Consider the following 144,179-nt stretch of genomic DNA (forward strand, 5'->3'; position numbering starts at 1 on the left):
AAAAGGGAGTTTTTCCTTGTCACCATTGCTGTGGGGGTTTCAGGCTAGGTTTCAGACCGGATTGTGGGGGGCGGCACAGTGGCGAGGTGGGTAGCACTGATGCCTCACAGCGAGAAGGTCGAATCCATGGGCCGACTGGGCCTTTCTGTGTGGAGTTTGCATGTTCTCCCTGTGTCTGCGTGGGTTCTCTCCGGGTACTCCAGCTTCCTCCCACTGTCCAAAGACATGCTGGTTAGGTTATGGTGATTAGGTAATGAATGCTGCATTGGGGCAGAGGGAACCAGCTATAAATGTGAATTGTCTGTTCACTGAACAGGTTTGGAGCATCTTCAGAATTCATTCACTCTTGTCAATATCCTCTCTCTTCCCTCTCTTTTTCTGTCTCCACCCATCTGGCCTCGAGTGGATGGGTCTCCCCATATGAGCTCGGTTCCGCTGGAGGCTTCTTCCTGTTAAAGGGAGTTTTTCCTTGCACTGAGGGTTTCAGACTCTGGGTTTTGAGGAATTTGTATTGTTATCAACCCTATACAAATAAAATTGCATAAAACTTGAGCTCTTTTTTTCTGCACCACCTCTAGTGGGGCTAACAATCATTGTTTCCAATGGCATTTGCCCCGCCATGTTTGGGCATTTCTTGCTGCACCAATCAAATCATTGTTGTGTACGCACATGCTGGTGAGCTCAACAGTGATAATACCAAATAAAAAGTTCCATCTAAAATTATGGAAGAAAGCCATATCTTTGAAACGTAGGCAAGTCAAGTTTTGACAGTCGGGTAGCTGAATGTTGGCAATATCTATAAACACCTCTTACGTGTGTTTCGTTTTTCCCTAACTATACATTCAAGTTTCTTAACAGAGGTCATGAGGACAAGACCTATAGTTTTTACATGGAATATTATATTATCACAGAACCCATCATGCTCTTGCTACTTGTTCAGAGGATGATTGGCGGTGACGTAATCCCTGTTAGAAGTTTCAGGAAACTCTGTTGGGACTTAACCCAGCGTGCCAGAAATGGCCATAAGGAAACTATGTGGCTCTTTAGCTGCTAAATGCTCCAACATATTCACCGGCCTGTTTCAAACTTTATCTCCCTGCTGTTTGGTGCTAAGCAGGTCATTTATTTTAGAACTTCTACCCCTGGAAATAGCTGTCTCCTGCCAAACTGACACGGATGTTGTGGTTGTGGACCATAAAACCACAACAATTAACTGACAGACGCTAAAATACCCCACAGAGATCCTGGAACCTGCAGAGTTGTTTTAAGTGATTAATTAAATATGTGTTCATCACTATGAAAAACCCCTTTTCACGTTTACAAAGATATTTGAGCCAATGTTGAGATAACAAAAGCTTACTATAAAAGCTTTTACAACCTTGGCAGTATACTGTATAACATGATAGCTGGTAACTTTTTGTCCATGACTTTTTGTGCATGAGTCAAAGGAAGGAACTTTAAGAAGGATGTCTGCTACCAACGGCTTAAACAACTGTGAGCTTCAGCTCTAGAATATAAATAGGTTAATACAAAAAAAATATATATATTCATTTTCTACCACTATGAGAAGCATTGCCTCTGGACGAAGGACACCAGCTGTAAAGCTCCATTGTTGATCTTGCTTATTGCTAAGAATCTCCTCGGAGTATGCTTAATAATGAATCAATGACACACTCAATTGGTCACAATAACCATGGGGCTATTTACTTCAGAAATGAGTATCTGCTCTCTTCATCTGCTCTGCTCTCCATCTATTGATTAGTTGTCCATCCACTGAGCATCTGTCTCTCTTTCAAACGCACACACAAACGCCTCAGCCACGGCGCTCAGATTGTTTACTACCTGCTATTAACACACTCTGCTTCGCTTCCTTTTTAATGAAAATCCACTCTGTCAACACCCTAATTGTTATAAAAATAGCCACATCATCATTGCTACCACATGAAACAGAATTTTGTTAACAAACTTAACAATTCGGGTACCTAATAAGTGTAACATAACACATTTTTCCATGCCGGTCATTGGTTTTGCCCATTCTCGCCCATTCTCACTGCTGTATTAAATGACAGAAGTGACCTTTTATTGCAGATGAATAGACATGGCCATTGCTTGTGCTGCATAACCTCCAATTCTGCTTTTTCCATTGTAATATAATACTACATAATAATACTAATCAGGGAAACAGCAAATTTTCATTTATGGGCAATCCATACAATTTGCTGAATAAAACACTGCCTTTGTAAAACATAATATTGCACTCATTTCTTATGTACAATGTTTATTTTGCATTCCCTGGAGCGAGAAGAAGTTATCAATATGCATAATAAGTCAGACCCTTGGCCTCTATTAGAGCAGAGCTTCAACTGTATCCTGCTTTAAATCCAGCCTCTGACGTTTCTGTCCATGTCTCCACAGTGCCATCCTCAGGGCTCTGCTACACCACCGTTAATAGCACATCCTGCCACACCAGCTCCCAGCACGGAGTCTCGTTGTCCACTGGTTGAAGCGTTTATGCGGTGCTCGACGCGTTCGTTGTCACTGTTGTCACTATTTAAAGCGGGGCAGGCTGCCCGTTCAATGTGACACAAATGCAGCTTTTCTCGTTTGTCTGGCGCCGCCTCCGAATTTCACCAACCTGTTTCGGTGCTGCTCAGTTATGCGTCCGCGGGGAGTTAAGTACTGCTAAGCATATTTGTGTATGCCGACTGTGCTTTGCCACTACATCAAGAAAACACAGAGTAAACAGAAAAAACATTCAAATATGTAGCCATGTCATGCAGATGGAGTTTCGTATTTGGAGCAAACAATACGTTAACAGGATTTTGACTTCGGAGCTTCACTTGCTATTGGTATGAATAACAAGCTGTACCACTGATTTGTCCAAGTTTTCAATAAATACAGTAGTATGGAGCAATGATGTAGGTCCTTGTATGAATACAGACATCAGTTGTATACTGTGTTTCAATGATCTTTTGATAAATCAGTTTATATAGTGACTCAAATGTGTTTGAATCAATAATACTGGGTCATAAGGTGCCAAATGTTTTCACAAACCATCCTTAAAAAGAGTAAGTTCATTTGAGTTTGTCCCACCTATTCAGACATTCAGTCTAAACCTTTCTTTAAAGGCCACTACCAGCCAAACTTACATCAAAGAACTACGTCAAATGGTCCAAAAATGTGCACTTGAACCCACAACAAATACCACAGCAAATTGACAGCTAGCGCAAGGACTCTGTGACTGCTTCAAACCAGCAAGCAGCATTCTTCATTCAAAAGGGTAAAATACAGCTGTCATAGTATGGACTTTTGAATATTGTCTTTGTTGATCTTGTGTGTTTGGTACCTCTGTTGTACTCCTGTTTGGTTTCTTTGTGTTTCCTGTTTTTATTTTGTAACCTTTTTCCCTGGTGTTTCTTGTTTTGCTTTACTTCCTGTGTTTTACCCCCTTGACAGTCGGATTGGTCATTATTTTCACCTTTCTCGTCAAACCCTCTGCCCATGTGTGTTTACACCGATCAGGCATAACATTGTGACCACCTTCCTACTATTGTGTAGGTCTCCCTTGTGCCTCCAAAACAGCTGATCAGAGAATGGACATGGGCCTTCTGAGGGTGTCCGGTGGTGTCTGGCAACAGAATGTTGTTAGTGGGGGCCTTTGGGTCCTATGGGTTGAGGCGAGGGGCCTCTATGGATCATCCCACAGATACTTGATCAGTTTGGGATCTAGTGAATTTGGAGGCCAGGTCAACACCTTGTGCTGTTCTTTGTGTTTTTTGAGTTGTTCCTAAACCGTTTTTGTGTGTGTGTCTGTGTCAGGCTGCATCCTGCTGGGGATGGCTGCTGCCATCAAGGAGTGTCATTGCTATGGGGTGGGGGTGCCTGGTCTGGTCTAGGTGGGTGCTACATGTCTAAGTAACACTGAATTGTCACAAGATAGTAATTTACTTCACCTGTCGGTGGTTTTACTGTTGTGCCTGATTGGTTTATTGTTCTTTGTCAAGTCATCTGTTATATTTTCCTCTGAGCTGTTACCTCCGTGGATTTTCCTAGTGGAGTTACCCCTGTTGTTGTTTCCTAGTGTTTCAGTTTAGTGAGTTTTTGTCTAGGTTTCCTTTTTGGTCTTCAGTTTCTTTTTGTATCTGTGTTTCTGGATTACCCTGCTATCCCTGCAGTGCTTGTCATTCTTGTTTGTGTAAGTTGTCATTAAATTTACTTTGAGTTGCTCAGCCTGCCTCTCTCTCTCTCTGTGTATCTTCCTCTTGGGTCCTCCCTCCCTTGCTACATATCGTGACAGCAGGAGCTCGGACTATCTAGGGGACTAATGCTACGCTCACACTAGCAGTGAGAGAGCGACAAGCTACAACACGTTTCCAAACGGAAGCCGGCGTTGTGAAGCGATAAACTGATGTCCAACCAAAAAGCTGAGCTGACGCTGTGATGTGTCAACCAGTCATATGCGTTTGATTCATTTGTTGTCATGTTATATTTATCGTCATTGCCCGTTCCAAATCCCCAAGTCAAGGACGTCATTGAGCACTTGAGTGACACTCCAGCAGAGACTCAGCAACAATATCACCAGCAACGCTGAGTGAGTTGTAGCTTTTTTCTCTCATAGTGTAGAGAGGAACAAATCGTTGTATAGAGCTGACCTCTTCTAATTTATGCTGATCAGATGGTCTACAGTTTGTTAATTCTAGACAATCAAGTCATTGGCAAAATATTTGTGCATTTGAATGTTCAGATGAGAAGAAGTATGATGAAATAGAGCAATCTGTGTGCCTTTTCCTTTTGTAACTCGCCGACTTTCTCTTCGCTGGCACTGATTCTGCTGAGCTGAACAGCCAATCAGAGTGATCTCTCTTTCACCTCAACGCAGCTGTTCCCAGAATTCCCAGAAAAGACACAGTCAGAGGTCAGACCAGTGGCAACGGCGTAGGACACACCGCCAAATCTAGGGTCACAGACGCTTATCGACCTCCCACACCAGCTGACTGATGGCTCGGTGCGTCGCTGCCCTAACCCCAACCGCAATCATCGACCTCTCCCTACATCATCACACAGCTGACCTCGCCGCAGAACTTCAAGTCTTTTCGCCAACGCATGAGTTGTAGAAATCGACTGCCATGTAACGAAATGGAAAAATGCGGATGTAACAGCTAAGCCATGAGTTGATTTCTTGACCGAGTCAGAAGTCGAGATCAAGTTTACAAGCCTTAACAATAACATATGGGTCTAAATGAAGCGAATGCCTGTATGAAAATTCATGCCCATATTGAGTCTTTAGGGACCATCAATTCACATGAGGTGTGGGCTATTACAGAGGCCTTTAAGCCACAATGAGAACAATTAACCATGTGCTTTTCCCATTACATGCTGTCGCTGTGATCAGTCTGAAGGAACAAAGTTCGGTAATGGCAGTGACCTGAATTTTCAAGGACATAATTGATGTGAACGAAGAGACATTTTCTCATCTTAACCAAATCATGGACTTTTGTGTTTGCAATGTGGGTTTAGCATTAAGAGTTAAAAGAAAACCATACTTCGTAAAAAAAAGAAAGAAAAGAAAAAACAAATCTTTTATTGTGACTTTTGCCTTCAAATTAACCTCAGAGGCTAACTGCAAAATCAATGCAAAGTCAATCCCGGGACTGGAGATATTTCATCAATACAGACAGCTAGTCTCCTCACAGCTTCTCCCACTATCATAACAGAATAATTGAATGAATTTATATGCTGCTGGGTGATTGATATTGCCTAACAGAGGCTGGTGAACATCAGAGTTGAACACATTCCTACTGACACTAATGATACATTGCATTTAATGTACACACGGCTGCATTACTGGCAGTCGTTCAGTAGTCTGGATGGTCAGGGGAGGCTGATAATCAAGTCTTGAGTTCAGCCTTCTGCCAAAGAGTTCACAATCACAAAATTAAACTTTTGGCTGATTGGTGGTCAATGTGAGACCAATATTTGCTTTTCTTTTTTGCTCCAGTTTTGGTCTCATCCATCTTTTCATGAAAACTTTAGATCATCAGCTGTCAGTTTTGCCTGTGTGCTGGTGAAACTAAACATGATTGACTCTAGCGAGGTTTGCCATTGACAAATATGCATTTTCAAGCTGCTATTCTTGGGCTTTTTCAGGAATATTTCATGGATGCTGTTGTACAGACTATTTCAATTACCAATAGACATAAAATGTTCGAACACGTAAATGAACTCAAGATAGTAAATGTTTGAAAGAAAAACAATTACATGTAAAAAATTAAATGATAGAAAAGGAAAGGTAGATAAGTGGACAAACCATGGAGTTGTCAAGAATGTATATTTGCAGCTCATTCGCGTTTCCGTCTAATCGCTAATTGGCTAAACTAATGTGCTGCTGCCTTCCCCAAACACAGCAAACACAGTCGGTCAGAGAACCACAACCACATGAAAGCATAATTCTCAGATAGATTTCTCAGACAGTATTTCAGTTTCTACCCTAGAGCAATTGTTTTAAGCTACTTCTCTATTACTAGCAGGTTCTTTCGTGTTTAAACCTTATTATTTGCTCGGCCAGCGCGCCACTGTATTCCTCGAAGGGGCTCAACATGGCTGCTGTAATATTTGGCAAACCTGCCAGCCGCCTATATTATATGTGCTGCCTTGTTATCTTTTTTTTTTTTCCTGCTCACTGTCCTCCTGTCTTTGTTTCTGTCTGTCTGTTTCTCCTCTCTTACCGATTGCAGCTCTCTCCCCCAGCTCCCCACTGACAGCTGGATTACCATGTATCAATGCAGTGCCAGAAACTGGCTGCCAGACAAAATCATGTTTTGTCTCATCCTTGGCTACTGCAGTGTGATGAGGGCCAACAGAGTATGACATTGGGAACAAGAGGAGGAAGGCCAGGTGCGAACAGAGACGAAGGTGAAACAAAGGTTTTCGTTTCTATATGCGTGCTTGAACGTAACGTCCCTGTCAATACGCGACGAAAGCAATTAATAGGCAGACGGACATTTAAAAGTGATCCACGAGTCAGTGCTAATCCAGTGTGAGTTGTGTGTGTTCACGGAGGTGTCTGTGTGTGTACCTGCCTGCTCGTGATATCTGTTTGAAGGTTATAAATGCTTATTGTCCCGGAGACCATTGCGAAATTGCAGCGCAATGAGAAAGATTCTCACTGCCTTGCAGGCTGAATATTGGATTTTCCAAAAAGTCAATAAAGGGCTTGATCATTAAAGTGAATAAATATTCTCTCCCCTCAAAGCTATTTCAAGAGTTTCCTCCTCACTACTGTGGCTCTTTTATTATTTACAGTATTGTGCTGACACACACACACACACACACACACTCCGCCTGCCTGCATGTAGTGTCGTATATGAAACTGAAAAGAGGTGCGCAGTGAAAAAGTTGCCAATAATCTGGAGACAGCTCTATTAAAATGGATTACCTTTTCTCCCGTTCTCACTCTTCCTCTCCACTCCCCAAAAATAATGTATAAGATTTCTGTCAGGGCTTTTGCAATAGATTGGCTTTTTGTATAATATCTGTCTGCCGGAGGTGTGGGAGAGGCTGTTTTGGAGCCTCTGGTAGATTTAGAAGAAGCGATTTGCTGAGGTAGTAAAAACAGCATCATAAGGGAATATAAAGTACTGCAGTCATTATCTGCTAGCCATGTAGCAGGCTTGATCCGTGTGACTGTTTACTGCTGCGGCGTTTTGACATGAGTTATTTTCGCTAATTATCAGGTAGACAGTGTAGTCATTCACCACAATGCTGACAAGCAAACGGGGTATTTCAAAACATAAGGAATGTTTGCTGATGACTGTTGCACCTTTTTGAAATAAATTGCTATTTATAAAGGATTAATACCCTGAAACAAACGCCTCTTAATTCATTATTGAATAGTTTTATAAAATATCAAGTAAAAAGGTAAAATTTCCTCAGGTTGCTCCCTCCATAGTGACACTTAATTTGTCACTTTCTTGCTTCAGCAGACATCATTTATCACTGACAATGTGGAAATAAATATATATTATACAAGTTGTTTGGTTTCACACATTTCACAGCTCTTTCCCAGGGAGGGAGAAGTCAAGTTGGATTTATTCTTGCTGACAAATTAAAGAGCAGAAGTTATTCTGTACCTATCTATAAAGCAGTGAACAATAGCCAGTATCAAGGCTACAGGGTGTTTTCAGGCACAGTGGTGATTTGAGCCAGAAGCTTTCAGCATTCCCAATGCTAAGATCACTGTGACAATCCTAAAATGCTAATGATGAGAAGACATTGTGTTACACTTTTGATGCCTTAGCTCTTAGCTTGGCATGGTAGCAGTGAACACAAAGCTAAGGCTCATTACTCATTAGGACGGTACCCACAGACCATGATCAGACTGACTGATGATATTCAGAGTGACCACAATATTCCTTGCACAAATGCTAATGCTAATCCTTGTTTTTCCATATAAAACTATTATTATTGTTGTTGTTGTTGTTGCTATTATTAATGTTGTGACACTTGACGGCAGGGGCCAGAGAAGTAACTTGTCAGCAGGCAAGGCAGGGAACTGCTCGGGGCCCTCTAGAGGCCTTACAAACTTTAAAAGTTTTCAGTGACAGTAGGAGACCTCCCTGAGGAGGCCCCATCTGACACAACTGACAACAACACCCAGTTCAAAATAAGAAAGGAGTGATCTCTCTAGGAGTGAAAAGGGAAGAAAATGAGATATAGGAGAAAAGAAAGCAAGGCGGTGGTTTGTTCAGCTTTGACTGTGGAGGAGAGGTATTTGAATACAATCATTTCCACTAACTGCACATTATTGCTCTTTCTTTGACGGCTAACATTAGTTAACTTGGCAACTAAGAATTTTTTGCCCAGGGCCACAGCACACTCTAGAATCGCCTCTGGCTTTGTCTCAGGTGGTAGAGTAGGTTGTCTATTGATCGCTTGGGTCTGCAGTTCACTCCCTGGCCTCTCCACTTGCCGAAGTGTCCTTAGGCAAGACACTGAACCCCAAGTTACTCCTAATTGCTGCCTCCTGCCACTGGCGTGGCTGAATGGGTGAATGAGAAGCACTTTGAGGGTATATACTTACTTTAAGCGTAAAGACCACACTAGCAAACACAGACACAAACAAGAGAAAACAGAGTATTTCTGTCTGTCTGTTTTTTGTCAATTTTTAATAGGAGGTTAATCCAATTGTGCAGTTGCAGAGACAACAGGTCTGCCATCAGTTTATCCTCGCTGAACAATTTTGCTGATCAAAACAGAAACAAATCCGGTAGAGAGAAGAAAACTGAAATAAGTCAAATTAAAATGGTCAAATTAAAAAAGTAATAGCTACAGCAACAACATAATATAATGAATTTGTTAGTTGTTCTCTCACAGAGTGATGACAGGACAATTGGACTTTGAGGAAGATTGCCCAGCCCTACTGGATTTATTAAGATGTTTATTTAAGAAAACTGAGGGGCTATTACAATTTATCTGGTGGGGAACATGAGTGTGTGTCGCAAATTTCATTGCAATCAATTCGATATTTGTGGTAACATTTGCATCAATGTGAACTTTGAAGTGGAAAGGTCATGGGATCACCACAAGAGTTTAACCTCTGGGAACCATGAGCCTCTCTACAAAATGCTACCAATCCATACATCGATCTGGCATAACATTATGACCACCTTCCTATTATTGTGTAGGTCTCTCTTGTGACTCCAAAACAGTTGTGACTCATCAGAGAATGAACATGGGCCTTCTGAGGGTGTCCTGTGGTGTCTGGCAACAGAATGTCGTTAGTGGGGGTCTTATGGTCCTATGGATTGAGGGGAGGGGCCCCTGTGGATCAGTGGTCTTAATGTTGTGGCTGATTGGTGTACAGACTTTAATTGGCTGGTGCTAGAAAAAGTCAAAGGATCATCCAAGTCGTTTTTTTTAATTTATTTTTTTCTAATCCTTCACTTCTTGTGACCATTTTCTGACTATTCATTTAACTGTTACTGGGATATTTCTGGTGAAATATCAACAGACTGACATTCACTAGAGAAACGCCACAAAAGCCAGCAATTACTAGATGTTGAAAGGTGTATTTACCTCATCCATGTAATATTTTTTCTTAATTTTAGAATAACTGTGGGCTATCAGGTGGATTGACAGTTTATGAATCCATTTGAGGACACAGAGTAATAACCACAAATGTCAAATAACCCTGAGGTTGGAGTTGGATTTCTAGCAAATCATCTACCCACTGATGACTAATAGTGCCATGAGAGAGCTGCCCAACTCTTCACGCCTGTATCTGCTGTTCCTCTGCGATATCTCTTCCTCTATTTGCTCACACATTGTTTCTGGTTATTTACCGAGCTCCAATCCCTTAAACCCAGGCAGACAGGAGAGGCCTGATTTGTATTCATCTGGACCTCCAGACATTGTTGAAGGAAAGGGAAGAGTGAGTGGGCAGGAATACGTGAGCGTACGTATGTTTGGGATATATATCTCTGGGTATATGTGCATGTCTTGTTGTTTACATCCCTGTGAACATTTGTATATGGAAGGTCATTTCTCGCACACACATATCTAGCTCTGTCCTTAACTGAAGTTAATTAGTTTATTTATGAGGGAGGCAAGCTGCAAGAGGAAGTAAATGAAGACTTTGTGTGGTTACTTATCCTAACAGAGCACTATAGAGGAGAGATTAACTGTGCAGGTCTTGTGGATTGATGACTCCTGAGCAACTGGGAGACAGACTCAACAATCCTGTTACTAACAAAGTCCTGAGAAAGCCTCCTACAAGTGACATCCTCACAAAATCTATGCAGCAAGTATTAACCGTGAGTAAATATACTTACACATACACTATATTGCCAAAACTATTGGCTCGTCTGCCTTTAAAGTGACATCCCATTCTTAATCCATAGGGTTTGATATGACGTTGGCCCACCCTTTGCAGTTATTACAGCTTCAACCCTTCTGGGAAGGCTTTCCACAAGGTTTAGGAGTGTGTTTATGGGAATTTTTCCAGAAGCGAATTTGTGAGGTCAGACACTGATGTTGGACGAAAAGGCCTGGCTCGCAGTCTTTGCTCTAATTCATCCCAAAGGTGTTCTATCAGGTGGAGGTCAGGACTCTGTGCAAGCCAGTCAAGTTCTTCCACACCAAACTCACTCATCCATGTCTTTGTAGACCTTGCTTTGTGCACTGGTGCTCAGTCAGGTTGGAACAGGAAGGGGCCATCCCCAAACTGTACCCACAAAGTTGGGAGCATGGAATTGTCCAAAATCTCTTGGTATGCTGAAGCATTCAGAGTTCCTTTCATTGGAACTAAGGGGTTAAGACTAATTCCTGAAAAACAACCCCACACCATGATCCCCCCTCCACCAAACTTCACACTTGGCACAATGCAGTCAGACAAGTACCGTTCTCCTGGCAACCGCCAAACCCAGATTGATCCATCAGATTGCGAGATGGAGAAGCGTGATTTGTCACTCCAGAGAACACATCTCCACATCTCCGCTCTAGAGTCCAGTGGCAGCGTGCTTTACACCACCACATCCAACACTTTGCATTGCACTTGGTGATGTATGGCTTGGTTGCAGCTGCTCGGTCAGGGAAACCCATTCCATGAAGCTCTCTACGCACTGTTCTTGAGCTAATCTGAAGGCCACATGAAGTTTGGAGTCTGTAGCGATTGACTAAGCAGAAAGTTGGCAACCTCTGCGCACTATGTCCCTCAGCATCTGCTGACCCTGCGCTGTCATTGTACGTGGCTTACAAGTTGCTGTCGTTCTCAATCTCTTCCACTTTGTTATAATACCACTGACAGTTGACTGTGTCGCGAGGACATTTCATGACTGGACTTGTTGCACAGGTGTCATCCTGTCACAGTACCACGCTGGAATTCACTGAGCTCCTGAGAGCGACTCATTCTTTCACTAATGTTTGTAGAAGCAGTCTGCATGCCAAGGTGATTGATTTTATACACCTGTGGCCATGGAAGTGATTGGAACACCTGAATTCAATTATTTGGACGGGTGAGTGAATACTTTTGGCAATATAGTGTATTTTTCTTTTCTGCAGTCTCTGTAGTAAACCAGTGCCAAGTTTCAACTTTAATATCAATACTTTAATACCTCAATAAGAATTTTTGGATACAAAAATAAATGCAGGCTTGACTACTGAATGTTGGGTGGGCAGATGTGTGTCAGTTCAGTCGCTTTGTTTATAGTAACATTACTTCTTCAACCCCGCTGAAATCCTTCTGACACCAACTTAACTGTTTACACGGAGAGTAGATAAACTGGTTCGATAACATTTATGCATTTACATGCCCCGAAACATCCAACAGAATGGAACTTTTTTTGACACGTACAAAGTGGTTGTAACTTCTGTGGAGCGCTGAATCTTATGGAAATATGGAAGAAGAAGAAGAGGAAGAAGTTATTTCTCCCAACTTTATTGACAACTTTAATCATTCAACAGAAAAAGATGATCAATAGGGACCCATGTTTAAAACATTCGATCCCGGCTTCATTCATCTTTTGACAACTCATTGCTGCTGCCACCATGATTCTATGCCTCCGGGAATCTCATCTTGCAATCTGCTCTTTACCCCATGTTGGGCAAGCATCTGCTGGGAAAAAAATAAAAAATGAATTCTCTCTGGAGATACAAGATCTGATCCAGCGTTTACATGGGTATTAGTTAAGTAATATTTTTCCAATGATTATCAAGGGTTGTCAATCTAATTGAAAATGACTTCCAATTTGATCGATCTGTTCTAACTGAGGTGGTTACATATGGTATTTTAGTTCTGATTCGGCTATTATTTAATTTATTAGTGAAATACTGGTGTCTGACTGAGCTATGACTCTAATACTCTAAATCTTTGTCTATTTTTTTTTAAATAATTATCTTGGGTTATAAATACTCTTAATTGCCTCCTGCTACAGCCATTGCTGCTGCTCCGAAACCCATTTAAATAGACACATATTTAAGACGCTATAACAACAGATTAAAATGAATGAGCTAATATAAGACCATTACCATTGAAATTACTGATTGCGAATGGTGCATATTTCAAAACTGAAATTATATTTCCCAAAGAATTATTGAAAAATTCCTCTGTGAAATTTGGATTACACTCAAAGTCGGTATGAAGTTCAGTACGTTTGTAGAAGATGCATACATACAAACATAGAATGTGCATCCCTCTCAGCATATTTAAACAAAACAAACAACAACATATCCTACCTCTCCACGGTAGTGATAAATGCCCCTGTCATGCAAATTGGCACCATTAAAGGTATTCTGAATTACTGACCATTAGTAGTTCCCGTCCCTGTTTCCTGTCAAGCTATCACTGTTTTAAGTTCAAGAGCAGATTAGCTTTTACACAATGCTCAGAGTTAATGGAGAGTTGAGAGCATCTACTAAGATTCAGGTTGAGTTGTGCGGTAAAAAGCTTCCAGTGGAGGAGATAATAATACAGAAATACATCAAAGATAGTTTGGTTTGCAAAAACCAACAGCTGGGTAAAAGCAAGGACGCACAGGGAAACTAGAGGACTAGAAAGCACAAGAAAATCAGTGGCAACAAGTCAAGGGCGCTCTCCGGCACGCATTGTAGCTTTAGATGTTTCCATCATCAGAGGATGCGGCCTTAAAAATACTTAAACAGACATCAATGGAGTTAAAATGGACCGAGAAACTAGGAATCTAGACGTCTATCAAACTGATGGGAAGGGAAAAGCGTGGAACAGCTTGCGACTCAAAACACTCCACATCATCTGTCAAACATGGCGGTGAGTCTTGTATGGGCTAGGCAGACGGTGAAAATGGCACCTCAGCATCGCTTGTAGTCCTGACGATCTTCCTGCAGTTCAGAAATATTGCAATTATTGGATCCATCCTTTTCACCGCCAGACAAGTGGAAAAATTCAACTACACCTTTCCTAGTTAGATATACAACCAATCGACTTGTTCGAAAGAGTCCGCTCGTTAAAGAACACATTTAAGCGTCAATACAGTCCCTCCTGGTTGGTTTTAGAATAAATAAACCAATAAACTATTAGAGGGTAAATCCCCAGAATGCACTGCCATGCTGTTAGTATCCTTGGCAATGCCTGAGGTCATCAGGACACCTAGTGAACCAGATCCATGAAGGGAACCAAGTGTTTGCTAGTGTGGATTCTCCCTGGAACAGGTTACCATATTTTGTTAGAATAGCTCATTCAGTTAAAGTAATTAAATCTCATTTGAACACTTATTTTTGGAGCTTATTGTTATGATATCTTTTATTGTAATTCCTGCACCAGATCTGTATACAACTTACATCTTTGCCTTTAGCTTAATTTTCTACTGAAATCCCATATTTCTGTGTGTATTTTAGTCTTTAAACCTTCATATTTATTATTTTTATTACTGTTTTAATATAACTCTTCTGTGCAAACAGCACATACAGGTTATTTATTAGACTTTTTGGCCAAAAGACACCTGTTCCGACATCCCTTCTGTCTCTGTTTGGGGCCAGATTGGGTTTTTGGGTTGCTTGGCTTGACACATGCTGTGTTGAACATGCTGAAACGGGATATTTTTCTCTATCATTCAGGCTCCTCATCCTTCATCTGCCGCTGTCATGTCCTCCAGTTGCAGGATGCCGCTAACTTTGCTGAATCAAGAAAAAAATCTGCAAGCGGCAAAGCATTTTCTTCCCCCACTTGCTCATCTCCCCCACCAAATCCTGTTGCAATTACATCCAAGTGGAGACCCTTCGAAATCCAGAATCAGACGCATCCATTTTCACTTTTTTACTAATACAGCTCTAGTGCTGCTTTGAGATTTAATTTAGACAGAATTGATGTAGAAACCTGGCTTTGGGTTTTGGTTGCCTTGATCTGATTCCATTTGCTGTGCTTACTTCACATTTGTTTTATGCTGCTGCATACTTATTGCTTCGTTCTGGTCTGTGGTGGATAAGTAAAACCAGGTCGAGGCTTCTTCTGTAACATCCTTTGCACGCAGTGAAGGACACTGTATATTTTGTACTACTTTTGTACTCTTTCTCAGCATAGTTAAACAATTATTGTATCTCCTCCCTATTCATGTCAGTGCTTGTCTTGCCATGGTAAAATGAATCAATAAATGCATCCTGTGCTGAGTAATGCTGAGCATGTGTCATTATTTATCTACCAGTAACACTTCCTGTTTCCTGTCTATTGACGTAGTCTATAACCGTTGCTGAAATGGCTTCAAACTGAAGAAACTCAAAACACACGCTGATACTCATGTTCAGATCCTGACTCATGCTGGACAATTTTCTATCTCTGAAGAGACGATCGCTGGAGATAGTGATGACTCGTGATGTGCGAGTCGCACCGAATCTAAAAATATGCATATCACGTCTGTCAGTTCAGATTTGACTGAGCTGCGACTCCAATACATTTGTTGTTTTTTGTTTTGTTGTGTTTTTTTTATCATTATCTTGGGTTTTAAATGATCTTAATTGCCTCCACAATCTGTGAGTCACAGTCACTGCTGCTGCTCCAGAACTCATATACACATATTTAAAGCCTCAATGAGAATAGATTAAAATGAATGAGCTATTGTGGGACCCTTGGCATCGAAATTACTGATTGTGTGAGTGTGTTTGGTCCATATTTCCAAATGATAATGATATTTTCCAATATTTAATATCCTTTAATGATGCCTGATTCTATCCATGATAGCGTCCTTGTCTTTCTGGGGAAATAAATAAATGTACATGGTTAGGGGTCAAGTTGTGCAAATTGGCACTAACGAAAGTATTCAAAAGTATCATTAGTAGTTCCTGTTCTTGTTTCCTGTCCAACTATCACTGAATTTCTTTCATACCAAAGAAAACTTTTTTTGAAAAAGTGATAGACAAGTTCTAAGTTATACAAAACATTTTTCTTTCCATGATTTCTGAGTGGATTCACAGAGGTTTTTTTGATCGTGCTACGACTCCAACGTCAATTAAAAGCTTTGACACTGATTTCAGTGGTTACTGCAGATTTAAAACAATCTTAACCGCCTCCATGAGCTCTGTGTCACACCCACTGCTGCTGCTCCAGTTGTGTACTACAGGGAACTGCACCACGTAATTTGAATGAACTTCTAAACAGATATACCACTAGTTTTTCCACACGTTTAATATAAAGTAGTGTATGATTAGATTAAAATGCACAGATTACAAATCTAATGGTATAGTCCGAAAATGAATGTTAATAATTAGTACCACAAATTGCTACAATACATATCCAAAGTTATACCTCTCTGGAATACAGAGTTTGATTAATGATTTAATCTGCCGTTGTTGCAGCTGAAACTTTAATGGTGACACCAACAACATAATGCTCCTGGGTGGCATAAGTATGTCTTCATATTTAAATCATCTCATAATATCTGCTCATATTGTTTTGTCATAAATGTTATAAAATATATGGCTAGATAGATTTATTTTCACTGCTGAATTAAAATAATGGGGCGTTTTATGAGCTCAGTGGCATTTAATGGATTTTCAAGGATGTTTTCCGGTGCGGCATTCGCCAATCTCTAACCCTGACATCAACTAAAACATCCGTTGCATTCGGTAAATTAGACGGTTTGTTTACTGTCCCCCTAACTGCACTTTATACCGCGAGGACCGGCCCGACAAATCACGCTCTACACTAACGGGGGGCCGCCGCGGGCTTGATCGAAGGCTTCCCCTTCTCAGGACGACAACAGCGGTGTCTTTCAGTTTATGCTGCTAAATAATTACGCACTCCGGTGAACAGACTCAATAGCAACTGCCACAGTTTGCATTCAAACCGTTTGCCATCCAATTAGTCTTCGTGCAAGGACTTTAAGCAGGGGAGCTTAGGGTGAAATGATCAATCAGTTTTGTCCTTGCTAAGCACAGAGCTCCTGCTTGCTAAACTAAAAATATAGACTTCCGAAAAAATAAAAAATAAATGCTCGGGAAAGGCTTTTTGTTCACTTCCAGATCTCTTAGCTCAGTGCGTGTTGCAGTAAATGTTCCTCTGCTAGATGTTGAACTGCGGGAATAGCAAGTGGCGTCATTCAGCGCTTTATATATCCATAATAGACCATCTGTATTCAGGCAGTACAAGTACACACACACACAATACTTGGCACTTAAGAATGACACAAACTCTTCAATATTCCAGGCCACTGTCAGAGGCATGACTGAACCACCTTCACCACAAATCACTTTACAGAAAAAAGATAGAGTTTGAGTGCATAGTTATCCTCCCACTCCCTGATGTAACGGCTTCTGGTGCTTGATGCATAGGAGTGAGGTAATGACATGCAAAATGCAGAGGCAAGGTAATGGATAAATCTATTTTCTGGTTTCATACATGCCAATTTGGAGTCGCCGGAGTGAGCTTGTCAGGATGGGACCATCTACAGTTGGTGGAAGTGACAGTAATGAGCGCATCGATAAGGAACCTAGGATCCGCCCCTTCAGCCCTCTGGTCCTACTCTTCCTGATGGATCGAAGTTTACAAAAACACTCAAATCTGGAACAAGTGATGGCTATTGTGTGGCGTCCTCTGGCCATTTGTATGCTTTGAATGCATATGAATGAAGAAATAAAGACACGTGCTGTTTCCAAATAGGCTTTGAAAACAGAGAGTGATTTGACAGCGTTGATGCAATTTGGGACTAGGACGACTGATGGCGACTCCGGGGTTTGGTTGGGTTTCGGTGCTTGGCTTGATACTTGGTGCAATTTTTAGGTTCAGGAACCGAAGCTACTCAGTTAGGTTTAGAAAAATCATGTTTTGGGTTCAAAGAAACGCTTTCACAACATTAAACCCATTGTGACCACGTTGCAAACTTCCAGCCTGCAACGAGCTTCTCCGAATGTTTCGTAGCAATTGTTTTGACACTCCTGGCGGCAGCATTTTATGTACGCTTGTTCACACAACTGCAGGAGGCTGTTGTTGTATTGTCTCTTGTCATTTTTACTTGAGAGAACAGGCTGTAATTGCAACAAGGGAACAAGCATTCAGAACATACATACTCCATTCCACTCCTACCTGAATGCATAATTATCCAACCTGTCTACGTCTACACATATGTCAAATGTGTTCAGCCACACACCATTCCACCAGCTCTTGGCAGCAACCACCACCTTTAATCTCCAACTTGGCATACAGACCAGAAAGTAGCTGGGAAAAAAAAAAAATCTAGCCTGATTCGAACGGAATCTATCTACGGAGACAGCCGGAGTTCACTAATTAAATCAATATGGGTTAATTAGTGCCCTTTAAAGGTCACCATAGCTTTTATGCTAAGCTACGCTAAACGGCTGCATCTTCACAGATAAGAAAGTGTTCGCTAATTCTGAACAAGAAGTCACATTTCTGCATTTCCCAAAATGTCAGACTAAAAATGCTCTTTTTTTTTTTCCTCACCAGTTTTGCAGTAAACATAAAATACAAGGATCCTCCATTGGTGTTGCATTGTTTGCTAAACTCGGAGGGACATAACACAATGCTGGTATCAGGGCGGCTCAAGGACCACATTTACAGTTATGCCAAGAAAAAAAAAAATCTTCATAGAAAAACACTCTCATCACAGAGCAGGAAGTAAAATTTGCCGCCTGTCACATTTCACGTTTGCCTGACTTCAGCAGGTCCCTTGGAAAGGGCAGCCAGGGCCAAGTATGCAAACTGTGTGTGTGTGCTCGAGGACAAGGTTGTGCATGTAATGTACAGACATAGAGCCGCGCACACACCTGTTGTAAGCGCTATGCGAATAGCAAGGGGAAAGTGACATTTCATTCCCAAATTGGCTGCCAACAGAGCGGTAATGGCAATAAAGTCACGGCGATAATGAAATCTGGAGCAAGGGCTCGAACTGAGGTTTTGCCGCTGCATGTGTGACTGTGTGCATTCATCCAGTCATGCACTCGGGCCCACAGTGGGCACATCTGAGTGAAATTAATATCTGCACCCGGAGAAGCCTCGGGTGAGTTCCAGCTGGGTCGGTGTCATTCAGAGAGGCATATGCAATCAGGCACACTGTAAGAAAAGTGACATTTCACTTAAGCTCGCTGCTGCGCGGCACCCTAATGCGTGCGCACATATCAGATGGCACCTGTCACGGCGCTCAACAGAAAGCAATATCACAGATTCATCTGTGTTCTGATAAATGGATCAGTTCAGATTAGCCGATGTCCACCGCAGCAGCTTCACAGGGGGTTTACCTGGTTTATACGTCCGCCGAGAAGTCTTCCAGATGGTCCTGTGCTGCTGGATTGTGCACGGTTAGCAACAACAGCTATCGGTCTAATTATGATACGGTAGAAATATGATTATATTGAGTATGGGTTATGTGTATGCATGTGTTGTCCTACTTTTTAATGAAAACTAATCTGATTAAATGCCTTCTGTTCACCATCAGGAGGCAAGCCAATGATATACACCGATCAGGCATTACATTATGACCACCTGCCTAATATTGTGTAGGTCTCCCTTGTGCCTCCAAAAAAAGTCATTGTGTTCTTGGCAGCCTCTAAAACCAGGAGGAGGACACCAGTGTGGTGTGGGAACTTCAGCTGGTTCTCCAGAACCTGACGCATATACTGAATATATTATTTAGAACACTAAACCTGTTTGGGTTTTTTTTTTTCTGGAAGTTATCTTTTCGTTGATTCACACAGATCAGGCATAACATTATGACCACCTTCCCTGATATTGTGTCTCTCTTGTGTCAACAGCACAGTTGTGACTCATCAGAGAATGGACATGATCTTTCTGAGGGTGTCCTGTGGTGTCTTGTGATCAGTTTGGGATCTAGTGAATTTGGAGGCCAGGTCAACACCTTGTGCTGTTCTTCATGTTTCTTTGAGTTGTTCCTAAATCGTTTTTGTGTGTGTGTCTGTGTCAGGCTGCATCCTGCTGGGGATGGCTGCTGCCATCAAGGAGTGTCATTGCTATGGGGTGGGGGTTCCTGGTCTGGTCTAGGTGCTGGTACATGTCTAAGTAACATCCACATGAATGCCAGGTCCAAATGTTTCCCAGCAGAACACTGAATTGCCAAAAGATGGTCAATGGTATTTACTTCTCCTGTTTTAATGTTGTGGCTGATTGGTGTACGTAGTCTACACTGCGAGCGAAGTTCCTCATGTACAGGGGACATGCTGCGTCAGTTATTGTCTCCGGTCTGCTATGCAAATTTGGAAACTTATCTTCTTTTAGTTGTCCCCACCTTAATAATGATGTCCATTAAACATTCAGGTCAGGTAGCTGATTGAGCTGTTGTTATCTCCATTGAGTAAACAAGGCTTCTTTCTTCTCATCCCTCTGCTTCATTAGCAAGCATCACACATGGCTGCGCCCTGGCTCTCACTAAGACACGTATCTATAGCTCGGAGTGAACTCCAGTGCAAACAGATACAGACGTGCAGAAACGTACGCGCAAACACAGGCTTACGTTTAAATAAAGGCTTTAAAAGTAGCAATTATCCTGGGGTGATGAATAATTTTTGAACCAGCACCTCAATTTAGACTTAACTGTAGATGAACAAATCTCCTGCAAACGAAAAGGCTGGAAGGATTCATCTGTCACTCTTATAAAAGTTTTGCAAATGCTGCAAAACTCTTCCGGAACGGGACACAACAGGATGTACATTTGCTTTACGGGAATAGAGATGAAGCATTTTGTGCCATGCAAGGTCACATATCCATATCTGATTCCCCTCCTCCTCACTTTTCTCACTTGAGGAACGGAGCCGCGCTTATAGATTGGCGATGCAGAGACAGCAGAGCATAGCGAGCGGACGCACGGGGTCACGGCTGATGAAACGCCAGTGACAGCGCATGAAAAGAAATAACAAGGCACTCGGTTATAATCATCAAATCCAATTCACGAGCACATTTATGAGGAAAAATGATAAAGCAGATCTGATGCAATTTACATAAAGCTTTCAGCGGCCAGCTCTGTCTCGCTGTCGTCCTCGCGCAAAGCCATCCGCGACCCTAATGACCCCGCTGATGTACTACATTCAGGTAAAATGAGAAAACACAGACATTTTCCCTCAATAGCGCCTCCATTTCGCAAACCTATGAAAACAGACGTCTCTACCCCCTTTATCATTTCCCCTCTACCTCCCTCCCTCTCTCCTTTTTTTTTTTCAGTGTAAACCGGGAATGCTTTTCATGCTTCATTAAGGCCGACAGTGAGTTTCCATTTAAATCCATTACCTTATGAAGCTCAGTAATACACAGTGGTGATGATGTTCTCATAACCCCATTTAAGATTTCATCGCCGCTAAAATGAGCTTTGGTGTAATTCATAAGTAATGATGACATCTGAACCGCTGTCGCTACAGTTTTGTGCCTCCTCCCGATTTCGGCTGCGGCGAACCCAACGGGGACGCTTCGCCGAAGCCCATTCGTCGGCATCTCTGCTAATTCCGAATAACACCAGCTCTTTAAGAGGATGCTCGTTCAACGTGTTCCCCGTCTAGTGCTGAGAAATATGCTCATAAAAGCAGCGCTAACAGCCCCCAGAAATGAGCAGAAGCAATATCGGCGATCATTTGCAAGCGCGAACGACGTGGAGTCCGTTTAGACGACTGAGGGGACCCCCCCCCCCAGCTCTCTTCAGATAGAGCATGCAGAGGAGACGGCCACAGCATTTATTAACACTGATAAACCTCTTACCTGTACGTTTCCATCCCCTTTACCTCTTAATAAGCTCAGTTCATCTGAATTCCATTTGGCCGCAATCAGCCGTGGTGATTTCTCACTCTCTCCCTCTCTCATGGCTAAATTACGCCTCGTACATCATCATTTCCTTGAGCCTAAGCAGATGCTCCGAGCAGAATGAGGTTGGGAAGGGTGTATCGAATTAATCTAAATAATTGGTCTTAGCTTGTTTGAGCGGGCCCTCGCGCTGATCTCGGCCGGCGTAATGAAGCTGCGACCTCCCCTAAGAAGAGGCCGGCCAGCGGGCTCCCACCTCACGTTCAGCATGTGTCAGAAGCGCAGTTAAGTCGTTACATCTGAGGTGAGGAGAGAATCAGTGACGGTGTATCCCTGACCCCAACGCGCATAAATCATAAACTCCGTGTTGTTTCCCCAATCTCGATTATAAATAACATCCTCAGGTCCTGAGCTGCTGAATTATTCATATTTTACTAACAGAGGTATTTAAGGATATTCTATGTTGCCTTACATGTGTAATGTGAGCGCTTACCCTGTGAAACATTTAGCAAAGGACTCTTGGGACGTGTGCAGACTGGCAGCAGAAAGTATTTTTGTTCTCAAACAGCAACCAGGACAGTTGTCGGGGGGAAACAACATGTTGCTTGGTGCACTAGTTTTTCCGTGCGCCATTAATAATACTTATATATGTAGTATGTTCATTACTGTGCAACTTAGAGAAGTTGTACATCAGTCATTTATCTGTGTTTTATTCTTGATGTTGCCTGGACCAGTATCACTTTAGAGGCTACTTAAAAACACAACAGGTGTCCGTGACCAAGCAGCTTCACCAGCAACTATTTCTAGTCTTACTATTTCAACAAGATAAGACAAAATAAGATAAGATTCCCTGAGGCGAAATTCAGTTGTTACAATGTCAGGGCAAGACAGTTAGATAAACAATAGGTAAGGTGTAAGAAAAGAAGAGAAAAAACGACACAAGAGTAAACTTTATCAAGCATTAGTGTTTAACTAACTAGAGTTTGGTAAGAAACAACCCAAGTTAAGTAGAATTAAGTGGGAAAATAACATAGAAAGTAATTCCTTTCACTCATTACTGATGTCACACTTAATGTCAAGTGTATGGTGGTGTATTCATCTGCAGAGAATCTGAGTTACCTTGTTTTCTTCATTTTTATACAGAGCGCAGAGCAGCTTGACGATGAAGCCGTCCTTCCCCTGTATTGAACAAAATCGAACAATAAGGCAGGGTTTCAGAGGTGTGGTGGTTAGCACTGATACCTCATAGGAAGAAGGTTCCAGGTTCAAATCCATGGGCTGACTGGTCCTTTCTGTGTGGAGTTTGCATGTTCTCCCTGTGTCTGCGTGGGTTCTCTCCGGGTCCTCCCACCATCCAAAGACATGCTGGTTAGGTTCATTGGTGATTCTAAATTGGCCGTAGGTGTGCATGTGAGTGTGAATGGTTGTCTGTCTCTCTGCGTTAGCCCTGTGATAGACTGGAGACCTGTCCAGGGTGTACCCCGCCTCTCACCCGATGACAGCTGGGTTAGGCTGCAGCCCCCCTGCGACCCTTCACAGGACAAGCGGATACAGAAGATGAATGAATGAATGAATGTTTCAGTTCTTCAACTCACAGCTTTCCTCTTCGTAACGCCGCTCCCTCTCTTCATTAACTTTCTGGGACACTCAACCACGGCTGCTCTCTACCTTTAAATGTGTGTTTTAATAGCCACCATACAGTTGTTTTGATTTTGGTAAGTATTGCTATTGAAGTCCCAGTTCTTGCAGTGCTCCTCTTTAATCTATAATATATATATATATAAATATATATATATGATACTGTTTTGAACATCAGCTCGACAGTGGAATGACACCATGTTGTGTCAAAAAAACACGATACACCAGTGACACCCCTGCGGCCTATTACATGCTTCTTCATTTGTACCTTATTACAAAATTAAAAATACTACACAGGATTTCTTCTTCTGTGAATAAATACAGAATGAATATGGTATGAAATCTATACCCTTGCTTCTTGTAGGCTTTTATTCAGGCAGTTTTGGGAATTGCTCTGATGATTTCGGGGAAATAAAAGCTTTCAGACTTTCATGGAACCAAATACACATTTACCTCAGAGTATTCATTCATAAATCTTGTAAGACTCGGCTGTGATGATTATGAAAGCAGGCAAACTGGAAAGCTGCAGTTAGGCCCCAAAAAAACCCTGTTTATATTGCGCGTCAGCTGGTTGTATATAATTTGATTAACTGCCAATTTGTTTGGGACTGTTCATTTCCTGGCGCCATCTGAGGGCATTGTGTGTCCAAACCTTGTTTTGAGGCCTGAATTATTGCAGATTATGTTGCGCTCACATGATGAATACTCCTAATCAAACTGACTCCATGTGACTGAAGGAAATCTGGGACCAAGTGTTATTTCAGCGTTGGAGCACACTTGGTGTCTGGGTTTATGATTAAACTGCGTTGATGTGCTGCCTCTGTGTCCGATGGTAACTTGGAGGCAAGCAGGTACATACACAGAGGTAAATACATACTGGTTAGAACAGGCGAGGCTATACACAAAACAAGGCATTATTCTATTTTCCGTCGGATATATTGTTGTCCCAGTTAAATGCAGTCATGATATGATTCACAGCTTGTTTGCAGACCATATCTTACAGCATTCTGTTCTATTTTCCTGGAATTATGAAACAAAACATTAGCCAGCCCCCTCACTAATTTGTTGATATCTCAAAGCCTGCCACTGGCGGGATTCCATTTTATACAATAGCATTTGGTCAGGGAGTGGAACAAAACTCCTAACCTTTGCCGTATCTCTCCATGGGAGCGGGATTAATGCAGATTGTTTCAAGCGGGAAAACAAGACTCTCCCACCTGGTACGGATCTGTGTCGGAAATCAAACCCCCCCCCGGGCCCCGCGGAGGTTTCGTGTAGCTATTTTCCCCCCGAAGCAGCTTTGATGAAGTGTACATAAAACAGCGATTCATATGGAAAGGCTCGGGTGAAAGAAGAGATGAGGACAAACTCAAATGATCAAAGAGATGTGGAGCAGAGAGGGCGGAATGGGCCCTGCATGGGTTGCTTCCCTTTAAATTGCTTTTATAAATACGACTTTGAAAATCCCTGAACCTTTTGTCATTGCCCCACAGTGATCCTTTCTGTCGTTTATGAATTAATAAAACGGCAGCAGAATTTCGTCCTATCTGTTTGTATGTTTGTCCAGAGAGCGTTTGTGTACTGCGCACTCGCCCATTAAGCCTTCCTCCAGCTGTAACACACAGGCATTTGAAATACACAGAGGCGCACGCATGTAAACACTGGCGTGGCATGGAAGGCACACTTATTCTCCCTTGGTTTTCTCATTGACACAGAAACACACACATGCACACAGCAATAAAACATCAGCTGCTCTAAATGAGGCCACTAAATGGAGTGCACTAGATACATAATGGAAAACATACTACTGTGAATTCAGTAAAAATGCCCTATTTTTACCCCTGCACTGTGGAGCTTGGGAGAGTGTACAGTTACATGGAGGGAGCTCTTACTGTTCTTTTAGTAGAAGCACAGAAGCATGCTGGGTGTTACTGTGATTTGCAGTGACAGCCGTGCCCCAGTGCAACATTCATTTAAAGTCAGCTTTGTCCATTTGTTTCTGTTGGTTGCTGTGTGTCAGTTGTGGGTGTGTGCAGGGCAGGGCACGGACTAGATGAATGCACAACGGCACGCCCGCTACCCGGCCCAGGTGGAATCAGACAGTGTCTTCTTTAAATGACAGATGAGCTCCGAGAGCATCTGCATACATCATGTTTTGCAAGGCTGATCAGGAGAAAAGACTGGCGGCATGGCAGAGAAATCCCTGCAGGATTTTAGACTTAATAATTTCATGAGAGGCTGAACACTGTGGGAATTACACCAGACAGGCAGGAGAGCCCGCTGATTTTTTAGAAGCAGTTGGGTGGTATCCTTGACTGCTTTCACTGTTGAAATGCATCGCTAGGTTGGACGTACGGGCACTGCGCTATAGTCCTTCCACACTGTCCCATCGGTTTTTAATATGTTGCATTACCAATACAATCAGCAGGTCCCAAGATGACGTGGCCAAGACTGCCTCAAAACCTCTGCATTTAAACCGCGTGTTCTTGTCTTTTCACCGCAGTATCAAAGGGCTCCTTTAGAAATGGTATTACTCCTGCAGGACCAACACTCATGTCTAATCTGCTTTTGTGTTACAAATCCATCAGACCTCTCAGGTTGTTAGGGACTCATCTGCTTAATGTTCCGGTCTGAGTCTCTAAATCCAATTTAAATCTGAACGCAAAGTCCTTCCTAACAAGTAGCTACTCTCTACAAAATTATATTACACAATTAAAACTGTGGATGTGTCTTACCTTAAATGGCCAGTTCACCTCAGAATCAAACACGCATATTTAACCATTAGCCTGTTGTACCAGTTCTCCATCTGGATTGTTTAGTTGTGAGTTGTGAGAGCTTTGGATGAAAAACAGCACAAGGTGTTGACCTGGCCTCCAAATCCACATAGACCTCTCTCCTCGACCCATAGGACCCAAAGGCCCCCACTAACAACATTCTGTTGCCAGACGCCACAGGACACCCTCAGAAGGCCAATGTCCTTTCTCTTATGAGTCACAACAAAACAGGTTTACCGAGCTAAACAATATATTCAGTGTATCCGACAAGTTCTGGAGAACCAGCTGAAGTTCCTGCACCACAGTGTTACCAAAACCCTGAGGCCAGATAACCCCCTCCTGGTCTCAGAGGCTGCCAAGACAGCTTGTAGTAGTGCTGAGGGGCGATCGCATGGGAGGAAGCGGTAGAAGAACTGGTCATTCTCTGCCAGAAGCAGGGCTGGAAGGAAAAATGTATGCACATTGATGCAGAGGCTTTGTGGGGCAATCCCTCTACAAAGCCTCGAGTCAAACTGGCGTCGCTGGAGCTGCAAGGAGCACAGCCATGGAGAACATGACAGAGGCAGCAGAGAGATCCCTGAGATGGCTCTGGATTTAACAAGGAGAGGTAATGGCTACCGGAACACGAGCTGTGGCAGGATCAGCAGCAGCAGCTGTGTCACCTGGGGGAGGGTGTCTGATGTTAGAGTCAAGACCCTACGAAACATCAATTGCTATGTTTACGTGTACAGTATTTCTTCAGCACGACCTAAATCATACAGATGCCAACTGTTTACATGGACGCACGTAAGATGCTGTCTTTCTGTCTCGGGGCAAACATTTCCAGCAGCATATTCATGGTCTTTCAGGAACATGAAGTGAACTGGTGGCACAAACACTAGACTCGGTCATGGAGAGCTGCCTGTCAAAATCGAATATACCAGTTCAGCGGTGGCAGGATGGTGGGTTTTCAATGACAGTACAACACTTCCCTAAGGCTGCCTGCCCCCTTGACATAACTCTGCCACTGCTGCAGTTCAAAGTTTGTCAGCCCTCGGGGGCCCCAAGTTGCCCGCCTTGTTTAGGTAGTCCCAGTTTTTCAACTGCGCTGCTGACATCCATTCCAACTTTATTCTTCTTTTCAAACCTAAGGCTGAATGACTTGTTGTTTTGCTGACTACATCTTGCTGTCCACCCTGGAAACTTGTCATTACACCCATTGGTTAATGAGAAGTTGGTGTTCAGCATGCACACAAAACTTTTTTTAATCATCGTTTTTAATATTGACATGGTTATCAGGTGCTCAGTATGATTGAAAATGTGATTTAAAATGTGATTTTCCCAAACATGTCAAGTGAAATGAGCCACTAGTGATGCAAGCTGACATTACTCTGCAGTAGCACTTATATCTTCCAGTCACTGTGTGGTGGAACCTGTAGCTGTTTAGCCACTGGGTAAATCTCCACTTTGCGCGATTAAATCCTACACTGGTTACTGCAAGATTTCTGTTTATTCCTATTCATTTTTTCTATTATTGCCATTCAAATGATCCACGCCTAATGTCTGGATTATCCAGACTAACTAGATCATTTCAGGACATCAGCTCTGTTCTGTCTTTTTGTGAGCTGTCTGAATTCCTCAGCCTTTCCTATCTCTCGTGGCACTGGCTGCGTCCGTGGCTCTGAGAACCATTTGTTATGCAGGTTCATGGGATCAAGTGGGTGCTTTTCATTCCCAAGCACACTCCTTCACAGTGGTTGGCTGCCTGTCTCCCTGCGATACCACAGCGAGGAGAAAACAGCGTGACACAGGCCACGGTCTTGTGCCTCACAGAAAAGGAATGTACGGAGGCCACTTCTCATACGTTGCTCTGATTTGCTCCAATGTTCCATTGATTTGCCAGCAAGATGGTCAGGCAGGCGGTCTTTGCTACAGCAGTCTGATTCTGCTGTCAGTCACATGGCAGCCGCTCATGTTCTACCACAGATAAGGGAGATGCACATTGTAAAACGGGACTCACTCGCTCTCACACACACGCGCGCGCACACATCGACAGTCACAGCAGGCATGAGTGTGACCCCAGAAATAGCGACGAGGTCATTACAACCGGCACAGCGAGGGCTGGGGCCTGGAGACTGGAGGCCGTGCAGCAGTGGAACAGAAGAGAGAACAGCGTGTTCCTCAGAAAGGCCAGAAGGTCAGGACGTGTTAGTCCCCACGCTTGTCCTCAGTGGTGGAAACAGAGGACGGGGAGCCGGTGACATCACACCGGGCCACTCGCGGTGACTCACAGACACTAATTATGGTTTCAACCTCCTGCTCTGGCTCAGTTTGACTCCTCTCCACCTCGCCGCTGACATTTCCACCCGCGACATTTTGACAATCTCTCTCAAATCTCTCATTCGCTCTTGCCTGAGCTGTTTCTCTCACCTTTCTCCCATTTGCGTGGGCCTCTTTCCCCTTTTGCTCACACGTCCTGCGTGCCACGATTAAATGCTGCAAAATGTTCACTCGGCTTAGTTCACGCCATCCTTTCCTGCGCCTTTGCTCCGTCGCTTTCTCTCTGTGGATCTTGCCCTCTTTGGAAACGACATTTTCTGCCTTCAGCAAAAGCACAGAGGTAATTGTGAACAACTCAGTTTCTTCCGCACTCTGCCAGCTAACCGTTAAAAAAAAAAAAAAACATGCTGGGGTAAAAACAAGGTCTTTTTTTGGTCAAGTCTGTTGATATCCTGTTAAGAGATTACTTACTGCGTATCCACTCAAGGTAGGTGAAAGAGAGTGGTGGAGGGGTTACAGAGTGAAAGGCAGGGAATGTAATAAGTAAACTGTGGAAGAAAGAGCTTTCTAAATATATATATAGAGAGAAAGAGAAAAGAAGAAAAGGAGACGGTTTGCAGCACCAGTGGGTGGGTTTCTGTTTGCGCTCCCGGTTAGCTCTCAGCTGGCTGATATGAAGGAGCCTTGGCAGAGCAGTCAGCCAGCAGCCAGCACACCTGAGGAGTAAACATGACAGATGCTGATAGACCCTGACACAGACTGATAAGCACTCTCCCACAATCCCCCAGTGCTGTCCACGGCGGTGCAGAAACCTTATCGCGAGGTGCCCCGCGCCAAGCCTCCCCGTACATCGGCACCATCGCAGCCAGCCGCCTCGACGCTGTGACCAGGCGTCACCTCCAGGTCTCCTCCCACGGCGTGACGTAGGCAGCACGGGCCGAGGCCCGGTGGAGCTGGAAACTCTACTTGACTCGTGCGATTATTCATCTCATCTTGATAACCAGCATATTTTATTAACATCCTGAGGCCTGATTGAGTACCACTCCAAATCCAAGTGTAATGATGTAGAGCGGCCCACCGTAGAAAGGGAAAATGAATGATGAGATGCCAGCATCGCAGCAGTTATATGTAAATCAGCTAATAAAGATATCTCTTGTGTAGGCTGAAGTAATCCGATCAGATGCACATAGAAGTAGCAGCAGTGCATACAGTCGCTGAGAAGGATGAAAGGATGGTAAGTGGTATTGCAGTCACCGTAGAAATAAGGCTAGTAAATAAAAAAGAAAGAAAGCAACACAAACAAGACATGAAAGCAGATACAGTACATCAGGTCTTGAGGATGTGACACAGCTTAGACATGTGGGTGCTTTAACCTTGTCATTCCCAGTTGAACCTTGGCGTCCTGTCTGCTTTTTATGAAGAAGAATAGATGGCACGTTAGCATAAAAATTTGATTTTGTCCCATTCTTCCAAATGGAAAATGAGGCTGTGAAGAGTTCAGCTGTCCTTTTTATAATGATTTAAGGAACTATTCACATCCTGTTAGCTGATCCTTGGACGTTGTGAACCTAGAAAGGCCAGTGACACGTACTATGTTAGCTCTATGTTCAGGAAGAAGACCATGCCCAGTGTCATTCTGTTTCTCGCGCCTTCAGTTATGCTGCTCTAGGATTGGAGTGCTGGTGGTCTTCCCATGATGCCCAGTGTTCATTGCTTGTCTGCTTCTACCAAATGGCATCATCTTGCACTCTGTTTACATCCATCTATTATCTATAACCGATTATCCTGCAGAGGGTCGGCGGGGAGCTGGAACGGATCCCAGCTGGCACTGGGCAAGAGATGGGGATACACCCTGGACAGGTCGCCAGTATATTACAGGGACAGAGACAAACAACCATTCAATTTGGCCAATCCGGTTTAGAATCTGCAATTAACCTAACATGCCTGTTTTCGGACTGTGCGGGTGAAAGCACAAGGAGAAAACTCACCCAGGCACGGAGAGAACATGGAAATGCATGTTTCCACAACAACATACAGTACTTACCTCTAATGTCGTTGTTAATGATCAGAGGTGGAAAGTAACGAAATACATTTACTCACGTTACTGTATTGAGTAGTTTTTCTGTGTATTTTGTATTTTTCAAGTAGTTTTTAAAATCGGTAATTTAAATTTTACTTGATTACGTTTTGAGTGAAGTATTGTATTTCGCTACATTACAAATCCCATCCGTTACTGAGTAAAAAAAAAAAAAACGTTGACTAACGAAAACCGAAAAAAAAATCGCGCCCGGAACCACGTAGTGAGCGACGTATGGTCAGCATGTAGGCTACCACTACCAAGCGCCAAGTCTTTCTGTAGGAGATTGAGAACGAGATGGAGGTGGATCAGAAGAGCGACGACAGTTTGAGAGTTTGATTGACAGTTGATTATTTGAAAAAGTTTTATGGGATGGTCAGAACTAAAATTGCACATTATACCTTTCTAAGGGTCTTACATGTCATGTGTGACATGTGTTATGTTGTCATTACATGTGTATACATTTGTGTAGATTTTTATACATTTGTATAGATTGTTCTTTAATTAAAAACTAAACAGTTTTGGATGTATGACCCCTTGTCCTATTTTCACTACATGGGAGAGATCCCCCGTTCTACAGTTTTTTTTTTTTAAATGTAACTAAGTAACTTTTACTTAAAATACATTTTAAATTAGCTACTTATTACTTTTACTCGAGTAATTTTTCAGATGGGTAATTTCATTTGTACTTTTACTTGAGTACGATATTTTAGTACTTTTTCCACCTCTGTTAATGATAATGCTGATGCTTTGAAGTATTTTCTGGGCAGCAGCTTTAGAGGTACAGTGAATACTGAAAACTGCTCTGTAGTTAATGCTTGACTGCTGGCCACCTATCTGGCTCAGTGCTGGCCTTGCATTTATCAAACATTACCCATAGGTATCACATCATCCCGTTTGTATTACGCTGCTGAATTTTTCCGCTTGCGTTTAACACTCTTGTCTCTTCCTGTGTTCTCTTCTCCTGTTTCATCTGCTTCCTTTGTGTCTCTCTACCCGGTTGGCCTCAGGCAGCAGGGTCTTCTTCCTCATGTGAGGAAGGCTTCTTCCAGTTGAAAGGAAGTTTTCCTTAGTGGTTGCTCTTGGGGTTTTGGGCTCAGGGTACTGCAAAGCCAGTGAAGTTTTATGAATAAGACAGTGAAGTTTCATAAATATGAATAGGTGTCCATCTCTCTGTCTTAGCCTCCTGTTCAGGGTGTACCTCTTGTCCAGTGCCAGTTGGGATTGGTTCCATTCCTCTGTCACCCTCTACATCAAGGGCGCCCAATATGACGATTGCAATCAACTAGTTTGCAAACGTAGAGTGTGCCATTAAATACATATATGTTCGCGATCAAATGTGTGAGCTGCTGCAAAACTCAAGCCTGCTAAGTAGTTAGCCGACCAAAGAAGGGGCATAACAATGAGTGGGAGTGCTGGACTAAGTAAGAAACCAGTGAAGTACAAGTCATCAGAGGTCTACAAGATAAAGTGGGTGGCCGGATGGAAGGAAAAATTCTCATAGTTCCCGACAGTTTCAACAAAAACAGATGTCACAGATTGTCAGGATCCTACAGTGAAAATGCCAAATTGGACCCCGGCTTTAGTTACTGTGTGCATTACACTAAAAAAGACAGAAAGAAAAGCACATAATACGTTTCATATTAAAATATTAAGAAGCTGTAGAGGTAAAGTGAGGTCTCATCATTAATCCATAACACACCACACCTTAACGTCTAATGCTCAGTGTGCTTCAGCGAACCCTTATAATTCCCATTGACCTGTCTCCAGAGATCTCTCTGTTTGTTTATACACACACACCCAATCAATTGGAGCCTGGCTCTAACCGATCCCTATCAGTCTCAGTTACCCAAGTCAGAGTTTGGACTGCTGATACTCTCTGGCCTCTGAATGTGTGGACTCTGCATCATGTTAACTGGTATCAGAGCCTCAGGTGGGTGGACAGGCTGGAATCAATAAATCCAGAGAAGACCGGGCAGCAGAGTGGGCAGCTCCTGCTGCTGCAGGGGAACAGACAGTGAATCTGCTGGGAGAGACGTGGCACCCAACAGCAATGCGCTACACTATCCTTTTCTAGAGACTTTTCAGCGCTCTACTTGTCGTTGCTGTGGGCAAGAATACATTTTGCAGTATTTAACCTCTCAAAATCCCAGACGTTGTGGGAAATATTTACAATGCTCTGCAGTATATTATGGTGAGGAATAATGCATAATTAAATTTGAATTCTAATCTCTCGTTTAAAGCGGCGCTCTGCACAAGAACGCGGCTTTAAGACTAGAGTCTTTCTGCCAGGCTGACTGCTGGAAAGAAGCACATGTGTGTAGGCTTTTATTTCAAAAGACATAATGAGCAGCGAGAGCTGAAAGGTCAAAACGACTGTTCATGCAGAGATAGTACAAGGCGGTCGACATCCCACACTGAACGCTTGTTGATCTGCATTTCAAATGCAGCCCTAGGTGTGCGAGAAACTGTGCCAGTCAGAAAAAAAAAAAAATTAAATGAAAAAAACCTGCTCAACCACGGGACAGAGGTGAAAGTACTTCCTGCGTGTGCATCTTGGGAAACAGGAGTTTGTTGTGGTTTCCTGGAAGCAGCGCAGGTGGGAGAAAGCTCTGTGATTCTGTGAGTCGCATTAGGCCTGTTTGTCAGAAAAATATCCGCTCTGCACCGTCCCCTATTTCACTCAAGAGGAAAATGGCCCTCGCTCTCCCCCTCTGCGATGATGGCATAAGGACTGTGTGTCATATTTAATGCCAGTCATTTTCTGACATGTTGGTGGGTCTGCAGAGATCTTGTGCGTTACAGCCGGAGGCATAATGGTTATGGTAGGAGCAGGGTTAATAAAAAAAAAAAAAAAAAACTAAGAATGGCTGCAACTGGAGTGAGTCTGCTCTCTGTGCCTCCATCTGAGCCGCTCGGGTTTTATGCCGCTCTCTCTGATCCTCCCGGGCTGCGTCGCTCTTACATTCATCCTGAAAAATAGAGCTGCATCTGTCACATTGTCACTCAGTGAATCGTCCTCCATCTGAATTACCTCCTTCAAAAATTTAAAATGTGGAGAGAGAGAAATAGAGAGAGAGGAGAGGAGAAAAAAAAAAGAAGGTTCGGATGAAAAAGTCTTGCCTGCCCATTACTCCAAACCCAGCCGGTAGAGGTGTTGTCACGGAAACCGGCAGCCACTTTTAACAATCAAACATGCGTGACAGTTCATTTTCTCCCCTGGATTAGAAGTGCCGCGGCTGACGTGCGAGCCAAGAGACAGCGAGGCCGGGCCGAGTGGCAGGGTGTGACAACTGGATGGCGAAAGACGCTTCATAACTAGAGGCACAGTGGAAAGAATTAGCAACTACTAATAAGATCAGTGGGCGGCAGCTGTTCACTCATCATCTGGAACATCTGTTTATCAAACCGTTCAGGAATTCGCGATAATGCCGAGCTCAGCGGAGGCAAACAACAAATGTTTACACGTGGCTATTGAAAAATGGAAATCAAATATCGATCCATCCTCCCTGCCTCCCCTCCTCCCCCTCCTCCTCCTCCTCCTCCTGTCATTTTCCCCTGCGAAGTGCATACTGAAGACATCCAGCTTCTTTAATATGCACTTCACTACAATGTTCATGCAAATCATGTCAAATATTCAATTCCACGCAGGCTGTCCCTGAGATTCATAAAAGCGGGTAATGAAAAATGTTAGCATGGGTCATATTCAGGCCACGCGTTGTGAATTGAAAGGTTAACACCCAAACCAATGTACAAAAGAGATTGACAGACACGGCTACGGGTGGCTGTTTCCGTACCACGTAAAGGGTTACGGTTGTGTCTGGTGTCTTGGAGGCATGGAGTCTGAATATACCTATAATCATACCCCGAGCTTGTGAATATATACGTGTGCATGGGCATAATAGAGGATTACAGCTAGAGACCACCCAGTAAAATAAAGTATATGGTGCAATTGCCCAGCCATGACCTGTGCGAGAAATAAATTACAATCCTGACAGAACACCACGTCCTCTTAGCCCGAGGAGAGCTGAAAGACGAGGTCCTCCGTGACACCATTTCTCTGCAGACTGCTAAATGCCACTATTTGATCTTTTCCATTTATGAGTAATATTTTCTCCTGCTGCCCCTAAGCACTGCGCCGCATTGAGCTACGTGTGGCAGGCCGGTGGAACACTGGAACAGCCACTGACCTCCACCGGTGTATTATGCTTCCTGTGAATCTCCGAAGCAGAGTTTGGAGTTGCTTAACCTGCTTTAACTCAAACGTTGCCTCTAATACCTTTGCTTTTTTTCCCACCAGCGTGGGTTTTCAAATCAAACTCATGATCCTAGAGGCAAAATGGCAGCTTTTACTTTTTATTCCTGATTTGACGGCAGCCTCTGACACATACACATATGAAGGCGGCGGGAGACGACGACCGCAGAGCAAAGATCAGGCCGATCTGTGCAAACACCTCATGCGCTATTCTATTTGTCTTTTGGTTGACAAAAGCTGCTGTCCAGCAGTGCCCGACCTACTCTAGCGTCTCCTTTTCTGCTCCAGCCGTAGCCTCCTTTTCAAATGGCATGGCGTAATCAATTAGCTATACTCAGAGCTGACAGCCTGATCAAGGTTGCTTCTAAACATTCCGCATTGGTCTATTTTTTTTTCCCCGCTCCTCCCCAGAGAGCAGCACATCACCTCCTGTCACCTCACCTTCCGCTGCTCTCCCTGTGCTGCTTCTAGATTCAGCTGTGGTGCAACACTGCCCCCACAGGTGTGTTTGGGTTTTGCACCCTTTCTCTAGATGGCAGAGGGCTGACGCTGGTTGACTTGTGAGGGTTGGAGCGTTAAATCTCAGCAGTTTTAGGTTTTTCTACTCTAGCGGCTGACAGTGACTATTTTTGCTTGCTGCTGTACTTTCTGATGTGGATCAACCTATAAGTGGAAAGTTGGCCCCATGATGCACTTTGAATTAAAGCCTCATTTCATGATCATGTGCGTTGCATTTGCATAATGAAACAGAAATGCATTAAGAAATGTAAAAATAAAAGACGGAAATAAAATGCATACATGTATTTTGATATTATTTTGTGTGCCTTTAATGCCAGATCAGGCATAACATTATGACCTAATATTCCTAATATTGTGTAGGTCTCCCTTGTGCCTCCGAAACAGTTGTGACTCATCAGAGAATGGACATGGGCCTTCTGAGGGTGTCCTGTGGTGTCTGGCAGCAGAATGTTGTTAGTGGGGGCCTTTGGGTCCTATGGGTTGATGGGAGGGGCCTCTGTGGATCATCCCACAGATACTTGATCAGTTTGGGATCTAGTGAATTTGGAGGCCAGGTCAACACCTTGTACTGTTCTTCGTATTTTTTTAGTTGTTCCTAAAGCGTTTTTGTGTGTGTGTCTGTGTCAGGCTGCATCCTGTCATGGTACATGTTTAAGTAACATCCACATGAATCTCAGGACCAAAAGTTTCCCAGCAGAACATTGGATTGTCACAAGATGGTCAATGGTCATAATGTTATGCCTGATCGGTGTACATTTATGTATTTATTGAGTCATGATTGTGGCAGTTTTGGTCCTCCATACTTTGCAGGTCTTTTCCATTAAAACCAAACTCATCCACAAGTAAATGTCATGGTTTTGGTCACTGTCTTCTGTTTATTTATATTTGTACTCCATCTGCTTAAACCAGCAGCGCCCTTTGCTACTCCATTTAGTATTGTTTTTTTTAGCTCCCTCTGTGCCTTGCACCTCCTTTCTGTAAAACCATCACAGCAGAAGCTCCACCAACACATCCTCCTGAAACCTTCATAGTGGATCAGAGAAGTTTTCAACGGCTTGCAATGCACAAAGATAAAAATGATAAAAATTCATTACATTTTACAAGCTGTACCCCCGTGTATTTTGCAGATTTTTGTCATATTTGGTAGGCAACACATTTTAAATTTTAGGCTCTGTACTTCAGTTGTAAAATTTCACAGTGACTAAGAAGTGGAAGTGCAGATCATCCTCCTAAATTTGCACCGAGGTGAGACGTTTCATTTTCATCCAGCAGGTCCTGCCCATTAATATTCATTGTGTCAGTTTTATGTTTGTGGGGTACAGCCCTTGGAGCTTCATGAGTCGATGCGCTGCTCTTTGCTCTGTTAATTCGAAAGGTGTGCACTCTACACAGGCACACGTAATTGGATGCACAGCCCCTCTTGTTCAAACTTTTTCAGTCGTTTGTATTACAACTGCATCATAGAGAAGCATTTGGTTATTCATTGTCTTTTTTTCAGTATTATCACTCAAAAATGTTATTGTTAGCCATGTTATCACATTTCCTTAAATGCACCAGCAGGTTAAGTTCTGCTATAGGTTGTACAGCTAATAATAGCTCGTCACAGAGACGAATTTGGAACAGATTTGAACACATTTACCCATAAATTAACCACTCGTACATTTACTGATGTTTGTGCTTCATCAACTCCTCTCCCTTTTTATTACGCCCTAATTGCTAACGGCCTGACAACAGCTTATTAAGTGGCTGCAGGCTGAGGCTAGCAGACCTTTTTTGACATCACATGTTTGAGTTGTCATGGAAAAAGCACGTGTTGCTTATATTAACGACTGCTCGGTTCTATTTCAGTAAGCCATGACAGTGTAAAAGCAGGGGTGGGGGGCAGAATCTTCTAATTAGGAAATAGTTTATATGCAAAGTGACACCAAAAGAAAAAGGTAAAAATACTTATAATTCAAATGGTGTCGTGCGCATCCTGTGCACCTGCAGAGTAACTGTAGACATGAAGTCAATGGATGTCAACCTCCTCTGGACTAGAAATAACGATATAATTGATAATTTATCTTTTTACCAGCAGACATTTTGACTTATCCTGGCAAAAAAAAGGACAGATATAACTAATAATGATGGCTCTGTTCATTTGATCGTCTGATAAGCTATGCTAGTGAGCTAAAACGCATCAGGACCCTGGAACTATTGCTGCCTAGCAAGCTAACTTAAATAAAGGAAATACAAAGGGATAATGAAAGGACAAGGACATGGGGAATACCGATATTTTCATACATAAAATTTTCATAACATAAAGTTGCAAAGGAAACTCTTTGAAAAAGACTTAAAGGAGAATTACTGTTTTTTACAACCTGGACCTTATGTCTGGCATATAATACGATCGTTCACTCACATATATAACTTTGGTGTTATTTGGAGTCTGGGGCACCGAAACGCAGCCTCTAAATAACGCATTATCTGCTGCGAAACTCGTTCATTTCACCAATATTTTGTTATGATACACTAGTGCTATTCCCCGTTGAGTCCGGAGTTACCTGTTGTCTTTTCGTGGACGTGCAGCAGTTTGCTCTTCTTTGGCCACCTGTTCCTCTCTCTGCCTCCGCATCCTCCTTTCAACGAGCTCGGTAAGGACGTCCATCATAAACAAAGTCGTTGTCCACAACCTCACAAACGGAAAAATATTCAGCCATGTTGCAAAAAAACAGCAGTAGCAAATTACAGGTAAACAAGCCCACCGTCATCCAGGTCAGAAGTTAGTAGGTCAATCTACAGACCCCAGATGATGATAACAGGTAATTCCAGACTCAACGGGGAATCGCACTAGCGTATCATAACAAAATGTCGGTGAAATGAACGAGTTTCACGGCAGATAATGCGTTATTTAGAGGCTGCGTTTCGGTGCCCCAGTCACTCCCACTATATGGATATATGCGCCTCTCTGCTGGATCTAAATATGTTCCGAACGACTCCAAATGACACCAAAGTTATATGGGTGAGTAAACAATTGTATTTTACGCCGGAAATAAGGTCCATGTTGTAAAAAACGGTAAGACTTAGACTTAAACTTAGACAGACTTTATTGATCCTCTAGGGAAATTGCTTTGTCACAGTAGCTTAGTTGCACATAAAAAAAAAACAAATTACTCAATTTATTACTTAAATTTTGAAATAAAATATTAACTAAAAATAATAGAACAAGATTTGCATATGCACAACTGTACAAGAAATAGAAATAGAAGTAAATATATACTGTACATAGGAAGGATGAATAAGGTGCAATAATATGGATGGAGGAGCACTGACATGAATAACATGGAATTATGTGTTACAGATAGGTAAGTTGTTGTACAGCTGGATTGAGTATGGTATGAATTACGCCCTAAACTGTTCTTCTGTGACTAAATTACAGTAAATTAACCTATCATCCACCCCCGCCTATTTCCAAAAAATGTCAGCAAAAACACCACAGCTCTTAAAATCAGACCTTACAAAGCATTTCCTCTTCACAAGGTTGTGAATAACCCAAGAGGGGGCCCATTCAAATAGTCGGTTTTCTTGTGCACCGGTTAAAACGACCCCATTTGAAAGCACCACAATTACACCAGCTATGACAACTCAACAATGAACTGGTCAAAAGCTTTTCTTTTGGCTCGGAGCCTCCCGTGACAGGCCACTGTAACATCGCCTTGCAGATTGAGAAACTGCACATATCTTTCCAGTTGTCAGATATTGACCACACAATATATGGCTGTGAGTAAATAAAGTCAGGACCGCTGCTAAAGCAATGCTCCACAACCTCCCTTGACATATATGGAGAAATTAATGTTTGCTAAAGTCACCCAAGCCCAGGCTGAGGCCTTGCTGCGGGAGATTGCTTATTCCACAGTGGCTGCAGAATTAGCCCCTGTTTGAATGGAGCAATTGAGTCAGCCAGGTGTTCCATGCTGGACTGTAATAAAGCTCCGGATAGTGCGCAGCTCACTTCTCAAGGGAATGTGATGAAAATGGGAAAATATCGTAAAGGAAACACTGTAGTGATGTGATGTTTGCTCTCCTAGATATCATTGTTTTCTAGCAAAGGGAATAACTGGATTATTGAGGATTTCTTGACATCTGCAGTTGCTTTTGCCTCAAGAAACAGAGTAGCATGAACAAAACATCCGGTAATTATCAATACTTAGAGCCACTCACACCATAGGCTCTTTGTCACTGTTTCTGCTTTTACTGTTGCTCCCCCTTTTCAATTAATCTTTGTATTTGTTCTTCCGTCACTGGCTGCTCTCACTTTTTTTTCTTATTTGCCATACCTCCAGTCAACACAAATCCCGCTCAGTGGAAATTGAAGGAGAACATGAATGAGCCGTGTGTTTGCCCACAGCCCTTTCGAGGTACCTCGCAGAGAGAAGTACCTCCCGGTCTAACAATCGAAAGCAGGTAAACCCACAGGAATGTTTCCATGCCAACAGAGCGCTGTAACATTTTCAATTCACTTATTTTTCCCTATAATCTTGGAGATGGATGGAAGACCTCGGCAATGTACCTGGCAGTCAGTTCAGAGCAGCTCTGAGACTCCGGGTCCCCAGCCATCACACCATCACACAAGAGCTCCCCTCTGATTTGCTTGACTAGTGTTTTATTCAGGTTTGCTCTCAGTGTTCAGGATGTGGCTGTAACCGCAGTTATATATTTATATACATGTACTGCACAAGGTTGACATGCACACATGGGTGCTCACAGATCATTTCAGGTCCACACACTATTGATTTTCCCTACATGTACATCACAATTGCAGCATAGTTGTCTCTTGGGGGGGGGGGGGGGGGGGGGGGTCTAAGACACAGAATGAGAGTGTCTTAGAACTGCTACCAGAACGCCCCCAACCAATCTCCAACCAAATTGATTGATTACAATTACGTTATATTATAAATGAAACTTTCCACAACTAAGTTTAAAAAAAATAACTTCCACACATCCACATAGAAAACATCAAAAAAACATGTTCTGCCTTCAAATGGTGTCGTGTTTTATGAAGGTCTGTCCTGCCGGAGGCCGGACCCCAAAGCAAGAGACGATAATGCATGTTAATGTCAATGGAGTTGAGTTTATTCACAAAACTCAGCAGAGATGTAAATCCCAGAACAAAAAAACTAAACAAAAATGCAAAAAGGTAAACAAAAGGTGCTTGAAAGAGACGAGTTCTAGGTTTGCGAAAGATAAATCCTCAAAGGCACAAGGCGAGACCTGAGAGCTAGCACAAACCATGACATGCAGAATTATCTGGCGCTGAAGTGAAGATACGACCAGCCTTTTAAAGAGTGATGATTGATAACTGACCACAGCTGAGTCAGGTGCTCCCACCAGTCGCCTGCCCAGGTGAGCCTAATGAGGGAGAGAGAGAGAGAGCAGGGAAAGAAAACAAGAACAGCACCAGCACTGGAAGCCCAGGACCACAACAGTGTATTCTGCAATCCCAAGTAAACTTCACATGAATGGCCCTGACTTGTGGTATTTATAATCTCTTAAAGGAAAATTTTGATAAGGTCCAGGTTCATGAGTGTTCTACACAACTTTCATTGTTGTAATCACAAGCTAATGATCCCATTTGAAGGCAGCAACGTGGGAACTGCACCTTTCCAACAACTGGACCAAATCAAACAGCGTGGTGAATTGTGCTCCTAGACTCCATTATGACATTCAGTGGCCAATTTTAACGAAATTCTATTCTAACAAATATACCCTGCCTGGCCAAAAAAAAAAGGTCACCCGCTTTAGCTTTGATTACAGCATACATTCTCTGTGGCATTGTTTCGATAAGCTTCTGCAATGTAACCAGATTTATTTCCATCCAGTGTTGCATTCATTTTTCACCAAGATCTTGTATTGATGATGGGAGAGTCTGACCACTGCACAAAGCCTTCTCCAGCACATCCCAAAGATTCTCAATGGGTTATGGTCTGAACTCTGTGGTGGCCAATCCATGTGTGAAAATGATGTCTCATGCTCCCTGAACCACTCTTTCACAATTTGAGCCCCATGAATCTTGGCATTGTCATCTTGGAATATGCCCGTGAACATCAGGGAAGAAAAAATCCATTGATGGAATAACCTGGTCATTCAGTATATTCAGGTGGTCAGCTGACCTCATTCTTTGGACACATAATGTTGCTGAACCTAGACCTGAGCAACTGCAGCAACCCCAGATCATAGCACTGCCCCCACAGGCTTGTACAGTAGGCATGATGGGTGCATCACTTCATCTGCCTCTCTTCTTACCCTGATGCCATCACTCTGGAACAGATAAATCTGGACTCATCAGACCACATGACTGTCTTCCATTGCTCCAGAGTCCAATCTTTATGCTCTCTAGCAAATTGAAGCCTTTTTTTCCAGTTAGCCTCACTGATTAGTGGTTTTCTTAAGGCTACACAGCTGTTCAGTCCCTGGAGTTCCCTTCGCATTGTATGTGTGGAAATGCTCCTACGTTCACTATTAAACATAGCCCTGAGTTCTACTGTTGTTTTTCTTCCATTTGATATCACCAAAAGTTTAAGTGATCGCCGATCACAATCAATCAAAACCCTTCCAGCTTTTAATAATGCGTTGGACAGTTCTTAACCCAATCTCTTTAGATGTTTTCTCTGCTTGATGCATGCCAATGATTTGACACTTCTCAAACAGACTTACATCTTTTCCACGTCCACGGGATGTGTCTTTAGACATGGTTGTTTAAGAAATGAGAAGCTACTTATTGCATCAGTTGGGGGTAAATAACTTGTTGCCAGCTGAAAGATAATCATCCATGCAGTAATTATCCAACAGGAGGCCCGTACCTAATTGCTGACTTTTTTTTGGCCAGGCAGTGTAGTTTTTTTCTTCACCTCATAGCATAGATTTCCTGATTGTGACTTGGCCAGCAACCTTTAGAGAAACTTTATATTACTTTATGAATTCAGCACAGTCGGATAATGTAACATAACTTCTCACCTGTGAAATACTACTTGCCTTAAATGCAGAGCTCCCATTCCAACTGACCAGATCCCTGTGGCAATATGGCGGCAGGAGAGACGCATCACAGAAATCGGTTTAAATTCAGATTAAATCAAATCAGCTTTACTGGCCATGTATGCATGTACACATACAAGGAATTTGTTCCGATTTTAACCCATGACTGGGGGTTAAAGTGGGTGAGTCATGGAAGTTCAAATCAGCCATAGGTGAATTTGAACCAGTGACAGCAAGGGCTCCAAAGCTAGTCCACAGATCCCCTCTATATGCGCTATCTACGACTGTGATAGCATGACACAAGCAACAGCCCTAGGCAAAAAATTCCAATTAACATTTAACTTAAAACTTAAGAAGTATCGTCAATTTTATCTTATTTGCCCCGTCTAGTGACCTATATAATGACAGCTAAAACTCTTGAACTGGCAGACATCATGTGTATTTCAGTAACAGTACCTAAGGTGACTGATTATCAAGAGTTGATACTTTATCTACTAGCTTATTCTCGCTCTTTTAGCCTCCTAGCTAAGCTAACAAGTCAACTGGCAGTGATTTTTGAACCCTGCTGGCGGCCCACACACTAGATTTGGTCACAGACACAACAGAGTGGAGTTGCGTCAAGTGGGCGGCTATGGGGGGACTTGTCACATTGCCACTGCTGTAGTTTGAAGTTTGTCAGCTCTCAGGGCCTCGTGGCCCCAAGACACAAGGCAAAATGAGAATCCTCTTTAACAGCAAACTGTGCGACCACACAGAGGCACCGGACAAGAAAGAGCGTTCTTGAGAAGTCACATGAAACAGACTTTTTAACATATCCTTTCAGTCAGTTGTTCTTGGCAGCGGAGTACCGAGGAGGCAGCGTAAGAAGAGCGTTAATGCACCGATGGAAAAAAACGCAACCCAAGTGAACATCAAAGACAACACCTTCCACCCGCCTCCATGCTCGTCTGATGCAACATGGAGCACTCGTTTGCTCAGCTGCTTCTGTCTGACCAGACCAGCCTCTGTCAGCCTCACATTAAAAAAATATTCACGCTTACTCATATACAGCATGTCCCACTCCTAGAGTGTTTTTTGCATGTCCATGTAATCTTCTAATTGCTGTGATCTTATTTGATATTTTTTGCCACGTTTTCAGTTCCCCCCGGTGCAAGTGTTAACGCTTCATCTTAGGCCTGCTGAGCACAAAGAGATCTGTTATTCATCACAAACAGAACTTTGTCAAACACAATTTATTTGTTGCCTTGGATTAAATAGATTAAAATCGCAAACCTCTAGCTGATAAATCATCAAAGTACAAGGCGTGAATCAAAATTAATATTTCTTGTTCATCTCTAAAAATCAAATTAGCAGCAGTAAAATGTTTTCGGAGCCCTTTCAGTCTGCCATGTCCATGTTTATTCAAACTGCCCGAAACCTCACTTTAATTGTCCACTTAGTGACCAGCTAACCTCAATGAAGCTCCTATAACTGCTCTGTGAGAGGAGGTAAAGTGCAGGTTTTGTACACAAAGTGAATTAAAGATCACCTGAACGCACAAATAGCATTTCTAAGGAAGGCTGTGCATGTCATTGTCAGTGGCCTTGAATCAGGAACATGCAGTGTTGCTGCCATCTAGTGCTTCACACTTGACCTCCTGTTTTAAAGACGAAACAAAAAGAAGTCTACAGTAACGCATTAGCCAAGGTCTATAATGGAGCTGCATGGATCATCAATTGCCTGCAGACTCTGCTGAGATTATTCAGTAAATTTGTTGGCCTGAGTCACAGGGCACTAAGCAATTAGCTACACTACAGGGGACTTATGTCTCAGCATGTTACATGTCCTTGAATAAAAGTGGAGTATTTTTTTTTTCTCAAATTAAGGAACATGGCAGTTCTATACTGCAGTCTTTTATCATGACGTACAGCTGCAAGGATTGACTCCTTTCAAAGCAGCTCAGCAAATGACCCTGAGTTGCTAATAGAGAAATGCAACCATTCACCATTAAAACTCAATTCACACCTGACACATTTCACTTTCTATGCGGCCTCGTTTTCTTTCAGCTGACAGACATTAGCTACATACCTGAAGGCTTTTATTCTATGTGATTGAATTTCATCAGCCACTCCATTCATCTTGCTTTTCTTTCATATACAGCGGGTCTTGCTGAACCATGGTTTCCATGGATGCACATCAGGCATCTACCAATACTGATACCTCAACAGAGCGGGAGCTGTCCTAAGTGGTATCAAGCTGGGAGTGAGTGGTGTAAAAAATGAAAATTAGAGAACCAAGATCAAGAAAGCATGTTACTTTTTAAAATGTTTAACTTTACTGCAAGACTGGTACTCATCAAGGTTGGATACTTTCTCTCAAAGTCAAATTTGAATAATATTTAATTCACTCAAAATGTACCTGCACTCAGTGCTTATATATATATATATTAAAAAAAAAAAAAAAGGTCAAGAATTCTAATTTTAAAAGCAGCATTTGATATTATTTTATTTTATTTTTTAAAGGGTGAATGGGGTGAACAATGTAATTGTACCAGTGAAGCAGAACCCACAAGTACATAAACGCCGTATGTACCTATACATCATATCTAAAACCCTGCCACTTATCACTGCATAAATGGTGACCAAAATTAAATTACCTTAAAATCTTCCTGCACAATTTACAAAACCTGTCTTTTATAAAACCTGTGTTTTATTATGAACGGGTCATGTCTTATTGTCTAAATATCAACTAAACTACATCCAAGCTTAGTGATATTTTCTCCTTTTCCCTGTAGGTGACCCAAAATGTTAAGTCAATGTAAAGTCAGAAGAACCACACCATTTCATCAAGTTGGACAAAAAAAGTACATTTATTTGCAGTACAGAATTATCCTTGGCCCGTCTTCCAATCAACAGATGACCCATCTGAAGCGGTGTTAGCGCAGGACATCATCTAATCCAGCTGCAAGATAAAAACGGTACATCAGTCATTGAGAAGTACAAAACAAAAAGTATTGTTGCAAAATGTCTCAGTTGTGCATTGAACCACACGTGCAATACTGTTTGTCTGCAACAAAATAAATAATTTAATTGTTGGTTTAAATAAATTGCAGAAGGACCATTAAATAACTTTCGTAAGTTTAAACCCAATCTAAGTGTAATTGAGCTAACGGGCTTCATCTGTCAGTCAGCAATAACATTCATTCTTTACCGTGAGACACTGACGTGATGCTGTGGTGAGGTGTAAAATGTAATCCCACTATTACTTAAAGTTAAAAATGGACAATACAACTTACCTTGACGAAGCCGATGTCTTTAGCGTACTGCCTGAAGCACTGGCGGCACATGTTGAGCCCGTATTTACGGATCAAACCGTGTCTGTTCGAGCACACTCGGCTGTAACAAAGAGGGACGTTTATTTAAAATTACAATATCAGTAAAAATGATTTAATGTGTGCACGCATGCTTGAGTCGTTCAAAGGACAGGCACGGAAGCACACGAACTCAAAGCCGGTTACCATTTAATGTGACACTCTGAGCATCTCGGCTAACTTTAGCTAGACACGCTATCGTTGTAGGCAAAAACTAAACCTGTTAAGTGACATCGAAAATATTTCTACTTGAAATAACTCCAGAAGTCATACATTGAACTGGTTTGAGCGTTACGGGCATTCAGCATGATCGGTTGTTTCAGGGACAGTGGCATGCTAACTAAACACAACGGTCGTGCTATGAGGGTAGCAAGGCGCATCCTCCACCGCCATATTAGCTCGGGATCGGCGTCCATGCGGTGAACATTTGATAACATTTTTCTAAGAATAGGAAGCCCCCAACCCCCCAAAACCACCTCGCTGTAGCACATTACACGATTATCGACAAAATAAAAGCAACACTAACCAGGACCGGGAACCCTGACCGAATTTTCTGGGGTGACTCCAATAGAGCTGCTGATGGCCCATCTTGTCTCTTTTCGCTCGAGTGTCGGAAAGGAAGGAAGACGGACGCGCGTGCGCAAAGAGGCTTTCAGACCCTCCGCTTCCGGCTGTGGAGTTGTTGGGTAGCGCCCACTAGTGGCAGGGAAAATTGCGGCATCTACTGTGACCATAGACAAAGTTATGTCTCCATGTCCCAACCAATGGTCCCAACACTCCATACGTTACATTCAGTCGGTCTTTGGATTGCTGACTTGAAACGGGATATGTGCAATATGTCTATTATCTGTTCTATCGCTGTCATGTCTGTATGCTGTTGCAAACTGCAATTTCCCCATTGTGGGACAATTAAAGGTTTTCTTATTCGTATTCTTATTCTTATTCTCTTTAAAAGATACACTAGCCATAGTTTTAAGGTTATTTTTTGTATTAAATATGAGCGTAAATAGCGCTCATATTTAATGAGTGTAAAACAAAAACACATCAAATATGTTGTTGGTATGGTTCAGTCCCAAAAGAAAAGTCTTCCTTAATCTTTTTCTCTTTAATGACCTACACAACACAGTGTTGGACCTATTTTTATTTATTTATTTTGCACATTTATGTTATGATGACTTTAGTGTGCAACAGGGTGTAATTTAAACAGCAATTTTCAGCAATTTTCTAATTACCAGGATCAAGAGCAGACCTACTCTGAACAAATGTGGCTGAAAACTGCTATGATTTAGGGAAACGTAATATTTCTTCGATATTTAGTTTTTGCAGCCCTCTAAAATAGAGTACTGTACTATAAAATAATAAAATAATAGTGTCCTACCAAATTTGAAATGTGTATTTACTATACATCTTAAAGAAACATGGATTCCTACTTCTCAAAAGTAGACCAAAATGACGATACTGACAATTTATTATTATTATTGTTATTATTATTAACTATAGCGATAAAATAAAATAAAATAATATTCAGTCATTTCGAATAGACGACATGTATAAATACAAAATCATGTTTTATCGACAGCAGCAGGGACTCAAGATATTTAGGTATCTTGGCTGCCCCCCGCTGGACCAGTGCATTGTGGGACAGCGGCAGCCAGTGGTTTCGTATTTGGGATTTTTACAGCTAGCTGGTAGTTGCGTTTCCATGCAGCTCGCTGGAAGGTATGGAGGAGAATGGGAACGCCGCCGTACTGATGCTTCTCTGTGAAAGGACCGCACTGCTGCTCATGTTTTAGGTAACTAGTGTAAATACGCCTGTTCTGCTTCGCCATGGTCGCTGTTGTTGACGCGGTTTGGGCTGAACGGGCTGCTCGTAAGTTGCTAGCTGAAAACGTTGCTAACTTACTGTTAGCATGTTTTTTTTCAGGATGCTCGTAGCCATAATATCCCCGTCGCTGACACGCCAAGTGTTGTTTTCTGATACCTACGAGAGCGTTTCGTGTCAGTCGGCGGAATAACAGTAACGGTATCTCGGGATAAAATCGATGAAAGCTGGCTCGGTGTGCCTGACAGCGGCCAATTCAGGACATAAAAACTAACGGGCTGTTGCCTTCAAGAGAAACATTACATGTTTGCATGGGCATGGAAGCATGATAGACCGAGATACCGGTAGAGAAACCTGGTTAGGTTATAATAAAACAGCTACTGTGGATGAAAACCTGGAATACTTTGAGCTGCATTTCAGTTTATTTGGCAAGCTGTGAGTGTTTGGAAACCATTCATCATGGAAAAGCCGACAAAACAAAACAAAAAAAAGCACCAAAAAACAGGAAGTATGTGGATTTGATATACCAACTCAAATTCCTTTTCTTGCCGCGTACGCAAAAATACTTGCAGTGTATTGTTACTGGTAGCATTTTGGCTTACTTAGTTGAGTGTATACATAGCAGCTATCAGGGATGTGTTTACTTATGTTATCACATACTACCATCTAGTAGGTATCAGATGTCTATTAGACCTCTGCAAGGTTTGGTCTGGACAGGATGCGACTGTCCAGCTGAGTGTGCAGGCAGACAGAAGACAGATTAAGGGACAGGTAGGAAGCCTGAGATACTGCTAATTTAATAACAAGTTAAATATGGAGCCATGTGGTGCAGATCTGAGCAGAAAGGGCCCGTCAATATTGATAATGCATTTAAGGAGAGAAATACATGCAGGAGGAAATAAGGAAGCATTGATCTTCGATCAGCATTGGTAATATATAAGATGAAGTACTGGAGGGGGGGCTTAAATCACGTTTGTGGTTTTAGTGCTGCTTTTTGTGGGCACTAGTAGGCTGTTATGTGGCATGAAATGACTGGTATACTTATAATGATACTGCATGATTATCATTATATGGCTTATATTGACATATCATCATCTTAGAAAAGTTATTTTATTGCAAATTCTAACAGTACTGTGCAGAGATTTTAGGCACTAATCGAGCACTGGTGACACTCATTAAATTGCCGTCTCATAAATTATACATAAAAAGGAATCTGGTAAAACCACCAATGCGTCTTTAAAACAGCAACAGTTATTCTTTCTTGTAGTGTTTTGTCAAGTTCGGAAAACTCTTGAGGATGAGGATGTGTTCCGCTTTTAGCACTTAAAAAAGTTAATTCACCTGTTCCTACAAGTGTTTTGGAACAATACAATGATAATGAACTTTTAAACGACAGCATATTTCAGTGGCCGTGAGTCTGATTGACTCAGCACACCAACAAGTCAAAACAGTCCATTAACTCTGGATACGATAGTGTATGTACTACTTTGCACTACTAAAATTGGTGTCTCAGCTGTCTGGTAGAATTATTAATCCAACCAAAGTGCACTTCTCAGAGCTCAGTTTACCTGACAGTACTTTAAGTGTACAGCAACAGTTATTTTAAATAAATAAAGCTGCTGTAAGAGCTTATTGTTGGGCCCCCAGGCAAAATTACTGCCATATGCAGGAAAAACTAAAACAAAAATGGAAAAAAAATAAACGTGATCCATGGCAATGGGGTCAGTGGTGACCCTGCTCTTAATTTAGGAGTTGTTTCAGCAGCTCAGTGGATTGCTTTTAAGTGGAAACTCTTTGGCCTTGTTCACATTTGGTTATAACATGTGTCCTGGGTGATCCTGTCACAAGTGGGCAGCTTTAGGCATTGAGGATGCATTATCTGATTACTGCATTTAGAGTTGGTCTGGCCCACGTTTGACCACATTTTCCCACATCCATTGCTTAGAGACAGCAGCCGTTTGCACAATAATCCACAGCGCCCCAAATGATGTAGGTGTTTACTTGCATTTAGAGCAAAGAGGAGCTGATCACAAGTGGCAACTTGACACGCATGTGGCGATGTAACTAGAACTGCCCACATGTGATTAGATAACCCAGGACCCATGTTAATACTAAGTGTGGATAGTTCCTTAGTTAGCTACTTTTAGTGCCATTTAGAAGGATTTCTACGCTAAGATAAAATCCTTTGAGAATCTAGCCCCAGGACTCTGGGGAGGAGACATACCATCTGTTGTTGGACTCCTTCTTCCTGTCACTGAGTTTTATGACTGTGGTTTTATCTGTGGGCTAGTTGTTTCATGCTGCGGAATGAATTTGGGACCAATCAGGCGCCTCTTTGATTGATCTAAATACTGAAGTGCCTAAAATTGTTGCACAGTGCTAAATGCATGTTCGACTGTAGGTTCATTCAAGACCTTGGAAATAGTAGTTTGATATAGTAATCTCAAAGTCATATCATTAGCTGTTTACACTCACTTTCCAAAACATTAAGTCCACGAATGAAAATGAATGCAGTCTAATATAACAGCCCTGCTGTAAATCCCCCTTCATCACTGTTATGATGTTCAGTTTATGTAGCATCAGTAGCATCAGAAAGATGGTAATTCAACTGTATGAGCCTTTTGAAGGTTTGTGGTGCTGTCAAAATGCATTCAATTAAACACTAAAGTGTTATGTAGCCTAGACCACTGACTAAAATGGGGTTGTCAAAATAAGATTAGAATGCATTTTTTGGACTAGTGTACCTAATAAACTGGCAAGTGAGTGTACATCATATCAAATGGTTGCGACAGAACTGAGTTTGCGCAGCTGCCCTGGGGGGAGTTGTTGACATGTGACCTACATTATGTTTGTGGGATGCCAAGGATGGTCCTTGGGTTACGATTACTGTGTTCTGTCAAACTACTGTTCCAAAAGCATCATGCACACATGTCACATTAAAGTATTGCATCATATGCAACAGTGTACCATGGTTCATTGCTTGAAACACAAATTTGATTTCTTTTTATTTAATTTTGCATACATTTAAAAATACTGTTAATATTATGACAGTGATTTTGACCATACTGCTTAGCCGTAACTGTCATGATGCACTTACTTAATTTCCTGGTTTATTTTTCATTCAGGTGGCTCATGCACACTGCTACTCCGCTGCCTCCCAGCAACCGTCATGCCTTATGGAATAAGTGGGATCCATGTTTACAACAACGGTTCATTTTGCCAACAGTTAGCCTCATAACAGCTTCTTTATAATCAGGCTTGCTCCCTGTGCTAAAACACAAGGTTACCATTACAGCTGCTTTTTGTTTCTCTACAATCAAATTCTCTCTTTGCAAGAGGCTGACCCTTTATCATGAGATTCCGAATCTACAAGAGGAAGGTGGTGATACTGACTCTGGTGGTTGTCATCTGTGGCCTGGCTTTCTGGAGCAGCGGAAGGCAGAAGAAGAACGACAGTGGATCATTCCCCAAGGAAGTGGAGGCAGTGAGGAGGAGCAGTAGCATTAGCAGCAGCAGCAGCAGCAGTAGCAGCCTCAACAATCACATCCAGGTGCAAGCTACACCTGCTGTCAGCCGGGCACCTGTTCCGCCTCCTATTATTCAAGCAAATGACACACACCAGGAAAAAGCAAAGGACAAAGCCAAAATACCCAAGCCAGAGGTAGATAACACCACTTTAGTCTACCGCAGCATTGTCTTCCAGCTGAACTTTGACCAGACGATAAGAAATGAAGAGAAGTTTAAGCGACAGAAGGATGATCTGGTTGTTGTGGTTCAGGTCCATAACAGACCAGAGTACTTAAAGTTATTAGTGGATAGTTTGCGGAAGGCCAGAAATGTGGAGAGCATACTGCTGATATTCAGCCATGATTACTGGTCCCCTGAGATAAATAAAATTGTGGCCTCAATTGACTTCTGTCAAGTCCTTCAAATTTTCTTCCCCTTCAGCATCCAGTTGTACCCACAAGAGTTCCCTGGGAACGACCCGAGGGACTGCCCCAGAGACATTCCCAAAAAAGACGCCTTAAAGCTGGGATGCATCAATGCAGAGTACCCGGACTCATTCGGCCATTACCGTGAGGCCAAATTCTCCCAGACCAAGCACCACTGGTGGTGGAAACTCCACTTTGTATGGGACAGAGTTCGAGTTCTCAAAGACCACAAGGGTCTGGTTCTACTTATCGAGGAGGACCACTACATGTCTCCGGATTTTATCCACCTCTTAAAGCTGATGACAACTCTCAAAAGAGAGCAGTGTAGTGACTGTGACATCCTATCCCTGGGGAGTTACAGCCACATTGGCTACTCTAGTAAAGCGAATAAGGTGGAGGTAAAAGCCTGGAAGTCCACAGAGCACAACATGGGCATGGCTCTGAGTAGAGAGACATACCAGAAACTAATTCAATGCACTGACACATTCTGCACTTATGATGATTACAACTGGGACTGGTCCTTACAACACCTGACTGTATCCTGCCTGCCCTCCTACTGGAAGGTCATGGTGAGTGAGGCGCCACGCATTTTCCATGCCGGAGACTGTGGCATGCACCACAAGAAGGCTTCCTGCATGCCCATCAGCAAGAAAACCAAGATAGAAAACATCCTACAGAGCAGCAGCAACCAGCTGTTTCCAAAAAACCTCCTGATAGCAAAGAGACTGCCAGCCAACGGGGCCGGAGGTGTGGCCCCACATGTCAAAAATGGGGGCTGGGGAGATATCAGGGACCACGAACTCTGCAAGAGCTATGTTCGATTACAGTGACCTTAATTGCTACTATTATATATTCTTGTTTCTTTTGCATCCTATATAAAGAAAAAGTAAATCTTTATGGACTATTCTTCATATTGCCTGTTTTATTGGACTGTTTTATCGGATTGTTCCAAATAAAGACGAATGTTGGATTTTTGGCCTCTTTAACACAAACTTGTCTTTACGTTGAATTATTTAAGTGATTCCTGACAAATCTGCTTTGTTTTTGATATACTAAATATTATATTGAGTTTTCTACAGAAAGCCTTTCGGATAAATCATAACCTGATGTGTTACTTAAAGTTATTTTAAAAGTAGAACATCTCTAAATAGGCGGTAAATTGGAAAGTGCAGTCAAGTGCTGCCATAAGTTCAGTGAATCCGTGGACTTGGCAATCCTACTGTGCAGGCATAATTAATTTGAAGATATTTATATCCCCAATTTTTCTGAGATCAAAGGAGATCCGTTGAGACACCTTGTTCCATTTAAATAATCTCCCACTTATCTTCAACAGGTTTCTAGAGCACACCAGGAGTTGTGTCGCTACTGCAGCAAGACCGTCACATACAGTCCACAGAATACCAGTGGTGCATACATGATGGGGCACATACAGGACAGACCAAGCACAGTGATGCACTGGAAGTCAATAAAATGGTGTAGAACATTGTTTTATTTGGTTGCAATGCAGCACGGTCAAGCTTAACGCTCAGGGTGTAATAGGCGTTCAGCTTACTGAGGTTTCCTCTGACACAGAAGCACAATGCACCTGGAGAGTTCCCAAGACACTGGTACTACTTTCTCATTTCTGTTGTTGCTATTGAAGAAGCATTTACATTTTAAGTGCTCAGACCACAGTTCAGTATCGATGGTTTCTGCTGAGGCCCGAGCTCGGTGGCTTCTCTGAGGCTGCATTGATTCATCTCTCCACCCCACCGGCAGTGTTTAACAATCAGTTCTGCACATTGTTCGCTTCAAAATCTGGAATAAGTAATGGCTGACTGGACTCTCAAACTGTTCATATTAAGTACTACATATTCTGCTACACTGTGCTGGTGGCCACTCAGAGACACAGCTATCAAGCCTCGCATGAATTAAATATGAATCTCTTAAAGAACATATCATCAGCATAGTTATTCAGTTTCAGTTATACAAAATAATGTTCAATACCAAGTGACAATGCTGAAGCGGAACAAAGGTTCCTCTGTGACGGACTGCAACCACACAGTCTCTGCAGGGGAAGAAGTCCCAGTTGATTTCCTATGTGTGAACTTTCAGTTCCTAATTCAGTGTGAAGACATGCACTTCTGGTTCTGCTGTGCCGAGGTCATGTGACAGACATATTGTGCAGCTGCTCCCTAGTGGAGGCCCAGTAATTGGGCCTGCACCTCAAGGGAAACATGGCTCAGAATAGAATTGAGAATAGAGAAAGTGGCACTTTGCTCTTGATTCTTGGTGACTAATTGTTAACTGGTGTTGGAGCCTTAGAAACTGTAATGCACTGTGCTTCCTTTGAGCCTCAAGGTAGCCACTAATCCCTTTGCTGAATTAAGCACTGTACAAGCAGGACACGTGTACAACATCATTTTAACAGTCTTATTAGCTCAAACCAAACTTGAAAAAATAGCTACATGCTATGGATCCTGGCATTCAAGATCCAAACAGTGTGCCAAGGCCAACTACTTCCTGACTTCCTTATTAAAACAACAAAGGGTGGTTTTGCTAACCTCACACACGTGACTTACACTATATTACCAAAAGTATTCGCTCACCCATTCAAATGATCAGAATCAGGTGTTCTAATCACTTGGCCTGGCCCCAGGTGTATAAATTCAAGCACTCAGGCATGCAGACTGTGAAACAAGACATTTGTGAAAGAATGGGCCGCTCTCAGGAGCTCAGTGAATTCCAGCGTGGAACTGTCATAGGATGCCACTTGTGCAACAAATCCAGTCGTGAAATTTCCTCGCTCCTAAATATTCCACAGTCAACTGTCAGCTCTATTATAACAAAATGGAAGCGTTTGGGAAAAACAGCAACTCAGCCACGAAGTGGTAGGCCACGTAAAGTGACGGAGAGGGGTCAGCGGATGCTGAAGCGCATAGTGCAAAGAGGTCGCCGACTTTCTGCACAGTCAATTGCTACAGAGCTACAAACTTCATGTGACCTTCAGATTAGCCCAAGTACAGTACGCAGAGAGCTTCATGGAATGGGTTTCCATGGCCGAGCAGCTGCAGCCAAGCCACACATCACCAAGTGCAATGCAAGGCGTCGGATGCAATGGTGTAAAGCACGCCGCCACTGGCCTCTAGAGCAGTGGAGACGCGTTCTCTGGAGTGATGAATCACGCTTTTCCATCTGGCAATCTGATGGACGAGTCTGGGTTTGGAGGTTGCCAGGAGAACGGTACATTTCAGATTGCATTGTGCCAACTGTGAAATTTGGTGGAGGAGGAATTATGGTATGGGGTTGTTTTTCAGGAGCTGGGCTTGGCCCCTTAGTTCCAGTGAAAGGAACATTGAATGCTTCAGGATACCAAAACATTTTGGACAATTCCATGCTCCCAACCTTGTGGGAACAGTTTGGAGCGGGCCCCTTCCTCTTCCAACATGACTGTGCACCAGTGCACAAAGCAAGGTCCATAAAGACGTGGATGACAGAGTCTGGTGTGGATGAACTTGACTGGCCTGCACAGAGTCCTGACCTGAACCCGATAGAACACCTTTGGGATGAATTAGAGCGGAGACTGAGAGCCAGGCCTTCTCGACCAACATCAGTGTGTGACCTCACCAATGCGCTTTTGGAAGAATGGTCAAAAATTCCTATAAACACTCTCCTCAACCTTGTGGACAGTCTTCCCAGAAGAGTTGAAGCTGTAATAGCTGCAAAAGGTGGACCGACATCATATTGAATTCTATGAGTTAGGAATGGGATGGCACTTCAGTTCATAGAATGAGTAAAGGCAGGTGAGCGAATACTTTTGGTAATATAGTGTATAGTACACAAGTTCGAGAAGACACTGGTGCATTGCCTGATCAGGCATAACATTAAAACCACTGACAGGAGAAGTAAATAACACTGACTATCTGGTGACAATTCAATGTTCTGCTGGGAAACTTTTGGACCTGGCATTCATGTGGATGTTACTTAGACATCTCCAGCCACCCACCTAGACCAGACCAGGCACCCCCACCCCATAGCAATGACACTCCTTGATGGCAGCAGCCATCCCCAGCAGGATGCAGTCTGACACACACACAAAAACGCTTTAGGAACAACTCAAAAAACATGAAGAACAGCACAAGGTGGTGACCTGGCCTCCAAATTCACTAGATCCCAAACTGATCAAGTATCTGTGGGATGATCCACAGAGGCCCCTCCCCTCAACCCATAGGACCCAAAGGCCCACACTAACAACATTCTGTTGCCAGACACCACAGGACACCCTCAGAAGGCCCATCATTCTCTGGTGAGTCGCAACTGTTTTGTAGGCACAAGGGAGACCTACACAATGTTATGCCTGATCGGTGTACATTAGCAGATGGCAGTTTTGAATTCAAACGCTGAGTCAAAAATCATGCAGTGAAAAGGTGCTTGCAATGTATTTGTGTGCAAACTGGGGTACAGAGCTGGTGAGCCTCAGCTTTTCTTAGATGTGAGTAAGTGTGGCTCCAAGGAAAAAAGGTCAGGATCTAGGCTGTGCACCTGAATCCCTGAGTCCCACTGGAGCCAAATCTCAGCACAGCCGTTTTAAAGACGAACTGTTCCATTTAATTTATCATCCTCTTATCTCTATACTTCCCTAACTCCAAGCTTAATATCTAAACTCACTGCAATCCTCCGCAGTGGTTTAAGTAAACATTCGAATCGGTCCAAGATTAAAGAAGAAACTCACTAGATCTTTTTCAAATGAAACGTGAATACAACTAAAACCTCATTTTGCAAATTCAATTGTATGCAATCATTTGAAAACTGCAACTTCGGCTCATTCTTTAGGCTTACAGCACTGAGACGCTGTATTAATCATTCATAGCCGTTGCACACATTGCTAGGTAAACAAAACTCTGGGTCAATACATGGAGGCATGCAGACGAGGGAATTGCATCACTGTGAGAAGATGATTAAAGCGGGACATTAACAGCGGGATTCTCTCCCAATCTATTGAATTCCCATCAAGTGAGACCTATTTCCCTGAAGATGCAAGATAGATGTAGCCGTTTCCCAAGCTATGCTGCAGTGTTTTGATTGCTGCGAGATAAAAGGGCCACCGGGCTGGTATATAATGAATAAAAGCAGCTAACGGCATGTGTGCTTAAGGGAGAAAACGGCACATATTTTACAGCGGGAGTGGGATGTTTTTATGTGAGGCGTCTCACTGGGCACTAATCCTGATTGATACCTGCTCAGCATTGATGTGAGCAGTCCAAAGAGAGATCAGTCAGAGCTGGAACCTCAGTGACACCCTGACAGGATGATTGGGGCAATCCAGCTCGCTGATCACACCTCCCTGCCCCTTCCCTCACACGATGCCTCGCAGCCGGGTGATTTAATGGCTGTGAGCGCTTGTGTTTCTTCTGAAAGTGACTCATAAATTATGGAGGAGCAGTTTTATTCCACTCTTGGAATATGAAATATATATAAAGTAGTTGGACGTTGTCGCAGGGATGTGTTTATGAAGGGAAAGAGAGAGTGAGAAAACAGGATATACACGCATGGACAATGATTTCCTGGTTTTATCACACGTTGGCTGTCAGCAAATTTAAGTTCACTAGATGGTTATGGAGGATCTCATTTATCTGAGCAATACAGCCACCTACAGGCCAACACTAACGTGACACTTTCTGCTAAGTAGGATAGAAGAAAGGGAGGGCAGATTCAGATAGAGAAGAGCAAGTTAAGGACTAAACGGATGGTCCTGTGTATGCTGGTTCCCTGCACTAATGTTTGGGGCATTTAAATGGAACAAAACCATTTTTAATGATATTGGTGACAGTTTCTACCAAGTCAAAGTGACTGCTATAAGAAAAGGCCCACATGCAGTATGTTAAGTTGGGTTTTTATCAATTATGTTCAAAAGCTTTAACAACGACAGCACATACAGTCATGGACGAAAGTATTGGCACCCCTGGAACTTTTCCAGAAAATGCACCATTTCTCCCAGAAAAAGTGTTGAAATTACAAATGTTTTGGTATACACGTTTATTTCCTTTAAGTGCATTGGGACAACACAAAAAAGCAGAAGAAAAAAGCCAAATTTGACATAATTTTACACAAAACTCAAAAATTGACTGGACAAAATCATTGGCACCCTATTAAAACTGTGGGTAAATAATTTCATTTCAAGCATTTCAAAACTGAAGCCAGTTAGAATGTATAAAAGTTGACTCAACCTGTGTATTGTTTGCCTGTGTATGCCACACCAAGCATGGAGAAGAGAAAGAAGAGCCGAGAATTGTCTGAGGACTTAAGAAGCAAAATTGTGGAAAAATATCAACAATCTCAAGGTTACAAGTCAATCTCCAGAGATCTTAAAGTTCCTTTGTCAACTGTGCGCAATATAATCAAGAAGTTTTTAACCCATGGAACTGTGGCAAATCTCCCTGGACGTGGACGAAAGAGAAAAATTGATGCAAGAATGCAACGCAGGATTGTTCGAATGGTGGATAAACAACCTCAGTCAACTTCCACACAAATTCAGGCTGTCTTGCAGACTCAGGGTGCAACGGTGTCAGCTCGAACAATACGTCGTCGTCTGAATGAGATGAAGCGCTATGGCAGGAGACCGAGGAGAACCCCACTTCTGACACAGAGGCATAAAAAAGCAAGACTGCAGTTTGCAAGAACATACCTGAGTAAGCCTCAATCCTTCTGGGACAATGTTTTGTGGACAGATGAGACTAAGGTAGAGCTTTTTAGCAAAGCATGTCATTCTACTGTTTACAGAAAACCGAATGAGGCCTACAAAGAAAAGAACACGGTACCTACAGTCAAATACGGTGGGGGTTCAAAGATGTTTTGGGGTTGTTTTGCTGCCTCTGGGACTGGGTGCATTGATTGTGTGCAAGGAATCATGAAATCTGGAGACTATCAAAACATTCTGGCACGTAATGTAGGGCCTAGTGTCAGAAAGCTGGGTCTGCATCAGAGGTCATGGGTGTTCCAGCAGGACAATGATCCAAAACACACCTCACAAAGCACCCAGAAATGGTTGGAGACAAAGCGCTGGAGAATTCTGAAGTGGCCAGCAATGAGTCCGGATCTAAATCCCATAGAACACCTATGGAAAGATCTAAAAATTGCTGTTGCGAGAAGGCACCCTTCAAATCTGAGAGACCTGGAACAGTTTGCAAAAGAAGAGTGGTCCAAAATTCCAGTTGAGAGGTGTAAGAAACTTGTTGATGGTTATAGGAAGCGATTGGTTTCAGTTATTTTGTCCAAAGGGTGTGCAACCAAATATTTAGTTGAAGGTGCCAATGATTTTGTCCAGTCAATTTTTGAGTTTTGTGTAAAATTATGTCAAATTTGGCTTTTTTCTTCTGCTTTTTTGTGTTGTCCCAATGCACTTAAAGGAAATAAACGTGTATACCAAAACATTTGTAATTTCAACACTTTTTCTGGGAGAAATGGTGCATTTTCTGGAAAAGTTCCAGGGGTGCCAATACTTTCGTCCATGACTGTATAAGAGGCCAAGGTCCCAGGCAGCACATGTTCTCATATACAACTGGAATAGGATGTTCTTAAGTAGAGGAGAGCAATCATTAAAATAATTCCCTCTGTGTGAGAGTGTATCCGGATTGCGTACTCACACCTTTTAACAGGCCTGGCGCAGAGGCTCAGCTTGCCGACAGGCAACTGCTTGGGGGCCCTAGGCCAATAGGGTCCGCCCCAAGGGCTGACAAACTTGCACCGCTAAACCAAGTTCTCACTGACACAACTCTGCACACTCTTGCTACATGTCGTGTGCATGACTCCTTAACTTTGGGAGAGAGACATTTGAATAAAATAACGTCCACTAGCTTCTCATTGTTGCGTTTCGTCGTGTTTGCTTAGCTAGAAGAGCAGTGTGACAGACTCTGTTGTCTGTGACCAGGTCTAGTGTGGAAGTTTTTGCCTAGGACACCAACAGAATCTGGACATTTTGACTTGTTTAAGCAGGAATAGCAAATTCGCAACATGAATGAAGGCAGCTCTGTGTGTGCTGGTTCACTGGGACAGTTTACTGTGCAAATTAATTTCAGAGGGAGGAGTTTAAACATTGTCTGTGAAGGGTCTAAGTCATCCAGGTCATGGTATATCCAAAAAAGGTTTAAAGTTTTTTGAGAACTCTACAAAAAACTCTACAAGTCCAGTTGCCTTTTTTAAACCTTTTTTGGGTGAGTTTAAACATTGCATTTGAAGGAACCAAGTCATTATGAGTTTTGTTATATAGAAAAAGGATTCAGGTTTCAGACCACCTTCATAATTTGTAGGTCTCCCTTGTGCCTCCCAACAGAATGTTGTTAGTCGGGGCCTTTGGGTCCTGTGGGTTGAGGGGAGGGGCCTCTGTGGATCATCCCACAGATACTTGATCAGTTTGGGATCTAGTGAATTTGGAGGACAGGTCAACACCTTGTGCTGTTCTTCATGTTTTTTAGTTGTTCCTAAAACATTTTTGTGTGTGTGTCTGTGTCAGACTGCATCCTGCTGGGGATGGCTAATTAATAATATATATATATATTTTTTTTAAATCCAGTTAAAACGTTTGGTTCATTGTACCTGATAGCTCACTGGTGAGGCCCTGGCATACAGAGCCAGAAACATAGCCATAGTTATTGTGAATGTTACTTTCACTTAAGTTTAGCTAAAAAGTCATTTTCTACTGTGAAAAGGGTAGTGGTGATGATCAGTCTGTAGCATAGAAGCTAGAATATTGACCTAAAAACACACTGGCTTCCTAATGTAACAAATTCAACTTATTGTGTTTGATGAAGCTGTAAAGTATCATAATCGGTGTTAGACGCGCGCAGTAAACACAAAAGGACCATGTAGTCTGTCAAAGCTGTTTTAATAATAGGCGTCACATGGAGGAAAAGGCTCCCACTGTTTAAATCCTCAGTCCTATGTGGGTGCCCTGAAAACACCCTCACCTCAAGCACCTACTCCGCCATCGAGCGCGACATTTGTCAGTTGGTATTCAACACAGTGTCAAAAAGTTTGTTCACAAGTTCAGCGTCAGTTCAGTAATTATTACTCACAATAACAGGAGTCACAGATTTCAGCCCTGTCTGCGGAACACGGTCGTCAGTCTTTTGTTAAAGTGACTTCACAAGCATGTGGATGGATGCGACTGGCGCCTACGGGTGGGGGTGGGGGGGCAACTATGCCAGCGTTAGTCTTCCTGCGGTTTACCTGAGCTCGGAGTGATGGCTGAATTAGACCACTGCGTCTGCGCCTACCTGTCTATGTTGTAAAAGAAATCTGCAGGGACAGGCTGTAGCCGGCATTCAGCACTACCTGTTAGACGAGAGGATTTCATAGACATTTCCTATACCAAACGTTTCATTAATAAAAATACACCTGAATTCTCTTTATGTACAACAGAAAAGAAACACCTGCATATTCAAGATTCATTTTAATATTAGGTATAGATTTTTCTGTATTAGAAATATCACTATTTTCTGAAATGAGGATCTAATATTGATCATTTCACCCATAAATCATCGAAGTACAATATTTACATATATTACAGAGCCCATTTAATCTGAAACAATATTAAAATAAATGTTCCATAGATACAAAGGTTCTTTTTATTTCTATTTATATATCAACCTTGTCGAGGAGTCCTCAACACACTCCAAAAATGTAAAGCCATTCTCCTCTAACAAGCTATTAAGTGCAAACAATTTTTTTTTTTCTCCATATAAAAAACTATGATTGCAGCATCCAGCGTTGAGACAGAGATCAATAACGAGCCGCTTCCCCGAGCGTTCCCGGAGCCGCCGCGCTTTGCTCGCGTTCCACCGTCATGAATGCAAAATGGGACCAAACGAGAGAGTAATGGAAGAAAATTTGTGCAAAAATACATTTGGAAGTGTGATACCTCGGATTATAATATGTTTGCAAAGGAAGTAAGGTGTCTGAGGGCTGTGACTGCCCGAGGAATCCCCCAGGAGGTGAAGGATGACAGAGACTGGGCTTTTGTTTGGGGATATGCCGCTGCTGCTCCGAAACCATCCCTCGTCTTATTCCCTTTATGTTGTAATGCTGAAAATAAACGAGGTGTTGAATTAAACCTACTCAAAAAAAAGATTAGGCTGAGGCATCATCATAATGCTTCCACTGTGTCTAGTCTTTGAAGATCTACAGGCACAAAAGATTGGGTATTAGCGATTGTTATTTTCCAGACCAGACACAACTTGATATGATGCAACAATGAGCCAGTCATGAGCCTCCTGGATGATTTAAAGCTTGCCCTCTTACTTCCAATAGCACCCTTTTAACCCCCACACAAAGAGGGCAGGTTCTAACCCTGGCTCGGCCAATATCAGTTACATGAGCAGTAACACAAAGAGGGCATCTGGGTGGCTGTAGTGATGAGAGTTGTGGTGACACTGGCGGTCATGTGGTGTGTGACAGTGTGTGAAGAAGCGCTGCAGGGCCTTGGCCTTGGTCATCCCCGCCTCTGTTGCATGGAGCTGTCATTAGCAGCGCCAGCACTGGGGCTATACTACTGTTCCACTGGGGGAGTTGGCTGGGTTGTTTTGAGATGATAGCAAACCCTGTGGAGAGACAGATAACACACATTGATAACAAACAGCAGTGTTACTGGAATGTAAAGCAAGAGGCAGAATAGTGAGGCTGTGAGGTTTACTGTCAGATAAATGACCTAGCCATTAAAATGCTGCGGCTTTACTGTAAATCTGCTGCGAAATGACAAAAAAAAAAAAAACAAAGCCCTGGCTGCACACAGTGGCACTAGCAGCTTCTGAATACTCAAAACTGTTTAGAGGTGTCACATGACAGTATCCTCGAGAGGCCTGTCACTCACCACTTTCCCCGGCCTAGCCCATGTGCAAACGAAACCCTCCTGACAGGCTGTTACCAGACAGTCCTCAAGGAAGATTAACACAGTGAGTCTTTCGTGAGCGATCTTCTTGCACACCAGTGGTTCGAGGAGTGGCACCTCCTCCATGCGCGGGCACAGCGTGGTGCCCAGAGTCTTGGCCGCGTCGGCTTTTGCGGTCCGTGTGGAGCTGAGCTGGTTGAGCTTGTCGCTGCTCTTGCTGCTGATGTGACCCATGCTGTGGTTTCGCTTGTGGTCCTTCTCGTGGCGCTCCTTGCGCGAGTCGTGCAGCGACAGCGTTGCGAACTTGCTGACGCCGGTGGCAATGAAAGCGCTGTCAATGATGCTGTTGCCCTTGGTGCTGCTGCTGTTGCTGCCTGTGTGACTGTTGGGGGTGCTGCCCCCTGCTGGGTTGGAGGAGTGAGGCAAGCTATTGGACCGAGGCAAGGTGCTGGGGAGGGAGTTAGCGGGGTTTCCACTGGCGCTACTATTGCTGATATTGTCTTTACCATTGGTGCCACTGGAACTGGTGGGGGTGGTGGATACAGTAGTAGTAGTAGTAGTAGTAGTAGAAATAGTAGTAGTAGTCGTTGTAGTAGTAGTTTGTCCAGTGGCTGGAGGGCTTGTGGCACTCATAACATTAGTGTGAGTCCTGGTTCGGGACAAAGGGAGGTGCGGGAAGAGAATGTCTTCCGTAAGGTCCCACAGACACAGCTGGGTGTCCTGTCCCACTGAGCCGAATCTGTAGGTCACACTAACAGGTCTACTGTCTGTAGAGTTTCTCTTAGAAAGCCGAGAATGAGAGCTGTTAGCTCGGTCTCTGCCCGCGCCAAAGTGAATCTGCTCATGGAAGTCCTCGTCACTGCCACTGAACTCAGCGGGGGGGTCACCATCCTCCACACTGGTGGTGCAGTGGTCGAAAGCCACCACACTCACCCACGACTTGTGGCCATGCCCCCGTGCAATTACTCTGCAGTCCGAAAATGACCAAACTGTCACCAGGTCGTCCTCCCCCCCTGCCACAATGTACCGTCCATCGGGGCTCCAGCACACGCACAGTAAGCCACCGAAGTAGCTCTTCATTGTTCCATGGAGCTCGGCCGCGTCAAAGCCAAACACCCGCAGGAAGCCGTCCTGGCTCGCGCAAGCCAGAAACTTGCCGTCCGGGGAGAAAGCGAACTCGTTGAGCGCCCCTTCACCCACTGTCCACCGCAGTAACGGGTTACGAGCAGACTTGCTCTTGCAGGTGTGCACAGCATAGTTTTCACCCTGCTTAAGGAGCTGGTAGTGAGGTGCCGTAGTGCCACAGGTATTTTCCACGTTGTACAAGTACATGCTGCCGCTGGAGTGAGCCACCAGAAACAGACTCTCTGAACCGGGAACCCATCGTACACATGTTACTCTCGACTTGTCTATAAGCCTCTGGAGGGAGAAAAACAAAGAGACAGAGAAAATAATGAAAAATGAGAATGGTCAGCTGGTTCTTTCCTGAATTAACAGTGAATTCACAGGACTAATCAAAACATAATGCAAGCACAATCTTCAGTACACTGTCCTCGAAAAAAAAGCATCGACTGAAACTTACCTCCTCATTGAAGAGTTTGCTAGTTTCCTTCTTTATTGGGTCTATGAGTTGCACCTGTCCAGCTGAGAAGCCCACCAGCAGGGAGACACTCTCTGCTGTAGCAGTGAGGGGGTTGAAGTCATGACAGGTCGGCTGCGTTCCTTTATATATCCTCTTGTCTATTGGCTTACTAAGATCGGCAGCCTAGAACGATAACAAATACAGAGATAAGGCTTTCGCTTGTGTTGCTGACATTATTCTTCTGAATTTGTGACATGTAAAGAGTTGTTAGGTAGAAATAAAGAGGAACCGTTATGCTTCATAACTGCATCTCTCTTGTGGTCTATTTTGGTGCCCAGACAGCCAGAGAGGAAGGATAGAGGCTGTCACTGTAAAGCTATCAATGTTGTCATAGAGGCAGCTCAAAATAAAACGAGGGTCTATGTCTGACAGTGGCATCCAGAGTGGTGCAATAATCCTAAGCTTGCTCTGGGTACCAAAGTATTTTAAACTAAAAATAAATCGGAACGGTGTCACAATCACAAGCAAGAATCATTTTAAAGATTAAGGAGTGATCTACATGAACAACCTGAACTTTCTAATCTCTGCTCGGCCTAAATCTAGATAGGATACTGCTAGTCAAGTTCAGCTACTGAATTAAAAAAATATATATACAAATACAAATCACACAACAGTAATCATCTGAAAAACATGCCGAGTCAAAATTCCTGTTTGCACAACAATTTAACTGGTTTAGAAAGATAGGTAGGTCTGTAACTCAGTAATGCAATAATCCCCATCAACAAATCAGACGAATGACTTCTGATACTTCTACAGTCCTTCTTCGACTTTGTCGCCACAGCCTCTTCAGTAGTTATAGACAATACCAACTCATCATATGACCTCAAGTCATGGACCTTCGCTTTTTTTGTCAACCGATCAATTTTGTGGAAATGTAGTGATGGAGGAAGTGTCTAAAATATTCCCAATTATAAATAGCGACAGTTAACTGAGAACTGTTTGGTTGTCCAACACATAACAAATCGCCCCCCAATTAGTCAACTGATTGATTGTTGCGGCAACTTCTCGGTTCAGCGGTTATTGGCAGGAATGCTGTGTGGATGCTGTATCTATCAATTAACTGTAACTTCAAAATGGAAAAACACTGTTTTTTTTTAGAAACAATATTGCACATTTCTTTGCAAGGCTGCAGAGCTGTTGCTTTGACCAGTAGCTCCTCGTGTCCACATGTCTTTGAGCAAGACATTCAACCCCAAATGGTCAAGGCCATGCTTTGTGTTGCTTGGGAAATTGTATATATTCTAGGTAGTAAAATGCTGTCCACAGTGGTCACTCCCAATACTAGTTGTGTAAGAGAAATGCCAATCCTATAACGCATTTAAACCTTTGAAAAATGTATAACATATCTGAATTCTGCCTCTTGATATGCTTGTCTTAACTGTTGTATAGAATAAAAAAATAAGACTTCAAAACAGTCCATCTTTCCATATTACAAAATCAAACACTTTGTTTACAGTTTGTGGCTCGAACAGAAACATGTGAAATGACATGTTGGTAGTTTGCAGTGGAAAAGACAGCAACAAAGTCCTTACTGGGAGGCTACTGCAGGATACAACAACTAGATACACAATTAGTGGTACCTTAAATACCCACTGGTACCCATTAAAAGGTCGTTAGGGTACCACTAATTGTGGAAAAACAGGCCACCGCCTAGGTTAATCTGAACAGCATCCTCTAATTGCACAGTTCGGAGTTGCTAACAGACCCTAGTTATGCGAGTTTCAGAAAGTTGTCACCCATGGATGTTCCTAATAAAATCCTACCCGCCCCACCTGGGATTTAGAAATGAAGACTCTACTTGGATGAGTATCTCAGCAAGTCCAGCTGCCTTAGTTTTTTGGATAAAACATGAAATGGAAGACAGAGAACCTCCCCAGACTAGACACTAGATTGTATTTTCAGTCACCGCTTCGGGGACAGCATCATCATCAGTGCGATCACCACTGTCACAACCACCATCTCTGTTTAACAAGGCCAAACGTGGCTTGCTGCAATGACATCATCACTGTGTGCAACCAAACAGTGGATCACATTGCATCACATCCAAACACAGTGACAGTGGCGTGCACACATCATTACATCAGGACCAACAAAGACTCCTGGCTTCCAGTCCAGCTGATGACAATGCTAACTCTTAGCTGGGTCTCCAACAGAGTGGCGAGCAGATGACAGATGTATTGAGCACAGTTCGGAACGAGAGTAAACAAACACATCATATGACGTGACATGACAAGCCCCTTTTCCTGGCGTCGTTTAATTCACTGGAAATGCTCAAGTCACAGCGTGTCACCGACTCAAACAGCTGGCCTACTGTGAACAGCACACAAGCCTAATTCCAGGAAAAAAAACAACAACAACTGTGGCGATGTTAGCTAAGAATGCTAATTAGTCCCTAACTTAGCTTGGTCTGCTACATGGCCTTGTCTTGACAATCTGCGCACTTCAGTGACAGATGCTAACAGAGTTGACAACCAGGGTGCGACACGTTTAAACACGCCAAATCGCCGGACAGCTCCCTGACAGCGTTGGCTTCGTCCCCCCCAGTCTGCACTGTTTACCTTTCTCACGCCTTTGTAGATATAAAAGTACAGTTCCCGGCCCACATTGAAACAGATCCTGTCGCCGTTGCCGGACTGGTCGTTTACATTGACGAAGGAGACCTTGACGGGATTGGAGCCCTGCGAGTTGAAAGGCACCCTGTTCGGGCGGCTGTATTCGGAGTGAGTGAGGAGTTTGTAGACGCCTTCTCGTGTGGTGAATTGAGTTTTAATTTCGTTCATCTCCTTCCCTCCTCCCTCCGCCGCCATCTTGGAAATTGGCGTTCATCCTTGTCCCGGCCCCGGATGTTACCGACGGCGCATGCGTTGGACCGCTGAAGTCTAGCAGCCATGCGTACAAAGAGTTACTAAAGGCTGGAAACACAAACAAAGTGAATATGAGCGAACACAAACCCATTTAAAACACGAGAACTATTCATATAATAGCTACGCCATGTTAAATATCTTTACATATTTAGTTGTTACTAAATCATGATATACATACCTGTTGTGTCTATTTGTATTTCCAATGACGGAAATAAACCATACAATTAAAATTTGTCTGTCTTATGATGAAGCAGTAAGCCAAACAACAGATATATTCAATATGTTTAGATTTACTGAATTTGTATATTTCTCAAACACACACACAAACTACATTACATTACTGGCATGTATGAAAACAAAAAACAAACCCAAGTCTGTGTTATATTATAAAATCTTGTTCGACTATACTCCATAGGTACACTAGGTGCAAAGTTCTTATAAAGGAGTGCTAAGAACTCATGACCATTGCTGTAATCAAATTAAGTAAGAATTATACACTTGCACCATCCAGAAATGACAAGAATATCTATATCTGTATCATTTAATTGTCAGTAGCATAGACTCGAATTTTCTTCTGCCAAAAATATTTAGGCTACGAACAGTTTGCCTTCTCTGTTTCAGAAAATATCATCTTACGGTGATTGCGACATTGCCTCATGTTTCTCAGAAGCATGAATAGTCAGCTTCTAGCAGTGTCTCCTATCAACTGGCAACATTTCGATTACATAACAGATCTGTGGCAAGTGCACCATAGCGCCATCGTCTGGTCAGATGAAGCCATTATCCCACAATGTATGTAGCATTTTACTAGACCTTCATCTCATGACCTCTCATCAACTTGCAGTATGTTTAGCATAATGATGGTATGACAGTCTCTGGGTTTCCCACTTAGACTCATCACATGTGAGTACATTAACATTGAGAGCATAAAACCAGTTCACATTTTTTATTTTACTCAGAAATACTGCCACAACATACAATATATCCTGAATTTCATGACGCTAAAGGAAGATTTGTGCGTCTATATCTTCCTAGTTGTGCTGCACATGTGATGCAGACTGGACAGAATGTTTCAGTCAGGCCTGCTTAGAGGTTAATTCAGTCCTAGCTTCATTATGGTCTCAGCTACAAAGTACAGCCCCTATATTATTGAACTTTTAAATAACCAATCGGCCCTTGTCTTTTCTAAGTTAACTGGACCATGAATGGTAAATATCCTAATAAATAAACTAACATTTAAGGTGAACATGTTGAACAGCTGAAGTTTACAGTGTTTTCCCTAGAACATTTGAAGATGGCTGATTCTGTTTCTGAACCCCATCCTCCTATGAAAGCCAGAAGATGTAACGGAAAGCTCTGGAAAATTTCTAGTACGAGGAACTTGTGCCGAAGTTTTTTTTTTTTTTTTTAAATCAACCAAACTGCTATAATAAAGCAATGATTAAAGGTTTGATGTAAACTATAATAGACTCAGTGAATCTGAATGTGATGTGCATACAGTATCATCCTCTCTGTGTGACAAGCATTGGTGCAACTGCTCAAAACTTCTGAAACCTTGGAATTTGCCCCAATCTTTCACGCCAAAAAAAGACATCTGCCTGCTGTCTATAGGAAGCCCTGTTGAGTGTGTGTGTGTCCAATGGGTCAGCCCGACAGCAGCTGATAGCACAGCTGTGATGCTTGCAGGGGGGTATGAGGCCTAACAAACAGCCGAGCTATCAGGAAAGCTCTCGCTTTGAGTGACAGGCACTCCTTGTGACTGTGCAGCCCTATAAGGGCACATTAACTTTAGGGCTCTGGTGCCTCACTCGCCACCCCCTTCTCAGCCTTTTCCTGACGCCCCCCGTACTGAAGTGAACGTAGCTTCTGGAAGCTTCTGAATGGGAGCTTCGAGAAGCAACCCCCTTAAGTATAAAAAGACACCGGCATGTCGTGAGGCCTGCATAGAGTCAAAAGAAACTCACTCGAACGCACCTAAGAGAGACTTACTGCCTACAGGAGCAGCTGCGAAGCACACAGTTGGAGCTCTTCAAGAAGAGACGACAAGCTCAGTGATTCCTTGGACAATTTTCGACAAGAAGTGACAGAAGACAAAGACTATATTCAAGGTAAGACAGGACCAACCCCAGATATGTTTTTGCAATTCAAATTAAAATGATACAAAGGAAAGTAATTAAACATAGACAAACTTGGATTTCTTTACATATTTAGGATCATCTATTAGTTGAAAGATAGGATAGCCTCTTTCACTTTAATATCATAGTGAGACGGTAATATGCACAAAGCACATGGCAAGCAGGGTGACCCTGAGGGTGAGAGCAATGGACGATGGGCAGTTCCAATTGGCACAAATAGCAGATGCAGCACTTTGTGCATCTCAGCATACTAACAGAAATATGAAATAAAATTGGATGAACATGAATCAAAACTTTTGTATAATCTATTTTAATCATGAATGCCTAAAGTGTTACAAGGCCAAATTATATTATGCTTATATTATACATGCCTCACCCATAAAAAAAGATAAAAGATTTTACTGCTCTACTTTCTTTCTTGAATTAAAGCTGCTAGTCCTTCCTTTAACAAAAAGGTGTTAAATGACACATGCAGCCGGCACTGGGGGTTGGGAAAGCATCAGAACTCCACCCATTTTCCAAATGCCAAGACTTTGACTGACGGCATGAACATGTGCTCATCTACTATCAGCAGTCCCCTCCCCACTTAAGCCATGAGGATGTCTTAGCAAGGGGAAATAGATTTCAAATATACTGAATGGAAAAAGAACATCACTGATATACAGGAAATATTATTATTTTACAATAGTACAAAAATATATTTTATAATGTACAATATATGGTTTCCTCCAGATGCCTGAGAACGCTGGACACGTTATGGAGGAGGAAGTGGAGACCTTTGCCTTCCAGGCTGAGATTGCTCAGCTTATGTCCCTGATTATCAACACTTTCTACTCAAACAAGGAGATCTTCCTTAGAGAGCTCATCTCCAACTCCTCAGATGTAAGTAAAACTAATATTTTTCACACATTTGTTCCCTTCTTTTGAGACAAAAAATACAAGCAACCCTAACATTTATGCAAACACCATTATTTTAATGCGGTTATCCTTTGTCGGACAGGCTTTGGACAAAATCAGATATGAAAGCTTGACCGACCCCAGCAGACTTGAGTCCTGCAAGGACCTGAAGATTGAAATCTATCCCGACCTGCATGCTCGCACCCTGACCCTGACTGACACGGGTATCGGCATGACCAAGGCCGATCTGATCAACAACCTGGGCACAATCGCCAAGTCCGGCACCAAAGCTTTCATGGAGGCTCTGCAGGCTGGAGCTGATATTTCCATGATCGGTCAGTTTGGTGTCGGTTTCTACTCTGCCTACCTGGTGGCTGAGAAGGTGACAGTTATCACCAAACACAATGATGACGAGCAGTACATTTGGGAGTCTGCAGCTGGAGGCTCCTTCACAGTCAGACCTGACACCGGTATGTTTTATACCCTTTATTCATTTATCACTCTAACCATTGATTTGAACTATGAATATAAACAGATACACTGACTGACGCTACTCTCGTTGCTGATGCACTTTTAGGAGAGCCCATCGGTAGAGGCACGAAAGTGATCCTTCACCTCAAAGAAGATCAGACAGAATACTGTGAGGAGAAGCGGGTTAAGGAGGTTGTGAAGAAGCACTCTCAGTTCATTGGCTATCCTATCACACTCTACGTAAGTATAGCAAAAGTATTTTCCAACATCTTCATAATAACCAAATATTATCTATGGTAATGACACAGTGAAGCAAATACTCATGAGCCGTATCATATATTCAAGGTGGAGAAGACAAGAGAGAAGGAAGTGGACCTTGAAGAAGGAGAAAAGGAAGAGGAAGTTGAGAAGGAGGCCGCTGACAAGGACAAGGACAAGGACAAACCTAAGATCGAGGATGTGGGCTCCGATGAGGATGAAGACACAAAGGATGGCAAGAACAAGAGGAAGAAGAAGGTCAAGGAAAAGTACATTGATGCTCAGGAGCTGAACAAGACCAAGCCTATCTGGACCCGTAACCCAGATGATATCACCAATGAAGAGTATGGAGAGTTCTACAAGAGTCTCACCAACGACTGGGAGGACCACCTTGCAGTCAAAGTAAGCTATATTTACTGGTGATAAACACGGCAGAAGCTGTATTCTCTTTATTATCACCCATACTTTTAGACTAGTGAATGCATACCCACTGTATATCTTCTCCCCACAGCATTTCTCAGTGGAAGGTCAGCTGGAGTTCCGTGCCTTGCTCTTTGTACCAAGAAGAGCTGCATTCGACCTCTTTGAAAATAAGAAAAAGAGAAACAACATCAAGCTTTATGTGCGCAGGGTCTTTATCATGGACAACTGCGAGGAGCTCATCCCTGAATACCTCAGTGAGTACTAACAAACAACAAACTACACTTTGTTCATAAATCAAATAATCAGATCTTACTAATATAGATGTTTTCATTCCTGTTAGATTTCATCAAGGGTGTGGTGGACTCTGAGGATCTGCCCCTGAACATCTCCAGAGAAATGCTGCAGCAGAGCAAGATCCTGAAGGTCATCCGCAAGAACCTGGTCAAGAAGTGCCTGGAACTTTTCACAGAACTGTCTGAGGACAAGGACAACTACAAGAAATGTTATGAGCAGTTTTCAAAGAACATCAAGGTAAGTTTGATGATCTGAACACATTTCTATAACTTTAAGGATCCAGATGAAGTATTTGAATATTGGTTTAATTTCAGCAACACACAGTAACACATTATATTTCATAATTTCAGCTTGGTATCCATGAAGACTCCCAGAACAGGAAGAAGCTGTCTGAGCTGCTGCGCTACTACACCTCAGCCTCTGGAGATGAGATGGTTTCCCTGAAAGAATATGTCTCTCGCATGAAGGACAACCAGAAACACATCTACTACATCACTGGTAAGTTGTTCAAAATGGTTTCCATTTTTTTTGTTTTTCTAACACTGTTTAAGAGTTTCTTTACTTTGATTTATTAAACTAAATATTGATTAAATGGATTCAATTTTACTTTAACAGGTGAGACCAAAGACCAGGTGGCCAACTCTGCCTTTGTGGAGCGCCTTCGCAAAGCCGGCCTGGAGGTCATTTACATGATTGAGCCCATTGATGAGTACTGTGTCCAGCAGCTGAAGGAGTATGATGGCAAGAACCTGGTTTCAGTGACCAAGGAAGGCCTGGAGCTGCCTGAGGATGAGGACGAGAAGAAGAAGCAGGAGGAGCTCAAGAACAAGTTTGAGAACCTTTGCAAGATCATGAAGGACATCCTTGACAAGAAGATTGAGAAGGTAATCTCACTTTCTGGAAATGACAGAATGTTAAAAAGGTTAATGATGTTAATGTTAGTCAGGTCTAATTGACACAGATGATGACAGTGGTGAATGATAGCAATAATACTGAATTTCATTGTTGACAGGTTATAGTTTCCAACTGCTTGGTTATCATATTGTATATAACTGACTGCCAGAAAACCATATTAATTCTTGCTTCCCTCTTCAGGTTACTGTCTCCAACCGTTTAGTCTCTTCCCCTTGCTGCATCGTTACCAGCACCTACGGCTGGACGGCCAACATGGAGAGGATCATGAAGTCTCAGGCCCTGAGAGACAACTCCACCATGGGCTACATGACAGCCAAAAAGCACCTTGAGATCAACCCCATGCATCCCATCGTGGAGACCTTGAGAGAGAAGGCAGAGGCTGACAAGAACGATAAGGCTGTGAAGGACCTGGTCATTCTCCTGTTCGAGACTGCCCTGCTCTCCTCAGGATTCACACTGGAGGACCCACAAACACACGCCAACCGCATCTACAGAATGATCAAGCTCGGTCTTGGTATGTTTTATCCTCCATGCCATGCCATACCACACCACCCCAAACATTACGTGAACTAGAGCTGATATAACACATTAATAAGGGACTTTGATTAGTAATGAATGCATTTTCGTTCACAGGAATTGATGATGACGATTCTGCAGTTGAGGACCTTATTCAGCCTGCTGATGAGGATATGCCAGTCCTGGAAGGAGATGACGACACATCAAGAATGGAGGAAGTCGACTAAAATGCTTACTAGACTTTTTCCATCTTTCTTAATGTTTATTTTTTTAAAGTTATGTTGTTTCAACAGACATTTTACTCAACAAAACCTCTGTCCTTAAACAGTATTAGCTAGGTGATATAAGTTAATGGAAGGTGATAGTATGTCTACCATGTATCAGCTGCTCATAGAAACTACTGACAACCATTAAGAGTAATATAAAGTCAACAGGGATTTGACTTATAGTGTCTCTTTTTTTCTAAAGATTAATTTTTTTTTATGGAAATGACTCAAATTTGTAATAAAATATGTTTAGAAATAAGACCTGCAGTCTTTCTTACATCTATTATGCTGAATTTGATCACATTTCTTGGTCTCCGCAATAAATGAATGGCTAAAAGTTTATTCCTGGGATGGGAGCATAATACAGGTGTAGTACTTAACATTTATTAACTACATCTTTTGGTTTAATTCATTGTTCTGGAATTTTCAGCGAACACGGCATGGTTCATTCTAGTTTCTATTCCCACGTGCCTCTCCTGCTTAATCGCGCCTACTGCCATGTAAGGAAGGAGAGGCGTGTACACACAGTATGATTGACAGTCCGCCGGGCCTATCGGCGGCCACCACTTAGAAAGTACAGCGCGGAGGATTCCAGACGGTTCTGGAAGCTCGGGTCAGGATTTCTCGAACACTCGTTAAGGGTACAAAATCTGCACAGCCACTGAGTCTCGAGTTGAATCGTTACCAGTCCGGAGTATCTGCACCTCGGAAACGAACTGCCCATATTTCGCTGTGGACTTTTCGATTTTCTGAAGACCAAGGTAAATTAATAAGATTATTTATAGTATTTCAATAAAGATGTCAGTTGGAATTTTTCATATTACACAGTTTGACAATCATGGTAAATGTAAAGCAAATGATAATTGTTATATAGCTTAGCCCGTTTTTGTCTTGGGTGATATTTTAAGAAGACGATAATGATAAAATATTCTGACATTTCTGTACAGACATGGTAATGCCTTAAGTGTAGCCGGCATAATACCTACTTAATATACATGGTGTACTATGCATTGGATACGTGTGTGGCTTTCAGCTTTATAACACTGATGAGAGTTGGATTTGCTTCTTGCTTAAGACCTTTATTTGCACACTTAGGAACTTTTTGCAATTTTTTTTTTAAGTATCCCTTCAATGTTACCTTTGCATCCGATCATACCTGAGCCACATGGCACGATGCGTTCGTGTTGCACTTGTCAGGAGGGAATTATGTTAAGCGGTCGCACAACTTAACGAACCATAATCAGATTTCCTCAGCAGACAGATACCCCCTCGTCAGATTTCCATCCATCCTCTCCCGTCCCAACGATTCATTGAGGTACACTGGCCGCTCACACAACCTCCTTAGACGTTAGAGAGGAGGAGCTTTCGATTTCTATGGAAACTGCTAGAGAGTTCCGTTCCCTCTTGGTACCTTCTAGAAACGTGCATTACATCCGGGATACCGGCAGGTGGAGTCATTCCTGCTGATACTCATATGCAATTCAATCCACGTGTTTCTCTCAGATCAACCAATTATGACAGGATCATGTAACTGAAGGGGAATTAAGCATTGGTAGGAAAAGTAGTTTTGTATCTCATCAATAAAATAATTGTGCACTTTTTCTTTTATTATCTATGGTTCACTGGAAATGCTGACTTGTTTGAAAGCAGACGCCGGTGGATTTAGTCTCAAAGGTGGATTATAGAGAGGTGGAGCAGTGAGCAGGGCTGGAGAGTCTGTCACACCAATTGACTCAACAAGCATTACATGCCTGTGTAATTAAATATTCAGTATTTTGACACACGTACATATGCTACAAGATTTTGTGCAGGTGTTGATTTCATTATATCAATGGTTTGACTTTAGCACATGACACATTATTGCAGGTGTGCTACTGTAGTGCATTATTCTGCTCTAACTGATCTTCAGATTAAAGGAGAATAGATAAACTATACGGTCAAAAATAACTGTTGAAAAAGAGTGCATCGTTTTTTTTTGTGGCCATGATAGATCACTTGTCAAAATTATGTAATCCATCCTTCTTCTAAAAACTGGTATTTGTGTCTCTCATCTAAATAGATGCCTGAATCACACGACCAACCAATGGAGGAGGAGGCTGAGACCTTTGCATTCCAGGCTGAGATTGCTCAGCTGATGTCCCTGATCATCAACACTTTCTATTCCAACAAAGAGATCTTCCTTAGGGAGCTTATCTCCAACTCCTCAGATGTAAGTACCCCATAGGGTCAGTCACATAAGCTGTTTCTGTTATCTGATGTGTTGAAGATGTTTGACTTTGTTTTATGGTTATAGTTTTATGATGTGGCTTTAACACATGCTCTTAATACAGATGCTGGAAATGCTGAATAATTTAAAAGGCAATCATGCCAGTTTCTTAATGGATTTTTTTTTATCCCCTCAGGCCCTTGACAAAATCCGCTATGAGAGTCTCACTGATCCCTCCAAGCTTGACAGTGGCAAAGACCTCAAAATTGAAATCACTCCCAACAAAGAGGAGCGCACCCTGACCCTAATTGACACGGGTATCGGCATGACCAAGGCTGATCTGATCAACAACCTGGGCACAATCGCCAAGTCTGGCACTAAAGCTTTCATGGAAGCTCTGCAGGCTGGAGCTGATATTTCCATGATCGGTCAGTTTGGTGTGGGTTTCTACTCTGCCTACCTGGTGGCTGAGAAGGTGACAGTTATCACCAAACACAATGATGACGAGCAGTATGCCTGGGAATCCTCTGCTGGAGGCTCCTTCACAGTTAAAGTAGACAACTGTAAGTACACAGTGATTAAATGACCTAGTGGTTACTCAGTGGTTATTTAACACACTGTAGTTACAGTTGTAACATTCACTGACCCCTATTTTCCCTGTACAGCTGAACCAATGGGCCGTGGAACTAAGGTGGTCCTGCACCTGAAAGAAGACCAGACAGAATACCTGGAGGAGCGAAGGGTCAAAGAGATTGTGAAGAAGCATTCACAGTTCATTGGCTACCCCATCACACTCTTTGTAAGCACCTGATAAATTTCTATCTAAAGATGGATGTTTCCAGGAAAAGATTAGCCTGTGGCTAAATGTAAATTTATTTTTCCCTACAGGTGGAGAAGGAGCGGGATAAGGAGGTGAGCGACGACGAGGCAGAGGAGGAGGAGAAAGAGAAGGACAAGGACGAAGATGAGAAGGACGAGGACAAACCCGAGATTGAGGACGTCGGGTCAGATGAGGAGCATGACCATGACAAGTGTTCAGACAAAAAGAAGAAGAAGAAGAAGATCAAGGAGAAGTACATTGATCAGGAAGAGCTGAATAAGACCAAACCCTTGTGGACCCGTAACCCAGACGATATCACAAATGAGGAGTACGGAGAGTTCTATAAGAGCCTCACCAATGACTGGGAGGACCACCTGGCTGTTAAGGTTAGTCTCTAAATGCTTTGTTATCATGGAAACGCATACCTCATTTTTGAATGAATTCTTGTAATGTAGTCAAATAATAAATACTTGAACTTTTTTTTTTCCACAGCACTTCTCAGTAGAGGGTCAGCTGGAATTCCGCGCCTTGCTCTTCGTGCCTCGTCGTGCTCCCTTTGACCTCTTTGAGAACAAGAAGAAGAAGAACAACATCAAGCTATATGTGCGCAGGGTCTTTATCATGGACAACTGCGATGAGCTCATCCCTGAGTATCTCAGTGAGTACTAATCCAAACTTGGATTTACCAGCTTATACATTTTGTTCATAAATCAAATAATCATCTTATATAGTTACATCGTCTTAGTGATATAGATATATTTTGACCAAGTTGTCTTTTTGATTCCTATCAGATTTCATCAAGGGTGTAGTGGACTCTGAGGATCTGCCCCTGAACATCTCCAGAGAAATGCTGCAGCAGAGCAAGATCCTGAAGGTCATCCGCAAGAACCTGGTCAAGAAGTGCCTGGAACTTTTCACAGAGCTGTCTGAGGACAAGGACAACTACAAGAAATATTATGAGCAGTTTTCAAAGAACATCAAGGTCAGTGGGCACAACCTTGCATCATCTCAGCTGCAAGTTTTCATTCGTCTCATTAAAACATTTGACGTTTGTGCAAACCAAAGATAACTTGAATTACACGAAGATGGGTCTCACCAATTAACATGCAAAGCTTAACAGAAACCACTGAATTGTAGGTAATGATTACATTTGTTACTTTGACCTTTTACTTAGCAGCCATCTGCCTGATCCTGTGACCATATTGCCTTTATGAAAAGCAGCTTTAAGCCTTATGTAGAGCTCCTTACTGCCATTTTTGTTTTAATGAGTTAATGACACCTAGCAGGGCCAGTGTCAGTGTTTCTATATATGTTTGCCTACTGAACAATCTGATATAGACAATCACAAGGAAATGCTAAATTTAATGTAATTTGAACTGATATTTACTTTGCAACCACATGTAACTCACAGCTTATACTGTATGTTGTCTTTGCAGCTTGGTATCCATGAAGACTCCCAGAACAGGAAGAAGCTGTCTGAGCTGCTGCGCTACTACACTTCAGCCTCTGGGGATGAGATGGTTTCCCTGAAAGACTATGTCACACGCATGAAGGACAACCAGAAACACATCTACTACATCACTGGTAAGTTGTCATCATATCGTTTTTCTAACACTGCTAAATAATTTCTTTAAACTGATTTAATAAGCAACATACATATTGATTAAATGAATTAAATTTTACTTTAACAGGTGAGACCAAAGACCAGGTGGCCAACTCTGCCTTTGTGGAGCGCCTTCGCAAAGCCGGCCTGGAGGTCATTTACATGATTGAGCCCATTGATGAGTACTGTGTCCAGCAGCTGAAGGAGTTCGAGGGCAAGAACCTGGTTTCAGTGACCAAGGAAGGCCTGGAGCTGCCTGAGGATGAGGACGAGAAGAAGAAGCAGGAGGAGAAGAAGGCTCAGTTTGAGAACCTTTGCAAGATCATGAAGGACATTTTGGAAAAGAAGGTGGAGAAGGTGAGGAGAGCAAATATTAAAACACCTCACAAGATGTTGTTGACCTATTGTATGCAACTGACTGTCAGAAAACAGTATTAATTCTGGCTTCCCTCTTCAGGTTACGGTCTCCAACCGTTTAGTCTCTTCTCCTTGCTGCATCGTTACCAGCACCTACGGCTGGACGGCCAACATGGAGAGGATCATGAAGGCCCAGGCCCTGAGAGACAACTCCACCATGGGCTACATGGCTGCTAAAAAACACCTTGAGATCAATCCTGACCACCCCATCGTGGAGACACTGAGGCAGAAGGCAGAGGCTGACAAGAACGACAAGTCTGTGAAGGACCTGGTCATTCTCCTCTTTGAGACGGCCTTGCTCTCCTCAGGATTCACACTGGATGACCCTCAGACCCACTCCAATCGCATCTACAGGATGATCAAACTGGGTCTTGGTGAGTATTTGAATTTATTCACAGAATATGAAGGTTTATTTATTTTTTGAAACTCTTGCTGGGACATCTTTATTGGGCTCCAATAGTAAACCGACTTGCCTGACTTCACTGACTCACAAACTGCTTTGTTGCTCTAGGTATTGATGAAGATGATCCAACATCAGACGATGTGACCCCTGCTCCCACTGAGGACATGCCACCTCTCGAAGGAGAGGACGATGACACATCCAGAATGGAAGAGGTGGATTAAACCTCTGTCATTCTCCTGCTACTGTTCAGAAGTAGTGTTATATACAGTTTAAATTTATATGTTGTAAATGAACAGAAATGAGCATGAAAATGTTCCCCCACAGAACACCTTTTTGACCAAGCTGAGTTTATTTCCATTTGCATCGGCCATATGCAGTTCAGACCCATTCCTTCTAGAAATTTATTTTTCAAGTCACTTTTTGTATCTTGAGTTGAATGATCCATTTGTTTTTGTATTTATTGACATTCCAGAGTTGGTGTGTTTTACTGTAAATATGTCAAAACTGAAACACGTTGAAACGGTAAAATAAAGAGTTTACGATGTTAATAAGTCATGTGGTCTTTTTTTTTCTTTATGATTGAAGGTATTGTTTGTAGTTATTAATCAACATGCAGCATCTCCAGTAGGTTTACAACGATTGAGTTATGCGTTTTTAATTCATGAGCACTGATTTGTAGTTGCCACATTTCAGAGATAAAGAGGAGGAAGTGAGGCTGCAACTGACTATAATATAATGACTAAATTTGTTCTTAAACTAAGTTAGGGAGAAAATGAAACTAGCATAGTATATAAACATGATAATTAATGTATGAAGTAGGCAAAAGACATTTAGTAAAAAGGCGAATGTAAAAACTGAGAGACACTCCTGAAAAGGGGGAAATAGTTCTTTCAAGGATCGTTCCTCAAAGTCAGACACGAGACAATTATAATAGTAGTGAGAGTGGTCCTATACAAGGGATGTGGTTATAAATTGGCCAAAATAATAAAATAATATTAGATTGTATTTCATAAAATATGAAATAAAAAAGTAATAATTATTGGGTTTTATTTAGGGGTTAAATTACAAATGATTAATAAAATTCAGTGAGCTCCTACATCGTAGGAGTCTTTAATTTCCAGTAGATGGCAGCAATGCAACACAGCAACAAGGATGCTGCGTTCAGAGAAGGTTCTGGGTTCCACCCTAGTATATACAGGTCCTTCTCAAAAAATTAGCATATTGTGATAAAGTTCATTCTTTTCCATAATGTAATGATAAAAATTAAACTTTCATATATTTTAGATTCATTGCACACCAACTGAAATATTTCAGGTCTTTTATTGTTTTAATACTGATGATTTTGGCATACAGCTCATGAAAACCAAAAATCCCTATCTCAAAAAATTAGCATATTTCATCCTACCAATAAAAGAAAAGTGTTTTTAATACAAAAAAAGTCAACCTTCAAATAATTATGTTCAGTTATGCACTCAATACTTGGTCGGGAATCCTTTTGCAGAAATGACTGCTTCAATGCGGCGTGGCATGGAGGCAATCAGCCTGTGGCACTGCTGAGGTCTTATGGAGGCCCAGGATGCTTCGATAGCGGCCTTAAGCTCATCCAGAGTGTTGGGTCTTGCGTCTCTCAACTTTCTCTTCACAATATCCCACAGATTCTCTATGGGGTTCAGGTCAGGAGAGTTGGCAGGCCAATTGAGCACAGTAATACCATGGTCAGTAAACCATTTACCAGTGGTTTTGGCACTGTGAGCAGGTGCCAGGTCGTGCTGAAAAATGAAATCTTCATCTCCATAAAGCTTTTCAGCAGATGGAAGCATGAAGTGCTCCAAAATCTCCTGATAGCTAGCTGCATTGACCCTGCCCTTGATAAAACACAGTGGACCAACACCAGCAGCTGACATGGCACCCCAGACCATCACTGACTGTGGGTACTTGACACTGGACTTCAGGCATTTTGGCATTTCCTTCTCCCCAGTCTTCCTCCAGACTCTGGCACCTTGATTTCCGAATGACATGCAAAATGGATACACCATGTGGACCACTGAGCAACAGTCCAGTGCTGCTTCTCTGTAGCCCAGGTCAGGCGCTTCTGCCGCTGTTTCTGGTTCAAAAGTGGCTTGACCTGGGGAATGCGGCACCTGTAGCCCATTTCCTGCACACGCCTGTGCACGGTGGCTCTGGATGTTTCTACTCCAGACTCAGTCCACTGCTTCCGCAGGTCCCCCAAGGTCTGGAATCGGCCCTTCTCCACAATCTTCCTCAGGGTCCGGTCACCTCTTCTCGTCGTGCAGCGTTTTCTGCCACACTTTTTCCTTCCCACAGACTTCCCACTGAGGTGCCTTGATACGGCACTCTGGGAACAGCCTATTCGTTCAGAAATTTCTTTCTGTGTCTTACCCTCTTGCTTGAGGGTGTCAATGATGGCCTTCTGGACAGCAGTCAGGTCGGCAGTCTTACCCATGATTGCGGTTTTGAGTAATGAACCAGGCTGGGAGTTTTTAAAAGCCTCAGGAATCTTTTGGAGGTGTTTCGAGTTAATTCGTTGATTCAGATGATTAGGTTGATAGCTCGTTTAGAGAACCTTTTCATGATATGCTAATTTTTTGAGATAGGAATTTTGGGTTTTCATGAGCTGTATGCCAAAATCATCAGTATTAAAACAATAAAAGACCTGAAATATTTCAGTTGGTGTGCAATGAATCTAAAATATATGAAAGTTTAATTTTTATCATTACATTATGGAAAAGAATGAACTTTATCACAATATGCTAATTTTTTGAGAAGGACCTGTACAGTCAATGGTTCCACCAAGCTCTTCAGATATTCTAGAAAACTGTGGAAATGGGTGTTAACCAGCTACAGGAAAAAGACTAGACGACTGTAACTATAGGCACAGTAAGATTTGAATTGAATTGCATAAATCTACAATAAAATCTGCAATATATATACATATATACAGAAATGGCATACAAAAACAATTGTTTTACAATTACTATTTTAATGTACGATGTTTGTGTGTTTTTCCTTAAATAATTTCGTAATGTAATTTTTAAAGAACGTTTAAAACAATTGTATATAATAGTTTTTAACAAAAAAATAAATAGTTAACGGATGAATTAATGTCTGGATTACTCAACAAATTGTTTGATGTATTAAAAATAGGACTGTCCATACTGAAATTGCTTGTGAGTCCAACACACCTAAGAAATGTTAGGGCCTAGATCTATGATTTGTTTTAAGCAGAGGTTACAGTATTAACAGGTATAAGAGTGAGGATAAAAGTATGTTGGATTCGTAACATAAAATATAGTTAGTCCAGCATGTTTCAGATCTGCTACACGCTGTGTTGTAATAGCTTCCCAGTCACCAGCAGGGGGCTCTTACTGCCTTGACAGATTAGCCCAGCGTGTCAACGTGAGACGCTGGAGTCAGCTGACAGACAGCAGCCAATCACAGGGCGAGGAGAGGCTGAACCGCCTTGCAGAGTGGTGCCCTGAGAGTTGTCAAGGTTTTGGTTGTGGAGTATCCGAGAGGGGAGCAAGGGCGGCTACGGTAGTACAATGCCGAATAAAACGAAAAAGGATAAGGTGAGTTTGAGAATTTCCAAAAGGCAGTGTGGCCAGTCAGTAAACTTTGCATGACTCGTATTTCGCTGTATTTATTGATTAACCGGGCGTATAACAAGACATTTAGCAACCAGCGCGGTGTCCCATCATATTAGCCAGCCAGCAATCATTACCAGCTAGCCGCTACGCTGACAGATTGTTAGCACATGCCTTATTAGAATACAGCACCGTTATTTTCAATTGAAGTATTTTACTTTGCATATGCTTTCCAAGGCAGCATGTGTTTGTTATTTAGGTGTAAATTTAAAGACTTTTAAAAGATGAAATCCGGGGTCGTGTGAATGATATTGACAGTCAAGTAACGTTAGCTGGCTCACAGCAGACTTCACCAGTGTGTTCAAACAAGAGTGCGAGACAGGGTGGGCAGGCATGCTATATTTAGCTTGGATTTGTGCAGGGCGGCATTCACCGATTGACTGATTTGATTGTCAGCCTGTTTATGCGCTAATCTCAAGCACGTCAATAAACCCTTCTCTTGCAGGAGACTCCCAAGTCTGGAAAAGTGGGAAAGAGTGGAGGACAGGAGAATTCAGAGCATGAGGTAGGCTAACCAGGACACCTCCCTTAACGCTTGTGGAAGTTCAAATGCCACTGACATTGCTTTGTCTGTGTGAAGGAGGATCTGCAACATGAAGAAGGAATATACACAGGAAGCTCCTCTGTTGAGATAACCCTCATATCAGTAACTGCTCAGCATGGTGGAAATTTAAGATGAAAACGATGATAGGATTTTAACAGATTCAGTCTTATTTGTATTATTTGCGCCACAATTTTTTGTAGTTAATGCTGTCACTGTGATACCTACAGTACCTGTTCAAAATATTTGTATCCACCACAATAAATCCACAGTCTATAATGTTGTGTAACCGTAGCGAAGGTGTTGACATGTCACAGTAAAGTAGGTACTCAAATGAAGGACAGGATGTTGGTAATAACAAACGGTAAAAGACTTGATTTTAGGTTTGACCGTTCTTCAAACATTTTAGTGACATTTCTTTAAAACTAAGTTATGTTGTGTAACAGGACAAGCATGATTTTTGGACAGTTCCCACCCTATGTGATATGAACTTTGCTCACAAATTAATGCTGAATGTGAGTCGGATTCAGACCGTGCTGAGATGTGTCGGTATACCTTACCCATAAGGTCTTGTAGCTGCCTTATTCTCGTCTTGTCGGAGATGAATTGCAGACGTCTGGTTCTCTTGTTTGTTTGGTTAAAGAGGCAGTGGTCAATGCCAAAACTTTAAATGGCAATTTCACAAACTCGAGTGACGCGTCCTTTGACACACATTGGGTTGTATTTGCATCATGACCCGTGCTGCTGTTGATAATCTGGTGTTAACTTGTGGATGACATCGGTTTAGGGCACTAGCCAGTGAGCTAAGTTCATCAATATTTCACCCGTTTGGATTGTTCACTTGGCGTACTGTGCTTTAAATACAACAATCCTTTATTGAAAACATGACATTTGTTATACTCTTACATCCTTTATAATAGACCTTCCATGTATGATATAGCAATGTTGCCATATGCAGGTAAATTCTTCATATTAAGTACAATTTAAGGTAGTATAACATTGCTATGTAGAAAACACTCATAATCCAATGTCCCCATTCATTTAAGATAGGATATGTAATATTGATTATGACATGGTGTAAATCATTTTGTCACATTATAGCACTGCATGGTCATATACTGTTTTTGATATATGAGGGACCAAGTTCAAGTATGTTTTGAACAGTGTTCTCCGTGTGATAGTCCTTTATTCCGAGATAAAACGTAGATTAGGCAGATTCAGGAACATCAGGAGTAAGACAAACTCCTTCCATAACGTTCACAATTACCACATCTATAAAGCAATGACCCACACTTGAAAGAGAAGACTTCTTTTTCAACAGAAAGGCAAACATCTTAATACACTGATTGTACTCATTTCAGGACTGGTGTGACATCTGACAGATGTTTGTGCCGCTTAAAAACAAAAAAACAAAAAAAAAGGTAGTCCTCCTGTTTGCTAGAGTAGAATATTCATATTGTAAAGGCTGCTCACCACCTGTTTGTGTTTCATTGGCTGCTGTTATCCACAGTCCAGTTTACGGCCTTACAGTCAGCTGTAAGGAGTTATTTACCTTCTAGTTTAGAAGCTAGACAAGATAAAAATGCACCTAAATGTTTTATACTCTTAAAGCTAAATGGTTAGGTTGAATTTAGATGTTTCTGTCTTGTTGACTCAAAATAAATGGTTTCCTCAAGCTGGTGGTTTCAGCCTCTTGCGGGTGATAATCCTGCATGTTGTGTGTCTATAGCAACGTGGCAGATCTACTAATGCACCAACCTTGTTTAAAATTAAAATCGTTGGGCTGCAAGCTGACCCCACCCTTCCTTTAGTTTCATATCCTCAGCTAACCAAAAGTGCTTTACAGTAAAAGTCATGTATATAATATATACAGGAAGGCTTCTTAGCTGGGTTGGCAACAAATCTGAAAAGCTGTGTTATAAATAATGACGTTGGAAAATCATAATAATAGGTTTCTGATATTGGCTTAATAAACATATAAATACAAGATCTAACTCAAATATTTTCAGTGCATTAATTCGTAGTCTAATAATCTAAAAACTGAAGCTACCTCATCTTTGTTTTCTACTTTACCAGTCAGCTTTCTAGTGGCACAGCCTAAGCTCCTGTCTTGTGTGTCTGCGCAGACTGGGGCCAACTTTAGCTGGGTCTTAAATGAATTTGATAAATCCCCCGTGACTCAGACTGACACAGCTCCACAGCTGCATGTAGTGAAGTAAGCAGCTCTGTGCCATCAGGTGTGTGTTGATGAATGGATGCCAGTAGGCATTTGGGACCAGCTGTGAGGAACTTGTTACATTCAGGTGATCCCACATTGGGATTAGATCCAACACTGAAAAATCTCCTGTTTTTTTATTTTTTATGTTGGAGACACAGCTGGCTGGTTTAATGAATTGATAGGTTTGTTGCCCCCGTGTGAACTTAATGACTTTGCCGACATATACACTATTGGAAACCCTGTACATTAGGTTAACTGTGGCTGTGACCTTAGTTGCATAATGCCTCATCCTGTTGCGTGAATGGTGACATATTGAATATAATTAAACATATCCATCTGGCGCATGGCAGTCAAAATGCTTGGCTAGTGGCAACTTGCACAAAATATTTATAGAATTCTTCAGGAGGTGCTTTTGCACCGTCCTTCACACTCTGTGCCCCTCAGTTTACCACGTCTTACCTCAGTGTGACTAACGTGGGGTTTTCTCTTGTTTCAGCAGGGCTCTAACAGGAAGGCTAGCAATAGTGTTCCTCCAACCACTCAGCTGCTAAAGGGGAAGCAGACAGGTTCCCAGACACCTGTCAAAAAGGACAAGAGGCAGAGTTCCTCTCGCTTCAGCTTGAGCAACAACAGAGAGCTGCAGAAACTGCCTGCTTTTAAAGGTATTTACCTGTACAACTACCTGGAATCCTTTTACCCAATCACAAAATGAATTAACCACTCTGCGCATAGTATTTTGTCTTAGCTAATGTTTCCATATTGGAAAGGCTTGGTTAAAGAATTGTGGACAAACAGCCTTGTATAATGTATTAAAATGTTGCGTGAATTCATGACTCATATCAACTCAGAGTTGGGAAGGAGTTTCCCTTGAGTCAAGTGGGAAAAAATACACAGCTTCCTGTTTGTGTTTAATATGCAAGAAATCCAGACCTCACAAACACACACACCGACAAGCACATACTGAGTCATTTACTCCCGCTTTCCATGCTGCAATCTCCATGAACATCCCTTGCTGCGTTACCCTCATTTTAATACCAAGCTGAGCACAACATTACGCAACACGTGGAACCAAACAGAGGACATACATGGCATGGATTTTGCGCTGGATTTAACCCAAGCGTCTATATTTAGTAGTAATCCAGAGATAAAGCTTTAATTCCAAGGTCCTTGTGTTTCAGTATGTTGCTACTGACCAGATAAGAAATGTCCGGCATCTATACTACTGTTCCTCCACCTTTCTTTCCGCCAGAACTTTACACATGCATATCGATCTTAACTTTAATGTGCCTGCTTAACACCAGATGGAAAAGAAAGGAGTGGACACTGCTGTTAGGCCTCTGGGCGTATTGTCTGTGAATGTTTCTGTGTATGCACGCATGCATGAGCTCTGTCCCCTGCCTTATTTCAGTAGTTCAAATGTGATGATCTAACTTGATGTACTGAAAGCAATATTGGCGTTGTTGGCTGTTTACATTTATATATATATATTAAAAAAAAAACTTTACTGCTGACAGTGGCAGTAAGACTGACGTAAGAGTTATTTACAGTGTGGTATGATTACTTGCTCAAAATATTAAGTTTGAACAGCATGGTCAAACTTGGAAAGTAAGAAAAGAATCCACACGGGAGGTCTCCTCAGAAAAGAAGTTGAGCCTTTTAGTTGAGCATTCATTTTAATAAGCAGACCAGAACATTGGACATTGGAGATGTGCCCTGCAGCTTAAAAGGGTGAAGGCAGAATTATGCTTCTCTCAAAGACACATTTCCTGGATTGGTAAATTATTTACATGCTCTTGCTACAGCAGTGACTAGTTTATGGGACTAGTAGAAGATGAATTGTGGTGAATGTTATCTCAGTGATTCATAAGGTGACAACTGTAGTTACCCGAAGTCATTTTTAGTGTTAAATTGAGGTCTATCAATGATTTCATTTTTCAGAAACTGATGCCTTTGTTTCACTTCGTTTCTCTTTAAGTTTGCATATCTGACTCGCAGGGAGCACTTCGCAGCTCAGCACTAAAACATAGGCAGCATTCTTCTTTGGGGAGAATTTACAAAAAGTATTTCTATCTTTGGAAAAGTGGAACAAAGTTAAATGTCTATCAGTGTCTTAAAATATTTGCGGTTGTTTCTATTGTGCACCATTTCTTCTCCATTCTATTTTTAATTTTCAAGATAAGAATTAATGGTTACATGAAAGAGCCAATGCTGTCATAAACAATACTTGTATCTTTATCATGGTTAGCCATTACCCTTGGACTATGTCAAGAAACCAATGAGCATAACTTAATTTCTGATAAAACTTCCTCACTTCCCACACCTCAGTGAGAGCTTTGATAACATTCTGCAAAATATTATCCCACAGTGGCCTAGTAGATGTTATCACTTAGTCCTGTCCAAACAGGCTCCTCGCTTGGTGTGTTTTCATTCCAGGCATGTTCACCACCTCCTGATGGAAACACATGTCCGTGAGCCTGTCCTGCAGAGCCACAAAGTTGGTGCAAGACTTAAAACCCTAACCAGAACCAGGCCCTTTCCCATGAACTCTCCCCAAATTCACGTGTACTTTTTGTGACTGCAGAGTTCATTTCAACTCTCCCAGCTTTAGCATTTGGTTGGACAGTGGCTTTTACTGCTTTCTACTGAAGATGTGGTATGGGGTGCAGCTTCTTTTTTAACATAACACAAAAATCATGTCATTTGTGTTCTGACTAAATGCTTGCTAAAGATAAATGCTTTATACACGCTTGTTTATTTGCTGCCTGGTCTCAAGTGTTAATGCCCTTGCCAAAAAGCACAGAACAACAACAGTTGTTGCCTCTGTATGTGTTCCCGTTTGAAGCAGGAGCTGTCCTGCATGCAGCGTCTGTCTCACGGGCTGTGTCTCCACCTACTGGTTAGAGCATCAGAGAGTTGAGTTAATGTTGGCTAACTGGAATGAACATTTTTATTTTTAGGACTAACTGAGTCTTTTACATTATAACAGTTAAAAAAAAAAAACGGCAACACGAGATACGCAGTCAGATAGGATTTTAATTATAATTTTCTTTCTAGAAGTCTACAGAGAGCACAGGCACAGAGTCGTATAGTATGGTTGAGTCTTAATGGACGTTAGTTTAAAGGAATGTAATAAAATCAGCTTCGCAAAGGCAGACTTTCACTGTGGCTCATATCTCACTAACATTCCGGCTTCATCAACTAAGATTAGTATGCCACAAATTCTGGAAAAATCAACAGTTTTCAAACACGGTTGACCATGCCACCTCTTCAAAACCTTCCACTTTGGTCAAAAGTTTTTCTTGCATCTTGGAAGTATTGCAACTAATTTTTACTTCAAAAAAGCTGTTATAAGATGCTAAAGCAATATTCAACAGAAAAAAGGGAGAACCATAGGAAAAACATAAACACCACAGAAATAGTGCCTATGATACATACCGATGACCGAAATGTTGATTCATTTGCAATAACAGTGCGTGGCAAAGTCTAGGATATGTTAGACAGTAAGTGAACGGTCTTACTGTCAGTGCGAGAGAAATGTTCAGGTGCCAGACCTGGGTGACACTAAAAAGGGCCAAATCGTGACGGGCACATGACTGGGTCAGAGCATCTCAGCATAGCCTGCAGTAGTGAGTACCAACCAACAGTGATCTGAGAAGAGACCAACCATGAGCCAGTGACAAGGTGTTGGATGTGCTTGAGCAACACTAATGTGCAGTAGTTCCAAATAACGGCAACTGAAGGATTTGCTGGCATCATCTCAGTGTCACATACCACAGGGCACCTTCAACAGCCTGTTAGAGTCTGTACCTCGTGGGTTGGACCTTTTTTGGAAGCATGTCAAGGACAAAACAGCACATTAGGCAGGAGTGATATTAATAAGTCAACAAAAGGCAACTTGATTAAAAAAATAAATAAAAAAAATCATAAAACCTTTAATGGCATTTACCGGCCACATTTCCAAACGCTAGCATTGACAACAACAGGAAGCGGTAAATAATGTTTGACATGTGACAGTATTTTTTTTTATAATTAGTTATATTTGTTAAAAAAATCAAATGCTGTTTAGGTGTAATATAAATCAAGTTATGCCACTTAATATCAGACATAGTGTCTTTAACATTGTTTACTTAAGACAGGGAGTGTACTACGATAATAAACTAGTACTTCAAGTGACTCAAAAGACGTTCTTCTTTGAGAAGACTTTGAGAAGAATGTTCAATGTTTCAATCCCATCTTTGGAAAGTTTATTAAGTGTTTTTTTTTTATTATCGACACTTGTTAGGCCACTTGTGTTACGATAGTGTCTGGTAGGATACTTAAAAAAATAGTTGGCAGACACTTGTTGCAGGATAGGAAAGGGCAAGGCTGGTTTCAGGGAAGGATTTCCTCTACCACATCTGCAGTTTGAGTCATGGGAGAAGCCCTCATCTCATCAGATATTTCACATAAAAGTGAAAACACAACTAGCTGTGAAGTTAGGCTTAGGTTGTTGTGCTGTTAAAACTGTAAATTAATTTCAATGGTGAAGTGTTTTCAAGAACAGCCCTTGTGTAATGTTTGTGTATGTTACTTAATCTAATAGTGTCACTCTTGAAATGATTGACTTAATAACTTAATATTTTGTTGCACAACCTTTTGAGGCAATCGCTGCAATCAATCGATTTCTGTAACTCTCAATGGGACTTGCACCTGTCCACAGGTATTTTGCTTCGCTCCTCATGAGCAAATTGCTTCAGTTGTTTTCACTTTTGAAGGTTGCCTTCTCCAGACTGCTTGTTTCAGCTCCTTCCACAGATGTTCTATACGACTGAGATCAGGGCTCATGGGAGGACATTTTAGAATAGTCCAATGATTTGTTCTAAGCTATTCTTGGCTGGGTGTTTTTAGCTGTTTGTTTTGAGTCATTATCCTGTTGGGGGACCCATGACGTGTGACGGAGACCAAGCTTTCTAACACTGGGCAGCACATTTTGTTCCAGAATGCCTTGATAGTCTTCAGATTCAAACCCCCCTGTGCCGCATGCAGCCCTACAACATAACCGACCTTCCTGCATGTTTCACGGTACGTTCAGTGTTCTTTTCTTCGGGTGCTTCATTTTTGCATCTGTGAGCATAAAGCTCCAGTTTTGTCTCATCTGTCCAAAGGACATTCTCCCAGAAGCTTTGTGGCTTGCCAATATGCATTCAGGCAAATTCCGTCTTCCATTAAGTCCACTTTGGCTCAAACAGCGACGCATAGTGCGATCTGACACTGATGTACCTTGACCTTCACCTCTAATCTCTTTGGAAGTCGTTCTGGGCTCTTCGCATTGCCATTCGCATTATCCGTCGCCTCAATTTGTCATCAATTTTCCTCTTGTGGGCAAGTCCAGGGAGGTTGACTACAATCCTGTGGACCTTAAACCTCTGAATAATATGTGCAACTGTAGTTGCAGGAACATCTAGCTGCTTGGAGATGGTCTCGTAGCCTTTACCTTTAATATGCTTGTCTATAATTTTGTTTCTAATCTCTTGGGACAACTCTCTCCTTGGCTTTCTGCGGTCCATGTTCAGTGTGGTACACGCCATGATACCTAACAACACAATGACTACTTTTCACCCTTTAAATAGGCAGACTGAGTGATTACAAGTTGAAGACATCTGTAATGCAAATTACAGGACACACCTTAGTTTCACATGTCCTTATGGTCAAATTATTTTCTTGGGGTACCATAATTTTTGTCCATTATTGTTTGGTTTTTAAAACAAACCACAATTCAAAAGCAATGTCTGATTTTCATTAGTAAATTTTCTTTAAATTTTTATCTATTATTACTTTTGTCAGTTTCAATTTTAGTGATCAATGTGGGTTTTTCATTCTTTAACATAAGGGTGCCAACAATTTTGTCCATGCATGTATATAATAAAATGTTCCTCAGTAATGTAACTTAATTTTAGTGGCAGTGTTTATGGTGATTTCAGCTTGTAGTCTTGCAGCCACAGGTGTTTCCACTTAGCATGTACAGTATTTTTGTCTACCAAAGCATTACACCCAGTTTAACTGCCGCAGATAATCTGAACTGTGTCTCTTAATATATTCACTTTTAACTTGATTATAATGCGGAGCAAGGATAATGACTGTCAATAAATTATTGTGAGTATTGTGAGCTGGAGTAAGCAGATAAGTGGTAATTGATATTAGATGTTGGAGCTGTGTTTTTATCGATGGAAGCCTCTTAAGGGGAAAATGAAGTTCAGCTACTCTTGAAAGAGCCTTTGTCCTCAGCTGTGCTGATCGCTCTGTTTCTCCAAATAGATCTGAGCCTTAAGCACTTACGGAGGACCATGACATTGAAGATCAGCAGACCTGTAAATGAACCACTCAGCTGTGTATTTTAGGCTCTCAGGCTGCTGATGAGTTTAGAGAAAGCTCTACTGTCATACAAGCAAGCCCACTCTCCATCCCATCCCGGACAGACTCATGATGCCTCACAAGTTCACTCTTTTCTTTTTCCAGTGCCAGAAATAGCACAGACACAGCAAAAAGCTCAAGTCTGATAAATGCATGTGCCATTTGGGGAGTATTTGTAACGTGTGGGGCTGTTCAGTGTTATCTTGTCTTGGTCAGAACAACACATCTTTAGATGGGAGGTTGCCCCATGACTAGGGAACAGAATGGCCCTTTTTTATGCTCAGACTAGGACTCTCTGCTGAATTACTCCACTATTGTATATACTGGGACCAGCTAGACTTATTGTTGGAGTTCTTCTTTGTAGCATTTCCATTTACAATATACTTTAAGACTTTCATCTCTTGTAATTTTCTGACCAACATTGATGTCTGGTTTACAGGCTTTAGCAACGTTGGTGATAGCAGAGACCTGTGAGAATTGCCAAACATGACATCCTGACTTGAGCCACCCCAACACCTCTTCTACCTCCAAAGCAGAAGTACAGACCCACAGGGAGGAGCTGTAACATTCTATTAGGCGTTTTAAACAGCTGCGTTTTCTGAAAGTGCACGTTACATTACGTAACTGTAGACATAGTTGACCTAAAAAGCACACTGCTTTGTTTGTGTAACTCTGTTAAAGTTCCCTAACCTTTTCAAAATCTTAACCAAAGCCCTTATTGATTCAGTTCCTTATGCTTTAGCATCTTAAACACAGAATTTTAGTTTTAATATAAGCAAGTTCAACTTAACATATCCTTATATGTTAAACAAAATCTGTGCAGCAAAAAAGTGTCGAGACTGTTGAGACTAATTTATTGCATTAATGTGTTTACCCGAGTACTTTTGTTTCTTTTACTATGAGACTGTACTACACAAAAGGGAATGATACACCTAGGTTGTTGTGCTACATACAAGCTTGAGGCAGTCTGTGCGGTTTACCTTCATTGGTATAGGTTTGGTTATAAAATGCTATTTACTAATGAGCTAAGCAGCGTGCAGGCTGTGGTTATTTCAAGTTGCAGACGTTTGCAAGTGACTAAATTTGGATTGTACATGTCCTATTTAAGACTTCAAATAACGCCCCATGCATTGCATTTTTGTGGTTTTGCTTTTTGCATACTCCGTGATGCAAATGACTTGACCCGCATCACTCTGTCGAGACTTGCTGTACATTGTACTATGTATGCGATGATGTGCACTCTCTGACTCAACCCTACTGCCTAGTAAGGGTGCACTGGTTACTGGAATTTCAACTGCAATGTCCGTGATCATGAGAATCGCCTTCTTATTACTTGATTGCTAATTTAATTACATTTGTGAGTATGATTTGATTTGGATTTAACCTACTGCGCCACTGTAGGTTTTCCTGCACAGCTTTACAGTGCAGGGTTCTGCTGAGAAAGAGTGCGGCTAACTGCATATGCACATCCTGTGTTGCTCACATTGAGACTTCCTGCCTTCCTGTTTCTCTGTCACATACACCTGGGCTCAGGCTGCTCTCCTGGAGAGCCATCTGTCATGCAAAAAAAAAAAAACCAGACACGCAAAGATGGCACACGCATAGAGATGGTCCCAGACATAAATAGGGCCTCCATCTGACAAGCAGCGTTAAGTGGCTGGGTCTGTTTTATATAAAGTAGAAAATCACCAGGACTAAACTTGCCCTTTGGCTTGCACTCTTGAAGCTTGTGGTCACATATGAATTAGTTTTGATGTATTGGGGGGTTTTTTTGCACTGGATTTGAGTGTTGTATTTCGGATTATTGTTGTTATACTGTGAGTGAGAAATAGGTAGTGTCCTTTTTAACCCATCCTCTATCTCTTACATGCTCCTTGCATGTTGGATAGGATTATGTTACTATGCTGTTGGTTTACATTTCAAAACAAGCTAAACTGAATTCAGGTCTGCAGTTTGTGCTTTAAAAACTCTTGACAGATGTAGCGTCTCTTGCCCCAATCACAGCGACTCCCCCTCCCCTTCCCCCCTCAGCCCACTAGCCAATCCCCTCCCTCATGTTTATTTATTCTGACAGCCCGCCCATGTGATTGCAGCCAGCCAACCAAGTGGCTGCTGTGGGGGATGACATCACTAACTAGCTGGTTCCCTCCAGCAGCAGGGGAGCTTCATTTTCTGCTCTGAGTGTTCGTGCTAAAATGGAGGCTGGCTCCTCGCCTTAGCCTGGGCTGCCCCCTTCTCCCCTGTCCTCCTGCCTCAGCTCACTGATGTTGGCATGTACTAGAGCTGCCAGTGGGATGGTTCTGGATGCACCGAGCTCCAATGGGCCTTTCCAGCCTGTGGCCCTCATGCATTTTAGAGGTGAGACTAGGAAATTTGGCTCTTGTGCTGCTCTGTGTTTGTGTGTTTCAGGGGGAGATGGGCTGTAATGTTGTTGTCATTTAACAGCTGCAGCTGGATTTTCTACAGTCATATGTAATAGATGGATCTCATTTATCAGGTTACTTCGGAAAGTTATTGCAAGAGACTGAGGGCATTTATCCTCTTAGTGTGTTTGCCATGAGTATTTTTGGAAGAGGAAGCGACTGATTGTGTTTGTATGTCAGCGAGGAAGGGTTTTGCCAAGACATCGCATAGCTGTGCTTCAGTCGGGGAGGGAGGGCGAGAGAATGGGAAAGAGTGCTACTTTTGAGTCTCCCTTCCCCCATCGAGACAATTTATGTCATAGGAAGTGAGGTCAAAAGCTTGTTGTTACCTTGTGTGTGTCTGCATTGTATTGTAAGGTGTATGCTGATCAGGTGTAACTTGATACGCACCAGCTCTGCTTGCTGTTGCCATATCATCAGTAGTAGTACTGTTTACTTAGACATGCTTGAAAGCTGGGACCTACAGGTGTATGCAGTGTAACGAATTCAAGTAAAACATTTGTTGATATATTATTGTCCACAAACCGCAGGGAAAGTTTAACCTCACAATCTACCACCAACTTGCTGTAGTCACAGGGGTGTTATTCTTCTGTTATGGCTTACAAGGTGGCTAAAATGGTCTCATGACATTTCATTGCGTAAAGATAACTGTAGCCAGGTAACGGCACAAAGCCAGCTGTCCCTGATTTGCATGAGAAAGCCTTATCTATGTCCGCATTGACACAAGGTATATGCAAAGTATTGCAGCTGGTGACACTGTATAAATCAGTTTATTGCATATTCAGGAGTAGGCAATATTGGATTTAAGACATGTCCTCTATGACTGGCTTCCTGTGTGCATGCTGGAGCCTTCAGATGCATAAAGGTTATTTGCCCATCCATGCAGAGATGCCTGTGTGTGAAGTGTGCAGTTGCACAGCACGTCTCTTAATATTTTAGGCCTGTTTAGAAACCCTAGTGCTGTTGTGTAACATGAGATGGTAGACCTCTTGGCACTCGGTGACTGATGAGATGAGGTGCTCACGGGTGGATCCATAGTTAAGCACGTTGAGTTAACCTTCTAGATACGGGTGTCCTAATCCACATAACTTTGCATGTCTTAAATTTGTCTTTAAATTATGTTTCTTTAGTAAGGATTGAGGGGTTTCACAGTAAGATGGATGAATACTTCTGTAATCCCTGTAGCATTATTATAATCTTAAAATATATTTGGAGAGCTTTGTTTTTTCCACCTCCCCTCGGCAATACACACAGCAACTGTGATTTTTCCAAAATGCATTTTCTCTCAGTGGCTGGAGAGGAAACTCTCCCTCCTTCTGCCTCCTCACATGCCATCTACCCAGACGTTTATTCTCTCTTGTGCATTGCGGGGATTTCGGTAAAAGTAACCGTTGGCCAATATTTGTCATCTTTAGCATGAGCCATTCTCGCTCAGTCACCGTAGTTTACAGGACGCAGAAGAGCTCGGCACAGCTGACGAGCCTCTGAGTAGCGCTTTAGCGACGTAACTGCAGAATGATGCGGAGAAACTGGCACACCAGTATAAATACTTACACCCACGTAGGTCTCTACGACACAGGTGCTTGCAAAGTATAAACCAAGCTTTAGTGTCTAAACGGGGCTAAGTGCTTTTTAAAAGTGACTGTACTAAAGAAGGAGCACGCTGAGCAGTGCTATAGTAATGAAGAAGGTGTTAGCAGCTTGCTTGAAGGGATGTCAGAATACGACTACATACTTCACTGTACCTTACATAAAGCACATAAACGTAAAACAGATCACCATTGTAGTTCTCAAGGGATGTGGTGGCTAAAGCTTAGTGGTGAATCAAATTGCCTGCTGTTTGACCTTTTACTGGGTCAATTAGACCACGGTTGTGGCTGGTAGTTTGGATCTAAGTATGATATTACTGAAAAGCCAGTGTTGTCTGTCTCAATATAAACTTAAAAATGTTTTGCAATGTGCCTGCTTGTTGTCCCGAGATGTAGTGACGCACAAACAAGCCCTGAAGCCTGATATACATTCAGCGAGCAAGTCATATGGTTTCTCATTAACCACTTTAGGGAAAAACAAGCTGGAACTACTTTTTAAAGCAATATCTGTTGGGGAATTACAACGCAAATCTAATCAATAAATGGACTACAGAAAAGATAATGCAGCATTTAAAGGTAGCATGCGGACAGCTGAGACTAAAGTGGAGATGTAGAAAAGCTGACAGAAAACATTCAGAGCAGAACCGCGCTGTTAATTAATAATTACACGTCACAGTATTGGTTGGTTTGTTATTACACAAGCATCTGCTAGATTAGTTAGATATATTTACATATCACCTGAAAGCTTTTGAATCTGTATTTGTGTCGAAACATTGCCTTTTCATTATTATTATTGTTATTTTAAATCTATTGAAATATGTTTAGCACTAAAGTCTGTAACAGTCCATGAAATATGATAAAAAATGTTGCTTAACATTGAAGATGTCATTTGTGTAATTTGTGCCTCATTACCCTCGTGAGAAACTACCAAAGGAAAACTTGTAAATTGTTTTGTAGATTCATACGATCAGTATGGGTTATTTTGTTTTTCTGTGTTGGTGTTTATAGTGAACACGTGTGTGTTTTCCAAAAAGCAGGTTTAGTTATTTAGTTAACCTTGAGATAAACTCTGGGGTGGTTACCACGGTAACAGACTCTGTGACCATAGGAAACTTGCTGGCAGTTTTTTTTTTTTAAGCAAACTCTGACATTTTCTCTGACTCCACCCATCCTGCTGAGTCTGACAACTTCTAATTTCTTCATTCTCACAATTGATATCAAAGCACATATCGGAACACGTTATTTTGGAGTTTACACTTTAGAAACATTGCAACCACTGCACCTAGTACAAATTAAGGCAGCTTATTCCCCTGGACTGAAATGATTTCCTGCATCCACTTGTTAGAAATCTTGCTGTGGTCTTGTGAGACTAGTTTTGCGAGACGGCACAACAAGAATAGTCCTCATGTGAGGGAGATCCAAAACGTGATGGACGTGATGAACATTTTGGAACAGTAACATTTTTAATAATGCACCTGGTCAGAGTTAACATTTTTTTTACACTTTCCATCATTAGTTTAGTGAATCTCTTTCATAACTAAGCAGTATAGTTTCTGAAATATCTCTAAATGAATCAGTATTGAATCAAATCAAATCAACACCAGATGGAACATTCGTTTCATAGCTAGCAACTTTTCTGTGAAAGTATGGAGTAGTGCACAGATTTTAAACCTGAATTAAAATGAAAAGAAAAATGAGTTTTTAGATTTAAAATGTCAGTTAAACATCTTTACAGTTTTAACCAAAAACTGCAAATCACCAGAGCCATTGTGATTGGATCGGACTCTGACTTTAGAATCATAGGTCAGTAAGAAAACATTTGATGCATATGTTCATCTGAAGTTGTCATGGTCTGAACTTTGTCCCTGTCAGGTTGCCTCTGAACAAATAAATATAACATTGAATGCCATACATGTATTCCAGCAGGATTCCAGCTAGATCATCCATTAAGGAAACATCTTGTTGGTTAAATGATGAATGAATGGACTGTCTGGAAGAATGAACTGTAATGATGTCAACTTATTAACTCATTTCTCCACATTAGTATTTTTAGTTTCTTTTTACATAGATCCGATGCATTCACTAGATTCATGTCTCGTCTTTATGTACACGGTTGCCATGGTTAGTCATAATATTGATTATGGCTATTTTTTTAGTCACCCATGCATATACAGCGTGAACATGCCGAACTCTAATAATCAAGAATAAAATGTATTTGTCAAAATGGTTTATTTGTTGATGTGCAAATAATCTTGTGCTGTCTGTTCAGAATCAGTTGTCACAGCGATAAAGCACAGATCTATAATGCACATGATGACACAAAATAATTTCTTTCCAGTATCACCTCTTTAATTATACCCTATTTGTTATGCTTTGTAGAAAGTCTGAATGTTGTTGGGTTATCTCTTTACAGCCAGTTGATGTTATTCATATTTTACAAGGTTAGTTTGGCTGACACATCTCTGGCTCACGGCCGCTGGGATCAACAAATCAACGGCATATGATTCCAGTGTAAGAGCCTACATGCACCTCTGATTAGCGGTGGTCACCCCCTGGTCCAAAGTCCTGTCTGTGCCTGCGGTCGCCATGGTGATGCACGGTACACATGCAGATTGTTAACGGGGAGACGAGACGGACTCATGAATCACTGGCTGTGACCAGCAGATTTATGCTGCCCCCATAGGTAGCCTTAATAAGATGACATTTTGTTTTAAGTCACTAATCCCCATGTTGGATCAGAATGAATGAGCACCAATCTGCTTGTTTTGGTTTCAGGCTACCTTTTTTTTTTTTTTTTTTATTTATTTGCTGGGGAATTGGAACAACTGGGGGTAATTTGCAGGATTTGCAGGAGAACCTGTTTTGTGACATTTGAAAGCGACGTAGTTTTTCCTCTAATCTAAAGAGGTGCTGAGCACATAAATCACAGTGTGTACTTTTGGTGGGAAATGATATTGGCTCATTTGAAAGATCCAATATCGAGATTTGTCCACATGTGATGAACATCCACAACATGACAGAAGCTACAACTCTGAAAGCTAATGCGTTTCAGGGTTTTGGATATAAAAATTATGATGAATCAAACTGTGACCTCGAGGTATTGGTATCGAATCGATCCCTGAAATCAGTAGCAATACCCAGCCCCAGTGGTAACTTAGTGTTGTACAGACTGATTATAGTAACGGTGTGCTTTTTGGGCGTCTCAAAAAAGCTGCAAGTCAATTGCACTTCATGCTCTGCTTCCCGAGCATGACAAGAGCTGGAGGGAGAGTGCACATTATAGCTATTTTAAAATCCTGATCCCCATTGATCACTGTTGGGAAAGCCCTCCAGGATCATCTATCAAGGTTTGTTGTCTGTTACATAGATTGTTTTAGTGATGACACACAGACAGGTGTGGCTCCATATTCCTGGAGGCTGATTTAGAGCCTCTGCATCATTAATGTAGTAGTCGCACAGTCTTTGAAATGCTAAATTATTGATTTAGCATTTACATTTGATTTTTGGTAATTATTACCACGGTGTCATTACCTCCTCAGTGGGGACGGAGATGGAACAAAATTATCACTGCTTAAAAACAACACTTGTCACTTAGCTATGTTGTCAGTCTATAGACAATTATGCTGCAACTTGGATAATCAGCATAATGTCGGCTGAGTTTTTTTCTCCATTTTCTCTGTCACGTATGAGAGTAAATGAAATGTGATTGCTTAAGAACCATTTCAAAAGTGACAGCTTATGTTAGTGTGAACAACCATTCATTCCTCTGGTGTAACTTGAATATTAAGATAGGGACACACCAAACCGACTTCAAAGAACTACCAGCAACAAAGTAACTAACTGTCTAACTGTGACGTCACCTCATGTCCTCTGTGTCTGAGTCACTGTCACTGAATCCATAACAAGCTAACAAGAAGCATGAAAGACCAAGAGGCTAGAAAAGCTACTATAAGATGAGAGGCTAGGAAGCCAGGAAGAGCTGCAAACCGTTGTACAAAGCTGGTCTGTCCTGAATCATGCTGGTCTACAGTTTATTCATTCTAGATGATCATGTTGTTGTGAGTATATTTGAACATTCAGATTGGACAAAGATGTGAAAGGCCTTCTATGTTCCCTTAGTTTAATTTCATTTTTCTTCTCATGCACTGGTTCTTTAATCTGAACAGCCAATGAGAGAAATCTCTCTGAGTCTTTCTGCCACCGATTCAAAATGCTGAATCGCTGTCAACAGTGCAGGACACACTAGAAAAACTGGGGTCACAGACGCTCACTGACGCCCTGATCCACATGGCTGACTGTCCGCTTGGTGTGTCAGGGACCTTACACCTCACTTCTGTTCTATCTGATGTTAAAACCTTTTAACATTCTGTCCTATAAATAGAATCTATTCTTGATCTTTTCAGATAGAAGTAACATTTTCACAAAAAAAGGTCGGACCCATTAATTCTAGCTTTTCTTTCTTGTCTTTCATAGACGTTCCCCCTGCTGAGCAGGAGAAGCTGTTCATCCAGAAGTTGCGACAGTGCTGCGTCCTCTTCGATTTCGTCTCTGACCCACTGAGCGACCTAAAATGGAAGGAGGTGAAACGTGCAGCGCTGAGCGAGATGGTGGAGTACATCACCCACAACAGGAACGTTATCACAGAACCCATCTACCCAGAGGTGGTTCATATGGTCAGTATTAAAACTGCAAATAATGGACTTTGATTTGTTATTCCCATGTAACAAGCACGTATGACATTCTGCTGTTCCCTAACAGAAAGTGTGATTAATCCTTTGAAGACTGAGAGCACTCTACTTTTATTTAGTTTATGTGTTCTAAACTATTCAACGTTTTGTGTCTTGAAATGCAGCAATTTTGTGAATATGCACAGGAGAGCTTTTCTTGAGACATTTGAGCAGCTAAATCAACAGGTTGTCCCCTTTTTTTCTTCCACCTCCTTTGTGGTGTCTTACTCTCACAAATAAGTGTTTATTTCAGTTTAAAAATAATCAGTTTACTTCAGTAAGTGATATGTTCATGAGTTATCATGAACATTCAGTGGGTTGCCTTGTCTGATCTGAGGTAAAAAGGATTTTTTGGTATTGTCTTTAAACATCTCTGAGCTGAACCATGTGAGCTTGAAGAGACATCTGACTCAGTAGGTTGTAGCTGTTGCAGGTAGTTTTACTATTTTTACCCTCCGGTTTCCTGACCATTTTGTTTTTAATTTTTGGTTCCTCACTGAGGAAATCACATGAGTATCACTGACCTCAGTCTGAACTCAAAGTTCTGTGACACATAAACCTAAGTCAACTTCACTGCTTAGTCATAGAGATCACATTTTATTTCTCTGTATAAAGTCTCAAAACCAAAAGGATTTGTGGCCTCTACCTGGGTAGGCCTGAAAAGGTTCCTTTAACTGGACTGTGTTGAGCTCCTTCTGTAATCTGTTCCCCTAATGTTGTGGTCTGGATGTGTCAGATTCATGGTGCCAGATTTGCTTTCCCAAGCCAAATTAAAAAACCCTTTGATGTTAATCAAAGCCTTGCCTCAATGCCACATGGTAAAATGCAGATGATCAAGGTGCAAATTTCTCCTTGTCCTCCTTGTCGAGGCTTTATTTGATCACTGCAGCAGAAAATGCAACCGAGCCGCCGAATCAGCATAAAAATATACTCTTATTTCAGGCAGACCCTTTTCCCTGCCCCCTTAAAGACGAGCCCTCTTTGAAGCCCACTGATGGCTTTCATCATCAAAGTATGGAGACTGACACGACAAACTCCTCTATGGCTATGAAGAGTGTATTCTTATGTTAACACTGTACACATTATTTTCCTCCTTAAGCCATCGCTCTTTCAGGGCATGTTTAATGCCTGAGTGTTCAAGCTTGGGAAGTGTGTTTTAGCGGACCTTTGGATGACACGACAGTAGTTGTTCCATTAGTTCCACTCTCTGGAGGGAGGGGAGGGCTTTCTGCTAAGAGTATAAACATGATGGCAAGTGAGTGTGTTTTGACCTCTGGTTGACCTAATTCTCAAGGGACTTTCTAAATGCACTGTCTAGAAAGTGAGAACAGATGGAAAATATATAGATGTTGCCTAGTTTGGGGTATTGCACTGCTACTGAAACAGACTGTTAGCTCAGATTAGGTCACGAAAGAAAATTCAGCAGTCTGCCTTTTCATTTATTTTCTTTCATAATAATAAAAAAAAAAAAACGTTGCGTTTATAATGACTTGTCGGTTGAGGCAGTGAGAGCTAATTTCTTAGTAGATAATAACTTCTATAATGAATTCCTGCCCAGGCAAAATGAAATCTGATGATAAATCAGTATGCAGAGGCTGCAGAAAACTGAACCAGTGTTTGGGGATGTATTTTCTTGTGAACTGTGCAGTTAAACAGTCACCAAAGTGTATCTCGCAGTTAGTTTATTTTGGCATGGCAGTGTTGCTGTTCCTTCCTTCTTTAGAACTTAGCAGCCAGTTCCCCCACCACAGCCTGTTAATTATTAACAGCATTATTGTGGAATAATTGTCTAGTAAATAACCCTTTCTGCTTCTCAGCTTCTCAAATACTGTGGCTGTTGTATTTAATCTTTGTCACATTCATTATATTAGCTGTCAAATAAGTTACAGAAGCAAACATTCAGCTATTGTTTGCTTGTAGACAAACTTTAAAGCCAGACCTAATGTTTGCCAGGCTTTGACAACTGCAGTTGTGGAGATTATAATGCTGAATGCTGTTGAAAAAGTGATGGTAGATCAGTGTGCAGTGTTTGTTAAAAAAAACCCACTAATGATTCGCAGTCACCTCTCTGTAAAAAAACCTAATATCTTCCACTTGTAGCGTGCACATTTATTTTCTGTTGCGGTAATATGTCCACCTGCACTGGCTGCGATTTGCGATAATGCCTAAGAAATAAAATCTCAGTTCTTCACACCACAATCACATTTACTCTCCTTAAAAATAAACCCAGCATATGGATAAATCCTGGCTTTTCCGCTGTCTGAATGGACACCATGTCTTCAGCGATATCTTCATCCGTAACAGCTTTCCACCAACCTCCTTTCTTGTCATATAGGACACAATTTGTAAATGTTTCAGCTAATGCTGGCTGCTTTTTAGCGGGTGTTTGCGTACTGCCGCAGTCTCCTGCATCACTTCGTAGTGACGAACATTTCTCCCACTCAGCTGCATGCCTCTGTTTGCGATGCTGAAATAAATTGGTTGTGCAGCTGTCTCAGTTTGAACAGCTGGCGGGTTTGAGGTCTGATGCCACAAAACCGAACCAGTTCTTAACTACTGAGGAGTTTCTGCCTTTTTTGGGAACAAACTCTGGGTGGAATAGATAGCCCACTGAACCCAGTATGATCTGTGGGAGCCCAAGGCGAGCAAAGGAGGTGGCATTTAATGGGGAGAAAACACACACACTTTCTAAACCCACAGAATGAATTCTGAACCAGCTGAATTAATCAATAAAATTGATCTATCACCCAGCCCGTCTTTGCTGTAAAATGAAGAGATTGAAGATGATTGCGTCTGTGGTTGAAACATGGTGTCATGGATTGCTAGCCTTTTCTGCAGATGTTTACTCTGGCTGTCTGTTCTCTGTCTATTCCCCAGTTTGCTGTAAATATGTTCAGGACGTTGCCGCCATCGTCCAACCCCACTGGCGCAGAGTTCGACCCAGAGGAAGACGAGCCCACGCTAGAGGCTGCATGGCCACATCTGCAGGTGCAAAGAACACACTTGGGAAAAAGTCCTGCTTAAATCCAGTCACTTGTTGTTTTCATGTCTTTTAAGCTTTGCTTTTCTTCCACAGCTCGTCTACGAATTCTTCCTACGGTTCTTAGAGTCACCTGACTTTCAACCAAACATAGCCAAAAAGTATATTGACCAGAAGTTTGTAATGCAGGTGAGAGCGTACGTTTGTCTTCACAGCTATGAATGAAAGTAAGAAGCTGTTGTGTGCATTTTCCTGATGGCTTCTTTCTACTTTTAAGATCTTTAGCTCAGTAACTTTCTGTGTTGTTCTCAGCTCTTAGACCTGTTTGACAGTGAAGACCCCAGGGAAAGAGATTTTTTAAAGACCACTCTGCATCGCATCTATGGCAAGTTCCTGGGCCTGCGAGCGTACATTAGGAAACAGATTAATAACATATTTTATAGGTGAGTGTGTATTTTACCTCTATATTAGTGGCATGTGTTGTTAAATGTACCCCATGATGAACTCAAATTTCTTGTTTTCCAATTTCCAGGTTCATTTATGAGACTGAACATCATAATGGAATAGCAGAGTTACTGGAAATACTAGGCAGGTAAGCTATTTTTGAGATGCGCTGTTTGTGTTTTAAGAATGCGGTTTTGCTTTTGGTTCTTTTCAAGTTAGCGTTCTAGCTAGGCTCTAATTGTGCCAAAGAATGGTGGCACCCTGGAGCAGTTATCTCCCTAATGACCACCTCTCTTCTTACAGCATAATCAATGGATTTGCATTACCATTAAAAGAAGAGCACAAGATCTTCCTGCTGAAAGTCCTGCTGCCTTTACACAAAGTCAAGTCTCTTAGTGTATATCATCCACAGGTAGCTACTTTGTCAATATTAAGTCATGACACCAGGGTTGAGATTGTGAATCGTATGAAAAGTGAAAACATGTTGTCTTTCTTTTTAAGCTGGCCTACTGTGTGGTACAGTTCTTAGAGAAGGATAGCACCCTCACAGAACCGGTAAGGTTTCTTTTATTAAAATACCTTTCTGTCATTTAGATCTATTCCAGGGGTGCCCACGCTTGTTTGGCTTGCGAGCTACTTTTACAATGACCAAGTCAAAGTGATCTACCCGTATATATGTATACATATGTATATATATATATATATATATATATATATATATATATATATATATATAGTCATAATAATTGTCATATTAATTGTTGCTACAGTGTTAAAAGCTCTATCCATCTTTGTTTTTATTTTTATCAAGAAAAACTGGTACACTGCACCTTTAGAAAAATAGCGCTGTCTCTTTAAGAAAGACGGTAGTCTTGAGTTGTTGTTGAAGTTGTGCGTGGCTGTGGATGTGTGCCGCTGAACTGAGGGCATGTAAAGTAAAAATAAATAAAGATGAACATTTGTCTTTTTGTTTGTTTTGGAGGTGCAACAGATAAATGTTTTAGACTAACATCTAAAAATGATCTACCCACACTACCTTCGTGATCTACCGGTCGATCGCGATCAACGTAATGACCACCCCTGATCTATTCTATTTTTCTAATTACCCTTGAATATGCACTTGCTTGCCAGTTCATTAGGTATCCTGGTGCAAACAAATGCCTCCTAAAATAACAGTCTACATCAAATCTTAACTGCATGAAGGTTATGATGTTCAGCATTTGTTTCGAATAACTGAAAGAGTTATTGATTCAGCTGTGTTTTCATTTTGGAGGTTGTTGTTTGTAGTATTATTGAATTGCATTGTGTTATACGGACACAGAACAATGTTTCTATTATTTTCACAAACCCATTTTAATCAATGCAGGCTCTTTCTGAAATCTGTGTTTTGTTGTTGCTGAGGATAGAGAAGAAACTAAAACAAATGTGGTTTTAGTTTGATCAAATGAAAGGTTCAGAAATTGCACAGAACAGGCACAAAACAACAAAGATCAACTACTCTGATTTATGTGCTGTATCTTTCTGAATGTTTATGTTTGTTCCTGCTGTCACTTATACTTGCTGTAATGTGAGCTCCTGTAACCTGGCATGAGCAGATTGAACACATCAGACGTCGTCTTCTTTAATAAGCCCGTTCTTTGTGTGCCTGTGTGTGTGTGCAGACGGTAATGGCTTTGTTAAAGTATTGGCCAAAGACCCACAGTCCAAAAGAGGTGATGTTCCTCAATGAACTGGAGGAGATACTGGACGTCATTGAGCCCTCAGAGTTCGTCAAAGTCATGGAGCCCCTCTTCAGACAGCTGGCCAAGTGTGTGTCGAGCCCACACTTTCAGGTTAGAATTCCTGTCCGGTACACTTGATACATGTTTTAGTGTTTCTTTTGTTTGTGCGTGTAGTAACCCTGTCACTAACTGTGCTGTCAGGTGGCAGAGCGAGCTCTCTACTACTGGAACAATGAGTACATCATGAGCCTGATCAGTGACAATGCTGCCAAGATCCTGCCCATCATGTTCCCTGCCCTTTACCGCAACTCCAAGACACACTGGAACAAGTGAGTCTCCACACAGGCTTCCCCTGTGTCTCTCTGTCTGATGAGGGGTTGTGGTTATGTTATGTATGCAAACCAAATAACCCGCGGGAACCTCTGTGTGTCTGCAGGACGATCCACGGGTTGATTTATAATGCTCTCAAACTCTTCATGGAGATGAACCAGAAGCTGTTTGATGACTGCACTCAACAGTTCAGGGCAGAGAAGAGCAAGTAAGTCATCACATATTTCCAATGCAGTGTTAGATTTCGTTGGTCTTATTTCACTGTTACAAACGTCATAGAAAAAATCATTCAGACATCATTAGAAATGGAAAAAATGACACAGCAAGTAAGGTAAACTGACCCACAAACACATGCTGACAAGCTCTAGCAGTTTTGTAATGATAGTTTATCTTTGAGTCAATCTTTCCATCTTGGGGAGTCTCTCATGATTTTGTCTGTTTCATTTACTGTGTCAGAGAGAAAGCCAAATTCAAAGAGAGAGAAGAAGCCTGGCTGAAGATTGAGAATCTAGCAAAGTCAAACCCACAGGTGAGCAAAGAAACTGTAACCCAGCAGTTGTAGTTGGACTGTGGACTTCAGGATTGCATTAGAATCTTAGTACATCTTGCACCACAAGGTTTTTGTTTCTGTGTTGACACCCAGTGATGGTGTGACAAGAGCTCCGGTTGCACTTGTACAATGTACCAATATAACAAAAGTAGAGAAGTGGATGGAGAGCGCGTTGATGTGCACGGAGGCGCTAGATGGAGGTCATTGATTGTGTGAAAACTAACAATGTCAAAAGACAGAATAAGTCAGTGCACACTATATAACTCATCCTTAAGTTAGTACTTTTCCAGTTTCAGAGGGAAATCAGTCCATAATGTGTGTCTTCATAGCCTTTCTCTTTCTCCTCTTCCTCCTGGGCAGTTTGTGACGTACATTGACGCGTTAGAATCAGGCAGTCCGATGGACATGGAGACGGATGGGCCAGTGCTAGACGATGTTAACCAGCTAAAGAAGACGGTAGAAGAGGAAGCCACACAGGTAAGTGAATATGTGTACACGGCCGTGTGAGGCAGGTGCTTTGGCAGACGAGATGTACGTAGGGATGTTAATCAAGTTTTTTGTCCCAGATTGGATCCCAATACTTTAATATTGTGTTTTAGCCGATCTGAGTACCGGTCAGATGATAAAAATTACTTTTTGTTTCTGCCTGTTTCTTACATAAACTAAATGACCTCCCTTGGTGATCCTTAAAGGCATTTCTTATCTGACATGTATTCTCCTAACCCAGTGTGCAGCTGTATTAAAATCAGTCTAATGCTGCATGCTTGACAGTTGCATATTTCTGCAATGCATTAAGATAACAAAACCTGCCTCTGAGCAACTCCTTAAAGATTATCCTTTCATCTTATACATAACAGCAGAGCTTCATTGTACAAAATGAAAAAAACGGTAAAGAAACTAAAAGCATATTGGTACAAATTCTTTTCTTTATCACAAAATCTGGTTATTAACATCATAAATAACCAGCTAACAAATTTAAATCTTTATATATAGTTGTGGGGTTTACAGCTTAACGTGAATATTCACACTGTCACAACAAATCACAGTTCTGCTTTAACCAGAATTAGTTCTGTGAAATCCTCCCAGATAACAGACATGTTTAATCATGTTCTCTCATGTCTGGTTTAGGGTTACAGCAGCCGTAAAACAAATACAAAAGAATGGGCTTGGCTACATGCTTAATCTGATCCGATAATTTTTAAAATGCTTTGGTTGGCCCCAATACAGGTATACTTGTACTGACTGGGACACTTACAAACCACACCAATTTTATTTTAGATCAGTGCTTGAGCAAACAAATGATCAGTCAGCTATTATGTTCCAAGTTGAAAGCTCTGTTGTCTTGAGTGACAGCCATTCTACACTGTATGCTTCTTACTGTATGGCAAGGCCACGAAAACTGGAAAGTAACACTTAACACTTAATTCAGTGTTTGAAACATTTATGTTTACACAGTGGGTTTGATGTCCACTGAAATTATTGAGCCTTTATGTACCCTGTGCGTGAGCAAAGACAATGAGCTGTTAAATTCATTATTTTCTTCCTGGCCTTCAGGTCGGCGATACGAAATCCGTTATATTGATTTGTACATGTATTCAACATGATATGAGCCTGCAATAACAGCAGAGCCACATGTTAGGCTCAGAAATAACTCATTGCTTTTACTCTTGACTGTGTGTTGGCCTCCGTTAGTTATCATTTGTTTTGTTTTCATTTAGCATCTGTAATATTTGAACAGATTATTCTCAAATACATTCCACATCTTAATGCCGCGCAGCAAGCTATCCAGCTATTCACACGTGACTGACCACATACTGGATCTTTTTGTAGCACCGCACACAGCTCAGACTTCTGAGGCTCTTTTGTGGGAATGTTAAACACCAGTCTGTCCCGTTCCAGTCTGTCCCGTTAACAATTTCCTCTGTCAAGATGATTTTTCAGTCTGTTCAAACAGATGTAGGTCACATGATTCACAAAATATCATCCCGGCTGTCTCTGAAAGCCAACAGGAGAGGAAATGAACCAGGAGAATTCAACCACTTTTGCCTCTTCATGCGTTTCTGTGATTTCACCTTTTCATGTTGGAAGATACTGTTTGTCCGTGTCGGTGCTCATCCTGTCACGCCATGCAATTACTCACTATTCATAGAAGATGCAGCATTACGTAATGGCCAATTATTTTAGGTGACCCACGATCATTGCATAATCAAAACAAGTGTTTGCATTCTCCTGTGTAAAATCACGTGGATGAATATAACAGAGATTTTGAATTTCCGTGACTATTTCTAGGTTGTTCTGCACTGCTTGAGCATTTATTGAGGCTCTTTTAATTATGTATGCTTGTTTTGGCTTCCCCTTCTGCTTTCTGTGGTTTAATGGCAGCTGAGGGGAGAAACGGTTAATGTCATGTCACGTGTGCGGGAAACATGCTTGAAAAAGTAGATGTGATTTTGTCTGGATTGAACTTGACAGACGAATATAACCTGTCAAACCGCTTTCTGTCCAGAAGCCGAATAAGTGAGTTACGGCTGTAGTGAGTGTTAGTGCTTGCGTCACCGTCCCCTCTGTCTCTGTGTCCAGATCCAAAGAGATCAGCGCAGAGAACGCCCACTGATGAGGAGGAAATCAGAGCTCCCCAAAGACATCTCCACTGTCACGGCCTTGGAGTTGCACCGAAGAGCGGAAGAAATCGTGACCACGCACGACGGCCACTAAGAGACCACCACGAACCAGCAGCAGCAGCAGCAGCAGCAGCAGCAGCATCCACACAGGAACCACAGGCCCACGGAGGGCCAGCACAACAACAGTATCTCAGTCCAGCCTAGCACAAACACACAACTGAACAGTCCCAGCTACACCTGACACAAGAAAATGTCTAAAGCCACACATCTAAGCCTGTTGAGGCTTTTCTGAGCCCCCCGCCCCCTCCCCACCTGGTTACTGTCCAGCCGAGACGTCTGCGGTGCAGCTCGGTCCTACATAACCACGGCATGCGCCGCTTCCCAAACTTCACCCGAGATCCTGTGGTGTCGTTGCCTCCTTCCCCTCCCTGGTTGTTCCCTTCTCCGGTCCTCTCAACGTGTGTGTATTGGGGGTACCGTGCTGCCCCCTTCTGGTCATTTTTCTCAGGTGTTCTGTTCTGCTTGTGTGAGCTGTCTTCTCTTCTTGCCTCTTCTTTATAGATGTCAGGTGCTTGTACAAATAATATGAGCCCCCAACTGTTCAACTCCACAGAGGTAAAAAGATAAAGCATCAGTTGGCGAGACAGTGTCAGTTGTTTCTATATAGTTAATATTAGCTTATTTTTCACTTAACGTAATAACTAGACAGCTGTTTATATTTTTCCCTAGAGAGTAAAAAAAAAAACCAACAAAAAAAGCACTTCTTACGTGTATAACTGTTCCGTTGCTTGCTAGTATTTCATTCCCCACTGGCTGTGAAGATTCATCGATCACTCTGTTTGTGAGGCCAGGGTCAGCGAGGACTCAGCAGGAGTGTCTGGATTCGTCTGTTCATCGAACAGAGCTGCTCTGACTGGGGCCCAGGCTCCAGGTCTGTGTTGAAGCCTAGTTTGGTGCCAACTTCTCATGAATTTCCTTTCTTAAAAAGAAAACAAATATATGAATTGTGTAGGCAATAAGTTCGCACAGATGAGCGTGTGTCTGTGGCTCAGTCACACGTCCGTGTTATAGGTCCCTGTTTGCTGCACCCGTTACATGAGAGGGGATTTATCTGCCATTGTAGGAGTGAGTTTAACATTAGCATTCACTGTAAGTCATTCTTGTGAGGCTTATGAGAGGTTAAAGAGTTGTTGTTGCTGTGCGTCGAGAGAAGTCAAACGGGGGCAGAAACTGCTGATAGCTATTGATTTTTCTACTCTTCTCGAGCAAGACCCTTTTATTTACACTCGGTAGAGATGAGTCTGCTTCGTAGAGGAAGTATGTCTGGTTTGAGGAGCTCAAACATAAGCCTTTCTTTTCACAGTGCCTTTTGTAGTCTGAGGGGATGTTTGCTCAACCGAGAGTCGAGTGGCGGCAGAAAATTAAAAGCAGATAATGAGAAGAAAAAACATGACAGAACGGTAACAGTTGTTTCCAAAAAAAAAGAGGTCGTGGCACCCCTGCGGCTGCTCGGACTCCGGCACATGCCTTGTTGAAGCTACGTAGAGGATTTTGTAGTAAAGAGAGCCGAGGCAGCGTGGTAGCCCCCAAACCACTTCAGCGATGAAGCACTTCCTGATAAAACTTGAAAGAAAACAGAAACACAACTGAAAAAAAGAATTGAAATCCGTGATGCTGTCTGTGTTGGTGTGTGGGGTCGCCTCTCCACGGTGCCTGTCGTCAAGAGCTAGAAATCGCCTCCCGCCGTGACTTCTCCATTCTTGTGCCCCCCACCCCCTGCTGTCCCATTCCATATTTTGATTTGTACCATTATTCTAGCCCAGACCTGCATAACCTCCCCCACCCCCACCTTCGGTAAAAAAAAAGAAAAAAAAAAGAAAAACAAAAAACCTACCACAGAGTAGGGCTTGTTGTTTTGACATCTGCCTCTGGATGCTTGATCATTTTGTTGTGGTTTCTTTCTTCCTTTCCCTGCAGACGCTCTCTGTCAGTGTTTCAACTGAATGTGCAAATTGTAAATAATACTGCAGTCACATTGTTCCGATCTCTCCATGTTTGTCTCGAGGCGCAGCAGTCACCAAAGGTTCAACACGGCGCATTTGATGACAGGAAAGTGATTCTATCCCCTCGGTAAACGTCAGCCTCTCTGATTGTCTGCTGGAGTAGTGCTGGCGTCCCATTGGTCACTGCTGCTCCCCTCGAAATGGCTTTAATATTGGCTTCTTTGGAGCTCTCTTCATTTTACATAAGCTGTGTTTTCTATTTCTTTGATGAGAGGTATTATTGCAAGTGTCCTTTAGTATATGTCTCATACTAAACGGCTTCATCTGATGTTGTACATACAATGTACTTTTATGTTATATCTATTATTAAATGGTAGATTTCATATTTTGTACAAAACACGCCGTGTACAGAATACAGAGGTTATTAGCAGCTGCAGACAGTTGGTATGTGGCACAGAGTTCAACACATGTAAGTATTTACATTTAGAAAACCGTATAGAATTTGGATAGTTTTTTATCTTTGTAATCTGACATCTTTTCCGTTTTTGTTTTTCACCTCCAGACATGTGTTGATCCTACATACATGAGCTTTTTGTGTGTGTGCTTTTATCCAAATCTCCAGTGGTGTACATCTATCTATATACTGCAAATAAAGAGAACATGTGAGTTTTATATTTTCATCCTAAAAAAACACAACTGTTTTGCGGGTCGTTATTGGTCACGTTCAGTCTGTTCTGATGGGCGCTTCTCAGCTGGCCGTTGGTGCTTTCACTGTAAACGCTGATGTGTTCTAAGGGCATTGAGAGGATTCTTTCTCTGCGGCCACTTGACGATGCTTCCTGTGCAGCACTGAGTCAGCGGATGGGACTGCCTTTGCTGTGTTGATGGTAACTGACCAACCAACACTCAACAAGCTTAAACAAATCAGTCAACACCAGTGGCTTCTTTTAGATGGCAGAGAAAATGCATTTCTAAGTTTTTGAGCTAAGTTTCTGTTGTGGTTCTCAAAGGGTACTTAAGTCACTTTTTATATATGGATTTTTTTGAAAAATCCATATATAAAAAAGAGTTTTTAAAGCCTTGCTTTAATAAAAGTATGACTGCTATCTATATCTGAAAAAGAGCAGCACGGCACAATGAATATTCAACAGACTGCGTGTTCCCACTCACTGTAGTCCCTGTGAAATAATTTAAATAATAATTCGATTTAAATAATTTTAATAATCATTTAAAAATAACATTACATTTTATAAGTAAACATAAAACAGAGGAAGTAAATATAAACGTAATCTCTCCTGAACTTGTACGTTTCTCTATCACAATTTTGACCGACGATCCTTTGCTGCCCCCTGCTGGACACACGTGGTAAACACTCAACATTTAAAACGCCCTCAAAAGCGAAATGTTTGATCTCATGCTCATCATGATCAACCACTGCGATCCTGTGTACACTGTTACTGCACGTTTTTTATTATTATTATTATTTTTTTTTTTTTTTTTTTTTAGGTCAGATCCATTTTTATTGTCATTTCATATAGTACAGCTGCATACAACAAAGTGCAGTTTGGCTTCTCACCAGAATAGCTAATAGTGCAAAATTAAACTAATAACTGTCAACAAGCTATGACTATTTTATTAAGAAAATAGTGTGTAAAGTATTTTGCAATAATAGAATATAGAAAATCTATTACTAGCATATAGATTGGTATATTTATTTATTTATTTATTATTATTTTTGTGTCCTGGTCAAAACTGCTCACGATTGCAGACATACACATGACCGGAATAAAACAAAAAACAGAAAACAAAACAAACGATATAGGTGAGCAAGCAGGGACAATATCAATCCGTCCATTATCTATAAACCCTTGCCTTGTAGAGGGTCCATGAGGACCGGAGCACTGTCCCAGGTGGCACTGAGTGAGAGGTAAGGTTACACCCTGGACAGGTCGCCAAACAAACCACTACAGGGATGATTAAAAGTCAACTGAAAATAATAGATAATCTACATCCAGATTTTAATTGACTTTGAATCAGTTTAGTGAGATCTTCAAGCAGTCAGAGCAGCTTGAGCATCCTTTTACCAGTTACAGTTCGGTTCAGATTAATAGCAGTATGTTTCAAAAAGTGTGTAAAGCTCAAAATCCTTATAATAACTGTTATTTCCATACATGCAGATGCATTTGGAACACTATCCAAATCAAAACATGAAGACAAATGTATCATCCGTGTTACTACTTTGTGGAAGGTGTATAAAAATTACTATTAGGCATTGTCTGTATTTTTCTTTACAAACTTAAACATTTACTGTTAAATGCTTAAAGATTTAGCTTTCTGGGAATCACTGAACTAATATTTAATTGTGTAACCACTGTTTCTGAGAACAACTTCAGATCTGTGTTGCGTGGCATAGACCAACTTCTAGCCCTTGTGAACAGGTATTACAGTCCAGGACTGTTGGACTACAGTCCACAGTTATTCTGAATTTCTTGGTTTTGCCTCAGAAACAGCCACACAAGTTTTCTATTGGATTCAGTTCGAGGGATTGGGCCGGCCACTCCATAACATTGACCTTATTGGTCTGGAACCAAGATGCTGCTCACCTACTGCTGTGTTTTGGGGTTGAAACACCCATTTCAAGGGCATTTCCTCTTCGGCATAAGGCAATGACCTCTTCAAGTGTTCTGATGCATTCAAACCGATCCATGATGCCTGGTATGCGATAAGTAGACCAGACACCTTAGTATAGGAAACATCTTCCTATCATGAAGATAGTGTAGTGTGCCTTTAATTCAGTGTTCGGGGGTTGTCTGTGGCCCCTAGACCCAAAAAGAACAATCATGTTTACATTAGTCCCCAGACAGTCCGTCTGTGTGTTCTTTGGCAAATCTTAACCTCTTCAGCAAATGTCGTCTTTGCAACAATGGGACTTTGCGGGGTCTTCCTGCCGATGGCTTGGCTTCACATAGGTGTCTTCTAATTGTTGCAGTACTCACAGGTAACTTTGGACCATCTTTGATCTCCCCAGAGCTGATCACTATCTTCGCCATTTTGGTTATCCTTCAAGCCGCTCGGATGCTAGTTGTCCGTTTTCTCCTACATCTTTCTGATTTTGGTTGCCATGCCACAGCATTTGAGATAGGTTTATCTAAGCAGCCCATCACTTCCTACACTTCTTTGTATGTTTTTCCTCCTCCGATCAATTTTTCAGTCCACTAATTGAACTCACTGAATACCGCTATTATTTTTGGCCACGCCAATTTCAATTAATGATTCAACTACTCCGAATCAGCAGCATGCATGTCATGACCTTGGTAAATTATTTGCCGAGTAGACATATAATCTCTAAGGTGCAGCAACACCTTATTGGAGGGTGATGGTCCACAGGTAAATTAAAAGTAGGCCAGGATGAGGCTAAAGATAAGAATACACTCATGGATATGGCTGTGGGTGGACAAGCCGGACCTCCTTATCCTGGCATCCAATGCTCATGTGTCTCTGTGCAGTCTAGCTCACAATGGAAACCTTTATGTGAAGTTTTAACAGTAGTTCCTATATTCTGAGAAAATACAGATCAGTGGCTCGTAACTGTTACATTTGTCGCATTTTCAAAACTGAATGAGGCGTTGTATCATCCAATCAGTAATGTTTGACCATATAACTGCATTATATATATTATTATGGATAGACTCCATTTACCCTGAACTGTTATGTCTTCTTTGATTGCCATGTGTCTTTTTTTTTCTTAAACTGCATATTTTATCAGCTCATTAATTCACCGGCATCCTACCCCGCTTTAAATCAGATGCAGTGAAAGGATATCATTCGAAGGACGCTGTCTTCTTCTCTTCAGGAGGTGTTGCTAGGTGCTGCCATCAGCCAAACGCAAACTGACCGAACTCTCTAAATGCTCCCATCTGGGGTCACCTAAGTTCCTCTATTCACCAAAGACAACGCCGAGGTTTGGCACCCGCCCACCCTCTTGTGTCTAGCACCCCTGCTGTGATCTCCACTGAACCCAAATGAACCTGCGGGTGTTTAGAAAAACAAATTGTCACGTTTTTAGCTCGTGTAAAGCAAATGTCCCGCTGTGGCGGCAATGAGGACACTGTGGAAAAAAACAAACAAACTAGGTGTTACTTGGATTCGCCCTCTTTGCGTTCCTGTCCGACAGGATCCTGCATACATTTCTATATTTACTGTAAACCAACAAAAATATTGTAGCATAATAGCCCTTGTCCCTAAATGCCAGCTCTAATGAGGATGCAAATTGTCTCCCACATTAAAAAAACCCCTGAACTATTTGCCTCATTATCGGCACATTGCACCCCAATTATCTAAGAGGAAATAATCCTCTGGTCTGGATGCGTCACTGAAAATCAAAATACGTCAGTGGTTGTTGTGGGTGGTTAAAAGGCTCTGTGTATCTCTCTCCCTCTCCTCTCAGATGAGGTCAGATGAGTTCATTGTTTTAGCCTGCAGTCGGAGTGTTGTATTGTAGCTCTTGACTTGAATGTTTCTTTTGTTCTTTTTTAAATTTATTTATTTAGTTTTTTAATCAGGACATTCTGACAACCTTCCTTGACTGTTGCTGTTCAAATCTTGCTGTGCAAAACTCCCCATCCCCCTGGTCTTTGCAACCCAAAAAAAAAAAAAATCATCTCGTCACGACAGGAGATGTCAGAACCTATTGCCATGGAAACAGTGCTCAAAAGTTTGGAGCATCGACCCCCATTGTGACTGCATCCAATCAGATTTAAGGAAAAGCTCTCAGTGCTGCATTACTTCAGTCAGACGTCTGCTGTGGGTACATCTGTGTGGACCTGATACTGCGTCTGGGTGAGGATTGTCTTTGTGTGTGTGTGTGTGTCGGGGGTGGGGGGTGGGGGGGGGGATTGGGAGCCAGAAAGTGAGTCATCACGCCACACTGGGGTTCTGAGATCCAGCTCAGCTCTGTGGTCTTCTTCTTCTTTCCCCTCACGCCGGTGCTCTGTTCCACCTGAAGTCTTCTGGAGCAAAGGGACGAGTCACACCTTGCGCTTGAACCATGCTCCCTTCCTGAGGATGGAGGGGTTGGGGTGCAGTACCTTTGCAGCTTCCTTTGATGCTCGACACTCGGCTTCAAAGTCCTTAGCATCAAAGCCGAGGACTTGAGATCGGGCCTAACGTAGCACCCTGCCTTATACATACACCTAGAGCAGGCTTCCCTTCAGGCTCAGCCAGCTTTAACAAGACTGACTTATTTTACAGGGGCCACAACAAGTCAGAGTTATTGAAACAGCACTTTTTCCTGTGGTAAAAAAACAAAAACGTTAAGCGATTTCTAGCAGATTAGAAACTAATTATCGGTTAATGGTGAAAATTGCCTTGAAGCTATGTGGTTTTGATTTGACCACACGCTCTTATTCTGAAAGGTTAAAAATGTATTGTTTCTGAGTATAGTCTTGACTACTAAATGTGTTAAAATTCAAGATTGACTTTTATTATTATTTTTCACAGTATAAACAAGTAATGAAGTTATGTTCCTGACCAGCTCTTTGGTCAGTGCAGTACGTTATCTGTACATAAATAAATAAATAAAATCACAATCTGAAAAAATATTAGGAAGTAAGTACATTTTACATATAATATTTCCAATAATAAAAAAAGACTTTTAGTGTTAGAGAAGGTTGCAAACCAATGACCAGGACAATATACAGTACGTACAGTACTAAGATAATTATCTATGTACTGTAAAACCTGTATATGCAGCTTCATTACCAACTGCCTGTCTTTATTAAGTACAAGGTACCAGCAATCAGTCAGGCACTGACGTCTCACCTGATGAAGACACCAGAGAAGCTGATCCTTGACCATCTGCGCCCTCTGCTGAGTTCATCGATGGACCCGCTTCAGTTCATCTTCCAGTCCAGAGTTGGAGTTGATGATACGGCCATCTACCTCCTGAAAAGAGCTCTCTCACAACTGGAGAAGGCTGGGAGCACTGTGAGTATCATCTTCTTTGATTTCTCCAGGGCTTCCAACACCATCCAGACTGTCATACTCAGGAACAAGCTGGTGCACACAGGAGTCCACCACCACCTCACCTCTTTGATATTGGACTATCTGACCAATAGCAAACAGTATGTGAGGACACAGGGCTGTGTGTCTGATGTAGTTGTCTCCATCATGGGAGCCCCTCAGGGAACTATCCTGGCTCCCTTCCTCTTCTCCCAGTACACTGCTGATTTCAGACACCTCTTAACCAGCTGTCATCTGCAGAAATTCTGATAGTCATCGACCTCATCCAGGATGGGGAAGATGAAGGATACTCATCCGAGACTTTGTAGACTAGTGCCAAGAAAACTGTACACCACACAGACTAGTGAGCATCCAGGGAATGGACATAGAGATGGTGGACGCTTATAAATACCCATGTGTTCACCTGAAAAGAAAACTGGACTGGACAGACAATGCCAATGTCTACTTTATAAGAAAGGCCAGAGTACACTCCACCTGTTAAGGACACTTAGGTCCCTTTGAGTGCAGGGAGCACTATTGAGGCCTTTCTGTGACTCTGTGGTTTGGTTGCATCAGCCGTATTCTGCAGAATGGTCTGCTGTAGAAGCAGCATCTCAGCATCAGACAAAAAGAGACTGAACAGCCTGTTGAAGAATGCTCTGTTCGGGGCTGCCCTCTTGAGCCTGTGGATCTGGTGGGTGATCAGAGCATGGTGGCAAAGCTGCCATCCCAGATGGAAAACCAGTCACACCCCCTCCATGGTGCTACAACAGCAGTGGGCAGTCGACTGCTTCTCCCACGCTGTGTGAAGGAGCGTTACCACAGGTCCTTCCTTCCTGCTACTGTGAGGCTGTACAATCAAGCCTACTCCTAGTAGACCACATACACTGATCTGGCATAGCATTATGACCCTTCCAAATATTGTGTATTGTGTAGGTCTCCCTTGTGCCTCCAAAACAGTTGTGACTCACCAAAGAATAAACATGGATCTTCTGAGGGTGTCCTGTGGTGTCTGGCAACAGAATGTTGTTAGTGGGGGCCATTGGGTCCTATGGTTGAGGGGAGGGGCCTCTGTGGATCATCCCACAGATACTTGATCAGTTTGGGATCTAGTGAATTTGGAGGCCAGGTCAACACCTTGTGCTGTTCTTCATGTTTTTTTAGTTGTTCCTAAAGCGTTTTTGTGAGTGTGTCTGTGTCAGGCTGCATCCTGCTGGGGATGGCTGCTGCCATCAAGGAGTGTCATTGCTATGGGGTGGGGGTGCCTGGTCTGGTCTAGGTGGCTGCTACATGTCTAAGCAACATCCACATGAATGCCAAGTTTCCCAGCAGAACACTGGAATGTCACAAGATGGTCAATATTATTTACTTCACCTGTAAGTGGTTTTAATGTTGTGGCTCACCGGTGTGTGTATCATTTCTATTGTGTTTGATTGTAAAATTTTTGCTTTTATTTGATGTTTACTTTTTTTCTTTGTGATCTCCTGTGTGCACTGTCCTTAAACCGATACGCTGCTGCTACACTGCACATTTCCCCATTGTGGGATAAATAAAGGATTATCCTATACTATCTTATAATTACCACTGGATTATGATGCAGACAGTTCAGGTGTGAGTCTTTGGTTTCATATAAGACAATGACAATAATAAGATTAAAGGCCGTGTCGTCTTGACATTATTTCTCCATTCTCCAAAAACGTGATATTGCGTGCGTCCGTGCCCCACGTGTTTGTGCGTGCACGTGTATGTGTGTTTGGGAGATAAAACTGCGGTCACCTCTCCAGTGGTAATCCTGCTGCCTGTCAGTCTGGGCACAGCAGTCGCACCGGGACGGTCTTCCTCTGTGACTGTCTGGAACACACACACACGCACACCCACACGCGCGCACACACACACACACACACACACACACACCCACCCACAGAACCTTTATTATCTTGCAGCATCCGGGCCACCTGGAGACAAACCCATTGTCTGCTCGGATCCACGCAGGCACATGGTGGCTCGGCCTGTGCAGGGTAGAGAGGTAACTGTCTGACTATATGTGGGGCAGATGAAGCCGAACAGCGTGGAGATGGCAGCCTCACCTGACTGTCTGGAGCCTCGCTGCTCTCGGGAACACAAGGTCAGAGCACACTTAGGGGACATAGGACAGGGACAGAAACACTGACTTGTGTTTGGAAATAAGAATGTCAGAGGGAATTGGAAGGAGGGAGAGGAAGAGGCAAGCTGAGAGAGCGAGAGAGAGAGACAGACACACACACACACACAGAGGTCTTGAACACTCTTTTGCTCTTTTTCCACTTGGCTGAGTGATAGACGGATATGCAGAAAGTGACAGAGGCAACCTTTTGAAGAAGGGGATGTTCAGATGAGAGGCTTTATCTGCACAGCACTGCTGGTTGATTTTCTCAGCGTGTGCATGGATGCATTTGCGTGCTGTGGTAGTTTTGCCCTTATTACGTAGGTAGCGAGGAGAGTGCGCAGCAGGTAAATAGTTTCTGGGCACATTTTCCACAAACTAGCACAGGGATTGCTAAGATTTACACAACACTGGGATTCCACCTCATCTAACCTTTAAACTACTACTAAGATGCCGACATCATGCAGGTATGGACTGTCTACACAGCCAATATCAAGCTCCAGGCAAAGTTATTAGCATTAGCTCCAATTCATGCATGATTATACTGAGCACACTGTATTCTGCAACTGAAATGTCACCCTCTCCACGAATGTCCCACAACCACATGTGATTTCCTAACTTGACTCACAGAGCAAGCCTCTTCTGATGGATGTCTACGTGCTGGCAGCCAAGTGAGGTCAAGCTGATTTAGGGAAGCTCAGCCTCCAGAGAGCCTCATATCTGTCTTTATTGATTTTGTTGTACGTTGTGGAGGATGGATAATCTGGTGGACCCTCGGAAAGAAGGTCATGCGCTCTGTCCTCGTTGCTGCTTGCACCAGTTTTCTAACCTTTCGAGTTAATTCATAGGTCACGCTTGTTTTCTAGGTCGGTCTGCATGTTGCATCAACTGGGATGTAAACACGTTCCACTTAGGCAACCTTAGGAATGTTGTGAGAGTACGTGGGGCCACAGCTGATTGCTGCTGAACCTCCGGATTGTGATATTTTTTTTAAAGATCTCCAGGTGCATCTGAAGTCACTTTCAGATCATTTTAACGGACCGTGTGAGATGCACCGCGAACAACCGAACAACCTTTCGAGGCTCATAACCATTGCACGTGCATAAGCAACGGCTGTGATACAAGTTGCATTGTCCACGTACTGGCATGCTGCGTGTGTCTACCTGGAGGATTAAAAAACGATCGCAGCAGATTAAAGCTCGATCATCCCTGGCTAGCATCAGAACAATATCTGTGACAACTACGGATTTTGCATAAATTTTCATTTTGAGATCACGGAAGAAAAAATTAAAGTGGCCGTGATGACAGGCTCTGTCGGTTTCTCTCCCCATGAATGTTATCGTGTGTTCCGAGTCGGCTTCTGGCGTCCCGATTTACTGCCCACACCGTGCCAACATGCACACTTGCTTTATGACACAGAATAGCTTTTGTGAGCCTTATTGACCATAAAGACATGCCCTAAACAGGGGAAACACTCATTTATAAGCACATCTGATTTAAACACTGGTTAACAATGGGTGATTTCCTGCATTTCCTAATCTGTGCAGGCTGACAACACGGTTAGCTCAATAAAAGCACGAGATAACCCGATGTTCAATAAACTCCAGTAAATCCGGCAAGCAAGAACTGTTGCAGAGCTTTGATGATTCAATCTGTTCTGGTCTAAAAATAGATTTTGGAGGGTTTTATTGACAACATTTGAGTAAAAAAGAAAAAGAAAAGAAGACGTTTTGGACTAACAGCTGAGGAGAAATGAATGATTGATATTTAGTAAACAGACAGTGGGCATGTTGTCGTGTACAGTTACAGTAGCTTCATTGATCGGATGAAACCTCTCCCACCATCACTGTCAGTTCCATTTTAGCCTTTCCACACAGTGGCTCAGCTGAATCGGTTTGTTATTACGTGATGAGATGATTAAGTCCAAAGCCAACACAGAAATATGAGCAGTCTCAGGCTTCAATAATGCGCCGCCTGTGTAAATACAGCAACCAGTTTCATCGTGTGTGGAATCCTTCATCATTTGTGAGTTAACTGTCTCGAATTAGTTTTACTCTAAGTGTCTTACTAGCCTGACCACTGAACCAGAAGTATTTAATTCTCTCATTAAACAGGCGCTTTGCTGACACTGAAGTCTATCTCTGTTTATTCAAATCACGAATATGGTGCGAACAACAACAGCGGTTTTTTGAAGAATGCCCTCTGTGCCGGCTTGACTGAGCTTTAAAAGAACTCGACGTCACTAGTCTTCTGGGAACTAGAGTCGTCATTGGTTTTCAAAAGAGCTACAAGCTGTTTTTCTGTCTGGATTTCTTATCGCTGCCTCAGAGAATCTGGGAGGGGGTTTCTAACGGTAGAAATGACATCTGAATGCAGATGTGTGCAGGTGATGTTATGTAAGACTTTTTTTTTTTTTTTTACAGGGTATCAACTGTCTCAGTTGCTTGTTTTTTTTTGTTTTTTTTTTGCTGTGGCAAAAGGAAACAATTCAGTGGAGACAGCTTGAAGCTGCAGCTGCATTAGCTAATCCACAATTATACAAAAATTGAGGCGCCAAGCAAACAGTGACCGTTGGCGTCTTTTCTACATCTCCGATGCCAACAGAAGATTCTGCCAAGAGTTTCAGCACGGACAGTTTTGAACATCAACCCCAAAAGTATTGCTGTCTACGTGCTACTTCGTTCAAATGGAAGTTGTGAGCCTGTGGTTATGACATGGGAAGTACTCAAAAGACTTGCTGTTCAAGTAATAACATCAGCTTCGAGTCATGAGAACACTGCTACTATGCAACCTTAAAGAAAAAGCCCAGAAGTTAACAGTTTAGAAAGCTAATGACACGGTAACATAACACACAAATTAAAAAAACTGCACATAAACACAAGTAGTTCAAATAGTTCAAATTTATTTTGCACTAAAAGGACAACTAACTCAGAATGAGCATTCTTGCAGTAGTAATTGTGAGTGAATTCAATACAGATCGGAGTAAAGTTTTAGAATTTGTGATGAATGTTCACACGAAACTATAATTACACTATGAAATTAATAATTAATAACGGAATCAAAGAAAATGTCTGCACGAAAAATGTCCAATGTGCACATTTCAGCCACATATTTTTTATATTTTAATTACTTTTGTATGAAGATTAGCATTCAAGTATTACTTTGATCCAAATGCAAGCTTAAGCAAAGCTCCCCAACTTTTACAAACTGATCCATAATTCAGGAGGTATGTCAATCACAGCGAGATGAGGCTGCTTTGGAGAAATGCTAAAAAGTAATTAGAGTAACGACAATAAGCGGGAAATCATAGGAGGCCAATGATGCAGACAATAATTTAGGGATGGAAACTAGATGAATTATTCACTTAAGTTTCTTTTTTTTTATTATGGAAAAAAAATGTCAGTCGGGCAGCCAGTCACTCTGCATATCACCTCAGCATAGCATCTGTATCCTCGTTGCCATGGAAATGTGGTTGCTATGAGATCAATTTATCTGGAGATCAGGCGGTTGCAGATGTCACTGGGTGCTGCTCTCAATAACAAAGCCTTGGTCAAATTACAGACAGTTAAGGCTTACAGTCGTTTCTTATTCAGACTCCAAGTGAAAGAGCAGATTTGAATAAAGAAACCATAAATGAAGAACATTTGGACACTTCACTGTTGTGACGTCATCATCCCTGTAAAACGACAATGGAAATGCACAGCCTTAAGTAGTCAGTATATACAGATGAATACCACAGGATGCCAGCCTCGCTCTTCTCTCCCATCCCGTTCCACTTCAGAGCCTGGTTGCTGCACGGTACAGCGAGGGCCCCGCGTGACGCATGTCTCTGCACCTTTGACGTGTGCATCTGCTCAGAAGTGGGAATACCACCTACTATCTTTCCTGCAGTTTCTACCTCTGAGTGGAATATGAAAATTACTTTATTATTCATCCGTCTTCTGTATTTTTAAAAATTGAGGAAATGTAAGTCAATACAACGTCCTCGCAAGGACAGTAGTTTTAAAGTCTTCAGCATACCAGGTCTAGGTGTGTCCCTTTAGTATTGACAACACTCCTAACACTTCCCACCTGTTGCTTCTGAGCAGAAGCTGAGCTCTATGAAGGTGGTGAAGATGTGGAGAAAGTACCGATGGAGCAGCCTGTAGGTACAGTATTGTCCAAGCAGAGAGGCTCAAGCTGTGGATATGAAGAGAACTACGGTATGTGCCAGAGACAAATACATTTATGAAGATTCATGCATTTACTTATTCTTTCATGGGATAACATTCAGCTTTTATACTGATTTTATCAGTATATTTATTCCTTCCAGCCTGAATTCTCTCATCAGAATATATGTCTGGTAACATAGCATTTGGATTTCATTTGTGGTGCGCCGGGGCATAAAAAAACTCCCAACAGAGTTACTCCAGATCACCCACCTTCTCCGACAAATATTTTGTGGGTGGAGGAAGTTATGACTGGCATCCAGGCCGTAATCATTAACCAGTTAAAAAATTGTTGATCTGGATATAAAAGACAAAGCCTATACGTGTCTTAATAATACTTACATTGATTCATTATTTCGGGGCAGCACTGTGGAGAGGTAGTTAGCACTGATGCCTCACAGCGAGAATCCATGGGCCGACTGGGCCTTTCTGTGTGGAGTTTACATGTTCTCCCTGTGTCTGCGTGGGTTCTCTCTGGGTACTCCGGCTTCCTCCCACCATCCAAAGACATGCTGGTTAGGTTCATTGGTGATTCTAAATTGACTGTAGGTGTGAGTGTGAATGGTTATCTGTCTCGCTGTGTTGGCCCTGCGACAAGAAAAAACATTTTTAGCAAGCACATTGATATTTTTTTATTGATATTGTAACAGTGGCCAAAAAAGGAATTATGCTACGAGGCTAACGATGTCATTTACCTGAACACGTCCCAACTCATGAATTCTGACCTTGGCAAATTTTCCACTTTCGAGGCTGTGAAAACCACAACAGGGGATTGTTCACATGGACTTTTCTCATAAACAGTGAGATCAGGCAGACAACGGTCTGGGACCCAAGCCAAAGGCCTGAGGGCCGTCAAACTTCAGACTTCAGCAGTGTCAGTTTTAAATGACAGTAGGTGACCTTTCTTAAAGGGGCTCCATCTGACACAACTCTGTACGCTCAGTCCTGATACATGTCGTGTGCATGACTCTTTAAAGTTGTTAAGTATGACAGTGGCGCCCTACTCAAAATGAAACTGAAAAAAAGAAGATGAGAGAAGAAGGCAAAAAATAGTAAGTGAATCAATGATAATTAATAATAATGCTAAATAGCAAACTGAATGCTACTAGTCTAGCCTTAACTATGTGGAGAGACATTTGAATAAAATAACTTTTAACGTTTTTCTCTAGAAACACCTCAGAATATATCCAACAGCCTCATCTTTTCATTATGTTTTTGTATTTCCTGCATTACATCACCTGGACGTTAGCTTGCTAAGCTGTTAGCCTCTATGGCTTCTAGACAGCAACGGTTGGCTAACAGCAGTGTTCACAATTTACAGCTGATGTAACCGCCAACCATTTTTTGTACACAACCCATGTCGTAAGCACAAACTCACAAGTTTCATTTGAAGGCTTCATTCATTTTTTTTTTTTAACAAAAACAATAGCTTATTTTCTCAGTTGCGGAAAAACTAGCATTAACATCCTTACATGCAAACTATGACCCATAGTTTTACAGACTAGCTGCATTTAGTGACCAAATACAATTTCTTAATATGTATTTAAAGCAGACACATAACACGGATCTCTTCAAAATCAGTAAGGACAGAATGAAATGCAGGTCTTTAAAATGTACGTATGTGAATGTCAATGATGAATCAATAAATCTCATGCACTTGTCATTAACCTTTTGATGTGAACTCATATCAAAGTCAAATACCAACATACTGTCATTTCCTTTCACTTCCCCACAGGAAATGACTCCTCACTGCTTCTATGATTTATTTAATCTTATTATTATTGCTTATCCGTGTATGTAGTTTATGAGATGGACTCAAATCCCTCTTGTGATATTCTCTTGTCCTTTCTGCTTATTATTAGCATAGTATATGTTGTCTCCACCACTTGTGTTGTTTGTGCAATTCTATACACTATATGAGAATCCAGATACAGGTGCATCATCCAGCTTGTGTCTCATAGCCATATAAGCCACTATATACACTATATTACCAAAAGTATTCGCTCACCCATTCAAATGATCAGAATCAGGTGTTCTAATCACTTGGCCTGGCCCCAGGTGTATAAATTCAAGCACTCAGGCATGCAGACTGTGAAACAAGACATTTGTGAAAGAATGGGCCGCTCTCAGGAGCTCAGTGAATTCCAGCGTGGAACTGTCATAGGATGCCACTTGTGCAACAAATCCAGTCGTGAAATTTCCTCGCTCCTAAATATTCCACAGTCAACTGTCAGCTCTATTATAACAAAATGGAAGCGTTTGGGAAAAACAGCAACTCAGCCACGAAGTGGTAGGCCACGTAAAGTGACAGAGAGGGGTCAGCGGATGCTGAAGCGCATAGTGCAAAGAGGTCGCCGACTTTCTGCACAGTCAATTGCTACAGAGCTACAAACTTCATGTGACCTTCAGATTAGCCCAAGTACAGTACGCAGAGAGCTTCATGGAATGGGTTTCCATGGCCGAGCAGCTGCAGCCAAGCCACACATCACCAAGTGCAATGCAAGGCGTCGGATGCAATGGTGTAAAGCACGCCGCCACTGGCCTCTAGAGCAGTGGAGACGCGTTCTCTGGAGTGATGAATCACGCTTTTCCATCTGGCAATCTGATGGACGAGTCTGGGTTTGGAGGTTGCCAGGAGAACGGTACATTTCAGATTGCATTGTGCCAACTGTGAAATTTGGTGGAGGAGGAATTATGGTATGGGGTTGTTTTTCAGGAGCTGGGCTTGGCCCCTTAGTTCCAGTGAAAGGAACATTGAATGCTTCAGGATACCAAAACATTTTGGACAATTCCATGCTCCCAACCTTGTGGGAACAGTTTGGAGCGGGCCCCTTCCTCTTCCAACATGACTGTGCACCAGTGCACAAAGCAAGGTCCATAAAGACGTGGATGACAGAGTCTGGTGTGGATGAACTTGACTGGCCTGCACAGAGTCCTGACCTGAACCCGATAGAACACCTTTGGGATGAATTAGAGCGGAGACTGAGAGCCAGGCCTTCTCGACCAACATCAGTGTGTGACCTCACCAATGCGCTTTTGGAAGAATGGTCAAAAATTCCTATAAACACTCTCCTCAACCTTGTGGACAGTCTTCCCAGAAGAGTTGAAGCTGTAATAGCTGCAAAAGGTGGACCGACATCATATTGAATTCTATGAGTTAGGAATGGGATGGCACTTCAGTTCATAGAATGAGTAAAGGCAGGTGAGCGAATACTTTTGGTAATATAGTGTATGACAGTTAATGTTCTTTTAGTATAAGGTGAACTTGTCCCGGATAAACAGCTAAATTCCTGCTTTCACGCTTCCACCAAATCCAAAACATACGTGATAGAAGTTATCCAGAGGGTTGCTGAGGTCAGGTCTAAAATGGTAAAATGTGTCATAGAGTATCTTTCCACTTGAGTACACTGTCCCATGGTTACAAACCTTGTTTTCTACATCATATGACTTCAAGAGCTTGTGGCTAAATGGAGAGTCATGGGATTCGCTAGATGAAGAGATATCATTTCAGCAAGGCATTTTATCTCCTGCTAAACTCTACCTTGTCTCAAATAAGAATGATCATTTTATGTACTGTGAATACAGTAGGGCATGGGACTATGCATTTTTGACACGTGGCTTGTCAGTGCTTATGGCAGAGCAGTAGGTGGCACTATTTTTGTCGCACCAAAATATGTAGAAGGTATTGTCAAGCAATACAGTATACATAGGTTGGAGGCATCAAATGACATCAACTTAAAGGTACAGTGTGGAACGTTTGTCTCCACCTTCTGGCAGTGAGAGTAATTATACAAACAAGTTTAATGCTTACATATGCACTTTTTGTTCAGTGTTTGTCCTCACCGTCGATCACGTTCCTTTTTTGACTCTAATTCTTCCTGTAAATGTTGAGCGTGAATCTAATTTTTATCTGGAGAATCAGAAACCTTTCCTGAATGCTATCTGGATTTTGTTTCATTCTCACTGTCTACCAGAGATAGCGAATCATAGTTACATCTGTAACCTTCATATGCCAATTTAAAACTTTAATATACTGTGAAATACAATGAGATTTACCTGGCGATGACTATCTTAATCAGCACTGTAGGAACTCTTTTGGCAAGAGCTTGAATCTAAATTCCAGTCATTTATATTTAAAAGACCCGCACTATAGCTACATTAGATGTGAAATGTGTTCATACTTAATCTACAGTGCTACGTACTGTGTGTAAATAATAAAAGCCTGTATCATTACATTTATGGAGAAACACTTTTTGCTTATTAGTGATGATTTAAAGCTGAATACTTTTTTTTGGCCACTTGGGGGCAGCACAAAAAGCTGTAAACCCACCAAAGACATACATACATTTTCTTTCTATCGTTGATAGGCAAACGACATTACCGCCCAGCACGGAGCACCATAACAAAGTCGGTTTTTAAAGGTATTTTGTCCACGAAACCGCTGTGGCTGAAAGATAATGCGGATTAAGAATACAGAAGTGAACCGAGAAAGTAAAACTGCAAGTCAGAAAATCAAAACAGTCAGCTGAAAGACACAGAAATGCACTGTACAGCTAAGGGGAACTGTGATAGATTTAATTGATCTTTCCTTACACAATGTCATTTGATCTACTGTTTATCCAAACCACCGATTAGTGCTGCTTTAAGTAGACATTAAGTGTGCTTTAGCAAAGACTAATGCACTGAGAGTTGGAGGCAGTAGAAATTTGGATTAAAAGATATTACAGTCTCACATGTTAACAAATGAGGAGCAACATGACCAGAACATTTAATCTCTAGCAAATAATTGATATATTAGAGTTCTAGGTTGCCTCTCCTGATGGAATTTCCCAGTAGGGTACAAGATTATGAGCTGGGACCGTTTTGTGTGTTATTCAATAGTTAATAACTTGATTTAACCAGGAAATGCCTCAGTGAGATTAAAAACCTTTTGTGTGCTTGCCAAGGCAGCAAAGAAATTGATTGGACTAAATCAAATCACATTTCATAATCCTCTAAATGTCTAAACACAGATATTTTTGCTCCTTCTGCTGGGTGCCTGTTTGTCTGTTGCTGTTTACTTTCTTCCAATACAGTTTCGACTGAGATTTTGTTTCATAACTATTAAACCTTTTGGCTTATATGGTGATAATATGATATAATGAGGGATGAAAAAGTGTGCTATGTTTTTAGAACCTGAATAATCCTCTAGTAATGACAAAGTATTAATTCATTTGGGGTAATTTAGCATAAGTAAATACGTTGAGAAGTTTGATTGACTGACAGATGACAGAGTCTGCTTTTACAAAATGCAGTGCAAATGCAACACGGCGGAGTTCTTGGGTGAAAATATGTTAAACTAACAAGCAATAGTGTTAGAATTTGTCACAGTGTTAAGGCACGACAGACATTGCTTGTACAACAATGGAACTGTTCTTCCTAAGTGAAGTGTCACAGTGTACTCCAAGGTAAAAGCAGCCTCGGATTCCCGGAATAGTATAGGATTTCAGATCACTGGAAAAGAGCAGAAAAAAGAGAAATTCAGGGAAAGAAATGAGGACAGTAGTAAATATGAGAGGTTGGCAGTTAGTTTTGCCAAAGGCAGGGTGGTATTTCTGAAATGCAGGGTGGCACAGACTACATGGAGCAGACGCATGTCAGTCACACTTTCTGGCTCACAAGCTGCTCTTAAACACAGCCGGTGTACTGTTACCTCTCTGGGACAAACGTAACCTTTAGACTTACATGTCTTACATCGCAAATGCCTGATATTCATGTGTATTTAGGAAGGGAGGCAATGTAACGCCTCAGTGTTGAGCATGCGCTATGGATCTTAAACCGCCGTCTTGATTGTCACAGCATCACTTGGCACCGTGGAAAAAAAAGATTCCCTGGCAGACAGTGCTGTCTGACGCAGTCAGTGGCGGGATCTGATAAAAACTCCACAGTGTGTCATCATCGCTTAAACCCTCTGTCTTATGCAGCCATGCGTTTATCTGTCCCTCAGCTGTTACATGACACGGGAGTGTTTTCCATCAGTCAATTTGCCAGATAAGACAGATCTAGTCTCCTAGAAGAAACACACGTCTGAAATGTGGTTGAGTTGGGGGTGCTCAACTTAAAAGTTTTCTCTAATCACGTGCCATTTTTTTGCCTCAGTGATGTTTTCTAGAAACTGAATCGTGAACTGAATAACCTGTCCAGACAGATGTTTTCCAGCAGAAAATCTTAGGTTTGATGCTTGACAGTGATAGTCTTTTTTTTTTTTTTTACGCTTATCAGTCAATCTTCGGTCACCACTGCAACTGTAAAAGAAAAAAAAAAAAGAAATAGGACAAAGAAAAAAAGGCTCTTTGGTCAGACGTTGCTGACAGACCAACCCTCTTCGACTTTATCATTCTTCTCACTTGGAGACTTGTAACTTGTTCAAACAGGGAACTTTAAAGAGACTTCTTTTTAGAGACAATAAAGGTAAAGAGCCCCCCTCCCCTTTAGTTCATCCTCACAGCGCGCTACATTAATGCCTGAGGACATGGCACATACATGTTGTGAAATAACGAGAACCAAGTGAGGCATGAGGGAACCTGAATACATTATAACCACACAGCAGAAAGTGGGGCCACATGGGATCCGCAGTATTCACATTGCTCTCTAATCCTAATTACGTGCGACACTGTGCATACGTCTAGGAGAGTGAAAATGAGAGATACAAGGAATAATGAGAAAGCGAGAAAGAGACAGACAGATTAAGGATCCTGCACCACACCTCCTTAACCAGCTCAGCCCCCCTCATGTCTGATTCACTTAGAAAATGTCAACACAACAAAAAAGGAAACATTAGATTTCCCAACAGTTTTTGTGGTGAGGATACATAGTCTGGACTCTTGTGTATCAGTTCTTCTTCCAAGTCAGGAGTATCTGCACTGGCTCGACTCTAATTAGCCGTCTAGAAGGGGAATATTAAAATTCAATAAACGGAATAATTTATATTCTCATATATTACATTAACATTTTCTCCCAAATTGTGGCCATCCTCTGTGAAATTCAGAACTTTTTTCTGACCTTTTTGTTTTTACTTGATCTCCACATCAGTTTCAGTTCATGACCATTTCTGATAAACTCTTACACAACACGAAACAGGCCTCTTCTTTAGAACCATCTTTAGAAACCGGACTTCTCTTTTCCCCCACACACAAAAAAGTGTCCTGAATGCGTCACCGATCCTCCACGGTGACTATAATGAGGAAAAACAGGAAGATGAGCAACCATGTGAAGCTCAATTCAGGCTAACCGTGGGACATCTCCAAGGTATGATGCGAGAAAGAGCAGGGAATTAAATAAGTCGTTAAACAAAATGAGCAAAAACAGGAACTTTCAGGTCTTTCTTTTTCTATTTTTCACAGTCGACAGTATTTCTCCACTTGTGATCTGACATTTATTTAAAAACATTTGTTCAGTTACATTGTTTCAACGTTACATTGTTTTACGGTCGATCGTCCAGGAAGGCGCCCTGCTAATATGGACCCTCTGCCGGCGTCAGGAACATCAGTGTCGGTTTTCTGGATGCGCCTTTTAAAAACCGAACTTCACAGAGACACCGGAGCGAGATAGGAGCAGGGACGCGCGCTCACGCACACTCGCACGCACGCACGCACGCACACACACACACACACATCTGTATTGTAGAAAAATAGAGTGACAAGCAATTGAATCCAGTTTCAACTGATTCAAGACTTTTCCATACAAAATAAAATAAAATAAAATAAAGAACTCGCTATTAATTAAAGACAAGCACAATGCAGTAACAGCCTACGTCTACATGACTTTAGGCTATTTGTCAAAGAGTCCTGAATATTTTTATGCATGAGAAACAACATCATGTGCCGTGTGTGAACATCTTAATAGCAGCATCTGAATCTTTTTGCGCGGTGGGTTGCACACTAAAGCAGAATGGGCAGAGGAGGCCGACCAGTTCAGCATCAACTACACATGGAGCACCGCTGTTTGGGAATTCACCATATCGTTCCTGTATTGCTCCAGCCAGTTCCTAAGCTCTGAGATCCGGTATCCCTCTGGACCTCTGCCCCCCTGATACACCACCCTCTCATCCCTCACGATGTAAAGTCGCTCAAAGTAGGCTCCGTACGCGGCGTTGGACGAGTTGTCCATATTATCCACCACCACGTTGCCCCCGGGCACCTCGGTGAGCATCAGCTGAGCGGCTCTCAGCCTGTCCTCCAGGCAGCGGTGCTTGGGGATCTGATACGGTGCGTCCGAGCTCACCCAGCCGTCCGAAGGATGCGCCTCCTCGATATATACAACTAAAAAGTCCGCAATGTCTGCGTACTGGCTCACGACGCGCTGAAACGCCGCCAGGCGCGTCATGAATGGCGGTCAGGAGCAGCTGCCAAAGTTAAGAATGAGCGGTCTCTTCCCTTTCATACAGTCCAGGATCCGGACCCGCCTCCGCTCCTGGACCAGCACCACCTCGGTGTTGGGCGCAGCGTGCCCAAGGTGCGCAGATTTGAGAAAGTCCAATTTCTGGCCATACCACACAGCCCTCAGGGACGCCAGTGTGAACATCTTGTTAGAGTCGGAGACGCACACCGGCGGGTCGTCCTGGCCGTCCTGCCGCTCTCCCATTTTCAGAAGCACTTTTTTCCTGATGCACAAGAAATCCAGGAGCCACAGCATGACGGCGGCCAGGAGGAACCGGGGCAGCAGCATCAGGCACAGGGCTGTGTGTTTCAGCGCCCTCGCCATTTGGACACCGCCGGAGTCGTCCATCACCTCTTCCCCTGCCGATAGGACGAGACTGTGCCGGCGAAAGAGATAACTAGTATTTAGTCACCTTTACCCATCGGAGAAAACTATCTGACGCACGCATGCACTCTTTTTATAGGTACAGCAGTATTTGAATAATGGAAAAAAACACGCCTCTGGTACCCGCACCGCCCACTCACATGGTGGGGATGATTACCTCCCGTCAACTCTGGGCTTCAAAGATCCAGAAAGAGAGAGAGAGAGAGAGATAGAGAAAGAGAGGGTGGGGGTGCCCAAAACAGCCTGAATGACGCTGTTTTCCTCAGTCCGCACGTGTAGATAAAACATGACAGTTCACGTCTGTTTTTGTGCATCGTAGTGAGAGACTCTCACTTGTTTTAGTTCGACGCACAGAGGGTTCTTGAAGTCTGTAGGAACCTTTGACTTCGCTTCATTCTGCCTGTGAACTCGCCACTGCCTCTGATGAGTGCAGGAGCATCTGCGGCCACTAGGAGGCGCCGGATTCATACATACCGTCCAGGCTGGATGAGTGGATGAGTCATTCACCATGCAGTTAGGAGCCCCTGAACACCTTGTCAGGAACAGATGGCAGGATAAACCTTCCACCACCAGTCCCAAAACCTGAAAGATATTCTCTCTAAGTTTTTATGCCCATTTTACATTCAAGATATTCCACTTTCTGTATTTTTTTTCCCACAACCCTCAACTTAACTACATTCATGCTTAATCGAGCAGAAGAAAGTGATCATTTGTTCTGGACATTTTGTCCCAAACTTTTCTCGTTCGGTCTCCAATGAATAAATGTTTAAAAAAATACGCAATCAATGAGGCTGTTATTTTCAGGCTCATCCCCTCTGCGAACAACAAGAAGTCAACCTTGATCACTCATTGACCCTAGAAATTCACGCCCCCTTGAAACTCTCTCCCTCGTCACAGGTGTTGATGGCATTCATGTAACCGCTAGGATCTGTTTCCCTGACACCACAGTTGCAGCCTGTGAGCAACCATCTTTACCATCCTCCTTCCCCTGTATGTGGTTTTTCAACAGTTTTCGCTCCTTGTGCCCTTATAGCTCTTCCTTCTCCCCTCCATGTGGATTGTCTCCCTGTGTCTTGTGGCCCCTCCCTTTTAGACAAACAGACTTGTTGTCCACAGAAAGTGCCTTGGTACAATACAGATTTGCAGTTGACCCTTACATTAAAACACAGAGATGTAGGAGGGATTGAGGAGTAGAGGGGATTAATATCAAGAAAGTTGCATCCTGAAGGGTCAGTGGAGAGAGAAAAGAGAGGAGGCAATGTTTCAGCAGTTTTCTCACTGCTTTGCAGAAAGGGGTGCACTAAAACTGTCTGGACTGCCATAAACGCACTGTAAAAACTACTTTTTGGCACAAATTAAAACATAAGTAAAAGGTTGCAATTGAGCCAACAAATCAAACTAGTCTCTTGTTTCAAAGAACATCGTAGAGTCTGTATTTTTGATTCCCTGGAAATCAAGAAAGTTCTTTAGTTGCGAATGCAGGGAAACTGACTGACTGTACTTAAAATTATTAAGTATTTTCTCTGATCAAAATTATCTAAATCATGGTGGATGATGCATGTGTGCTTCAGACGCCTCTTACGTACCCATTTGTGTCATACTCTCTCGAAAGAGAAACAGTTTTCTTCCTTGGTTCACTGTGAGCAGTACAGCCAAGGCTGCCATGACAGATAAAGCTTGACACAACAAGAGATAATTTAGGAGAAATCAAAGAAGATGGAACGTGTTAATCAGTGAGCTTTAGATATGCTGTAGTGTGAATTTTATCACCTTCGGACAGAGCCGAGCTTGTTTTTTCGAGCTTTTTCCAGTCTCTATACTAAGCTATGCTAACCATCTGGGTGCAGTATACCTGGCTTAATAATTAAAGGAGAAACATGGAAAGGGATTTTCTCATCTAACCCATGGCCAAATTTGAAATGCTCCTTTGTAATTAAAATTTGTTAACACTGTTTTCAGTGTGAGACACTGGCAGTTTCAAGTCTACTCTGGTTTGTTTAATTTATTCCTTATTTTTTTTCATATGCATACAAATTTAACATAAGCCAACCGTCAACCCAGTGAGAGAAGTTGTAGGTCAAGGCTGATAATTTGTTCATTTGGCTTACCCTGAGGACTTGTTTAAAACTGGCCTCATGGTCAGAGTGTTCCTCATCATAGAGGGGGTGGACATCAGTATTGGTTTAGTACTGGCAAAACTGACCAGATCAGATGTCGGAGGGAAGGAAAAGTAAAATCTGACACCATCTTTTGCCTTAGGGCCCGTCCACACGGAAACGCAAAAACGCCGAAACGCATACGTTTTTCATCGTTTTGGCCTTTCGTCCACACATATCCTGTAAGCGCATGCCCTAAAACGCACTTTTCTGAAAACGGGTCCCAGGGTGGAGAAATTCGAAAACGCAGCTCTTGCATTTTCATGTGGATGGCGAATATGGGGAAAACGATGACGTCATCGCCACACTCCCGAGCAGCCTTCCACATCCCGCGAGACGTCTCATAACAACATCAACAACAATGGCGGACTACATGCTAGTTTTCATGCTGGAGACGATATTGAGCCTATTAGGGTTTACTAGGGCAAAATATCATGCTCCTGTGCCACCACGCTGAGCAAAAAAGGCGATTTGTAAACAGCGCTCAAGCTTTATGCGCATGCTCCGCATCTTCCTCTCCATTTTTGGTGAATTTCTGAAACCGAAACAGCGCCACTTATAGGCCTGGAATAGGAAGTAGCGTTTTCGGTCGTGCTGAAACGGACCTGTGTGGACGCGGATATTTCTTGAAACGATGATCGAAAATGGAGAGGGAAAAGATCGTTTTCGTACGTGTGGACGGGCCCTTAAACTACCTCGTAAATGCTTAGCCAAACTTTGACCGACAGGCTGTAAAGTCAGACACAAATGAGCAGCAGCTGTCATGTGAACAGTAACTAGAACACAAGTGGGACATGTTGGCAATACTAATATCATGTCAGTGATATTAGTATTGTATTTTAAGCAATGCAAGTGTTTTGAAGGGGTTGCGGTAAGAGTAGGAACCTCAACACATCCAGAAATATGTATAAGTAACAGCTTTGTTGTTCAAGAGAGACCGAGACATGATTGGTATGAGCAGACACTCAAGGTAGCTTTATGAGTATTCAGTGATTTAGTTTGGACGATAACGCAGCTGGGAGTGGTGCCAGTTTCCGTTTCAAATAAACACTTTCACTCGATCATTTCTGTGTGAAGTGTTTCCCGTCCTTAACCCAACTTATCAGCACATCTCCAGTCAAAACACACGACACCTCTCAGACAATAAAAAAAAAAAAACTCTCCAAGATACTGGACAAGGCTGTTTTTAGCTAACTTCCCCCCCTGTCCTCATACTCCTGGACTAAATTTGACACATTAACAAGCAGATCTTCCACTCTGCCTTCCAAGGTTTCTCTTGCAAGGTGAGATGGAAAGAATTGTGGTCTGAAGCATGCGGCCAGATAACAGGAGTTACACAAGGCTCCCCTAGTTTGGCTTCTTCTCTTTTCCCTCTGCACAAGTAAGCAAATGCCACCATGACCATTTTGAATCCTCAAGTTTGGCATTGTGGCCATCTCAATCTAATTTAATTTTACTTTTGAGTGGAAGCAAGGAAGCCTTGCTCCAAAGCACACCCTGTTATATATCCTATTATAGTCTAAATGCAATCACAAATTACGAAGTAAACATCATGTTGTATTCAAAAAGACTTGACACATTCTAATTGAACATTCAGTATTGCCACGATGTTGCATTTGGCCCTGGTTCAGTTCAGGGCAATCCAGACAAAGTTCAGATATGTCCTCAACACAATTACACACAGTTTTGCAATTGGTCATAATTTTGCAGAAATTGGATTTTGGGAAATCAGAAAATAATCTAATCGAAAATGGAGCATCAGCAGTGGCATTTACTGCTGTTCCATGGTCTGTGCACCAGAAGGCACATTGTTGCTGCCAGACACCTCAGAAGAAGAAGACGCCCTCCGGGGGCCTACAACAATCTGTTCTGTGTTAGGTTGAATAATTATAAACATAGAAACAGTAGGACATATTTGTCCCTGGGCAACGTGTTTGCACAACTAAATGCTCTTTCTTCCAGGACAGAGTGCGATTGCTGTGTTCCCACCAGTCCAAACGAACTGACATAGGGGGAAATGCTTCCGGTTTTAGAAGAGCAACCTAGGTGTGAAAGCATGCTAAGCTACTAAGTCAGGCGTGAATTAAGAGTAATTTTCTCGTAGACCAGTGTTTTTCAACCTTTTTTGAGCCAAGGTACATTTTTTTCATTGAAAAAATCACAAGGCACACCACCAACTGAAAATGTTAAAAAAAATGAAACTCTGTAGCCTATATTAACAACATAAAGTCATTCTTGTCAAAGTGTCTTGAATAGGAATCAAACACAAAGAAAAAAGTCATATATATACACAGACACTTGACAATGGCATATTATTTGCAGATAATAATTAGTTTTCAAAAAAATGTTTTTTAGATCAATTAGGTGAAATTGGATCATTTCCCACGGCACACCTGACGATCTCTCACGGCACAGTAGTGTGCCACGGCGCAGTGGTTGAAAAACACAATCAGGCATATTTCTCCAGGGGTGTACCCCCCCCCCCCACACACACACACTGCTGGAAATTAGTGAGGATGCATATTAAAAGCATTTCCACTAGCTTGACTTTTCAGACTCCGAGGCTATGTTCACTTCTTTTGACAAGGACATGTGGTGCTTATATATGCTTTACCACTGCTATGTTGATGATGCCCCGCTTTTCTTGTCATTTCCTTCAATCTGACACTGGAGGCATGCATCTATGGTGCATGGCTGACATCTCAGTGTAGAAGGCAAGACACCACCTAAAGCTGGGGTTCTGATTCACCATCTCATAGTTCTGAAGACCTTTATTTCGGTCGAGGCTCTTTTCTGTTCTGGCTTCTCTGTGGCAGCAGGAGCTCCCCGCTCAATTCAGGACAGCAGAGACTCCATTCTCTGCCTCGAGCTAAAGACCCAGCTTTTCAGACAGCTCAACAACACTTACTGTACGCCAAAAAGGTCACGTCATATCATGTGAAGATATTCCTGCCATATTAGTGATTTACAAAACAGACACGTCGCCATCACTCATACAACCAATGAACACATGCAAGGAAACGATATTTAGCTTGCAATAAGTTGAAATTGACCTTAAATATAAATGAACTTCTCAGAATTACATCTGCAATCACAGCGCAGACATCCAGACTGACAGGAGGCACCTGGCGCCGTTTAGCAGCAGCTGCAATAGAGGCCTCCGATGGTGTTCTGCAGAAGTCTAAAGAGTAAAGCAGACAACATGGTGGGAAACGGCCATAAACTAACCAGATGTGGATCAGCCACAGCCACACATGTGACGTCTCAGCCCTTTTTATATAAATGTCTGCAAGTGTGACGGGGGTTTGTTGTTTGCAAACATCGCATTAGAAAGAGATGCAGGGACCATTGTCAGCATCATATGAAAAGACCATAAAGGGGTTCCATTTACCAAAGCAGACATATCAGAAAGTTAGCTACGTGCAAGTTCACCCAATAGACTCTGGTCAGTCATGTACAGTACATTTTACTTTTTTAATCAGTTCACCTCTGACCTGCTTTATGATGAAAGAAACGGCATTATTCATTTAGGTGGATGTGACTCAGATGCTGCTGTGCATTTAGACAGATGCCAAAATTCTGACTAACCAATGACAAATGTATTTGTCTTATTAATTCTTGTACTAAGATGCAGATGTCAGTTCATTTTATGGTTTTTCAATCTTAACATGGCCTGGATTTGCAAGATAAGCACTATACGTACAATGGCTTTGCATACGACAGCAGTAAGAAAGAGATTTGATTAGTTTAAACACTTGTTACAGAGGACTCAGTGAGCTAACCGCTGTTCAACTGAATGTCAGTCTCATAATGTGCGGTGGCCTTTGAATGGACTGAAGGGGACACAATATGCCTTTTCACACGGCCTGTTCAAAAAGGGATGGTCTTTATTCCGTCTCTTCATTCTCTATGAAAGGTAGGGGGATGGAATGAAGGCACTGTTGAGCATTTAAGCCTGTAGTGGTAGTCACAGTGCCTAACTCACATCTGTGTGAAAGGGAGAGCTGGCATGGCAGGTTATGCCGCACTAGACACCGACCCCGGTTCATACTCCTGCGCAAATTCTACGCTGTAGGTACGCCATAGTGTGATGCACCTCTCCAAATGTAATTCACCATGAAAACATAGCCTACAGATGATCTGCATTTCCTCCTACGCATTTCCGACTTTAAACTGAGTGGATCTTGTCAGATTTGGGTATATTCACAGATGACGAACCACCTTGTCAAATCCACCTGCTGACGTCAATCAAAAATTATTGAAATATATTTCCTCGACTGTGTCTCTTAGCCAGAGCTCATGTACTTGTTTTCAGGCTTCAACGGCATCTCTTTGTCTCTGAGCGGGATAATGTCTTACATTGCCCAAACTGGACTGTATTCTGGTTTCTTCACTTTGCTTGCGTTTCCTGTAAGTTCTCAAACGGCAGCCAATCGAATCGCCTTTATGTAGAGCGACCAACAACCATTCCTACTGTATCCCAAGATAAACATGACATGATTGGTTGGTGTCTTTGTGATTATCATGCTTGCAAAGACATCTCCCAAATGTCGTGTAATTCCAGTTTTAGTGGCCCAAGCTGCACAGAAAATACTCTCCTTCGACTTCTTCTCTCTTTTCTGTGTCGCAATAAATTCATAGAAAGTAGCAAGATATGTTAGCTCCGAATCCGACATGATTCGAAACACAGTGGCACACAATACCCAATGCTTAGTGGTGTTTCCGTAGTGAAAGTGTAGAGCGACATAGATGCACCGGTGCTCAGAACGGTGTAGGCGAATTGCGTTTTCCACAAGGCAAGCTCTTCAGGGATTCACAGCAGGCGTACAAACTATGTAATTCTGCAGAATGATGGAAGGTGTATGATTGGACTTCTAACAAGAATTTGAAAAACAAGGCAAAAGATTACCAGACATAGCTCCCATGGTGCTCACGTGGCACACGAGGGGTTAACCATAAATGCAACATCACCCATGAAGTCCAAAGACGATCTGATTTTAGACTGGAATTGAGAAGAGTTCTATTATCAGTAGCTCCAGGGTATTCTCCACGCCGCTTTGTTTAACTGCTCCTGTGATCTGGATTAAACCATTGGTGTCCTTCAGTTGTTTACACCCACGCTAAATGAAGAAAGGAGCATGTGGCTTGCAGAGATCCAGTGTTGGTTTTATGGGCTGAATCTTATTTTCCTAGAACATCTAAGATCACCTAGGGTTTAGCCTTGTGTGACACGACCATTCCAGGGGTCAACACATAAACACTAAGTCGCCTAAGCTCATTAACTCAAGCAAAGGCTATCAACACACCTGCAACTCAGACATGAGCACCTCAGATCGCAGGCCTGGCACACAAACACACACGCAAACCTTGACCGCTGAAAACTCTAAGCACATGTTTACAAATGCAATCGGATGAATAGGACACAGACTTACATTCACTTTCATGTCCTAGATCACGCTGGCACTCATTTTTCCTCCCCTCCGCCCAAATGCAAATCACCGGTCACCTTTCATGAACCTTTCAGGGAGTCGGTCAGTAATTAATTCATCAGGAATACTACTTCCAAAGCAGAATCACACCATTTTCGACAATATAAATTCAACTTAATGGAATAGATAACACTTAACACCTAAACATGTTTTTTTTTTTGGTGTTTTTTAAGGGATTTTCTGATAACTGCTGCGACATTTCCTACATTTTAAATACTGTCTTTTTGATGAAATACCCTATAAAAGCCCCATTTTCCCAATTGCCCTTTTCTCCAAGACCACAATCCCACAACTACTGCTACTTTTAACATTCTCAACCACTGGCTTGACAAGTACAAGTTTATGAAACGCTGCCTTTTTTCTTTCCTTTCCTAGTGTTTTCTTTTTCTTTTTTAATTCTGAATTAAACTGCTGGAACCCTACTACTTTCATTAGACACAGCCTGGATCTTGGCAAGGGAGCGTGGGTCATGTAAGGACATCCCAGAATAGGAAAAAACAGCCCGGACAGAGCCTGCAGCAAAGCACTAACAGTGGCAGGGATCCAGCCGGCAACTGAAAACACACTTCTCCGGCTGGTATGCATGTACAGTACACCTGTTATTGCAGCACGAGTCTTGGGGACTGTAGTGACATATATGTCAGCTATGTGTCACATGTTGCTGTATGTAGTTCAAGGCCACAATAAAAAGCGCTTTTGACTATTCATGGCCAAAACACAGCGCTGTCCCTTATGATCGTCAAGCATTTGAGTAGGTTTGTAGTTACTAAGCAACCATCAAGCAGTCCCTCTCTGGCTAATCCATCTAGGCCGCTGTGGCTGCATGGAGCCTTCGATGCACACTGATACATCACCTCGGATCACCAGTACTCTTTGTCGAGAGCGTCCTTTGATACTGCAGGTCTTAGGGGAGAATGCCTTTTTTTCTTGTTCTTTACACAATCCGGTCATTTGGCCCTGAAAAATGACTACTCTACGTACTATTGCACTGATAAAGAGTCAGCACCGTTAAGATAGGTCTGTTTTACACAGGGTGCCTCGCTGCAGTTTATCAGCATGCTCACAAATGAGTCACGACGCCTCTTTTGACTTTTCAACCAAAACTTAGATAAAGCAGGAACAAAGTGGGTCAGCTGAGGTTTGATATGACAGAGAACGAAAGACTGTTTTCAAACGTCAAAGCGCAGATTTATTATCCGGAAGAGATTTCCGGCAGGGCGATTAATGTGATTTTGATTTGGACAGGAATTTCGCTCATGTTTTGTTCATTTCTACCGCATTCCCCAAGATGGCCTTTAATGCGTTCCAAAGATGGCTTGTCATTGTGGGGCATGATAACAGAGGCTCTTGGGAAAAAAATGTTTTTCTGGAATTGACTGTTTATTTGACCCACTTGCAAAATAAAAAGTATAAATGGGAACAGAATTCCCAAAACAGAATTCACATATTTTTCCTTTCATCCTACACAGCCAACAGGTTTTTAAGAAAAACACATGTCAATCTTTCATGGAGAGCATACAAGGTCACTGCTCGTCTATTTTATAGGCTCATAAAATGTGGGAGTACAGTATGCTGTTTGGCCCTTTAACTGTTACCATTCAGGGTTTAAAAGGGTTTGAGACATTTCTTTATATTCATCCACCCTCTGAGTTGCTTTTGGTCTCTGTGTTGCTTAGTCTAATAAAGACAAATGTGAAATAATCATCTTAAAAACAGGAGCTGTGTTCCCGGTTTGGGAACACAGAACCCATTAGTGCCGGCTCACCTTTTAATATAATGTAATTTTGTTTAACCAAACCAGACATAAGGAAGCACATCATTTTTAAGGCATAGTTGGAGTGGGGCTAGTTATTTTTAATTTTTTTTGTTGTCAAGAAGTCAATACCACGCTTATGTCTTTATAGCAAACATGAGGCCAGCAGTCGGTTAGCTTAGCTTAGCATAAAGACAGGGTCAAACAGTTAGCCTGGCTCTGACCAAAGACAACTACTATTTCATGAAGCCTTGATTTCCTGAATACTTGTGGTTGAGCTAGGCTAGCTGTTGGCTAGCTCCCGTTTCCATTGTTGGTGCTAATCTACAAAGGGGTTTCCACAGCAGGAATGTTTCCCGGTGTCTAGGAACCTTTCCACAGAAGGGGCCGTGATCTTAAGTCCCTCATTGTGAGTTTGAGCTGAACATTTCTGATTGGTCAAGTGGTTGCAGCATTTTATGGCTGATGGCATGAGTCTGTCTCAGTCAGTAACCTTTGTAATAGCTTGTAAAAACAGTTTATATGACTGCTTTGCCTCTTCTGCTTCTTTTACAGGGATGAGTCAATGACCCCATTTGCAAAACAGTAAACTAAGATAAATAGAAACATTGCACAATATTGTGGTAAAGCCTTTTGCATTACTGCCACCTACTGGACTGGAGTGGAGCAGGTTGTTGCATAGTATATTTAACAACAGCAACGGAGCAAACTTCCTTTAAAAGCATTCCTGTGACTAAAAGTTCCAGGTAAATTAGCGTATTACCCATACTACCTCTTGCAGAGATAGTAAAAACTCTAAAAACTAATTTTAGATATTCCTGTTTATATTTGCACATTTATGGCATAGGTTTTTGTATATAATTTGTATTGCCCCAATTTTTGTTTTTTGTTCCTTAAAAGAGTCTTGTTCTTGCATGCCATGCTGTTCACTCGTGCCTTAAATTGCCCCCCGGGGACAAATAAAGTTTTTCTGAATCTGAATCTATTATGATCTAACTCTTGGAAAGAAGGAGAATATATGTGTTTCCCAGTGAGGCCAGTTTGCTCATTACCATACACCTCATATATTTGGGCACATGCATATATTTTATTATCTTAACACAGGATATTTAGATTAGGAAAGGACATTTCTGTGCCATCTGTGAAATAAATGCTCTCTTCTGCATTAAGAGTCATCTACTTTTACAGGTTTCTTGATGAAATAAGAGCAGAACTGCCACTGCAGAGTGCATGCCTGTAACGTACGTTACCTGAAAAGCTTTAGAAAGACTTTATTAAATCAGAGTTCTGAGGGTATTTGTCATTAATCAGAATTACTTTTTGTTTGGGTGCAATCAGTAAGTTTGTAAGATGGTTCTGCTTTTGGATGTTTCATTAGAAGGCAGTATTAATATACACGTCATTCCTTTAATGTTGAGTGAGATATGACATGTTTTGGTTTGCAGAAATGTGTAATTTATTCCATTTTGACTCAGACTTCCCTACTTGAGATGTGTGTGCAAATATTTGCTTGCCTACGTTCAACCCACCCAGTATGAGCTGAAAGTATATCCACCGTTATCTCAGGTCAAGTAACATACAGCGCCTGTATAAGGACCTGAAGTAAACCCTAGCTTGTCAATTAGCAACAGAAATTCCCCCAGGAACCTTTGCACTCGTGTACTGATGTGAAATTGAAGGACCTGAACTGTGCAAAGATTTGCATAATCCAGAGAACACTTTTACTGTTCCCTTGTGAGATGTTTTCACCTCCTGTGACCTGAAAGCCAGTGTAGCTACGTGTCTAATGGATCACAAACTAACAAGGAGTTGAGCTGAGCTGCTAAACTATGTGAAGGAATTTTTTCCGCACTTGCACAGGTATAATAGCATGAATGAACACAAATCTTGTGGTAATCTTGCATCCCTGTATGTAAAGTTCATATTAAACAATGATAATATAAAATTAGCCTTCATTAAAAAAATAAGTAGTAACTAAATAATAATAGTAATAATATGCAATATTATTTGAGCTCACACAATATTTTGACTTACTTGAATTTATGCCCCCTTCTTTCACATCAAACTTTCTGTTTTCTCTGTCTACAGAGATGGTATAAAAGACTTGACTAGCTCCTGTTCCTGTTCAAGGCCAAAAGATACCACTGTGGGACTTTTCCTAAATACTCTTAACTACCAATCCACCAACAAAAGTGGAGAGATGATAACAACTTTAAAACTAATACAATGATCAGTCACTTTATTTTACAGAATTAAAATATTAAAATGTTTCGTAATTAGGGCCTGTGCAGGCTGCTAAATGACTATAACCTGTTACCAGAAATTCATAATAGGCTGAATAGAGTAGAAAAGGGAAGAAAGTATGAGTATGGTAGCGTGAACTGAAAAACCAAGACCAACAGTAAACTAGTACAGTTTCACTAATGACTATTTTTTGTGACGCAAAAGTCTGATATGTCTTAATCCTGTGATGTAGATGTTCATTACTGTCTAAATGATAATATAATAATTATATTATTATATTAGAATAATAAAAATGATAATTGCATTTGTAAAATAAAAAAAATAATAACAACATCACAGTTGGATCAGAGTGCACATACATGGCTGTTTACCATTATTTGCAGCCAAACGCATGCACACCATCATGTTTCTGCACACACGGAAGTCTGTTTGTGAAAATTCTTCCAATTTGAGTAACATTTTAAAAAGTTACAAATCTTACTTACAAATCGCTTCTGGAATTTATCTTGTGAAAATAAAATGTATGTGACTGTCCATTTTTAATTATATAATCTCTATATAATCCCTTACAACTATAGTGAGTCAAATGGCAACACAGTGGAACAAGTGACAACAACACCTGGAGTCATTTGACTCAAAGAATTTTATAACTCCAACTGGTTTGTATTCCTATAAAGTCATGCCACCGGCATGAGAAAGAAAAAAGTGTCAGAGGTGAATATTTCTGCACTCACACACACCTCCTTACATGAACTGGCATGCTTCAAGCAAAGGAACATCTTAGAAAGACAGCACTTCCTGATCTCCCAGTAACATTTTGTTGTGTTTTGCAACGGA

The 144,179-nt window shown here is 42.1% G+C and overlaps 7 protein-coding genes across 9 annotated transcripts; 4 read left to right on the forward strand and 3 right to left on the reverse strand.

The window, feature by feature from the left end:
* Positions 1-45,080: 45,080 nt before the first annotated feature.
* rps29 (ribosomal protein S29) lies at positions 45,081-46,216 on the reverse strand. The gene is made up of 3 exons (XM_084559896.1): positions 46,127-46,216; positions 45,526-45,625; positions 45,081-45,191 (listed from the first exon to the last, which is right to left on the reverse strand). The coding sequence occupies exons 1-3, from the start codon at positions 46,186-46,188 to the stop codon at positions 45,183-45,185; spliced, it is 171 nt and encodes a 56-aa protein (XP_084416022.1). The 5' UTR covers positions 46,189-46,216; the 3' UTR covers positions 45,081-45,182.
* A 942-nt stretch (positions 46,217-47,158) lies between these two features.
* Positions 47,159-52,346, forward strand: mgat2 (alpha-1,6-mannosyl-glycoprotein 2-beta-N-acetylglucosaminyltransferase). Its single transcript, XM_084560826.1, has 2 exons — positions 47,159-47,393; positions 50,548-52,346. The coding sequence occupies exon 2, from the start codon at positions 50,775-50,777 to the stop codon at positions 52,182-52,184; it is 1,410 nt and encodes a 469-aa protein (XP_084416952.1). The 5' UTR covers positions 47,159-47,393; positions 50,548-50,774; the 3' UTR covers positions 52,185-52,346.
* A 7,852-nt stretch (positions 52,347-60,198) lies between these two features.
* On the reverse strand, positions 60,199-66,672 carry wdr20b (WD repeat domain 20b). The gene is made up of 4 exons (XM_084559996.1): positions 66,416-66,672; positions 63,798-63,980; positions 62,198-63,634; positions 60,199-61,928 (listed from the first exon to the last, which is right to left on the reverse strand). Exons 1-4 carry the CDS (start codon positions 66,662-66,664, stop codon positions 61,872-61,874), a joined length of 1,926 nt encoding a protein of 641 aa, XP_084416122.1. The 5' UTR covers positions 66,665-66,672; the 3' UTR covers positions 60,199-61,871.
* A 2,899-nt stretch (positions 66,673-69,571) lies between these two features.
* Positions 69,572-73,168, forward strand: hsp90aa1.1 (heat shock protein 90, alpha (cytosolic), class A member 1, tandem duplicate 1). Its single transcript, XM_084560495.1, has 10 exons — positions 69,572-69,738; positions 69,857-70,223; positions 70,331-70,464; positions 70,570-70,884; positions 70,994-71,159; positions 71,246-71,436; positions 71,550-71,697; positions 71,815-72,083; positions 72,295-72,628; positions 72,748-73,168. The coding sequence occupies exons 1-10, from the start codon at positions 69,589-69,591 to the stop codon at positions 72,855-72,857; spliced, it is 2,184 nt and encodes a 727-aa protein (XP_084416621.1). The 5' UTR covers positions 69,572-69,588; the 3' UTR covers positions 72,858-73,168.
* A 263-nt stretch (positions 73,169-73,431) lies between these two features.
* On the forward strand, positions 73,432-79,073 carry LOC311499500 (heat shock protein HSP 90-alpha). The gene is made up of 11 exons (XM_084560494.1): positions 73,432-73,657; positions 74,956-75,105; positions 75,299-75,665; positions 75,768-75,901; positions 75,991-76,308; positions 76,415-76,580; positions 76,714-76,904; positions 77,359-77,506; positions 77,614-77,882; positions 77,983-78,316; positions 78,454-79,073. Exons 2-11 carry the CDS (start codon positions 74,956-74,958, stop codon positions 78,564-78,566), a joined length of 2,190 nt encoding a protein of 729 aa, XP_084416620.1. The 5' UTR covers positions 73,432-73,657; the 3' UTR covers positions 78,567-79,073.
* A 2,518-nt stretch (positions 79,074-81,591) lies between these two features.
* ppp2r5cb (protein phosphatase 2, regulatory subunit B', gamma b) lies at positions 81,592-111,232 on the forward strand. 3 transcript variants are annotated; one of them, XM_084560187.1, is made up of 16 exons: positions 81,592-81,935; positions 82,456-82,515; positions 85,266-85,431; positions 99,645-99,844; positions 102,776-102,886; positions 102,975-103,067; positions 103,191-103,321; positions 103,411-103,470; positions 103,626-103,734; positions 103,824-103,877; positions 104,984-105,154; positions 105,245-105,372; positions 105,480-105,581; positions 105,830-105,902; positions 106,284-106,400; positions 108,504-111,232. In XM_084560187.1, the coding sequence occupies exons 1-16, from the start codon at positions 81,909-81,911 to the stop codon at positions 108,636-108,638; spliced, it is 1,737 nt and encodes a 578-aa protein (XP_084416313.1). In that variant the 5' UTR covers positions 81,592-81,908; the 3' UTR covers positions 108,639-111,232. The 3 variants fall into 3 exon arrangements, with proteins under 3 accessions (XP_084416313.1, XP_084416314.1, XP_084416315.1); XM_084560188.1 differs by having other exon boundaries at positions 81,593-81,935; positions 85,269-85,431; XM_084560189.1 differs by lacking the exons at positions 81,592-81,935; positions 82,456-82,515; positions 85,266-85,431 and adding an exon at positions 93,343-93,517.
* Positions 111,233-130,378: 19,146 nt separating this feature from the next.
* Positions 130,379-131,836, reverse strand: LOC311498883 (thyroxine 5-deiodinase-like). Its single transcript, XM_084559655.1, has one exon. The coding sequence runs from the start codon at positions 131,662-131,664 to the stop codon at positions 130,861-130,863; it is 804 nt and encodes a 267-aa protein (XP_084415781.1). The 5' UTR covers positions 131,665-131,836; the 3' UTR covers positions 130,379-130,860.
* Between the last annotated feature and the right edge of the window lie 12,343 nt (positions 131,837-144,179).

The sequence above is a fragment of the Chelon labrosus genome (assembly GCF_963514085.1).
Source record: "Chelon labrosus genome assembly, chromosome: 14".
In the NCBI taxonomy this organism is placed as follows: domain Eukaryota; kingdom Metazoa; phylum Chordata; class Actinopteri; order Mugiliformes; family Mugilidae; genus Chelon; species Chelon labrosus.

Excerpts from the sequence above, each read along its gene's own strand:
- rps29 (XM_084559896.1), bottom strand. The coding sequence starts at position 46,188 with ATGGGCCATCAGCAGCTCTATTGGAGTCACCCCAGAAAATTCGGTCAG. Across the intron at positions 45,626-46,126 it reads GGTCAGGGTTCCCGGTCCTG|CCGAGTGTGCTCGAACAGAC; the intron begins GTTAGTGTTGCT and ends TCTTTGTTACAG.
- mgat2 (XM_084560826.1), top strand. The coding sequence starts at position 50,775 with ATGAGATTCCGAATCTACAAGAGGAAGGTGGTGATACTGACTCTGGTG.
- wdr20b (XM_084559996.1), bottom strand. The coding sequence starts at position 66,664 with ATGGCGGCGGAGGGAGGAGGGAAGGAGATGAACGAAATTAAAACTCAA. Across the intron at positions 63,635-63,797 it reads GCAAACTCTTCAATGAGGAG|AGGCTTATAGACAAGTCGAG; the intron begins GTAAGTTTCAGT and ends TTCTCCCTCCAG. Across the intron at positions 61,929-62,197 it reads GGGCTAGGCCGGGGAAAGTG|GGTTTGCTATCATCTCAAAA; the intron begins GTGAGTGACAGG and ends GTCTCTCCACAG.
- hsp90aa1.1 (XM_084560495.1), top strand. The coding sequence starts at position 69,589 with ATGCCTGAGAACGCTGGACACGTTATGGAGGAGGAAGTGGAGACCTTT. Across the intron at positions 70,224-70,330 it reads CACAGTCAGACCTGACACCG|GAGAGCCCATCGGTAGAGGC; the intron begins GTATGTTTTATA and ends ATGCACTTTTAG. Across the intron at positions 72,084-72,294 it reads TTGACAAGAAGATTGAGAAG|GTTACTGTCTCCAACCGTTT; the intron begins GTAATCTCACTT and ends TTCCCTCTTCAG.
- LOC311499500 (XM_084560494.1), top strand. The coding sequence starts at position 74,956 with ATGCCTGAATCACACGACCAACCAATGGAGGAGGAGGCTGAGACCTTT. Across the intron at positions 75,106-75,298 it reads TTATCTCCAACTCCTCAGAT|GCCCTTGACAAAATCCGCTA; the intron begins GTAAGTACCCCA and ends TTATCCCCTCAG. Across the intron at positions 76,581-76,713 it reads GCTCATCCCTGAGTATCTCA|ATTTCATCAAGGGTGTAGTG; the intron begins GTGAGTACTAAT and ends GATTCCTATCAG.
- ppp2r5cb (XM_084560187.1), top strand. The coding sequence starts at position 81,909 with ATGCCGAATAAAACGAAAAAGGATAAG. Across the intron at positions 85,432-99,644 it reads GAAACTGCCTGCTTTTAAAG|ACGTTCCCCCTGCTGAGCAG; the intron begins GTATTTACCTGT and ends TGTCTTTCATAG. Across the intron at positions 103,471-103,625 it reads TTACTGGAAATACTAGGCAG|CATAATCAATGGATTTGCAT; the intron begins GTAAGCTATTTT and ends CTCTTCTTACAG.